This window comes from Mytilus trossulus, chromosome 2 (genome assembly GCF_036588685.1).
Source record: "Mytilus trossulus isolate FHL-02 chromosome 2, PNRI_Mtr1.1.1.hap1, whole genome shotgun sequence".
Taxonomy (NCBI): Eukaryota; Metazoa; Mollusca; class Bivalvia; order Mytilida; family Mytilidae; genus Mytilus; species Mytilus trossulus.
Window position 1 is genome coordinate 5,086,463 of NC_086374.1, and position 144,179 is coordinate 5,230,641.

The 144,179-nt window shown below is 31.6% G+C and overlaps 7 protein-coding genes across 8 annotated transcripts; 1 reads left to right on the top strand and 6 right to left on the bottom strand.

Annotated features, from left to right (window-relative positions):
- Positions 1-3,608: 3,608 nt before the first annotated feature.
- Positions 3,609-20,352, bottom strand: LOC134706331 (uncharacterized). Its single transcript, XM_063565188.1, has 10 exons — positions 19,921-20,352; positions 17,558-17,764; positions 16,133-16,305; positions 14,662-14,718; positions 12,475-12,596; positions 11,352-11,650; positions 10,575-10,699; positions 8,508-8,602; positions 6,449-6,537; positions 3,609-5,902 (listed from the first exon to the last, which is right to left on the bottom strand). Exons 1-10 carry the CDS (start codon positions 20,257-20,259, stop codon positions 5,810-5,812), a joined length of 1,599 nt encoding a protein of 532 aa, XP_063421258.1. The 5' UTR covers positions 20,260-20,352; the 3' UTR covers positions 3,609-5,809.
- A 7,706-nt stretch (positions 20,353-28,058) lies between these two features.
- Positions 28,059-53,188, top strand: LOC134704802 (uncharacterized). Its single transcript, XM_063563585.1, has 10 exons — positions 28,059-28,135; positions 29,939-30,095; positions 30,765-30,816; positions 36,083-36,155; positions 36,654-36,731; positions 39,260-39,416; positions 40,295-40,346; positions 48,471-48,558; positions 49,563-49,719; positions 53,176-53,188. Exons 1-10 carry the CDS (start codon positions 28,063-28,065, stop codon positions 53,186-53,188), a joined length of 900 nt encoding a protein of 299 aa, XP_063419655.1. The 5' UTR covers positions 28,059-28,062.
- A 781-nt stretch (positions 53,189-53,969) lies between these two features.
- Positions 53,970-58,601, bottom strand: LOC134704868 (uncharacterized). The gene is made up of 4 exons (XM_063563654.1): positions 58,550-58,601; positions 57,398-57,484; positions 55,135-55,291; positions 53,970-54,049 (listed from the first exon to the last, which is right to left on the bottom strand). The coding sequence occupies exons 2-4, from the start codon at positions 57,468-57,470 to the stop codon at positions 53,998-54,000; spliced, it is 282 nt and encodes a 93-aa protein (XP_063419724.1). The 5' UTR covers positions 57,471-57,484; positions 58,550-58,601; the 3' UTR covers positions 53,970-53,997.
- Positions 58,602-66,363: 7,762 nt separating this feature from the next.
- On the bottom strand, positions 66,364-69,650 carry LOC134706334 (uncharacterized). Its single transcript, XM_063565193.1, has 3 exons — positions 69,565-69,650; positions 67,996-68,152; positions 66,364-66,465 (listed from the first exon to the last, which is right to left on the bottom strand). The coding sequence occupies exons 1-3, from the start codon at positions 69,635-69,637 to the stop codon at positions 66,402-66,404; spliced, it is 294 nt and encodes a 97-aa protein (XP_063421263.1). The 5' UTR covers positions 69,638-69,650; the 3' UTR covers positions 66,364-66,401.
- Positions 69,651-81,095: 11,445 nt separating this feature from the next.
- On the bottom strand, positions 81,096-136,279 carry LOC134706336 (uncharacterized). 2 transcript variants are annotated; one of them, XM_063565195.1, is made up of 4 exons: positions 136,112-136,279; positions 134,759-134,849; positions 81,993-82,149; positions 81,096-81,182 (listed from the first exon to the last, which is right to left on the bottom strand). In XM_063565195.1, exons 2-4 carry the CDS (start codon positions 134,829-134,831, stop codon positions 81,125-81,127), a joined length of 288 nt encoding a protein of 95 aa, XP_063421265.1. In that variant the 5' UTR covers positions 134,832-134,849; positions 136,112-136,279; the 3' UTR covers positions 81,096-81,124. The 2 variants fall into 2 exon arrangements, with proteins under 2 accessions (XP_063421265.1, XP_063421264.1); XM_063565194.1 differs by lacking the exons at positions 81,096-81,182; positions 81,993-82,149 and adding exons at positions 131,913-131,999; positions 132,816-132,972 and having other exon boundaries at positions 136,112-136,242.
- On the bottom strand, positions 92,929-116,839 carry LOC134706333 (uncharacterized). The gene is made up of 4 exons (XM_063565192.1): positions 116,788-116,839; positions 106,138-106,224; positions 101,924-102,098; positions 92,929-93,017 (listed from the first exon to the last, which is right to left on the bottom strand). The coding sequence occupies exons 2-4, from the start codon at positions 106,208-106,210 to the stop codon at positions 92,960-92,962; spliced, it is 306 nt and encodes a 101-aa protein (XP_063421262.1). The 5' UTR covers positions 106,211-106,224; positions 116,788-116,839; the 3' UTR covers positions 92,929-92,959.
- Positions 136,280-140,980: 4,701 nt separating the features above from the next.
- On the bottom strand, positions 140,981-142,733 carry LOC134706338 (uncharacterized). The gene is made up of 3 exons (XM_063565197.1): positions 142,632-142,733; positions 142,095-142,251; positions 140,981-141,067 (listed from the first exon to the last, which is right to left on the bottom strand). Exons 1-3 carry the CDS (start codon positions 142,702-142,704, stop codon positions 141,013-141,015), a joined length of 285 nt encoding a protein of 94 aa, XP_063421267.1. The 5' UTR covers positions 142,705-142,733; the 3' UTR covers positions 140,981-141,012.
- Between the last annotated feature and the right edge of the window lie 1,446 nt (positions 142,734-144,179).

The window sequence follows — 144,179 nt, forward strand, 5'->3', positions numbered from 1 at the left end:
ACTGAATGGTAAAGATTGTTTTAATTTATTAGTTGGTAGTTAAAATGAAAATACATTGTATAGTGTATAAAACTATGATTAAAGTTGATTCAACTACTATTCTATACAAAGAAAGATAACTCCAATTGAACAAATTAATTGCTATTTCACAATATTGTGCAATTAGATATTTCTTGCTATTGTGCAATACTGTGCAATTGAAAATTTCTTGCTATTGCACAATACTTAATATGATAATTTTGAATCCTGATTTGGACCAACTTGAAAACTGGGCCCATAATCAAAAATCAAAGTACATGTTTAGATAAAGCATATCAAAGAAACCAAAGAATTTAATTTTTGTAAAAATCAAACTTAGTTTAATTTTGGACCCTTTGGACCTTAATGTAGACCAATTTGAAAACTGGACCAAAAATTAAGAATCTACATACACAGTTAGATTTGGAATATCAAAGAACCCCATTTATTCAATTTTTGATGAAATCAAACAAAGTTTAATTTTGGACCCCAATTTGGACCAACTTGAAAACTGGGCCAATAATTAAAAATCTAAGTACATTTTTAGATTCAGCATATCAACGAACCCCATGGATTCAATTTTTGTCAAAATCAAACAAAGTTTAAGTTTGGACCCTTTGGACCTAAATGTAAACCAATTTGAAAAAGGGACCAAAAATTAAGAATCTACATACACAGTTAGATTCGGCATATCAAAGAACCCCAATTATTCAATTTTTGATGAAATCAAACAAAGTTTAATTTTGGACCCTTTGGGCCCCAAATTCCTAAACTGTTGGGACCAAAACTCCCAAAATCAATACCAACCTTATTTTTATGGTCATAAACCTTGTGTTTAAATTTCATAGATTTCTATTCACTTATACTAAAGTAATAATGTGAAGACCAAGAAAAATGTTTATTTGGGCCCCTTTTTGGCCCCAAATTCCTAAACTGTTGGGATCTCAACTCCCCAAATCAATACCAACCTTCCTTTTGTGGTCATAAACCTTGTGTTTAAATTTCATAGATTTCTATTTACTTAAACTTAAGTTATTGTGCAAAAACCAAGAATAATGCTTATTTTGGCCCTTTTTCGGCCCCTAATTCCTAAACTGTTAACACCAAAACTCCCAAAATCAAACCCAACCTTCCTTTTGTGGTCATAAACCTTGTGTCAAAATTTCATAGATTTCGACTAACTTAAACTAAAGTTATAGTGCGAAAACCAAGAAAATGCTTATTTGGGCCCTTTTTGGCCCCTAATTCCTAAAATGTTGGTACCAAAACTCCCAAAATCAATACCAACCTTTATTTTGTGGTCATAAACCTTGTGTTAAAATTTCAAAGATTTCTATTCACTTTTACTAAAGTTAGAGTGCGAAAACTAAAAGTATTCGGACGACGACGACGACGCCAACATGATAGCAATATACGACGAAAAAATTTTCAAATTTTGCGGTCGTATAAAAATCTAAGTACATGTTTAGATTCAGCATATAAAAAAAACCCAAGAGTTCAATTTTTGTTGAAATCAAACAGAGTTTAATTTTGGACCCCAATTTGGACCAACTTGAAAACTGGGCTCATAATCAAAAATCCAACTACTTGTTTGGATTCAGCATGTCAAAAAACCCCAAGAATTCATTTTTTGTTAAAATCAAACAAAATTTAATTTTGGACCCTTTGGACCTTAATGTAGGCCAATTTGAAAATTGGACTAAAAATTAAGAATCTCCATACACAGTTAGATTTAGCATATCAAAGAACCCCAATTATTGAATTTTTAATGAAATCAAACAAAGTTTAATTTTGGACCCTTTGGGCCCCTAATTCCTAAACTATTGGGCCCAAACTCCCAAAATCAATCCCAACCTTCCTTTAATGGTCATTATTCTTGTGTTTAATTTTCATAGATTTCTATTTACTTATACTAAAGTTATGGTGCAAAAACCAAGTAAAATGCTTATTTGGCCTTTTTTGGCTCTTCAACCCTAAACTGTTGGGACCAAAACTCTCAAAATCAATCCCAACCTTCCTTGTGTGGTCATAAACCTTGTGTTTAAATTAATAGATTTCTATTTACTTAAACTAAAGTTATAGTGCGACAACCAATGTGTCCTTCAAACAATGACGCCGCCAATATATGATCCCAAATTTTTTTTGCGGTCATATAAAAATAAAGTTAATGTGGTGTATCAAAGAAACTTAGGTTGGCTTGTAAATGTGTCATACTTGGTATTTTTACATAAACCTTTTACAATACTTGAGCTACTACAAGATGCAATTTGTTTTTAATCACAACGTATTTAAATCTTTGATGGTGAACAGAAACAGTGAAACGATATAGAAATGGCCTTTTACCATTTTTTCATCTCATGTCCTGTACCAAGTAAGAATGTGGCAGTTGTTATGAAATAGATATAGGAAGATGTGGTGTGAGTGCCAATGAGACAACTCTCCATCCAAATAACAATTTAAAAATTAAACCATTATAGGTTAAAGTACGGCCTTCAACACGGAGCCTTGGCTCACACCGAACAACAAGCTATAAAGGGCCCCAAAATTACTAGTGTAAAACCATTCAAACGGGAAAACCAACGGTCTAATCTATATAAACAAAACGAGAAACGAGAAACACGTATATATTACATAAACAAACGACAACTACTGTACATCAGATTCCTGACTTAGGACAGGTGCAAACATTTGCAGCGGGATTAAACGTTTTAATGGGCCCAAACCTTCTCCCTTTTTCTGAAACAATAGCATAACATCACAACATATAAAAACATACGATAAAATAGAAATAGTTCGTTTCTATGTGTATTGACATTTTTTTAGTTGCACTTTTGTGTTACTGTTATTCCTTTGTTTTCCTTATATAGTTGATGTGTTTCCCTCGTTTTTTGTTTTTAAACCAGATTTTTTTTCTCTCAATCGACTTATGACTTTTGAACACTAGTAAACTACTGTTGCCTTTACCTATAGAATATTTCATCATATAAACTACCAAAAGAGGAAATTTAATGAGTAACTTTTCACGCCTTTGACTTTGTACCTTGACTGGAAGGGTATGACTTCATAAACTGTATGCACGTTGACTGAAACCATTCACTGAATAACAATAACGCATCACATGAACATATTTGAATATGGATGATTACAACTTCTGTTAACTATTACATTCATGCCTTTTATACCATCTGTTGGAGACAAGACAAACAATGTGACATTTCATTTCAATGTAATTAAAATGGGGAACTACCAGGTAACAATTTACATATAAAAAGTCTTTTATGGTGACCTATAGTGGTTAATTTCTGTGTCATTTTGGTCTTTTGTGGATAGTGGTCTCATTGGCAATCATACCACATCTTCTTTTTTATATATTCAGTAAAAGAAAGCCTGATGGGGGTAAATATCTAATTAAATTAAGGTTTATCATGTTAATACCTTACAATAATAAATCACTATTCCATTGTCAAACACAGAATAAAACCTGGTAAACATATTTCTAGATTGGTACCAGCAATCTAAATCTTTAATATCAAAAACATAAAATATATATACTAAATACAATTCTTAATAATGAATATGACCATAAAATATTTTTTAAAAATATACATATAAATTAATGAAAAAATTATAATAAATTAGCAAGCATTTATAATTATGACAATATAATAATAAAATATGTCAATACACAATAATGACATATATTAACAAATTCAAATCATCAATATCTGTAAAGTTTTTAAAATTTACATCTTTGATAAAAAATATGATTTAAAGCAATAAAAATGTTATATACCTGTATGCATGTTCTATTATAACTAGTCAACACCGTTTTGTTCAAATGCTTGCAAACAAGGGTATAAGTTTACAGTTTTTGGGGGGTTATTAGATTGACATTTTTTTTCTGCAAAATATACTACAAGTTTTTCTCACAACCCTTTAAATCATGAGAAAGATGTCTATACTATTCAGACCTTAACAATTTTATACATATACATTTACCTCTTTCCCTAAAAATATGATCTATCAAAAACTTAACAATATAAAATAAGTAACAAATAGAACTGAATATTCAACTATTTACCTGTATTTTTCATAAAAATATGCACTTTTAATGCATGTACCCTCACTTTATTCATGAGTTCATGGATGGATAAATAGTTTCTCCTTTATATTCATAAAATAACAAAACAATAAACATGGAGAAAGTTTTTAGACTGGTTTAAACAAACAGACAGGAATTAACCCTGTGATTTTTAACCTGTTAATCAATTTACATTTGGAGAGTAATTCCACTTGCTCCAATATATATAACAATCAAAATTGTCTTTGCAACAAAACAAAGTTTCCTGTTATATTATAATACAGAGATGTGGAACTATACATGTATATGGTAATTTTTCAAGGAGTAGATTCACAAAGGGCTCATATTGGCTCTAAATTTTCATAAAATTGAACTTCAGTAATAAAAATTACACTGCTACTATATCACTACCCTAAGCATTCTACTGTAGCACTGATCATTATACAAGAATCTGGTAGTATGATTGATTGCATAATACCTACTAAAAGAATGAACTATGCTAATTTTTAGGACCCCACAATTCTATTTTTAACCAATGTCAACATAATTGCAAGAATATTATGCATGTTTCCTGGATCAACCAAAATCAAATACAAACATTAAATGAGTAATTGAAATGAGATATCTTCAAAAAAAAATCTACCTTACTTCGAAAATGAAATTTTCAAGCATGTTATTCAAATAGCTGCCGTCAAGGTTTTCATTGTTAAGACACGGAAATTGGACAAGACATATGTGAGTTGACATTCTATAATTTATATATTTGAAATCAGTTTCTCACTACATATTTATCCCATTATAAACATTTCAAGCTAAGCTTCATAAACTTCTTACTGAAAATTGTTTACCTACAGAGCAAAATTGCCTTTAACAAAAACACAACAAATAATTACTTTTATAAAACTGTAGTAATAAGGCTAAATCAATCAAATTTAATGTTAGTTCCATAAATTCTCATAACTAACTCATGTTAATAGATTTTTACTGATATTTTTTTTATCATTTTCCCCACCACTTTGATTTGGTCAAAATGATGTGTTATCTTACAAACATTTTACTTTATTTAATAACAAAAATAAATGGACAATGTGCCCATAGGATACAAACAATGCCTCACTTGCATATAAATCTATAAAAGGGACATAATTCAAGAACCATGAAACTACCAAATTTCCACTTGATCTATGTTTTGTAGTAATACCGGTAAACATTGTGTATACTTTTCTTAACATTTGCTGAGGCAAGCAAAACAGATGAACTGACAGTCAATGGGTAAAACTTGATGCCAACTTTGAGGAAAAGGGGGGCATAAAAAAAAAAAAGTTTTCACCAGTTCTCCTAAAACAAATAAGATATTTTTAACTGCTTAGTGATAAAATATCATGATGGTTATCTTTTCCAACAACTCATTAAGCTATTGATTCTTCTATAAACTGGTATCAGGACATTAATTAAATATATTTTAACACAGCTTCCAATACAGTAACCGCTCATTTTGTGGTCATAACCCTAAAAACACAATGTGTTGCAATTCATAGTTTCAACAAATGAAGTAGATGTCTGATTGATCAGAAAAATTCAAACACACTACAACTCATCAATGTCAACAAACCTTCTTACCAAATTTAATGTTTAATATGTTCATTAGTATCTTACTTCCTAAGTGTGGGTAAATAATAAATTAAAAGGTTTAATTTAAACTCCTACACTTCAACATAAGATGTCCATATTGTAATCATCTTGATCTAAAATTTTCTTCTGAAGTATACAGTCATAAACAAACATCTCTCCTAAAATTGGCACCTGAAATAGAAAAAAAGTAATTAAAAAAAAATGACCTCCAAATTCTTCTACTAAATATAGATTATTATTGCAGATCTTGTTTATCATCTTAATAACTTGTTAAAGAGTTCTTTTTTCCTGTCTTTATATTTTGAATAATATACTTTTGGCATGGCTCATCATTTGTATATCCAGCCATAGTGTTTTATTGTCTTTCGTTTTTGCTTACGGTAACTACTTTATCTATAGAGTGTTGATATGCCATTTTGTTATTCTTTGTTCTATTAGTTTTCTGTTTTATAGTGATTAAAAAACAATAACACAATGTTGACTGCTGTACCCCAACTTTTGAAATTTTTAATTCTTATGCCTTGTTTGGTTTGCACACATTTTTAAAAGTTAAAATACTTAAAATTCTCTGACAAAAAATAAATAAAATTGAAATATTTTAAGCCTGCCTTCTCTTTTTGTAAGTATTATATATGTATACCATCAAAAAACTTTGTTTCATTCTTATGTAATTAAAATTATAACAAAACACCTATAGAATAGATTAAAATTACCTACATTTTTCTTATTTGCTTGTGCACATTTACTTGAACCATTAGAGTATTCATCTAGACTTGCTATCAAAAAACTAAATGAAGCAGCAGTGCCTAAAAATAGATAAAAAAACATAATTGTAATGACATAAATACAGTACAGTTTACCAAAAGTAAATTACATAATATACACTAATGTGAAATCAAGGATTTTGAAAAAGGGAGGACCAGGGACCAATGAGATAGACAAAATTTGTCGCTGAAATGGTAAAAAGTCTAGATTTACAATAAATAAAGCTCCTTTAGGCTACGTTTTTTTAATTTGTTGGTTTACAGATTTTTCGCATAAAAAAGTCGGGTCGGTCGGTCGGAAAAAAAAGAAAAAAAATATCTTTCAAAACAGAAAAAATATGCAAAATAAATATATATTTCACCTTACTAACAAAACGTTTGTCTTATCTGCTGTTTTGTCATCATTTCTTAACATTGAGTTCGATGAAATATTATTGATCAGTGATCACGAACATCGCATGACATCGTTTAATAATTTCCTGTAAAAAAGAAGGGTTGCACGGACAAAGACGAAATTAAATCGTCATTTCACAAACAAGAAAAACAGATTCGCGTAGCTCTCAATCAATTCCAGAAAACTTGGTGAATAATGATCTTCAAGCACAAAAACTGATAAAGAAAAAAAATATAAAAACGTTGTACAAAAATAGTTTCAACACATGTGTCGAAAAACGTAATAGACTCGTCCACTGGAAATGACTATATCGGGTTAATCAGTTGTCATGCAATCCGGTTTTTATCCCAATGATCGAATTTTTTTTGTTATCTATGAAACAAGAAAATTTCAAATGATTTGTTAATATTCAGTACTTTAATTGATGTATTCCACCTGTCCACATTTGGACAAGTCTATTTCTCTGAAATGATGCAAAGTCTAAATCTCTGAAATGATGCAGATAGATATAGGAAGATGTGGTGTGAGTGCCAATGAGACAACTCTCCATCCAAATAACAATTTAAAAATTAAACCATTATAGGTTAAAGTACGGCCTTCAACACGGAGCCTTGGCTCACACCGAACAACAAGCTATAAAGGGCCCCAAAATTACTAGTGTAAAACCATTCAAACGGGAAAACCAACGGTCTAATCTATATAAACAAAACGAGAAACGAGAAACACGTATATATTACATAAACAAACGACAACTACTGTACATCAGATTCCTGACTTAAAGTCTATTTCTCTGAGATAATGCATCTTAAGGACTGATGACTAATAAGAGAAACGAACTTATTTTGTAATTGGTTTTAAACACAGGTTTCGTTCCGCAAAATTATTTGCGCAATAGACATTTCAAGGTCAGTTATAATTGATTTGTCTATTTTTAGAAACGTAAATTGGAAGTTTTATTTTTCACAACAGAAAGTGTTATCAACTTTGTTAATGATTAATGCATTTCATTTCATAATCTTAATTATTTTTCAGGGATAATGCATTTGTTAGGGTCGGCGGGAATAAAAAACGTGAAAATTAAATTTTATTTTTATTTTGAAAATCGGGTCGGCGGATCAGTAAACCAACAAATAAAAAAAACGTGGCCTCAGGGAGTTTGAGATGACCAGGGCAACTCCCTCAATCAGCCCCTAATACATACAAATCAACACATTTCTATGTAAACAAAGCATCTTTATCCCTTTTCAATTAAAAAAAAATGTGGTAGTTTTCATATCCCAGGTATATTTAATTTATATGATAATTAACTTTTTGATTTTAGAACTTTTCAATTTCTCGTGAAACCATTGATATTTGATGGTAAAAATATCTTCATTCCACACACTTCATTTATAATTATAAACTTAAAGTAACTGCCTAATTTTTCACAATTTGATCTGACAGTCGAAAAAAAAATAAATCAAACTACCTTGAAATAAAATTTAGCCCACTAGTTTTATGATAGTGATCTTTCACTTGAGTTACTGTAACAAGAAGTTGCAAAGTATACCACTACTAGTTATTCAGACTTTTACTGCCTCTAAGAAAGATGTGATTACAATATAACATTACAATTTACCTTTCTTGGCACCATGTTTCTCAACTAATTGATACATTTCTGCTTGTGTATGTTGAAAGATGCCTGAAAATGTAATCTGTTGACCTTTAAATACTCTGTAAATAAAATAACATTATTCATTACATTGCTGACCAACTCTGATATTTTTGCTTTATTTTGATGATCACAAAATACCTATACTGGTATGAACAACCAATTTATTCTTAAAGTCATATGAAACGAGTGAGTGGTGAAAAATAATGTTAGTCCAATTCTTGAACCAATGCATGTATACTCATAAACTTAGTCCTCTGTGCACAATTTTATCATTATTTTCGCAAATGTATCATATAATCATCATTTTTTTTTCTCTCTGTTTGTAATGATTTAACACATATGGCTGCTCATTAAATGCCTTGTTTTGAAGCTGAGTTTTACCGATTGTCACCTTATAGTAAACAAATCACAAAAAGCATGGGTATTGAGCACATGTTTAACATGTATAATCAGATATTTGTTTATTTCAATGACAGATCCATGCGTATTGTGGTCACCAGATTTTTACGAGGAGGATTACGCTCGGGTCACTATGCATATAGAAAATATGTCGGCAAATTGCTTCCTGGATGCAAGTAATTAAAAATAAGTGAATTTCTTCTAAATGTGGACAAATTAAAGAATTTTCCTCAGAAAAAAGTATATGTACATAAGTTGTATAATGAAAACTATCCAATTAGTTATAAAAAACATACTGTGAAAGTACTTTTATTCGTGGGGTACCAATTTTCGTGGTTTTCGTGGATCACTTTATCCACGAATTTAAATGTCCAACGAAATAAAACAACCATTGAGCAATTCAAGACATGGGAAGATCCCCATCGGTAGGTTTGATTACTGATATGATCTAGAGAATATATTAAATAACGCCAAATCTAAGAATTCTGTAATAGCAGTCATAGAACTACCACCGCATACAGGATTATACCCATTTATTCTTTAATACCTAAACTGTACTTTTGATTTTTTTACTTCTCTTAAACAAATTTTGATCGATGAAAGTCAGATTTCCAATATTGATATGCTAGTACGATAAAATATTCATTTTATATCATCATAGTTCTTGTACATATGGATAATTATTATTTTACGCTGGGTTTGATTTTGATAAAAATTATTTGACAATTCAAGATACGTTTATAGCATTTGTTTATGTAACTGTTTTCTTTAGGTGACATGTTTATGGCCTAATTAACACCTTCAATGGTCTTTAATCTGTTGATCACTTTATCATGGGTTAATTAGTGTTATCACTACGATCTATACGGATCAATGTTTACTTTGCAATTTCCTCAATCCAGACTATTTGTAACCTGGCTTTAATTTTTTTTTTTTTCTTAGAAAACTAAAATCCACGAATTTAAAAACCCACGAACATGTAAATTTTCCTCAAACCACGAAAATTGATACCCACGAATTAAAGTACTTTCACAGTATGCATATTTTTTTATAATTTGAGGTTTCTTATGACTTTAAACAGCATACTAATTTCAGAGAGAGAAAAAAAAGAATACAGGTATAATCAAAGATATTGAAGTGTATAGTGTTTTTTAAAATGACTTTTTAATCTATATCAAGCATTTAAAGAAATATGACATAGAATTAAATGAAGGTCATTATGACCTTAATTTCATGCAAATTTAGCAATATCAACAAAATGCTCATCTAAATATCTGTAAATCTAAATATGTCATAGTGACCTTGTTTTGATAGCTGCCATTAAACTCACTTAGCCATATCATCATCTTAACTTCATTACTGCAGATTACTTACTTTCTAATTATCTATTTTCCTACAGGCAAACAATAACTAAACATCATACCATTATAAGATAAAAAAAAATGTTTGCGATTGTATAAAAAAAGTCATGATTTTATGGATGTTCTTCAACTGAGAATGAAATTTTGGTGCTTACACAGTTACACTTTTGGGAGCAATCTAAAATTGTCTTCCCTGTTTATTTAATTTTATAATTGTTCTATCCTTATAAATTAAGGCAAAGAAATATGTACAATCCAATTGTATCCTTACTTTGTGGTCTTAGCACACAATGCATTTAATCCTTTTTCAGCCAGCTTTGCCTCATCACAGATATCATCAGGTGGATCATCACCAGAAGCTTTGTTAGATGATGCCCCTCCTTTACCTGTTGGTGCCTAAAATACACTTAAATATTAACATACATATTATCTTGCCAAGTATTATACCCTTATTTGCTATCTAAAGTATCAGAAAAGGGGAAATAGGTGTCTGACAGATCTAAAAAGCACTTCCATGTACAATTAAGTCACCACTGGTAAACTGAAGACAAAAGTATGAAGTCAATACGGTAATTCAAAATATTGAAAAAGCTGAGTATCTGCAAACAGAAAGTAGGTGTCTGAAGGAAACTCATCAATGTCAAGCTGATGACCAAATATAAAGTTATATACATGAGAAATGGGTAAACAACTATGTCTCTTCCATGAACAGACAGACGGACAAAGTGAATGTAATGTAGCTTGCACTTTAAGATTGTGAGTAAACAACCATTAGAATATTGGTTTTCTTATTTGTTTTAAAAAATTATCATATTTACTTTCATATTTCATTGATAAATTATATTTCATATTAATCATGTCTCCACTGTTAGAATAAATACTTTTTACTGAACCCAAAGCCTGAATTACAGTAAGTGGGATTTTTTTTCATAGCTTCTACAACAATTAGCAATAATTACATTACAAACATATATCTTTTTACAAAACATCTGAAAAAATAAAATTTAAAAGTAGCCTTATTCTAGATAATTAATACTCATTAACTAACCTTATATTTAAAGTCTCCTTTTGATCCAGTGTAATGCACAATGTAAGCTGGGATGATATGATGGCAGTTGAAAACCACCAATTCTTTCTTATCTGGTGACATATGCGAGTCATATCCTTTTTTCATTTCTGCTCCATGGATCAGTTTTGTACAATTGAATACTTTCCCTGGCAAAACCTGACAAAGAAGGAGCTGACTCGCTCCTGAAATGTATCCCATAGAGTAAGAGGGATATTCACTGAAGTAAACACCTTTACCATACCAGCCAGTATCTGTACGATGTGTAAATCCTTTTTCACCTACAAATAAAAATTCAAAGCTGTGAAAAAATAGAAGAGAAAAGAAACCCTCTGGAAGACTTATATAAAGTAAAACAAAATACATTGTGGAAAAAAACCAACAATTTAAAGACCACATTTTTGAAGATAACTGATAATGTTACATTTTGAACTGCTTTCTTTAACAATAAAGCTTTTAAGCAAAACAAAAACAACAAAACAAGATCTTCTGTGTATTTTTACTTGAATTTTAAGTACCTATGATTATGTAGCAAGGTAAAAGTGAGAATTGATTTTAGATTTTAATTTCAATCAAAGTTCTAAAACAGTTTCCAAGATTGTTACCATTGCATCCAATGTTGAATTTTGTTTTGTTTTGCAGTAATGAGAATGTTGGATTTAATATTGTCACTAGAATCTCATTCATGCATTTGAATGTTATCTCATTGCTTTAATCTCAAATTGTTGCCAATTGTCATGTCAAATATTAAATAATGCCCTTTTGGTCTCTTAATAGGAACAAATGTTCCTCTTCTTCCTTCATTCAGTCTTTGGATTAAATTGGCTCAAAACTAAAGGCACATGATTTGTCAGTTGAACAAGTCAACTAATACTTAGTAGCCAAACCAGGCAGGTAAGGGTCAGAAAGCCTTTATACTTTCAAAATTGACAAAATCACGAATTTTCCTCCCTGAAATTATAATCTGACTTATAAGTACATAATTCTATGGTTTTCTTTGAATTTATGCTTGCAACTTTTCATGAGATTTATCTAAATATCAAGATTGATTTGAAATTCATGAATTTATAAGTATAGTGTGTCTAACCTATATTAAAGATGTTACCTGGTACTTTAAAATTATTTTCAACAATAGGTTTGATATTTTTCTGTTCAGTTCCATGAAAAGCAAGCACTGGAAAAGATAATTCTTCTCCTCTTTGTTTCTTCAAATCATCCATTGATTCACTGAAATTTTAAGTTTCCAAATATATTTTTCTTTTGAAGAACATGTATATTGGTAATTGTGAATTCAGATATTATTTTACTGGGGAAAAAAAGAAAAAGAAAATTTGTACTGAATGGAAACTGAGTGGGCCAAAATATTGTCTCAGTTATCAAATAAATTGACAGAGCTTATCCAAAAACAGTTATCTTGTAAAAAGGTAAAATGGGTAAAAATTGATATGAAGCCAAAAAATAACTCAGGAAAGAATTCCATTCACTATCATATTGCAGATCTTGTATTGCTTATTCTTTTTTGCTTTTCATAGTTTCAGTTGATCAATAATAGTTTTTAAGATTATAGCCAAAACCAAATATATAGCTATAGGTGCAGATAAAATATCAAATGTATTATCAGGGACAAAAAAAAATTGCACAGCATAATTTGCTTTTGAATTTTATTCATCTAGGGCATGCTTTGTCTTGAAACTTTTCCAGATACACAGGTTTGTCTGTTACTTAAGAGTAAAAATTTTCAGGTAAAAACACAGCCATTATTCTTAATAAGAAGATGGTTGAAAAATCCTGCAAAAAACTTGCAGTGGGATTTCCTTTTAGGCATAGATGCATATTGCCTAACATTTCATAGCTAAAGTCTCATAATTCTGTCAACATCCAATTCACATTTTTGTTTAAAAGGAAAGAGTGCTCACTTTCAACCGGCGTTTTGCATTTGCGCCGATTTTTTCTTTCATTTGCGCTGATTTTTATTTTCATTTGCGCCTATTTTTTTACAGGTTAATGACAGGTGAATAGTTATTAGAAGATGTGGTATGAGTGCTAATGAGAGAACTCTCCATTCAAGTCATGTTATTTTTCATTTATTATAGACCTCTTCTGTTGGCCACTTGTACAAATCAAATGAATCATCAATCATAACATGTATATAACTGATGTCCCCTGCTCACCACGGGAAGGTAGGAGGAGGCCTACAAGATACATCTCCAGACTTTTCCTTGACCGTATCTGTAGTTCGTTAGCCTCTGTCTGCCGGACATCTGCCACATGGTTATGCTCATTCTCTGTTTTGACAATAGAATCCGTGGTGACTCTGGCTTTACACGATTGTATGGTACATTAGTAAGATATGTTGTTATGTTTCAGGACACTGACATTTGATATGTATGGCCCTCGATGATTAAAGACTTGACTCCTCGGCCCGTTTCAGTGTGCAATATTTCCACGAAATTCCAGAACAATATGAATTAAAATTAACATAAATGAACAATATTTATACCAGATTTTACCAATGGTATAGTACAGTACATGTACAAGAATTAACTCATTGAACCTTTAAATCTAATTAGGAGCAATTATAAAATCGGGGCAAATGAAAAAATGAAATCGGCGCAAATGAAAGAATTAATATTTTCAAAATCGGCGCAAATGTCATACGCCCCTTTCATTAATCCAAATAACAATATAAGTTTGAAGTAAACTGAACTAGGCATACCCAAGTAAGTGTCCTATTAATAAGACAAAAAACTTTTACTGAAGTCAGAGTGATCACAATTTGGTATAAAGATGAAATCAAGAAAAAGAGAAAGTGAAGAGTGAAAAAGAAAGAAAAGACAATTAATCATTATGCAAAACATCCTGCATCCATTAGTAATTTTATTAGATCCTCAAGAAATCTTCATAAATAAAATTTAAAGCCAAACGTCTCCAAGTGGCACTTGGACTTAAAATAAACATAACTGCATGGGCATTGCTTGTGAATGTCCATGAAAAAATGGGTTTTGAGGTTACACTAACAGTCCTCCTTAACCTTGTTAAGACAAATTAAAAAAAATTAGTTTTAACTGTTACATTAAATGTCATGTGCAATAGTCCAAAAGATACATTGATTGATTGATTGATTGATTGATTGATTGGTGCTGAACTCCACTTTCAACACTGTTGGACTGTTTTGAGGCAGTAAGTTTTTATCTATTGAAAAAGCAGGAGGTTCCAGCGAGAACCACCAACCTTTGGTTTAAAAGATACATATATTATTTAAATGTTTTTAGGTAGAATGACAAAGACTTACTGGAACTGTTTAACAAGTGGTGGATTGACAGCATACTGTACTTTAGTCACTGTGTAACTGAAAGTATCAAATACATACTAATTATGTCAAACAAATAACATAGAATTTATATATAATCACATTTATGTAGTTATCACTTCAACATTAAAATACAATATCCTTTAAAAACAAATTGAGAAAAGTGAATTTAAGCTGACCTGCTTTATCATTTTCCAAACTAAATTGCTACATTGCATTTTTTTCTCTTGTATTCATAGTTTTACATTAATTACTTTAGTATGTAAATAATTAACAATATCTATGTCTAGATTCTGCTAGTGAGGAATTAAGCAGTAAAGATATTTTTACAAACGAGTTTAATTTTAATAAGATTCACAACAGATAATTATGCATTCTTAATTTTTGGAGAAAGAACAAAAATGTGAAAAAACTTAAGCTGTGTCCTAAAAAAAGTGACAACTAGAGTGTTCTCTGAGACAATTAAAGCAAATCCTTTTATGTTTTTATTCACATTTTTTGTTTACTTTAATGAATTCTGCTATAGTGAGTTATCTTAATACAAAATGTAGAATGTTAATTTTGGCATTGTATTCACATTTCTCTTATATATATATTCTAACCCTATTTATCCTTTCGTGACCTGATGATTATTGTTATTTTATCAATGTGTGGTTCATTCGATCTCAGTAATTCATTGGTCAAATTTCAATTATGATGTCAAATTTTCTTGCTTTTCTCAGAACTTTTGAATTGAATTTTAAATGTGCATATTGTTATTTGTTTACTTTTCTTCATTGGCTAGAGGTATAGGGGAAGAATTCAGATCTCATAAACATGTTTAACCCCACCGCATTTTAGCGCCTGTCCCAAGTCAGGAGCCTCTGGCCTTTGTTAGTCTTGTACTATTTTAATTTTAGTTTCTTGTGTACAATTTGGAAATTAGTATGGCATTCATTATCACTGAACTAGTGTATATTTGTTTAGGGGCCAGATGAAGGACGCCTCCGTGTGCGGGAATTTCTCCCTACATTGAAGACCTGTTGATGACCTCTTGCTGTTGTTTTTTCTATAGTCGGGTTGTTGTCTCTTTGACACATTCCCCATTTCCATTCTCAATTTTCTTCCTATTAAGGTGTCCTGAAAAATGGTGACTATGCCTGATGACGTCCCATAAAAAGAACACATCTTTTGTGCAGGTCATTTTTGCCTGCATATTGTTTAAATATCATTAGAGAAAGAGATTCCATCACCAAATCTTGTGTTATACAATATTTAACCATTCTCAACAGTTAAATTTAAAATTTGAAAATTTTAGTGTCTCAAGTGGATAAATATTGTATTACACTGGATGAAGTGGTAGAATCTATAAAATATATAATACTTAATAGCTGCTTTCAAAAAACAAGAAAAGACAGAAGTTTACTGTGAGATGGCTTGATAATTTTTTTGAACATATATATTATATCGTTACTTATTTCCACTGCCACTGATCAGCCTATAAAACTGTGACTCTGCAAGTCTAAAGTGAGTTTGTGCAGCTGATCCTTCTTTATATGATCTCTCAGGAAACAAATCAAAGTACACAACCTTGTTTCCTTCCATTGCTTCTTTTTCTCCCTCCATCAATAATGCACCCCCTGCAACCTATAAGATATAAAACATGGAATTAGGGACTAGATCAGATAACCTCTCTTTTACCATACATAGAACCCTTTTCTCAATACTGCACAATTGTAAATTCAGAAATTATCGCAAGCATTTATTGATGCTATTTAAATTGGCATGACCAACCAAAATTTTGAGATTATATTTGTAATTATCTTGTTTTCAATAAAAGTTGCAAACATATATATGTATCAGAATGCCAGTTCTTATTATTAGTATACTTACCTTAAGTCACATTATTTGTCAGAACAAAAACCTATCAATAATTTTTGATTTTACATTTGTAAGTGTGTATAAACATTATTTGTTTGCAGACTAAAATGATAACGTAAATTGTTTACTTCAGTTGAAACCCTAATTGAATGATTATTTCAAAACTCTTATGTTTCCTTTGATTTTTGTTGCCTCCATGTTTGACAAAAGCACAATTTTTTATATTATTCTGAACTGACAGCCTTTCTGATATACTAATATAGTGTTGATTAAATAATTTCAACAATAAATTTCAAATGTACCGTGAATCCTGAAACAAAGAAATATATAAGAGCGTCCTGTATCTAGGTAACAAATCAACCAATAAAAATAAGGAATACTCGAAATAATTTCTTCCGAGTAAATGTAAACAGTGGTAATTATCGATTTCTATAAAAAAAAAAAATTACACCATTAACAAACCAGTAATTACTAGTTCTTAGTCGTCTGAATTGTCACCCATAACCATCATGAATGGAGGCAAAAACTCTATTTTTTCTCTTCATTAATAAGTTTAAAGGAGTTCTAATCAATTTTGAACATGACAAAGACAATATTGGGTTCTTCAATGGTTTAATTGTTAATAGTATACATTAAAATTGATACAAAAAGAAGGAAATAGGTTATTATCCAAATTAACACTAAACACTTTGATAAAAAATCTCCAGTTATGAGACACAACTAAACTCTAGCTGATTTTTTTAAAACCTACAGTATAACAGTTTAAACGAGAAAACTAACAACCTAATTAATGTCCAACAAAATTTGTGTAAAAAACACCTGTCACCATCTTATTATAAATTTATTTGATAAAATTTTACAAATCATTTTTGACTGGATCATTTGGAATTGTCCTAATTTGTCTCTTTGACCTTTTTTGAGGCAGTTTAAATACTTTTACACTTCTAATATCAAATCAGTGTGAAGTTTATTCTTCAGTGAAAGTCAGGTTGGTTCATGTAAAATTTTCACTAAATACCTCTTTCTGTAACCTATTCAATTCTTTGTCTTTCTTCTTTACTTCATTTTTTGTTGCTTGTAATTCTTCCTCTAGCTGTTTCTTTGCAGCCATGGCTTTTTTAATCAGTTCTTTTCTTTCTTCTTCTGACATCTGTGAATAGTTTTTCACAAGGGAAACCCCTCTCTTTAAAATGTCAACACCCTTCACTTTTTTCTTTGGTGATTTCTAAAAAGAAATAAAATTAATAAATATAAGTCCAAATGTCTTTTGTGCATAGGTCTATTGTTCCAAAGGATCTGTTGTAATAAAATTTCTTTTATATTTTACAAAATTTCTACTAAACCTATTTATAGCTATTTGAGAAAATTCAGAATTTATTACCTAAAATACTTCTGATGTTTAGTTTTGACATAACCATAACCTTTATTGAAATCTTATAAAACTGTTAGTGCTACACATGCAGATTAGATCACATCCTAATAAGTTGATCATGTGTCTATTGTTATAGTATTGTTCTGTGTTGTGTATTGTGTGTCACGTACAATGTAAATATGTTTGTGTTGCTATAACATGGTAATTACTGATTTGCAAATAAAGAATTTATTCATTCATATGCATGTACATGTAAACAAATTATCAAGATTATATATATGTTAATTTCCAGCAATATTCAGCTACTTTCCAAAGGGCATGACTCCAACTCTATTATTGATCAGCCCTGTTTTTAAATCATTAGAAATATTGCTTATAGTTAACCATTGACATAAATATCATTTTATTGAAGTCTGAAGTGCTATGTCGAACAAATGGACTGAAGTATGAACATTTCATTTTTATATGGATCAATTAATTCAATGCATTTCCTAAATATCCCTTTCAAAGTTAATTACTGAAAAATATGGATATCTTGTAAATTAAATTTTGCAAAAAGAATTGAGGTTAGTATAACCTTATGGAATGACACAACATTTAAATTCATTTAGAATGGAATAGACTTTATATTATAAATGTATATATATACCACTATTTAGGAATCTGCTGCACTTTGGACAACAACCAATTTTTCTTTGAACTTTTGTGAAGTCAAGTATTGGCAGACAAATAGCAATAAGGTGTATCTCAGAGATTCTCTTGATTACCAAATTTTACTTGGGTAACATCTAAGTTGAATTTTTAAGTTTTACTGTTGAAATATGAATTACTAAAGGCAGAATTACTGGACAAAAGCTATAGCAAATAAAAATATCAAAAATGAGAAAATCCCATTCCATTCATTTGCCATTTATATTCTTTTAAGTTTGATCAAACATCATGAACATGAGAAATATGAAACAATTCTCAAATGAGATTTAACAAAAAGACGTTTTTACACTTGTACAAGTATATAATGCAAATTTGTCTCCTATAATTACGTAAAATCACACAAGTTAATTCCTGTAAACTTTGACAACAATAAATTTGATGTCACAATTATAAAAAGCAAATGTTGCTTCAAGCCTTGCCTTCAGAAGGTTATTCAGAACTGATCTATAACAGGTCATTCTGAGACAAAAATTAGCTACATGTAAATAGTTGCATAGACTAACAACTAAGTTAGTAAATAGCCTACATTTATTATTCATAAGTGAAATTATGTGATCATGCAAAAACATATTCCTAACGTAACGGTACCCAAATTGCAAAAAGTACCCAAATTGCATCTATTTAGCAAAAATAGCAGTGGAAATCTTACAAGATTCCTAGAGACTATTTACCACTTGTATTTTTATGATCTGATAGTATGCACGTCTTTCAACATACATGTAGATAAATATATTTAGATATACACAAAACGTTTACAGTATTTATCAACAGATGAATTGTTTTACTGAAAAAGCAAAAATGTACTGAAACGTCGCCATGCGACGTCATCTTTTTTAAATTAGCAAATACAATATGTTTCAAGTATCCATTTCTTAAAAAAAGAAAAAAAAGCATGGACAAATATCCAATTGTTCAAAACATTTGAAAAAAAATAAACAAAGCTCTGTTATTCGACTTTTGAGGATGCAAATTTAAGCATGGATGCAATTTGGGTACTCCTTTAATATTACAGAATCATTGATGGTTTGGAGGTTAGTTGAGACCAAATTTTTATATGATTCCATATCAATTTGAAAATCTAATTGGTATTCCTATATAATAAAGATGGATACGGCTACAAAATAAACACAAAATGGAAATGTTTGTCTTGATCATAAAGTGACGTAGTTGAAAAAACTGTCAAAATAGGTGCAATTTGGGTACCGTCACGTTATGACTAAAGATAATGGTTAGTGATCCCAATCCAAACCAAATACATGCATAGTACATCTGTGCATTAATTTGGATGGTAGTTTAACCTTTTTGTCATCAGTATCATCATCTGACAATGGGTCAGTGTCATTTCCACTGTCTGTCATGTCTGTAGATGTCACTGCTGTTGGATGGGAGAACTCAGCAAAATGTAACAGATTTTTTCTGTAACAATTGGCTCCATATTTGCAAACTGGAAGTGAGGTACTGTCAACTAATGGTAAGGCATCTTTTGGTTTTGATGAGGATGGTTTATTGTCGTCGACGTCGTCTGCATGAGAAAATTCTTTGAAGTGCTGTGGATTTTTTCGATAACATTTCGATCCATATGGACAGACTGGTAAATCAGTTGCTTTAGCTTTCTTTTTTGGACTTGGGCCATACATTTTTTCTTTTAAAAAGCAGCCTAATTAAGGCAAGAATTGAAGAAAACAAGCCAAAACAGAAACTTGCTGACTGCTGGTTTTGTAAACAACGGGAAATAACTCTGTTATGAAATACTAATAGTTTGAGTTGATACGGACCAGACCTGGATATCCGTTACGGATTTTTTTCCAGACATACTTTTTTTCTTAATAGCTTTTGGCGAAAACCAATCTTTTCTTGGGCGACAAGTCGAAAACAACTTTTTTCTTTCAATTTTAGCATTACATAAAGTGGCAGCTGAGGATGAAACGTTTTTGTTTGTTTCTTAGTAAACAAAAAAATATTTAAAAAAACTGGACCCCCCCCCCCCCCCCCGAAAATCAAATGGTTGCTGCCTTAGAAGAAATCCGAAGTTAACTCAGTACCGCCTCAGTAAAGGAACAGGTATACATACAAATCAGATCTAAACTGAGTAGGCCTGTTCAGTCTGGGACCCCATGCAACTTTACCGAGGCCTCTGATATGATCATATATATATCAGTGAGAGTAACGAAAATGATGAAGAAGAGAAAGAACATTTACAATAATAATAATAATGTGTTGTACTACTATAAGACATATTTGATGGAATTGAGACATATGATATTATCATCGTATTCATGAATAAGACAAAATGAAAACATTGCTGGTTCGCTGTACTGTAAATATTTAACATGTTTAAGCCTTTCATTCATATTAGACATCATATAGCGTAGTTCTTGGCCTTTATACGTGACACCTGTACAGCTAGAATACAAATCACCACACAGTGACCTAATACGATATACAGGGTCAGTAAATTTCATATGGGATGTGAATAATGCTGACATAATTCTTGAAGATGAACTTGTCGTCAAATAACAATGATATACAGTTTTTATTACTTCAAAAATTAGAATTTCCAGGACTTGCCATGTACAAGTTTGTATTACACTCATAAAGGTCTGTCTGTACTTCTTTAGCTGCTAAAATTTCTGATCGGCTTTTGAAGACACATGACAAAAGACTTTAAAGCACAGTTATATATTTTAAAAATTTAGTACTAAATTCATAAAAAAAATCAATTATGTTTTCCCATTCTTTGTGTTTCCAAATGTTTGTCTCTGCAAGTGTCGTATCCCATGCATGTGAGCAATAGTGGTTATTTCATAAATATTTTATGTACATATGCGAGTTTACGAATTAGAATATATAATATATGCTTTTTATCGAAGTTGTACACAAAGTGAATTGGGTCCATGCAGTAAAAGTGTACAGTTTTATTTTACCAAATAAACATTAAACTATAATTTAATATCAGTTAATATGCGAAAACCAGTACCAGCTCCTAATGTTTTGTGTATTTACACGAACTTTCCACGTTTTCATATTACAAACAATATGGATAATAAAATGTGATCTTGTCTCTACAAGTGGACTGGTGTTTCCAATGTATAACAGTTTGTTGCTATTTGATAAATATTTTAAGAATTAACGAATGAGTAGAATATACTCGAGTAGCTGACTGAATTTGAACATCTGAGGAATTCCATTAAATAATAATAATAATCAATAATAAAATTCTTTATTTAACGAAGGTAACACATTTAACAATTACATGTTAATCTTCCATGAGGCCTTCAAAAACTATTAATACAAATAGAAAACGGACAAAAATACATACAAAATAAAATACATAATACAGTTAAATATAGCAGCTTAGATATTGAATAAGCACATATATGAATTCAGTAGAAGAAAAAATATGCATTAGTTTCGTGCATCTTTATTCTGTTCAGTTAGAAAATAGTTTGAACAGTTGGTCTTAAATGTATCTAAATTATCTATTTCTTTAATATTATTTGGTAAATTATTCCAGGTAATAAGACCAGAATATTTAAATTTTCTTTAAAAAAAATCAGAATTAGGTCTTGGTACATGAAGAAGTCCTGATGTTGTCGATCTCAGACAATGACTATAAAGATCAGCACAAGCAGTAAATAGATAGATAGTCAGGTGCTAGACCATTCATACACTTAAACATTAACACAGCTTGAAAATAGTGTATCCTTGTAAATTAGTCATGCTGATGACATATCGACAAATGAGGAATTACATTATATGCTGATGACATAGCGACAACTTGATGAGGCCATGTTCCAAAGGTAAAAGCACTCGAGTCAAATCTGCCTTATCTCAAGCACTTAAATAATGTAGTACCATAACCTAAATTCCAATTTCTACCTGGTTGTCCATATCTTTCATGACTTTAACGATCTACAACCTAATACACATTTGTGATAAGTTCTTGTAAAGTATTAGGGAGTAAAAAAAAAACTGTATGAGGAATGAATGAAATAATGATTTGTTAAATTGATATAAGAAACAAATTCTAACTAATTGCTGGTAGGAAATAATGTTTTATAAAGACAAACTGTGTTGCCGTATAAAGGAAAGGAAAGTTTATCCGTATACGTAACAACGAATGTAATCTCGTGTATAGGATTTCCCGACTTTTCTTTAAAACTTCCATTGACCAAATATCTCCATCTAAGACTAATTTGTTAAATTTTCAAGTCGTCGATCTTTCTTCAAAACACAGCCTTTCGATTTAAAAAAAAACCATGTTAGATAAGACTATGAGTACACATTTTAACAATGGTTCTCGACAAAAAGCAACAATAATTCTCGCCACATTTTCAGCAGTTTTTACGATGTATGGTACTTAAATTGTTTGTATTTATCCAAAGCATCCTTTTCCTCCTTTAAACTTTCTTAATTACATTTTAAAATGACAGTTTCATAATCTGATTAACGCAACTGGTAGAATACATTTGTTCACTCTGTCGATGCAACAGGACCAACTCTTTGTTTGTCTGTACCTGGATAAAATTTGATTGACTGATCAACTGCCTATACATGTTTAAAGATCTTAATCAATACACAATTTTAATATCTTATAATTTTTTTTAGATTGAACGAACGCGTTGATTTTGTTCTGTCATACATTTTGCATTTAACTTTGGTCGAGCACATTTTTTTTCGAGGTGTAAAGATTAAGAATGTGAAAATATTCCAATACGAAGTGTACAGACATGGATTTTCATTATTCAACATTCAGGAGAATTTACATCAGAAGAATGACCAACTTATACAAAGTTTGTGAACTAACATTTGTTCAAAGTCATGATTAACAAGTTTTCTTGGTCACGATTTAGATAGATAATCAGCATTACAAAATTATTCATGCGACCGAAGTTGTAGAACTTTTTTATATGGAACTAAATCCCACGTTTCTTAGTAGTTTGAATAGTATTTTGTTTACCTACACAACTACTTTAGTACAAGTAATTTCAATATACAGTTCTAAAGACCGGTGTTCTAAAGATGCATATCAAAAGTACATCTGTAAAGCTGTAAAGAATATAAACCGCAACTCTGAAAATACGTACATTAACTGCACATTTTGTAAAAGCTAAACATATGGATTCTACCACTGCATCTTGTGTCTATCCACAATATCTATCCACAGTTTAAATGCAGCTTTACAGATGTACAGTTTATATACAGTTTTACAAATGCACAGTTTATATACAGCTTTACAGCTATACAGTTGATATACAGCTATGCAGCTTCCCAGATGTACAGTTAAAATACAGCTTTACAGCTATACAGTTAATATACGGCTTAACAGATGTACATTTGATATGCATCTCTAGAACTGTACATCAAGATTACCTGTACTAAAGTAGCTGTATATGGTTATTCGAAATCATTGTTATTGCCATCTGATTTGTTTTTTCTTCTTCTCATAACACTAATTTTATTCAAGTTTAATATGTTATTGCTTGTGCACGCGTACAAATAATGATTAAACCTAAACTGACCACTCTTACGTTTGCTCGAATTTATTTATTAAGAATATATTTATTATATAAGACCATAACTTTTACATATGGAAAAAGTAAAATCACAAAAATACTGAACTCCGAGGAAAGCCCCTAATCAAATGACAAAATCAAATGATAAAACACATCAAACGAATGGACAAACTGTCATATTCCTGAAGTTTTACGGGCATTTTCAAATATAGGTTCTGGTAGATTGAACCTGGTTTTACAGCGCTAAACCTCCCACTTGTACGACAGTCGCCTCAATTTCCATTATATGACAATGATGCGTGAACAAAATGTCACAAATAGGGGAGCAAAAACAGCACAGACCCAACCAAAAACTAGGGGTGATTTCATGTGCTCCGGAAGGGTATGCAGATCTTGCTGCACATGTGGCATCCGTCGTGTTGCTCATTTAACAGAACAAACGATATCTTTTTTGTTTTGCAATTTGACAACAAAAAATACTCACATGAAACATAAAAGAAAACAAGACCGCCGCAAGCTTTTTCATGTTACATTTTGTTACAAGTTTGCTGAAACGTATTTATAAATATTGATGATTAGTAAACGGATGTATATACAATTCATTACATATCATTAGATTTGTTGTTTTGAGAATAGTTCACTATGTTTCAAATATCATAGTTAAGTAACATTGGTATCTTTGTAAATCTAACATTTTTCAATGATCACCCATTACGCTCCTTCCTTAAATAGTAGACTTGTTCTTGTACTGTTAAAAATCCGTGTTTATGACAAAACTCAGTAAGAAACCGTCTTTATGGCATTTAATTGCTAAATTTAACAACGTATCATCATCTTGATATTTACATGTACTGCCGAAATTTACCCAACAGTACTTATTACATATAAAAAAGAAGATGTGGTATGATTGCCAATGAGACAACTATCCACAACAGACCAAAATGACACAAACATTAACAATTATAGGTCACCGTATGGCCTTCAACAATGAGCAAAGCCCATACCGCATATAGTCAGCTATAAAAGCCCCGATAAGACAATGTAAAACAATTCAAGCGAGAAAACTAATGGCCTTATTTATGTAAAAAAATAAACGAAAAACAAATATGTAACACATAAACAAACGACAACCACTGAATTACAGGCTTTTAAACAACATGTCAAAAATAATTCTGCTAATAGTAACAAATAGAGGCGGTAGATACCAACGGACATTCAAAAGTTGAGAGAAACTAGTTATAATTTTGTAGAAAAATACATTATGTGATACACGTTTAACCCTTTCCTCATGACACAGTGACAATATATTTTAAGTTGCTATACTGATTGATTCTTTTGCAGTCCTCCAGATTTTAACTAGCTCACAAATTTGGACATGCCACAACTGCACCAGGAAAATGATTTCATTTGTCCTGATTAGGATAATTGTTTCCCGCCTATCTCCTCCTACAGTTTTGGAGATACAGCTTCAGTATTTTGAAGGATGTTCATACACATTATTGAAATGTGCATTGTTGCATGATTTTGATGTCTTTTGAATATTTTGAAAATGACAGTTGGGTGGACTTAGTATTTGTTGTACTAGCTGTACAAAGAGATAATTGTTTGTCTGGTTATCTCCTCTAACAGTTACATCATCATACATAGTTTTAAATTTATAATTTACTAGCTCTGGTCAGAGGGGGCATTATTTGTGTATTACAAACAGCATAATAACTTTATGTTGTCTGCCAAGATCACTGATTGTCAAATCTAAAACATATGAAACTATAGTCATGGATTTGGTAGAGCAGAAAGAGGTGATAGTCCATATATACTTATTTAATAAATTAATACGATATTAAGACAATCTTAATTAATCTTGTCACTGAAATATAAAAAAAGACTCCAGCTGGGATCTGCCTCATATAAGTAGAAGAAGACAGACAGTCTCATTAACAAAGAAAAAAGTGACAAGAGACAAGTGCATTTATCAACAGAAATATACAGAAAAAATAAGATAAACTAAACCACTGAACTAAACAAACCGAGTAAAACACGAAGATTGTGTTGCTGATACCAAGTGAAAATCCTGTACCCAGTTATGTTTAGCTATAAGTCACATTACATGACGAAATAAACGAGGAATACAGAATTGTCATTAGACGAATATCTTATTTGCATTTTCGAAGATTTGATGATACTTCGAAAATTGTTTTTGCCTGTGCTAGTAGAGTAGAAAAACTGTGCACATACATTAAATGGTAAAATTGAGAATGGAAATGGTGAATGTGTCAAAGAGACAACAACCCGATCAAATAAAAAAAAACAACAGCAGAAGGTCACCAACAGGTCTTCAATGTAGCGAGAAATTCCCGCACCCGGAGGCGTAATGAATCCACAAAGAATTAATGGCTTCAATGAACATTACATTGAAAAGCAAATCTGAGATATTACCTTGTTTGAATTGGATACATAAGCTTCGTAGAATACTGTACAAAGAACGAAACATTGCCGGATCACCTGCATGTTCTACAAAGGAATTGTCCAATTGATTGACATATTCTGTGAACAGTAAAAGAGGGTCTTCAGAAATACTGTGAAACTATTAACTCCAACGTTTGCAGTCGTTATACACCTTTTGCTTTTGAATATTCGGCTTTGAGCCTTCCCGGTGAAGATAAAAAAAAAAAAAAAGCGACTTGGGTGCAAGAACTTTATAACGCGCTGTTTTCATTGTTTACAACACTGAGTCGATACCTTTGCTGGTGGACTTTCAATCCCCACCATCTTGATAGTCAATACTTCGATACTGACATAATTTATAACTAATAATTTTAAAATTGCACGTCTATAAATTTTGAAATTATGCAGAAACATTTTTTAGTGACATCTTTTTGACATTGCTCGGTACTTATGCATACTGCCAATGTGTGGTCATTTTTTGTTTTCTTGTCTTTCAATTTTGCTTATGTTCTTTATGTCTTTGTTGGTATATTTTTCTTACAGTGATTAAGATTATAACACAACTTTGACTGCTATGCCTTTTTTTTGACATTTTTACCTATTATGTCTAATTGATTTGTTCACACATTTTTGTCAATATAATATAACTTTATGCGACTGTCATATACAAATGAGAGGTTTAGCAAGCCATAAACCAGGTTTAATCCACCATTTGTTACGTAAGAAAATTTTGTATCTAGTCACATTTCTACTCTTAACTATATTGATGCTATAATGGTTAAATTGTTAAAGATTTAAACACTACAATATCTTCTTATTGATTTTTTCTTAGACTATACAAAAACATGTTTTCTTCATATATCTTAACCAAATTGTTTTTGTTTTCTTTTAATCTATTCATTTTTTTAAATAATGAAGTTTGTGACTTCAAATTTTCGAATCTAATGGGAATGTTACCGAAATGAAAAGAAGCTGTTCAATGATATCCACCGAGAAAGGCATGACGTATTATATTCTGTAATCCAATCTGAAAATGGTCAGGATAAATGGTCAACTGGGCCAAAAATAGATTTAAGCCATTTGAACCTGTACTGGACATGTCTTAAGGTAAACAATTAGCATAATTAGCATAGATAAAACCCGCCTGGGGGTATATATAAGGGTGAATGATCAATAATAAGTGTACTTCACAATCACTCCTGAAAAAAAGGTAAATATTCGTCGTATTTAATACAAAATATCAAGCTATTATAAATGTATTTTGTAAACAATAAGTTCTAATTAGAAGAAATGGCCAAAAAAAGATAGAACAACTTGCATTAAAGTATTGAAGTTGACAATTTCTCTTAAATTTATTTCATCGTTCTTGTCATTTATGATGTTTACTTGGTGTTATTGTATTTATTGTGTTTAGGCCTCGGATACTTGTTTCAGTGCATTTTGAATTCATTATTATTAATCTTTTTATCAACAGTAACTATGAAGATTGCATTCGCCCTCTTAGTAATTTTACCTATGGTATTTTCCATGCCAGAAAAGAGATTGATTCTTGGTAAGTTTTTTTTCTTTATAACCGTCAATCGTCATATAGTACATCAACCAGGCGTCATATTAAATCAAATTCACATACGTTCAACAAATAAATCCCAGAACGAAATCAGAATGGTTTGATTGATTTATATTTTAGATATCTAACCACTTTTTATTTTTTGAAATCACGACTAGGACACTTCTAAAAATTCTATCACTATTACATCAAATCAAACAAAATGTATTGAATAATATGTTTTTTTCGCATTTTGGAGACCGTAATTCTATTTTTTTCCATATCTAAGAATCGTAAGGCATGTTATGGCTAATTCTTATATAGTTGCAAATAAGGGGAAAAAAAATAGATATAGAAACACCATTTTTACTTATGTCTGTTTTTGGTCAAAACTTTTTTTAATTATAGAACGCATAGTGAAGTAACTTGTCACGTGTCTATATAATGAATTTACCCTCATACTTATCGATGTCTTCAGAAGCATCATGCATTAGTTTTATCTCCAACCAAATTCCATTCCAATAAAATAGCATGCACCATTAGTCAGTGAAATAATTCAACGATACATATAATTGTTGTCAAATCTTTGTACATTTTTGTCCGATTTTTAATAAATATAATATAGATATTTCTTCAGACAGATACAAAATTGCAATATGAGAATATTGAAAAAAAATAAGGAAAAATACGTGCTGCTATTGCGACTAATATAATAATCAACTTCAGTCTTTGGTCTTTTAAGGCATACAGAGATAAACAAGCTCACTAAACAAGAAATGAAATAAAAGACTTACACTAAACAAATGATGTTCCTATTCTTTTTTATATAAATTAGTTCAATGAAGAAGTCAAACAGCAAGAAAATTAAATAAAACATGAACCAACATTTGTTGAAAGTAATTTTACTTTACATTTTAATCAAATTAAGAACTTCACTCAAGATAGAAATTATGAAACTTTCACACAACATATAATAAAGGCATCAGTAGTATACCGCTGATCAATAATCATTAATCGAAAACAAATCCGGGCCAACAATCGAAATTGAGGAAAACACATAATATAAAATGAAAACTACGGAACAACATAAATATTCAACTTGAACAAAATCTAAACGCCAACATACATAGGAACGAAATATTTTATTACAATTGCCATATTTCTGACTTGGTACATGACATGTTAAGAAACAACGGTGGGATGAACCTGATTTTATAGCAAGTTTGACCTTCTTTATTTGACAATGTTAAAAATACGGCTAAAATGACAATATTACGTGACAGGAATACAATACCAATAAATACAAGAACATTCAGGACGAAGAAACTCATATTACATAATATAACAAATTTGACTGCTTCCTATACAAATCAACAATGACTCTGACTAAGGTCTGACGCTTTCGATCCCAGTATCTATTTTTTTAAATAATGATAATGATCATTAGATACATTTAAATTAATGTTAAGATCCAACCAGTATTTTTATATGAAACTAAGGAACTATGATATTGTTGACGACTCGACTATAAACAAAAGAACAAAGCAGTGATAGTGCAAACTTTCACTTACTTAACTGAACGGCTTTCATTTTTTCACAATTAATTTTCCTAATCTGCCTTTAAGTTTTGATATTAACTATACCTATCATTGATGTTAATATCCATTATTAAGTGTTAATCATTGTAATGAACAGTTGTTATCCTATCCTATGCTAAGCTATATCTTATATTACAACTATCCCGTTGTTTGTACACATACAAGTAGCAATGCATCTTACTGAAGGTTAATGTGAAAAATTTGTTTTCAGATACTTTATTGCAAGGAGCTGAACTGAAAACTTTAGTTGATGGAATAGTTGGACAATTGGGTTCAGATGCCAGTGAACAAGCATGCGAAGCTGAATGCCACACACTCATCCAACAAGATCATCTTCTTCAGTTTGGATGTCCACTTATATGCAAAAGGTATTGTTAAATGTATTATAGAATTTAAACTGTGACAGCAAATTCATTGGACTGTAAATTTGGTAATCATATCAGCTTAACTGGTCACTTTTGCAATGGGAAAAACCATCTAATTATATACGATGCAGTATTAATTATATAGCGATATTGTATAACTGGAAAGCATGAACAGCTATTTGTAGTTTTCGCCAAAACAACTTCCAATCCGTAATGAATTAAAATATGAGCAACTGTCTATTTTAGTTTCGATTCAAAGAGAAATACGCAAATTTAATACGGACTCAGTTTACGCATTAAAATGTATTAGAAGGAAACGTGTATTTTGCAAAAATCTTATGTATGCAAGTTAAGCATAACTAATGACTAAACATTAGAAATAATCAATTTCTGTTCATGATTAAAATAAGAGAATAGTTTTTAAGATGTACTTTGAATAAATATCAGTTTGCTCGTTGAGATTGTCGCATTGGACTGATAAAGGTTACCCAAACAATTAATTGTAGCAGTTATTTATGTTTATTTGTGGAAAAGACTATGAATATATTAACAAACATGTCGTATTTTTTATGTGGAAAAAGTGGTTTAAATATATCTTATACCTAGCATTGGGAAAACCATATTCCTTTGAATAATGATTGATATGATTTTGTTTAACTTATTCTTTTGCAGTCTCCAAAGCTTAGCTCATCGATATGGACACGCCACAGCTGCACCCACAGCTGCACCATAAACATACTCATTTTGTTGCAATAAATTAATAATATGTGTTAACTCGTGTTATTATTCAGTCATTCGATTTCTGTGTGATACAACTGCCTAAACGATCAATCGACAAAACATGCATATGATCATACGTCGGTCTGCAATGAACTGTCGGGGCATTGACAAGTGACATCGAAATTTATGTTGTGGCAGGTTTTTTCTCATACTTGTGATAGTTCAACACTCCCTTCACAGTGTGGAGAGAGTTATGTAACTCGAAAATCAATGCGGCTCACACAGAAATCATCAAAATTGAATGAAAATAAATCAACAGACAAATGAAATCTACCTAAATCTAAAATTACTTTAATTTTAAATTTAGGGATGGGAACGAGAACTCGAGTATCCGGGTACTCGCTCGGAAGGCCGAGTGTTCGAGAACAGTTTTAGTACTCGGATACTCGTTTTGCCTGTTATACATCTTGAGATATTTCTCCTCACATTTCAACTCACTTTTCTGTTGAAATATACCCTTCGTAATACTAAATAAAATCAATTAACAACATAAATATGTTTATCCTGAGGCTACTATTTGTTCAAGTAGTACCAGCAACGTCCTTTCCTTCCAAATGAATGTTTTCATGTGCAGTACTTGTAACAAACATAAGAAAACCAAACAGTCTTTCGTCTGAAATTGTTGACGAGATCATATTTTTAAACAAGAACTAAACCAAAGTGACCTGCAGTGATATACGCAACAGATTAGAGACATTTTTAACAGTGTTTATACACATCTACACTTTCATGGATTACTATTTAACCCATCACAAGCCGTAAAACTGTCCTTTGTTTGTTAACCAAGACTTCTATGTAAACGTGATTGGTATGAGATGACATGTATATTTGCATAAATTTAATTATTCTGTAGTTGAAACTTAATTATAATTGTTTAGTTTACAATTTAATATAATAATAATTCTTAATTCCGTAAGCAAATATACAGCTCATAGGATTAAATACATACACAAATTATACAGTTTACATAAACATATACAGCATTAATATATAGCGGAGCTTGGCATACAATTTACATTGGTAATAAAGGTACATAACAAAATCAAGTGTTACGAATTTTCTCTGCCTCATAGAGGTATTTACCAAGACTATTTAATTCCTTAATATTTCTTACAAATAGTAATTGAACTAATTTGAAGGTAGATGGGTTTCTATAATAATATATCTACTTCTGACATTTACACATTTATCACACTCTAATATAAAATGATATTCGTCTACGATAACTTTCTTATTACACGTATTACAAACACGCTCATTTCTGGAAATATTAAAGTATCTTCCAGTTTCTACATTAAGTGAATGAGAATTGATTCTATATTTAGTTACATATGACTGGTATAAAAAGTAAAATCCCAAAAATACTGAACTCAGAGGAAAATCAATTTGGAAAGTCCATAATCACATGGCAAAATCAAAAAACAAAACGCATCAAAAACGAATGGACAAGAACTGTCATATTCCTGACTTGGTACTGGCACTGTTCAATGGTCGATTCAAATAAAATTGCAAAGTATGTCCATCATGTATATATTGATATAAATTACATTTTGAAGTATTTTCAAAAAATGACAAGGCTTCATCTATATAATTATCAACAATTCTTTTTTTAAATTCATGCAAAAATAATTGACTATTTCCAACACTTTGTGCTAACCATATATCATTTAATCCATACCTAGGGGCCAGCTGAAGGACACCTACGGGTGCGGGAATTCTAGCTACATTGAAGACCCATTGGTTGCCTTCGGCTGTTGTTTGCTCTATGGTCGGGTGGTTGTCGCTTTGACATATTCACCATTTCCTTTCTCAATTTTACTGTTTAATATGTCTCTTATTTTACAACTCCATTTGAGTTTATCATTAGGTTTGACAAAACTAGATTCGTACATATCTTCATTAATACTATTCAATATACAATTATTAGATTCTAATTACTTCAACCAGTAACGTATCATTCTTACATATCTATTTACATACAATGGTAAACGCCTAAGTTCAAAATACACCATATGGTTTACAGTCGTTTTTCTCACTTTCAAAATTCTTTTTAAATAAAACAAATGAAGCGTTTCTATATCTGATCCCTTATGGAAACCCCATATTTCACAACCATAATTCACAATACTTGTTACATATGTATCAAATAAGGATATCAAAGTCTCAGTGTAGTAACAATCATCAAAAATTTTACTCAATAAACAAAATGTAGCCTTTCTACCCTATTCAGATAGTGTTTTCTGTGTTACAGTAAAAGTACCGTTATAGTTTAATAACAAACCAATATATACAAACTGATCGCACATTTCTATCATTTTACCATTCAAATACCATTTTTCGTTCTCTTTCAGTACACTTTTGTTACGAAAAACAACTATTTTGGTTTTTCTTAAATTAATGTCAAGACCATTCTTGTATGAACTATCATATTTGACTATCATTTTTTGTAAATCAAAAATACTTTCGCTGAAGAGAACTGTATCATCAGCATACATAAAACGATAAAGATTTAACAATTTACTTCATATGGTTCTATTCCTTGTTTAATTACCTCAATTTCTATGTCAATTACATAAATTGCATATAAATTGGTGATAATGATTTGCCTTGCATTAGGCCAACATTACAATGAAAGAAATCTGAAAATTCACCATCTAATTTAACACATGTTTTTAACTTAGAATACATTGATTTAATAAGACTCAGTAAATTTCCACTAATACCACATTTTAACATTGTTTGCCATAAAACATAATGTGACACACTGTCGAAAGAAAGTCGAAAGTACGATAGCGTCATTCAAACCCAAAAGTCAAAAATAAACTAACAACGTCATGACTAAAACATAATAGAAAATAAGACAAACGATAACAAAAAAAAAAACACAACAAAAACCACAAAAAAAGTTAGACTGAGCAACACGAAAAAACAACAGTTATTTGAAGTCCAATATTGTTGTTGCCATCTTAATGGACAAGTCGTATTATTCAAAATACCAACTCCACAAGAACATATGATACAAATGTAGTCTACTTTGTCAGACTTTATATGGAGATATTTTTGATTTTATTTGAATTTCAAAATGGTTCATGAACACGTACACAAATAATAAATGCTATAAGGATAGGTTATTTGTAAAAATGGCGCTTGGTAATTCATTGTTTGACACCAAAAAAAAACCAAAGGAGCAAGCTATGTTTGTTGTATGTTTATCTTATGTTTATGTAACGTAATAACAATCCCACCTAAAATCTAAACACAACCTTTGAAGAACGTTTATTGTTTTTGTTTATTTGATACATCGATTGTACACTAAGTATCAAATCGTCGTGTGAATCTTGACTATTGTAACGTCAAGAATGATAAAATTTGAGGTAAATTATGTTTTTTATATGCAAAAGAAGAAAATTAACAAAAATATCGAGCTCTGAGGAAAATTTAAAAATTCAACTGCATTGGTTCACTTCCCTATACCACTAAATACAATATTTTTACAGTTTACAAGTTTGTTCTTAGAATTTCACCGTTCAATCACCACATACCCATAGCTTATTCATCTGGTTTTTCAGAATTGGGGATATAACTTCGTTAAAAACTCCATAAATATATAGGGATGAATTTCTAAAACAACACTGTTTAATTAAATGTCCAAAATCAGGAACCTGTTTTTCATTTGTTGCCGTGTGTTTATACGTTTGATAAGTGGATCTCGTTTCTCGTATAAAAAAATGATTAGACTTGATTTTCATATTTGAATTGTTTTATTCACTTGTTATTTCGGGCCTTGCTTTTCGATGGATCAAAAGCTGTTGAAGGCCGTACTTTGATCTACAATTTTACTGTTTACATATTGAAATTTGGATGAAGATTTGTCTCATATCTTCATATTTTTTTATCTAGAAAAGGGGATATTTATCTTACTTGTTTGTCTATAATAGTTATCAAAGGTACCAGGATTAGTTTTTTTTCGAAAAATTCAAAGTTTTGTAAACAGAAAATTTATAATTGATATTCACCGAAGTGTTGACTACTGGGCTGGTGATCCCCTCGGAGACGAAACGTCCACCAGCAGTGACATCGACCCAGTGGTGTAAATAGTTATCAAATATACCAGGATTATAATGTAGTACGTCAGAGGCGCGTTTCGTCTACATAAGACTCACAAGTGACGCTCATATCAAAATATTTATAAAGCCAAATAAGTACAAAGTTGGAGAGCATCGATGATCCAAAATTCCAAAAAGTTGTGCCAAATACGGCTAAGGTAATCTATGCCTGGGATAAGAAAATCCTTAGTTTTTCGAATAATTCAAAGTTTTGTAAACAGGAAATTTATAAATATGACCACATTATTAATATTCATGTCAACACCGAAGTGTTGACTACTGGGATGGTGATACCCTCAGAGATGAAACGTCCACAAGCAGTGACATCGACCCAGTAGTGTAAATAGTTATCAAAGGTACCAGGATTATAATGTAGTAAACCAGACGCGCATTTTGTCTACATAAGACTCATCAGTGACGCTCATATCAAAATATTTATTAAGCCAAAAAAGTACGAAGTTGAAGAGCATCGAGGATCTAAAATTCCAAAAAGTTGTGCCAAATACGGCTAAGGTAATTTATGCCTGGGATAAGAAAACCCTTAGTTTTTTGAAAAATTTAAAGTTTTGTAAACAGGAAATTTATAATTATGACCACATTGTTGATATTCATGTCAACAAACAAACCAATCGAACAAACGGTTATACTTCATGTTTATGAGTTTGATTCCAATATACCCAGTGTGTCTCTTTCAAATATTTAAGATATTGCGCATATTAACTATAATAATAACTTTTACCACTTTTTCTAAATGGGAAGTATACTTCATTTAAGAAATAATTGACGCAAGCTATACGCTATTATAGTTTTAACATTGGTAGGCATTATATTTGTGGTTATTTTTCCCCGAGCGATAGTTTTTCTTCAAATATCTTAACCAAATCGTTTTTGTACTTTTGTATTTTTTTTTATAGTCTATTGAAGAGTGAAGTGTGTGACTTCAAGTAGTCGAAACAAGTGGAAAATGTAAAGAAAGGCATGAAGTATGTATATCCTGTTTCCAATCTGAAAATTGTCAGGATTAATGGTCAAATAGGCCAAAAATAGATTTAAACTATTTGAACCTGTTCTGGACATGTCTTAAGGTAAACAATTAGCAGATAGAAAACCAGCCTGGTGGTATATATAAGGTTAATGATTAAGAAGAAGTGTACTTCACAATTACTTACTAAAACAGGTAAATGTTCTTCGTATATAATACAAAATATCAAACTACTATGGAACTGTATTTTGTGCATAAGTTAAGTATACGTGAGAAAACAAAATGTCCGAAAAGATAGAAAAACTTGCATTTAAGTATTGAAAAGACAATTTCTCTTAAATTTATTTCATCTTTCTTGTCATTTATAGATCGTCACATTTTGCTTTCAATGATGTTTGTTCGGTATTATGGTATTTAAACAAAATATGTCTTGAAATATTTATAAGCTAAATAAATGTGACACTGATTAAAAGTGTATATAAAACAAAAGGAGAAATCAAACACAATTATTCGAATAGTGGCAGTAAAAACATAGACTTATATATTATACAGACAGACTACTCATCAAACTTATATATTCTTTTAATTATTGAAGCCGACCGCGCATGACATATCGTCTTTGACAATATTTGTTGAAGTCACCATACTAAACAGTGTATATTTTTAAAAAATTCATTAATCTTTGTTCAACAGTCACTATGAAGATTGCATTCGCCCTTTTGGTAATTTTACCTATGGTATTTTCCATGCCAGAAAAGAGATTACTCCTTGGTAAGTAATTTCTTTATAACACTCAATTGTCAGTATTATATACCTATATGGAGTTATTTTCTTTCAAGACGTCAGGTCATTCTTTTTCAGAATCAACCCGGACGATACCATGTTTCAATGGTATATACTCCAAGGCATAAAATAATTACCTGTGTAAGGTCATTATTTTCCTTGATTAACATGCAATCTATGATTTACTTCACAATTTTATTCGTCTAATAGTTTTTTGGTGCCGATTTGGATATTTATTTTCTAAAGTTCAACCAATGATAGATGTAAAAGAAACCGTCATTGTAAACCCGCAATTTAATTTTAGAAACAAATAACGTGAAGTTTTGTTGATTTATCGCTATAATAAAGAAACATGATCATATAGGTCAGATGAATTTTAATGTAGACTTTCATAAAATAAATCCAGATTTAATATATTCGTGTGTAAGATTTTGAAAATCTTATTGAGTCAAACTGAATAGGTTGATTGCTTAACGTCCAGTGGCAAATATTTCATGCATGTTCAGAACGATACACACTGAATAGGAAATCATACTGTGACCTACATGTATTTATATTCGTCTTCGTGTCAGTTCGTAACTTTTTAAAATTTTTGTATACCTTTTACTCTATCAAATGATCAACTAATAAAATAATCTTATATTCGATTGAATAACACGAAAGGGTCGGTGCGGAGGGTATATAATTTTATCCTGATTATCTTTTAATAAAATGTATTGCTGTTCGAAAGACAATTTTTCTGAATTTTTCATTCGATTCAAGTAAAATGGTTAAATAAATAACAACTTTTCCACGATAGAAATTACATAACAAAACGAAAAAAACACCACATACCCCTCCCCCTTTTCCATAAGCTAAGTGATACAATAAATAACTTACAATGTGTCTTGTATTTGTCATACACCGTTATCGGATGGTAACAATACATTTGTGTCTTACTTCATGCAGTTACAGTAATATTTTTATTGTGTATGGATAACAATTTTTAAAAGGTTTATATCTAAATTATTTAGTGAGTTTTATTTCACTTTTTAAATGAGCCACAGGGCGTATTAAACCTGAACGCATTAGAAAGGAATATCCCACTTTAGTGTTGTCGGTAAAAAAGGATACTTAATTTTACAAATCTTTATAAAATTAATATTTTTTGACGGTATATAAGTCAGATAATGCATATTTTAAGGTTTTTCTTGTCGTAGAACACACCTCGGGGTTTCAGGATTGTTCAAAGAAAGGCGTCATATAAAATCAATTTCACAAACGTTCTACAAATAAATCCCAGATAAAAACTCTGAATGGTCAGACTGATTTCTATTTCAGATATCTATCTACCTTTTGTGTTTTGAAATCACGAATTGGGCAGATTAAAATAAAACCACATGTATTGCATAACATTTTATAACGCATTTTCGACACCGTAATTCTGTTTTTTCGTATGTTAGCAACGCAACGCATATTTTTGCTAATTCTTATATAGTTATACAAAAGTAATAGATAAAATTGAGAATGGAAATGGGGAATGTGTCAAAGAGACAACCCGACCATAGAAAAAACAACAGCAGTTTAGATATAACAACAGAGTTTAGATATATAAACACCGATCTACTAAAATCGGCGTTTGGTCAACACTATTTTATGTTATTGACCGAACGCATGGTGGAGGTAGCATGTCTCATGTCTATTTAATGAATTAACCCTTACGATGATTGAAGTCTTTCGACGAATTGCGTATTAGTCCTATCTCCAATCAAATTCCATTCCGAAAGAAATAGCATTCACGATTAGTCGGTGAAATGATTCAACGATACGTATACTTTTTATCCGATTTTATTGAATATGATATAGAAACTTCTTCAGACAGATGCAAAATTGCAATATAAAAGCTATTGAGTAAAAAAAAGAAGTGCTACTATTGCAACAGATGTTATAAACACCTTCTTTCCATTGCGTTGGATTTTGGTTTATCAAGACATGCAGAGAAAACAAAAAATGAACAAACTTTGAGTGATTTTATTTTAAAATAATTTAATCAAATTATAGAAACTTCACTGAAGATAAAAATTAGAAAACTTTACCAGAGCATCTAATAAAGGCAACAGCAATATTTACCACTGTTTTAAAGTCATAAATTGAAAACAAATTCACGCCACCAACAAAAACCGAGGGAAGCACATCATATAAGAGGGAAACTACGACACCAAAACAAAAAAGCAGCAGAAGTACACACTTTTACTTTCACAAATGAACGGCTTTTCATAACTGGGAAAACTGGCTTTAAGTTTCGATATTACCTTTCTGATCATTATTTTTGATGTTTTGTTGTTTAGTGTTAATCCTTGTAAAGAAATTGAGAATGCAAATGGGGAATGTGTCGACCATAGAGCAGACAGCAGACGAAGGCCATCAATGGGTCTTCAATGTACATTAGTTATCTTATTTTTACACACACACACACACACACACATGTATCCATGCATCATCATGTAGAGTAATGTGAAAACACATTTTCTTTTCAGAAAGTTTATTTAAAGCAACTGAACTGAAAACGTTAGTTGATGGAATAGTTGGACAATTGGGTTCAGATGCCAGTGAACAAGCATGCGAAGCTGAATGCCACACACTCATCCAACAAGATCATCTTCTTCAGTTTGGATGTCCAATTATATGCAAAAGGTAATGTTAGATACATATAAGTTGAAGCAAATTTATTTGAATGTAAATGTGGTAAACATTCCGGCTAAACGGGTCATTTATTTCAACAGAAAAAACCCCCAACTAAAACGATAAAGTTTAATCTATACGATGCAATATTATTTATATTGGAATATTGTATAACTGGAAAGCATAACCAGCTTTTATAAGAATTATCAAAATAACTTTTACTCCGTTAATGAATTAGAATATAAGGGACTGTATATTTTAGTTTCATTCAAAAACAAATACTTTGTTCATAATGGCAATTATTTCAACGTTATTTTAGCACTTTATTTATATATAAAATAAAGATATGCGAAAATACAAGAAGTTGTTAACAAAACATATCGGTTTAACATATCTCTTCCAAATCTGGATTTATCCAAAATTTATGTCCCATGAAATCAACAATATATCATGCAGAGTAGAGGCCTTCAGATTCAATTAAAAGTTTACGCATTTCAAAAATGTAAATGGAAACGAGCATTTTGCAACACACTTATGCATAAAATTGTACCACGACTACTGACGTTAGAAATAATTAAGTTCTGTTCATGATTGATAAGAGAATTGTATTTGAATAATTCAAATAAAGATCAGTTCGCTCGTTGAGACTGTCGCATTTGACTGATAAAGGTTACTTAGCAACTGATTTCATCAGTTATTACTGTTTATTTTTTGAAAGGACTTTACACTGATATTACAAACAGATATAACAAACACTATTTAGATATACTACAATGTCGTGTTTTTTTAAGTGGAAAATGAGGTTTAAGTAAATTTTATACGTAGCATTGGGAAAATCCTATCCTTTTAAATACTGATTGATATGTTTTTTTTTACTCATTCTTTTGCAGTCTCCAAAGCTTAGCTCATCGATATGGACACCCAACAGAAGCACCCACAGCTGCACCATAAACATTCTCAAATTATTGCAATAAATTGATATTATGTGTTTTTACTTAGCTCATGTTATTTATTCAGTCATTCTATACCTGTTTGATACAACTGCCAAAAAGATAAATCCCTAAACATTTATATGATCCTCCATCGGACAGCGATGAACTGTCGAGGCATTGGCAAAGTATAGAGATATTAATTTTGTGGCAGGGTTTTCTCATACGACATTTCTCAACAACAAAAATAAATGATAATAAATCACCAGACAATTGAAATCCGCCAAAATTTACAATTAAAATAATGTACTTTTTTAAAAATTAATATACCTATATTTTTTGATACGCAAAAAAGTAAAATAACAAAAATACCAAACTCCGAGGAATATTCAAAAAATTCAAATGCAATGGTTTATTTCCCTAAACAAATGTAATACCATATGTCTACAGCCTACACGTTTTTTGTCAGAACTAAACCGTTCTATCGCCACAATCCCATTGGATTATTTCCATATACCACTGTAATACAATATGTCTACAGCCTACACGTATTTTTGGTCAGAATTTCATCGTTTTATCTCCACATTCCCAATGGTTTATTTCCCTATACCACTGTAATACAATATGTCTAGAGCCTACACATATTTTTGGTCAGAACTTCACCGTTCTATCGCCACATTCCCAATGTTTTATTTCCCTATACCACTGTAATACAATATGTCTACAGCCTACACGTATTTTTGGTCAGAACTTCACCGTTCTATCTCCACATTCCCAATGGTTTATTCATCGTGCTATTCAAAACTGGGAATATATTACTCAGTTAAAAACACAATAGATGTAAAGGACTTTATTTGACATAACATTGTTTAGTGAAATGTCGTTATTTAAAATTTTCAAATCAGAAAAGTGCTTCGAACGCTAAGAAATTATCAAACGTGTTGTGTTCAATTTTTTGCAAGCTTATAATTTGATACGCCAGACGCGCATTTCGTCTACATAAGGCTTATCAGTGACGCTCAGATCAAAATAGTTTGAAAACCAAACAAGTATAAAGTTGAAGAGCATTGAGGACACAAAGTTCTAAAAAGATGTGCAAAATACGGCTAAGGTAATGTATGCTTTTGATAAGAAAATTCTTAGCAATTCGAATAATTTATATTTTTGCAAACAGTAAATTTATAAAAATAACCTTATATTTGATTATCATTCCAACACCGTTATGCTGGCTAATAGGCTGGTGATACCCTCCTGATCGAAATGTCCATCAACATTGGCGTTGACCTAGTGGTGTTAATAGTTATCAAATAGTTATCAAAGGTACCAGGATTATAATTTAGTACGCCAGACGCGCGTTTCGTCTACATAAGACTCATCAGTGACGCTCATATCAAAATTTTTATAAAGCCAAACAAGTACAAAGTATCAAAGTAATAGGCTTATAATTGTAGTAAGTCAGGAACCTGCTGTTTAGTGGTTTCCCGATTTGCACTGTTTTACATTTGTCACTTTGGTGGCCTATAAAGCTTGATTTTCGATATGACAAATTTTGCAATTTACAATTTGTACTTTTTACATATTGTGACTTGGATTGAGCGTTGTCTAATTGACACTTATTCTACATCCGCTTATTTCTATATCCAGAAAAGTGGATGTTTTATTTAATCTAAGTTGTTTGTCAATTAAAAACAATCGAACAAACGATTACTTGTTATGAAAGTAGATTCGATTCCCAAATAACTAGTATGTTTTTTTCAAATATTTGAGATATTGCGCTTTTAAACTTTAATCTAAATTTTAAACACTACTATCAGATGCGAAATACTTCAGTAAAAGATTCAAACGACGAAATCAGTTGATCGTAACTGGGATTGTTTTTAACAGAAATAGTTACGTGCTCGGAACATACATGCATTTTACGATTATCTCTCGTCTAATTGTTTTAAGCAATACAGAGTATTATTATATACGAAGTGTAAGGTCATACATAACATCACATTTTTTTTTAATTTATAAGAGCATTATCAATATAAAAAAAGTGAACATTATTAAATTTGATAAGTTAAAAGAGATTACTCCCTTTATTCCTTTAGAACCCATACCAAGCAACAACTCTCAAACAATAAACTCGTGATAATTTCTTTTCTTCAATTGGAAGAATCTGCTTAATATGCAGATAATGCTGGTTTGCTGCTGGCTTTAAATAGATGCTTTCATAGAGGAAAAATAATATGTATGTTGTAAAGTAAAGCGCTATAACCATCCTTATTGTTAATGAGTAACTAAGGGTCGCTATAGTCGAGTGGTCTCAGTTCTCTCATCTTATATCTAAAGAACACGTTTTGGTCTTTTTCTTTTGCTCCAAGTTGAGTACTGATATGTGATAGTATTTATTTGTATACATATAAAAAAAAGAAGATGTGGTATGATTGCCGATAAGACAACTCTTCACAAGAGACCGGAATGACACATACATTAACAACTAAAGGTCACCTTTCGACCTTCAACCATGAGCAAATTTATACCACATAGTCAGCTATAAACGGCCCCGAAATGATAATGTAAAACAATTCAAACGAGGAAACTAACGGCCTTATTTATTTAAGAAAATGAACGAAAATCAAATATATAACACATAAACAAACGGCAACCACTGAATTACAGGCTAGTTACATGTAATTATTATTTTTGTACTATTCCTTTTGACATTAATGCTTCCGAATCGGTTATTTTTTTATGATATTTATCTTGCTTTTTTTAAAACCATTTGTTTAATTCTTTCCTTATTGAAGATATGATAATTTGTAATAAGCGGACCTATTCGCATGCTTTCATTAACATGGAGATTACTGATTATACGTATTTTTTTCAATATAATAGGCCAAAATGATTATATGATAATGATATTAGTACAACACATACAAGGTTAGTTTGAATAAGATATACAAATTAAAACTGATAGTGTAGATAAGTATGTGTACTCACTATAACTATAGAAGAGACAATCATGTACAATTATCACTGTAGAGCACATTTTATTAGGTCCAATAATATCATTCGAGCCCGGTCAGAATGTTCTTATATTTAACAAAACACTTCATACACATAGCTGTAATGTTGTCAATAAATGAAGTTTTTGAGTAATTTTAGTATGAAATGAAATCGTAAGGACTTTGGATCACTTTCAAACCCTTGTCTTGGGTTTCTTGTGAAAAACCCAAATATGTCAAATTATAACAGAAGTGCACAATTTCCCTGTTGTTCAGATCACAAGTACAAGATTTTGTACGACCTTACTTCAGAAAACCAGAAAGCTATTATGTACATTGAAAGGTGTGTTGAATTTTTGCATACAAGTCAGAATAAGGTAAAGTTTTGAAATGAAACGACGGCCACTTTAGTTGAAACAAATATTATCTTTTTATAAACAAAGGAGCCAGTAATGGCTGAAATTGCAGGGTTTTATATAGAACATCTAGAAAGCAATGGGGTTATGCATAAGTGGTCGTATTTGTTAAACAAACACTTATGTCAGTTTATAACAGAATAACCTTTTATTTCATTTAGTATAAGAATACTTAAACTTTAAGGTTTACTGAATGAAATTTTAATTGGTAATGATAAAATCATTTCTTCGAAAGACGCCATAATGATAAAATCTTCCCTTCGAAAGACGCCATAGTGATAAAATCATTCCTTCGAAAGACGCCATAATGATTGATGAGTTTGGCCGTTTATGAAATCTGTGTCACAGATCACCTTGTTTATTTTCGTATGTTGTTTGAAGCATAAGATATACCCTGTGTTTTTCTTTCGATTTGTTTAACATCTATTACCGAATTAGACTATTTACCGGATTTGTAATCACATAAGCAACACGACGAGTGCCGCATGTGGAGCAGGATCTGCTTATCCTTCCGGAGCACCTGAGATCACCCCTAGTTTTTGGTGGAGTTCGTGTTGTTTATTCTTTAGTTTTCTATGTTGTGTCATGTGTACTATTGTTTTTCTGTTTGTCTTTTTCATTTTTAGCCATGGCGTTGTCAGTTTGTTTTAGATTTACGAGTTTGTCTGTCCCTTTGGTATCTTTCGTCCCTATTTTATCCTAGAGTCGTCCTAAAGCTGAAAATACGGTCTGATTATTTGTTAAATTTAAATGGTCGTTAATGAGTAGTTGTATTTAAAACCCAATGATTCTACCATTTATCAGATATTTATTTTTTTTATTTTTTTTGGGGGGGGGGGGAGTATAACTTTTTATCGATTTTTAAACTCGTCCTTCCATGTGTTCCAACCAGATTGTTAAAAGATGATAACTCGAGTATTTTCTGAATTGCTTGGTGTGAATGCAGTTTATATATTGAAAAAATGTGGAAAAAAGAAGAAACATATTGATTTTTTGTCAATAGATTAAAGGTAAATTGCATTGTAACTTAATTTAGAAAAAAAATTCGAAAAAGGGTTTCAAGATGGTTGTTCATGCTTCATAACAAAAACCAATAATATGCTAAAACCGGTTTTCAATTGCAGCAATAGAGTACCTAATACATTAACCTGTCCACAATATATATCTTTATTTCAATTTGCTGTGAAGTCGTAATTGCAACCAAACAAATAATTATAAAGCAAGAACTATATTGCAGCAGAGGAAGTAAGCCTTCACCAGATTTACAATACTTACTCACTATTTAATAATTTATCCTTAAAAAAGCAATTCAAAAAAGATTGGTTACAATGTCTTAGATTAGAGAATTCAACAAGAAGTATAGTCAATATAAAAAGAAAATGTTTGTCAATAAATGGTCGATATATTGACATTTTTTTTGTCAAATAAGTTATTATATAACAGATTAGTAGAGAAAAAAAATTGTGAAACCTATTGGTATAAACGTATGGTTAAATGTTTTACCATTACAGACAGAATTTAATTTCAAACAATTGTACAACTTATCGACATTACTTTATGTCATGTTCTTTTTTACACGATTTTTTGAGAAAAAATCATAATTTATTACAAAAAGTAAATATAGAAAAAGATTTCACATTGAAAGATATTGTTTTTGGCTATAAAATATCTGATTAATATTACTTTGGCTTTAACTTTCTTATAACTATTAATTGGGTTTCAATTTATAAATTCTACTATGTTTCTGATCAGAAAATGAAAAGACTTGATATTTTTTGTCTATTCATCAGAGAATTTACAAAACGAATGTATTATTCAAAGAAGTTAAAAGAAGATATTTCTTAAGTTAATGTTAAGAAACATTTATTAAATTGATGTTTTATTTATTAATATAATAGAATTGAAATTTATATGTATGCTTCACAAGGAGCTTGGACTTGTTGAAGACAATGTAACAAGCAACTGATGGAAATAAAGGAATTTTAAAAATAAAAAATGATATATCCTTAAAACCCAACTAATTGGTTAATACAAATAAAAACACATTATTTCAGGATGTCTTTGCATATGAAAATAAAACCGTTGTTGTAAGGAATACATTCAGGCTGACGATTCGTAACACTAAATTATATATTTAGAGTGAAGGACAATGATACAATTTCAAAATGTCTACTAATATAGAATTCAGCTATTTCTTGTATGGTTAATTTTCATTTTTCGCGTCGTTAAAACACATCAAACTATTAAGGTTAATGAACAGTAAATCGGTTCGGCGACAGATTTTGCTAAATATTTGCATGCCCTCTATTCAAATATTCACTCATATTGAAAGTAATCAATCTGTAATATTTCAGATAATAAAAGAGATAAATGCATTAGTTTTTCGATTTTCAGGTATAGTTTATCCATCCACAGTTGTATGCAAAAAAATCTAAAATCTGTGACATAGCCCATTTACTGTTTCTTGACCTTAAAATTCACCTCTAATCTTTGTTCTATTACACGATAAGCATGATATAGTGGTGTAGTTTTGATTAAAATTAGCATAGATAAATGGTCATAATATGGTATAAAAACCCACAATTTTCGAAGCACAGACACTTATTTAATTTCGTCAGGTAAGACCTATATCTTTAGTTGATTTAACCAGTGGCAAACAGAGTAAAACTAATTATTGTATTAAAAATATGTCACAAAAAAAAAAATACGCATCTGACAATACAATCAGTAATCTTGAATTATATACAAATGTTCGATAAAGGTATAAATCATGTTCTACAGTAATGAATATTTTATCTAATTCAAAGATTTAGGAACTATTATTAGAGAAAACTTTTTTTCACAGATTTTTTATTATTTAAATCTTTCAAATAAAGGCAACAGTAGTATACTGTTGCTCAAAACTCATAAATCCATTGACAAAAAACAAAATTGGGGTAACAAACTAAAATCGAGGGTAACGCATTAAATATAAGAGGAGAACAACGACATAACACTAAAATGTAACACACACAGAAACGAACCGAGCATCAGACAAAATCCCTAGAGAATAACAAATATAACATCAAAACCAAATACTTGAATTTGGGATAGACAAGTACCGTGACACGTCTTATCACAATGAATTTACACTAAAAAATAAGAGAAAACAAACGACACAACATACAGAAACGAACTATGATATAACAATGGCCATATTCCTGACGGTGGGTTGAACCTGGTTTTGCGGCATGCTAAACCTCGCACTTTTATGGCCATGCGAAATATAACACCAAATGACAACACAACACCACAGCACTACAATATCAATAAATTGGAGAACACAATTGACCATGAATCACACGAACAACAGCCAACAAAAGACAACAAGTTCAAAATTTTAATACGTCAGAAGTGCATTTTGTCCACACAAGACCTACTAGTGACGCTCAGATACAAAAGTTTAACACAGTAATTGTATTTGTTATATACGTTGTGTAAATATTCAGATATGTTCAATAATTACAAGAACCGTTTTCCTTTCTATTGTACTTAAGTTCAAATCACACATATCACAAAACTTAATTATATACCACACATATTACACAAATCCTTTATAGTGAGCATGTGTACTAAGGTTTAAATTGTTGGGACCAAAAACTGTACTAAAGCTAAATTTAAACCTAGCTACCATATACATTAACTATAACATAATACATGATAGTATGATCGCATAAATCGAAATATATAATGTTTGTGTCTCTTATATAAAAACCCAATATTTATTTATTAAAAAAAAGGCTAAGACAACACAAATGTCTTGTGTTAGGGAGGGGAGAAATATCTCTTTTATTCAAACAAAAAATTCTTTGAAACTGGCATTATCACGATGCAGGATCTTCTGAAGAAGAATGAACAGAGACTATTTTTGTCTTTTAACATCGGTTTCGCTATATTTATGATGTACCTTCATTAAATCATTCAAAATTTTGTGACTATATTAAACACATCTATCCCATCGAACTTGATATAAAGGATACAAAAAAGAACCAGCTAAATCTACGTCATACCTTGACCAACATCTAGAAATTGACAATGACGGTCGGTTGAAAATACAATTTCTATCCAATTCAAAGCTTCCGGAACTGTAATTAGAAACAAACTTCGTTTTTTTCATGGAAAAATATTGATAAAATACTTACAAACACTAATTGTATTTGTAAAATACGTTATGTAAATATTTATATATGTTCAGTATACACAAGACCTGTTTTCATTTCTAGTGTACTAAAGTACAAAAATATATAAAACAGCGATTTTTTATAATCTCTAAATTTAAAACGGACATTGCATTTGATCAGAACGGATTATAGCTGTTAGAATGGTAAAGCTACGTGTTCTGATTTAGTATCATTCTTTCAAATTAATTACATTTTCTGCAATAGGCTTTAGTTGGCTTGGTAGGCTGATATAGTTTGTACAACATTTTATGAATTGTTTACGCCATTTGTCAAGCACATGACAAAAACAAAGATAGCTGTACGTTTTACTTTTAAACTGGTTTATTGTGTTCAATTTTGATCAATCAACAAACGTTTAAAATTATTCTTGATATTGACCGTGTTTATTTGTATGTTTTAGATATTCATTATATATTTTCAAGTCAAAAAAGTAGCGTAAATAATTTCTTGACATGAGAAACAATTAAAAAATTATGTATTTTTTGTAAGCTTTTCCTTAAATATCTTTTAGAAAAAAACAAAAACAATGAAACTCGCATTTGCTTTATTGTTGGTTTTGCCAGTAGTATTTTCCATGCCACAGAAGAGACTACTTCTTGGTGAGTATTATACAGTTGATACAGTATATTTGATATTGAACAAATCTGTATTTTTTCCTATCAATACAGTGAAAGTATTAATACCAAAAAAAACCTCATCAAATATACCATGTTTATAACTTAATACTCAACACAAACAACTTCCATGAAAATAAAGATTCTGACAAAATTATAAAATAGAAAATAATTGTAGTAGAAGTTTTATGAGTGTGATTCTTTAGATTTACACTCGGGTATACAAATTTATTAAGGAACGCCTCTTAGACGAAATTCGTTATGTTTGTATAATCAGGGGTCAACGGAATTTTATACCGATGCTGGAAATACATTCTCCTTTCGACTTAAGAATAAAATTTCATTTTAGGAATGCGTAATCATTCATCAATATATAATATTAGTTGTCGTGTTTAATCGGGGTGTACAAAGTTTTTAACATCGGTGTAAACTTTTTGTAAACCCCTGATAACATAAATACTAAGATAATTAATATTGACTATTGAGAAATAAATACGTATTTCTAAAATGACATTTTATCTTATATCATTAGGGATTTTTATATTTGATTTTGCAATACAGTTTCATTTTGCGATAGTAGATACAGTTGATGTAAAGTTTAGAGTTTTTAACTGGTTTCACGACGCTAACACAAATAGTTAAATTTTTTTTAAAAGAAAGAAGAAGCTTCCCTATGAAGCAACATTAAAAACTTTTATTTCACTGAAAGAGGGTTGTGATTATAAGAAAACTATTAAACCAGGAGTTCCAAATGCAGTAGTTGAAATCATCCAATCGACACGTTTACCAACAACATCATTTGATTGTTTTGAAATACTGGTCACACATATATCGACGGATATATTTGAGTTGACGAACCCATTTATTTCTTCCTCTTTTCTCGAATGATAACTTTCGAATTGGACTTATCACCGGTTTTGAGCTTACATGAGCAACACAACGCCATTAGGAAACCTGTCAGCGACATTCACTTATTATCTCTATTACAGATACTGTATTCAAAGGAACTGAACTGAAAACATTGGTAGATGGGTTGGTAGGAACTTTAGGTACCGATGCCACCGAGCAAGCATGCGAAACTGAATGTCACGTACTCATTCAACAAGATCATCTTCTACAGTTTGGATGCCCGCTTGTATGCAAAAGGTAAAAAATATTTGATATTTACAAATTTTTAAAATAAAAAAAATTAAAATTCAATTTAATTACTGCCTTCAAATGTAAAGAAATATATCATAAATATAAGAAGTTTGATCATCTGAATCATGTCTTTAAATTAGCAATTTTGTCTCATTTAGAATGAAGAAACTAATGAATCGTCAGTTAAGAAAATTGAGAAAATTTATAAATTGGAAAATATTTGCATATTGATCTTTTTTAGTCTGTTATGGAAAAAAATATGTAGATGATGCACCATGAATATTATTTAATGCATTACGTTTAAACGACATATTATTATATTTTAGTTTCCAGAGCTTAGCTCACCGCTTCGGACACGCTACAACAGCAACTGTGTAAAGGATTGATAACAACAATTATTTTATATTAAAACTTATGTAAAATATTACTTAATTTATGGTTCTTTTTAACAAATATACATGAAAAAGTAAAATTACAAAAAATCTGAGTTCCGTGGAAAGTTCAAACCGAAAATCCCTAATCTATGCAAATTCAAAATTTTAAAACACATCAAACGAAAGGATAGCAACTGTAGTATTCCTGACTTACTACAGGCATTTTCTTATGTAGGAAATGCTGGATTAAATTTGGTTTTTAAGCTCTCACTTCTATGACAGTATCAACACGATTTGATGGCGTTTAGATTCACTGACAATCACAAAAATTAAAATAAAAAACAAACCCATTAAAAAACGAAGCGGGTAAACAAGTAATAGCATTACATAAATATATATATATATATACGTAAGAACGTCTGAGCCAGTGACAAGTCTACAACAGATTTATCCATCGGATCACCAACAGTGATGGTGATACATGGCTGTGTACATTATGTAAAGACAACTCATCTAAACATCAATCCAACAATGACTTATAAGGTATTTTCTAAAAATATACAACGCCAAAAAAAAAATGCAATAATATCAACCATTTTAGGTTAAGAAACGTAGCATTTTCTGGTATGAAATTATACTCTGCAGAACTGCATTATGCTTTCCTTAATATTCAATATCTAATTTAAGGGATACCTAATTGAAGCTGTAGATTGAGTAAATTGTTAACAGCAAAAGTGCAATAAAACTTTGATTAATTAAAAAAATTAATAATATCAACCATTCCGAAGAAGACTTCTTTCCTTTGATGATTATTAATAATGATCTTCAGAATTGACAAATTGCTGATACTATTGCATTTGTTTTTTTTTGGCGATATATATGCAAGAAATTTTTAAAGCATGTGTCACATACAATTGTGGCTGTAACATTTTTATTTTTGGGGATACGATCAGTTCCATGATTTAAACTTTTTTAAGTGGTTAACATATATAATTTTTCCCCATTAAAATCAACAGCTTCTTTCCATTCTTTGCAAAACAATATTTTATAGATGTTATGGTAATCAGCTGAATATTTTTCATGTTTTGTAAAAAAGGGAAGAGGAACGACAATACCAATGGAAACAATAAAATAATCAACGGATGAAAAAAAACCAAAACGATGGACAAAAGTAAAATGCAATCAATCCACAATCCACTCTATAAAAGATAATTAAGAACACGAAAATCTCAAAACCTGGATGGTCTGATATAGAATAATTACTTCGATGAATACTAAACAAGTGGTCAATCTGTTTGTAGCTGCATTGTACATTTTGCATATTTTACTTTTACGATGGATGGTCTAGATAGTCACATAAAGTTAGTGAATGCTCACATAGTACTTGTTAACCCTATCAATGGTGTGATTGTACCTTGTCAGGCTATCTCTACCATCTAAAATTGAGAATGGATATGGGGAATTTGTCAAAGAGACAACAAGCCGACCAAAGAGCAAAAACAGCAGAAGGCCATCAATGGGTCTTTAACGCAGAGGGAAACTCCCGCACTCAAAGGTGTGCTTCAGTTGGTCCCATGTGTTGAAAATAGAGTCAATTTGTTTCTCCAGTACTGTTTGGTATTTGATGTTTTACTTACTTGTATTATCAACAGTTCAGATTGTTTCACATCATTTAGTTAGTAAACGTTTCTTTTTCTTATTCTTTTAAATATAATAAACTTGGGATCTTTGATAAATTTTCATGACAATCGCAATATTGGTAAATACAAAATAAGCAGGTTGATAAAAGGGTAGAACCTATTGCCCTTAGGGCTTATTAATTGAGTCAAATTTAGTCTGAAAATATCTTGGTTGTTCTTTTATGGCATTGACATGTTTTAAATTTCATTATTCAAAATTATATGTATTTTCTATTCAGATGTATAGGTGTCATGTGCCGTACAATAGTTTTGTTCACGTCAAACTATTTCTTTAAATAACTCTATTCAATGAATCTGTTTTGAATAATTGAAGCGTGAACATTTGTTTTTTTTATCTTCCAACTTACATACCAGTCCGTTTAATGAACATGACCTACCGAATAAGACTTTTTACCGGGTTTGTAATAAAATGAGCAACACGACTAGTGTCACATATGGCGAAGGATATGCGTTCCCTTCTAGAGCACCTGAGATAACCCACAGTTTTTACAAGATATTACAACGTTAATGCCAAAACAAATATAATTTTTGCATCAAAGGGAGATAATTTGGAGCTTTTTCAACGATATAAATATTTCAAAAGTCATCTGAGGCTAAACCGAATCGATTTTATTTGGGTGATTACTGTACCATATCATAAAATAATAACAAATAGCGAAAGTAATAGAATTATTAAAAAAAAATGTTTAATTTTTTGCTGAAATTTTTGTACCCGCAAGCCTCCTTAACTCAACCAAAAGATATATAAACAGAACTAATCATACACTGAACGAATAAATCTGATCAATGAAACAATATAAAATTATGTATAATTTGGTCACATATTGTTGTCAATATAAAGGTATTATGTGCGACTGCCATACAAGTGCACAGTTTATAATTAGCTACCTTTTAAATCAGATTCAATTCATCATTTTCAATATGAGTAAATAAACTCATCATAGATACCAGGACTAAATTTTATATATACGCCAGCCGCGCGTTTCGTCTACAAAAGACTCATCAGTGATGCTCGAATCCAAAAAAGTTATAAGCCAAATAAAGTACAAAGTTGAAGAGCATTGAGATCCAAAATTCTCAAAGTGTTGCCAAGTACAGCTTAGGTAATCTATGCCTGAGGTAGAAAAGCCTTAGTATTTAAAAAAAAATCAAAATTTTGTAAACAGTTAATTTATAAATATAACAATATCAATGATAATCCATGTCAGCACAAAAAAGTGCTGACTACTGGGCTGGTGATATCCTCGGGGAAATAAATCTCCACCAGCAGTGGCATCGACCCAGTGGTTGTAAATAAACTCATCATAGATAAATGCGTTTGGTATTTTTATTATTATACTTATTATCTGAATTATGTCTAATGATAAATTATTGGTTTATATTTTTAGAGTTGAGGAATAGATAATTACTGTTTTTAAAAAGATTTGTCTCTAACCAAACTCATACTCCTATATCCCGCCGCATGTTTTATCCTGTCCCAAATTCAGGAGCCTCTGGCCTCTGATAATCTTGTATGTTTTTAATTTCAGTTCATTTGTCTGTTTCTGAGTTTTCAATTTTCAATGACCAAGTACACATGTTTGTCCAGCACCTGAAATCTAGACATGTGAGCACTTGAGATCACCCCCAGTTTTTATGGTGGGGTTCGTGTTGCTTAGTCTTTAGTTTTCTATGTTATGTCTTCTGTACTATTATTTGTCTGTTTGTCTTTTTATTTTTAGCCATGGCATAGTCAGTTTTCAATTTTAAAGTTTGGCTCTCCCTCTAGAATAGCTCGTCCCTCTTTTGTATAGGAACTAGATGAAGCCCGCCTCCGGACGAGGGATTTTCTCTGTAGACAGATCAGAAAGTATTCGCAGCCATCTATATATACTGTATAGGGTGTCTTTTTGTTGATGGTAGATCGGTTGCCTATTCTGGCATGCGTCTACTTCATTTGAAATTTGTTGGATAGTTGTCACTTTGGCAATCATACTATGTATATCTCTTTATTTCTATAGATAAAGTAATTCATAAAAAAATTACGGAGCAGTTAATCTTTGTTGTTTATTTTTGTTGTTACTTTACTACTAAGTAGATATGGGCATATAGGCAGATTTTACATCACAAAAGAGTGAACATTTCGTAGTCCACAAAACACTGCGTGAATATAAGTAAATCATTCATAAAGAACAAGATGCTATAAATCTTGAAGATTTATTTTTTTGTATCTAAACAGTGGCAGCTGTTGCATGTCCAAATCGGTGAACCAGAGTCTGGAAACTGTTGGTATAAAATAAAGAATACTTGAATTAACAAAATAGACAAACAAATATATACATGGAAGTTACGAATTAAATCTACTTTAACATCGTTAGGTTGATTTTCTAGGCACTTTATATATAAATATATATATAAACAAGTCTAAATTAAAAACTACATTCAAACCTTTGATTGCGTTGGATAATAACCGCATTTTTTATACGTGTGCATGTAAAACAAATTGCGTTGTAGAAGGGTCTAAATACTGCACAAACAACATTTTCCAAAAAGACCAAAAAAGTGACAAATTTCATTTAAACAAAACGCATTTGACTAACAGGTCGAACAACTGATGTTCTTAAAATAAATATATATTTATATCTAAATTGTAATATGTTCCCTTGAAGTACTGTTGGTTCTAAGTAACTCTCATATTGAATTTTAGGAAAAGGGAAAATGAATGTTGTTTTCAGATTCTTTTGTATTCTTAATCGACAGTATTCAACAACACATGTGAGAACCATATCTAACGTCCAAGAGTAGCCAGCACGTTTTGATGATGGTTTTCAAAACTATATGCTGTCTTATTGTTCAATATAAAGGAAAGTCGTCAATCTGTACCAAATCAGACTTCGAACAATATTGTATTTAGTGTGGCTAATACGTACTAGTTATTTGTTCTACATATATACTGTGTCATGTTATTCTTTATATGTGTTATCAACCTTTCAGATTTTCATCTTAATATATTTTAATTGTTCTGTCAGGGTTTCAAATTTTGTTATTATAATTTGTTTGTATTTTCTATTCAAACTATTGGACAAGACGGTTAACTGATGATTCTAAAAACAGTTTCACGTGCCGTATATTAGATTAACTACCTTACATTATGTCTTATAACTAAATTCATCGAACACAGTGTTTTGAATAGTTGAACAAATACTTGATATCAAACGACAAAGACGTAGAATCTTCACAAATAGGCTACAATCAGATGCATTGCAAACTTGAGGTGACGAGAAAAATATTACACTCATACATGCTTTCAATGATAATAAACGAATCTTCATTAATAATAAGAAAGAATAAAACCAATATATGTTTACCTTTTACAAATCAAAGGACATCCGAATTGAAGGAGATGATCTGATTGGATGAGTGTGTGGCATTCAGTTTCACATGCCTGTTCAGTTGCACTAGCACCTAATGAACTAAATATTCCGTCTACTAGTTTCTTAAGTTCATCGGTTGCTAGTAAAGTATCTAAAATAGAAATAAAAATAATTGTAAAACCTGCAAAAGTGCATATAACATAAATAATTTGTGTATTTTCCTTATTAGTAAAATAATACAGATACCGAACTCCGTGGAAATTCAAAACGAAAATGCAAAATCAAAAGCTAAAACTCATCAAATGAATTGAGAACTACTTTCATATTGCCAACTCACATGCATGTTCGTGTGTAGAAAATGGTGGATTAAATATTGTTTTATAGCTAGCGCAAGCTCTCAGTTGTAAACCGACAATGATCCTCTGTAAAAACAAAAATTGCTAGATTGGGGGCGTTTAATAGCTTGTAATACTATATAGAAATATTTCATTTGTTGAAAACCATATTTGACTTTTAGTTGTCTTTTGTGACGCTAATATGCATTTAGCTGTATTTTGAATTTTTTTAAGAATTTCGGTCTTAAACAATGCACCTCAACTTTGTAATTTATTTGGCCTTTTTAACCTTTTTGGATTCGAGAGTTACTGATTAGTCTCTTGTAAGACGAATTGAGCGTCTGGCGTATATACAAAATTTAATCCTGGTATCTATGATTAGTTTTTTCAGACTGTTATATTCTTTCTTTTAATCTATACAAATAGTATATACACTTTTTAAGAATTAAGTCCAGAAGTTCCAATCACAATGCTATTAAATGGGATTTTGCCAATGTAACAGTAAAACTTAAAAAGGACAGCAGATATATCTTTTTGATTGAATTTGATTTTTTGATTCTACATAAAACATTTAGACTCTTTTAAACAGTGTTTTTCAAAATGTTTTAACCAATATGAATCGTTTATACAATAATTTGCAAACAAAATAGAAAAATTCCAAGAAACAATCAAATCTAATCATGCCGAAGATTGACCAAACTAATCGCAACTTAAACCATGGGTTCCTGATGCACATGTAGTACCGGTCGGTTTTCTCTTCAAAAGTATTCAAAATATCTTTGTCTTAATTAACGATATATTTATATCAGTAGATAAGGTAGAAACATCGCTTAAAAAAATTAACAGAAGTTATTAAGTTTTTTTAAGTTCAAGAACGATAAAACTTCCTTTAATATATAATTAAATTTACCATAACAAGAGATTTGTTTAATGCGAAAAATTTGAACTTTTGATATGATCAGTATCAAAACTTATTTCTCAAAAAATAAATTTGTTTTAATTATAAAGTGTTCGACTAAATACGAGAGAAAAAGCTATATAGTGTACCCACGGTGTCTGTTACTCAATATATATATACTCAGTATATTTTAAATGTTATACAGTTAAATTATATTTAATTTCACAAATTCAAAAGTTTGGGAGAATAAAGATTTGCTTTGACATACAAATCTAACCCCGGCAAATCACAGAAACCCTTTCCAAAACATTGGATTTCTTTTCGAACCACAAAAAGTAAAGACACAAGATGAACAACGTTTCGTCTACATAAGAAACATCAGCGAACACATATCAAAATAGGTATAGATTGACCATACTAATCGCAACTTCAGATGTAATCCACTATTTTTTATGATAGCAAATACCTGTAAAACAAGAGTTATCCACTGTAATTAGCAAATACCTGTAAAACAAGGTTTATTCCACTATTTTTTATTTTAGCAAATACCTGTACCAAGTCAAGATTATGACAGTTGGTTTTTTTTTCATTTGATTATTTGCACTGAGTTTGCCATCTAATGAGGGACATTTTGTTTGTTATAAATATTCATTGAAGTTTTGTATTTTTGTCATATTACTTGTTAGGTGTAATACTACCAAATCAACAAAGCTATTACATATCTTATTATAAAAAGGTACACAAATATTACAAAATAAAAATCTACGAAGGTATTTTGGTATTATAACACACAAAAATTAATCAAATATTTATCCATTTCATATGTCATAAATGCTTTTCGGGATTTACCTTGGCCCGGAACATGCACGTAAGAATATTTGAAAGTTAATGATGTATAAGTCACGAATCGATTGTAGAGTTATATGACCGACTAAAAAAGAACCTAAAACCACAAATAATTTATCAAAGGTCAGCTTTGCGTTCATGAGTTGAAACCTTAGTTTAACGGATCGTGTGCACTTACCAAGAAGAAGTCTTTTCTGTGGCATAGAAAATACCACTGGTAGCAACAACAATAGAGCAAAAGTAAGTTTCATCTTTAAGGTTTTAACTGAAAATAGATAACAATAGTTTAATTGAATTATAACTCTTTGAAACCAAATACAGAGTTTAATTAAGAAATTTCAATATCGGTTCTATTTTGGAAATAACTTGTCCAATGATAAGCAAGAGGCTGTAATGATCATAAGGATCATATGTTCACAAGAAAATGTTTCGACAAATAGTCATAACGGAAAAACAGCATTACTATAAAACTTTACCATATCTCGTTTGATAAATGAATCAATGGTAAGATCAAGCTGTCAGAGGTTTGAAATGTTTGTATAGGAACATAAATTTCCAATGACTACTATACATTATGATATCTATATGTAGATGGACCAACATGAACAGAACAATGACACAAAACGAAATAGATTGGTATGAAACATGGTGTATTAACATCTATGAATTAAAGTCCTCTATCGTCAGACCGTATTGAAACAAACGTTTATTAAATTAGTGCGAATAAATCGAAAAGAGCGCAAATATATACAAATTAACGAAACGATCTATTCTTATAATTATAAAATATTTTGGTAAATGTATCAGACGTGAGACAAAACAAATGATAAAGGAAAGGTCACATTTTGTTTTTAAATAAACTCGTCATGGATACCAGGATTAAAATTACATTGTTTAATTATTCTCCCCCTAATTCTTTCCTTTATTGATTCAGAATAAAAAATAGGATGTGTTATGCATTTTGTATGGAAAGATTTTAAGTTTTAAGAATTTGTGGAAGGAGTGATACATGTATCGGAAAGTTAGACATAATCTAGCTTCATATACAAAAGAACTTGAAAACTTATTTAAAATATGAAAAGAACAGAATGTGATTGCTTCATTAATTGTTTCTAGTATATGGAATCAAAGAATTTTTTTGTGTATTATACATGTACTTAATGTCGATATATTTTTCTTTCAACGAAAATGCATTCAAGAGTCAAGTATGTTTCGGCTCATCAAATGGCCTAACTTATAAACTAAGTGTAATGGAAAATGAGACCGACTGTTTTTAGTACATTTAAACTCATGCCTTGCTACATAGACAAATATTATGAATACGTCTTACCTGCTTGCTGCAATTGAATGTGGTCTGAGACAGAATGAACGCATGCTTTGTCTTTTATAGTATTACAAACCTTTTAGTATCGATAACCTTTAAAGAACCTAGCACGTATGTACTTACACTTATAATCCTGCAGACATTCCACTTAGTGACATTGTCTGTAATCGTTCATTATTTTTGTGTGTTTGTGTTTCCCAATCTACAGTAAAATATACTCTCGTATTTGGAACTTCCTGCAGGCAATTCAGACGAAAAAGTTCTTAGACATTGGTTATATCAGGACCAAATACGTTATCTGGCCGTTTTTATACGATTAGAATTAAATGTAGAAATGTTTCAAAATTTAAAGAGTGTTTTATGACATAACGTCGACATAACCAAATTCTTAAGATTGCAACAAATTATTGACTTCGGACAGCCAGGTGTATACGAAAATTTAGTATTTCTCAAGTTTTCAGTTTATAAATTCAATTTATAAAGTATCTCAGAACTAAGGGTTTAAATAGTGTTAATAAGTGAATTATTCAAAAGTTAGTAAACGAAAATCATATCATGTACAGTAGGAGACACTTTAATGTTTTTAATCCCCCATCTTACCAAGTCCAAATCCGACATGAATATAAAGGTATTAAACATCACTATTTTTTTTTGTATAATTTGATTAAACTGTGAAGATATCTATATTGATAATAAAATTGAGAATGGAAATGGGGAAAGTGTCAAAGAGGCAACAACCCAACCATAGAAAAAACAACAGCAGAAGGTCGCCAACATTCAATATAGAGAGACATTCCCGCACCCGGAGGCGTCCTTCAGCTGGCCACTAAACAAATATATACTAGTTCAGTGATAATGAACGCCATACTAATGAGCATACTACGAACAATATGTACAAAAACAATCGGAATTTACTAGCAGAAAATTCAGACAACTTGAATACAGACAAATTCTTTTATATAGCATTTAGTAACGTGTGCTGGAGTAAAACAAATATTAAATATAATACTGTCTTGACAATTTCGCGTGCGCTCTTACGATTCAAAAGTATTTTAGATTACTTTATACGAGGAAAACACATTGTCAGACATAAAATCAGTTTTGGGAGTATTTTAAGAGTGCTGAGCAGGGTTGGGCTATTCAGATTGATTGACAATTTGCAAAGACAGATGCAAATAATCACAATCTGGACATTTTAAAATACTTTCCAATCATCATTTGGCACATCACATTATTATGATTATTAAAAGTCGGTATATCTATTTTTGCTAGGTCGTTTCATAGCCGTTAGTTTCGATAAAGCACATTGAACTGATCAGATGATTTTACGACACACTAGTTTTTGATGGTTTCATACAGTAAACCCGCGAAAGCGACACTCTGAAACTTATTGTGGATGGGTGAGTGTCACATGCTGCCTAGCCGTTCGTGGACTATATGTATCGTAGTTTTATTGCAATTTGCAGTCATCTACTACATCGGCAATGATACATTTACCAGCAACACATCGGCGAGGTTAGCAGATTGCACAGGTGATCAACCTGATTCTGAAAGCAGACCTTGTGGAGTTCACACTACAAAGAAACATCAAAATAGTATAAAAACGAACCAAAACCACTCACGTAACCAGGATGGCCGCCATTCAATATGGCGCCTCCCACCTGTTCCTGACCAACTGCGACAGAAATTTTTTAAAGGTCAACAATCGACACTGGGCACGAGGCGACCGCGAAAGAGCTGTATAGCCAGTCAAGGTCGTAAATTATGCAATTAGTAAGATATTCTGGACACATTTAAATACCCTGATGAGCCATTAATTATCGCACCCCCTCATTAGTTTTATTTTCTTAAGTTGTTTTGGTTACCTTAACACTTTAAAATACATTCTTTTCCCACATTCGTTCATAATTATATTGGAAAACAAGATATGTAAGCAACTTAAACAGTTAAATATGTGCAGCGAAAGATATATTGTAAAACCAATTTGAAATATAGGATATTGGAACGAATATATGTCCACAGTCAAACATATTAGCTTATCATTTAATGATTCGTTCATTGTTTGTTTTCTTAGTTTGTTTATAATATAAGGTGTTGACATGCGAAATGAATAAATAAATAACAAACTAAAACATATCTAGTAGTCTGTATCTAGTAGTGCATTGTTCTGATATTTGATGAACTTTAATTTGTAACCCGGAGTTGTTTTCTTTCAACCGATTTATGACTTTTGAACAGCGGTATATTATTGTGGCCTGCATTTATACCTATGCTTTTGGGCACTGTGTATTGTTTTAGTTTTGGTTTTCATTGTTCTTTGTGTAAATGCCAACAATTTGTTGATTAGAGAGGGAAAAAAATGCCATAAAGGAGGGAAAACAACGCTCGTTTCTTACTTTTATTCTATTTAAAAAAAAATTGGATATTGTTTTATTTACATTTCTCGAAGCACTTTTGTCCCACACCACAAATACCCTCGTCCTATTTTTTCTAATATTATTAATCTGAATAAAATCTTTGAGTTATCCTTTTTTCAGTTATCAGTTCTAAGTACTACTTTATAATTTGTTGAATTTGCCTAAGTCTTCTTTGTATCAATTACAACTTATTGTTAAACGCTGCTTCTGACTTTATTCGATAATTTCAAATAATTAGGCCAAGAAGAGTGCTTACATCATATGGACACATCAGTTAACCAATCAAGGGGAAACATGAGAGAAAAATGAAAAATGATTTGAACGTTATTTCTATTGTATACATAAGATTAATTGATATCATACTGTTGTCTTTGTCAAAATGTCAGAGATTTGAAATATAACGATCAGAGTAAGAAAACAAAACGTTTGCTCATAAATATTTAACATAGAGGAAAAAGATCTACTCATGTGTCACTCCTTCTAATAAAATTTAACCAATGATGTAGACAAGTTACTGAAATTTTTAGTTATAACTTTATTTGCGATTCATTTGCGATACAGAATCGAGAATGGTAACATTATATAACGTATTTTGAAACCGTTTTTATTGTTTATTACTATGAAAGGTAAAATTGAAAATGGAAATTGGGAACATGCCAAAGAGACTAGAACCCGACCAAAAGCTACGAATGGGTCTTCAACGTAGAGAGAATATGCCACACCCAAAATTTGGTATTCAACCTACCATCAGTAATCCTTTCGAGAAAAAGGTCTAAATATGAAACAGATTTATCTGTGTCGTTAATATCTTTTATTTCAAGTTCACTTGGATATATTAAATGTTAGTGATCACTGAATCTATTATTATTAATAGACAGAACATCATCAATACACCGAAAGGTGAAATTAAAAGACTGGGCTAATTTCTTTTCTCCTTTCTGTACAAGTCTTTGGATAAATTCTGCTTCAAAGCAATACAAAAACAAATCTGCAAGTAGAGGAGCACCATTGGTACCCATAGGGATTCCAATAATCTGTTGGAAGACCAAACCTCAAAATTCAACAAATATTTGTCAATTTAAAAGTCCAGCATGGCAGTGATATCCTCTTCGGTCAATTTTTCATTGACTCTGTATGATTTTTCACAAGGTAAACTGAATTTCTGCTCAAAACTGGGTATTTGAAACGTCTAGTGCTCTTTTTGTTAAAGAAACATATGCAAAAGAGTTGTTTCAGTCGAGCTTTAAGTTTAGTATGGAATAGTGGAACAAAGAGTTGAAAAATCAAAGGTTTTAATGTTGGTACAATATTTTAATGATAAAGATTGAAAGTTTATCAATAACTGTTTTGAATTTTTCAGTATCCACATCAGAATATTTCTGAAGTCCTTCTTTGACTGCAGTAAGTATGGCATTAAGAACATTAAAAAGGGGTTTAGTGGAACACTTGGAAGAATCTGCAGTTTACCTTTCCTTATAAGGATTCTTGTGAAGCTTAAGAATCCAATATAAGGATGGAAGATCATTGTCTTCATCCTTTGTATTAACACCAAAGGAGATTGGAACCGATTTCTGGTTTTCAAGGATCTCCTGCTTGGTTAGCGTACTTAGTGTAAATAAAGGATTTCTAAGTGTGTTGTTTATCTCGAGTTCATTAATCAGGCAGTCAATGTAGTGTTTCTTGCAAACAAAAAGTATTGTTTAAAGCTTTGTCAGCTGGAACGACAACATATTTGTCATGGAGGCAAGACAACTCCCATGACCTGAGGTTCTTTAAAGATGGAACGACATTTGGTGCTCATTGATCCTTTAAGCTTACTTACTCTTATCTGAATCAATGACCTCACTGATTTTACTCACTCCGAAATAGTGTCAACCTCAACCTTTTCTCTTGCTTGTTGCCGAGTCTTTTGCATAACCCTCAACAAAATCTATTAGTAGTTTGAAGTTCTGCTTCCAATTGATTGGCTGTGGCTCTCTGTATTTCGGACCCTTTTACAAAAATTGTCTCAACTTGTAGTTATTGCCTTTGTTTAGGTCTCCAGAAATTACATGGCCAGCAGGATTATAAACGAAATGGGAATGTGAACAGGCACAATCAGGTTGTTTAGCTTTGATGTCATCATTATTTAGATTCTGCAACACTTATTCGCGATTGAAAATTTTAGTTGCAACAGGGTTGGTGTAGGATTACGATACTATAGGAGAAGAGTGGCCCTTAAAGTAAGAAGGAATGTTGCTTTTTACTCTTTTAGGGTGAAGAATATGACATATATTTATAGCATCAATACCCTTGTTTGTGTACTTCAAATTGAAGAATGAACGTTTTTTCAGTTCCTCCGAATGTTCAAAAACGGGTCTGAATAATCTGTGGTTAGCAATAACCATCACCATGGCAACTATTTTATACTTCGTAGATCGACTATCTGTAACGTGGCATTCTTCACACGCTTTAAATAGAGAGTTCAGTCTGGAAAGCGGAAGTGAGTACAGTTTGGAGCGAATGTGACGACTTCCAAGAAGTTTATTGATATGTTCGGCAAGGTCATCTATAGAAGCATCATGCATATCATGTGGATTATTGGTGTGGTAAATTTTTTTTTTCTAAAATGCGAACTTTAATAGAATTTCCTGAAATGTCAATTTGGTTGAAATGTTGGTAAACGATTTGTTGGTTTTAATATCGTTCACATTTGACATATGTCCATTCATTCGGGTGTTTAATCTACTCTGTGTTTCGCCTACATTAATCAAACCACACAAAATACACTCAATTCCTAATAAGTGTTCATATGTTGATAATAAAATTTTATAGTTTTAAAATTTGTTCACCCCTTTACAATCATAAGGTGGACGTATGTTCCTATTTCAGAAAATATTATTAATTACATGTATTGCATAAAGTACTTGCTAGTAACTGAATATTTTTACCACAACTTTGTATTTTTAAACTGGAATATATATCAGTACAAATAATATAAAAAAAATTCATGTCTTTTCGAGGATTTCTGATCCATGTTTGCGTGTGATTTGAATACTGATGGTGGATGTTCATGCTATTCCAAAGTATATCACAAGATTGAGCTTTTTGTTAAAGTGTATTATAGAAGTGCTTTGCTTTGAGCTCAGTTCATTGTTATGCAAAGGCATCGTTTGTGAAATAAAGATTTGACCGAGAACTCACAGCTGCACATGATCTGCTGCAACATAAGACGATTGAAAATGTCAGCACAAATAATTGTACCATCCATTCAATGTATTTAATGTGAGATTAAAATATTCTATTTACAAATGAACCACACATTTTTGTTTTGTCCAGAAGTCAAATAAAAAAGCAAAATATTACCAAACATAGCTACTAGTGCTACTTACAACATGATGCTTGGTGGTTTTGTAACACTTTTAAAAAAATCTGTTTTTAGTGCAAGGTTATATATTTGTTGGGTTTTGTTTTAGTGTTTACCCTAACTTTATACGTTTGATCTGGAAGATTATAAAACAATATTAACTGTTGTATATTTAACATGTTTACCCCTTATGTCTGTTTGTTTTGTACACACATCGTTGTCAAAATAATGGAATTAAAAGCTAATGTCAAACAAGTGAGAGGTTTGACAAGCTATAAACCCAGGTTCAATCAACCATTGTTCTACATAAGCAAATGCCTGTACCAAGACTGGAATATGACAGTTGTTATATGTATCCATTCGTTTGATGTGTTTGAGCGTTTACTTTTGCCATTTGAATAGGGACTTTCCGTTTTTAATTTTCGTCTCAGATTAGTATATTTGCATTTTACTTTATTCATACTGACAAGTTAGTATGTAAGAGTATATCTATCTTTTTATTCCTTTTGTCCCTCAATCCTGTTCCTATCTAAAAGAATTTTAATCAGTGTGTAGGAGTTTTTGGTATCTGTATTGGAATCTACCTTATTTGATATATTATCATTGCTTAAAACCATAACTTATCATCATAGAAACGATTTTCACATTTGACAGAACCTTATAGTAATGATACTAGGAAGATCCTGAAAAAAAACCCAGTTTTATGTGGACAACCCAGGAAAGAAATGACATCAAAAGAACATAAATAGATTCATACAAACATTACATGCATACAGGTCTCGGACTACTTAATCATTTGCCAATCCTTCCAATCTTCCCCTTCTTTACGTAAATATTTTTGTGTTGGAGCACATTCACCCAGCTGTGCTCTCTTTAACGCGTCATATTTAAAAATGCTCATATATTCACGTAGAATTTATTTCAAAGTTAAAATGTTGAAAAGAAAATCTTCAATGTACATGTAAAGTTGCACATGCACAAAATTCAAATGCAGGAAGGTTCATATTATAAACATCATGTACTCGTAGTACGTTAGCCAGTGTGTGAAAAATGTAGATTTGATTTTTAAAGCAATGGATAGCTAAATAAAATCCATGAACGGTCGGCACTGATTTAAAATAGTTTCTCCTCCTTGGCAGTCTTGATTTTTGTGTTATTTTGGTATCCTGTGGACAGTTGTCTCATTGGCGATCATACCACATCTTCTTTTTTTTTATTTAACATTAAATAAAACTCGATATTAAATAAAAGACCCTGCTTTTTTCAGTGTTTGGTACAGGTGGGCTGTAACTGTGCACAACAAAGAACTTTATGTGGAAAAGTCAGACATGTATTGGTCAGAAAACACTGTCGAACATCCAAATATATTATCCACATTGATGTGTGACCACACTTGTTTGATATTGTGAAATAAATGCCATATTGAATAAAGTGTCAGTTTCTAATTGTTAGTTGTTTATATTATCTTGACGAAGGAGGCGAATCATAATTACATAGTATTATGATCATTGCACTCATTGAATATGTAATAAATAGATTTATAAGGATTTTCCCCAAAATGCCGCGAAAAAAAAACAACTGCATCATATCAATTTTTGACGTTTCAAAAGTCATAGGTAATAATCAGTAAAGGAATAAAGAACTCGAGCAAAGCCTCAAAATCTAACAAATAAACCTTACTTAGCCATAGACTTCACTGTGAAATGATTTCATTAGTAGCAACTTCGTGAATTTACACAACTTTTGATTCTTTCTGTGTCATATTAATTTAGTTTTAAAATTTATCACATTTAGAAAAATGATTTACGTGTGATTTAAACTGTTTCAGAGTTCAATGTATCTGTTTTCTTAAGACAAAGCTGTAACGTTTCCCCTTTTTATTGTCTTTCTTCAATAACCGACAACACGGTAAGGTGTTTTCCCATTGTCGAAACCCATTTGGTTGTCTGTAATTTCTTAAAACCATTCCATTGAACTGTGGCAAATAGTTGTCTCATTTGAAATCATACCACATCTTTAAATTATTCTATATATTATAATTCATAAAAAAAGCGTGGTACAGTTAATCTTGTTGATTTATTTTGTTGCTCTACAATTAGATGGACGTTGGCAGAGGAGCTGATGTGGAATGTCCAAAGCGGTTAACCAGAGTCTGGAAACTGTTAAAACAAAATAAAAGATTTTGATAAATGATATTTATTTATTAATAATAGCATATTTCCTAGAATCAATGTTGCTTCTCAATGTTAATTCTCATATTGAATTTTAGAAAAAGGAATAAAATTTATTAACATATTTTTTTTTCTTGAGCGGCAGTACTCAACAAACAGCTGTGGTTTTCTTAGCTAGCGTCCAGTAGTAGCGAGCACAATTTCATATTGCATGTACTAAGTCAGTCTAATAATAACATTAACGGTACCAATTTTCTTGCACCAGATGAGCATTTCGACAATACATGTCTCTTCAGTGATGCTCTAGGCCAAAATATTTGAAATCTAAAGCTTATAAAGTATTTTACAACGTTTCAGATGATCGTACATGACTAGGGCCTAATTTCTTTCTAACCGAAATTTTGTATTTTTGAAAGAAATGATCAAAACATGTGCGCGTTTGCATCGTTTGTGTTAGAAAGAAATGCACTCTAGTTCAGTAAACATTTCATTTTATAATTCATTTCATTGAAAAAGCTAGTTATCTTTGATAAATTTTTATAACAATCTCAATATTGGTAAACCAAAATTTGTAAGCACATTGATAAAGGAATAGAACCTAATTATGAATTAGGCAGATTGGACTTAAAATATTGTGACTGTTCTGTTCTGTTCCGGCCCTGACAGATTTATTATGAGTTGCATGCATGTTCTATTCGCAATTATAAGTCTAAGGGTGTTTCATGCAACGTACGATCTATTTTTTTTACTTTCAATTATGTCGTATAAAATATCAAATCAACCGAATGTTTTAATTTATTGAAATATATTATACGAAAAATGTGATAGAGTGGTACTCAATTATTTTTTTCTAAATCTCCAGGAAATACATTCTAATCAGAAGCATTGAAATTAAGGAATAACAGTACTGTAGTTGAAGAGTTGCCACCGTCAATTGTAGATTTGAGGGTCGCAAATGCAGTTTTACTGGCGACGCGTAGCGGAGACAGTAAAACGGAGATTTGCGACCGTCAAATCAAAATTGACGGTGGCAACTCTTCAACTACAGTACTGTTATTCCGATTCTAATGCATTACAAAAAGAAAAAATACGATAAAGCTCGAAAAAATTTCTAAATTTGTCAAATAAAAACAAATCCGCGAAAATTCGTGAATAATTTTGGCACAAAGACTTCATGGCTTAACGTGACGTCATACAAATGAAAACTTACAAACTGGAGGTTATTACGTTGCCTTTACGCTTCAAATTCGGATAAAATTACATTAAAACGGCGAATTCGAGGTAGGTGTTGCTTGATTTTTATTATTTAGTAGCAATCTGACATTTGTTGATTCATCAATTCAAAATGACTGGTCCCTCTTTAGTTACGCCTGGTCAACTGTGGATTTGACGGCAATTTTTAGCCAATGAAAAAAATTGTTACATCCAAATTGCATTAGAATCTTGAGTTTACATGCAATATGCAACATTCATACATTTTTAGCTTGATAGTATACAACATCCCCGTAATATGTTTACCTTTTACAAATCAATGGACATCCAAATTGTAGGAGATGATCTTGTTTGATGAGTGTATGGCATTCAGTTTCACATGCCTGTTCAGTTGCATCAGTACCTACTGTACCTACAATCCCGTCTACTAATGTTTTCAGTTCATCAGTTTGGAATAACGTATCTAGAATAAGAAAATAAATCTGTCACAACCCACTTAGATGTTGACATCATGAATCAATCAGGAAACCAAACATATTCATTAGAAGAGCACATTAACTATACTTGCGCTGATGTAAAGGTTAAAGGCTGAATGCTGACTTCGTTTTTTGTGATTTTGGATTGCTGTCTCACTGATATAAACTCATTATGTCTTTTTACTCATACAAATTAAATATACACCTCATATGACGTCCCGATATTTCTGTCTATATTTATGCACAGCAGATGTCTTTTTCTCAAGAATTTCTTATATCAATGAAACAGCCCGTTAAACAGATGTGCACTTGATTGAATTTCAATCTATATAAATTTGAACTTTGTCGATTAGGTCTTCCCAATGTATGTTGACATACAAAAACAGTCGGTGTATACCGACAGAACATTCAAAACCCGAAAAATGAAATAAAAACAAATTTAAATCGACTTTAGCTGAATTCACGATGAGTTGATTTATCTTGTTTTTATTTACGATAAATTCGGAATAAAAGAAGATAAGGGAAAAATCCAGCAAAAAAAAGACATTAAGTTCATGATTTTTTTACAATTTCATCAATATCTAACCAAATATTTCATAAAAGATATTTTTTAATAAAAACAGTGTACATGTTAACACTATTGGTCAAGATAAAAACTGTCAGAACAGTCACATTAACATGAATCAAAAATATTGTCAAAATGAAAATCAGTTAAAACTGTCATACTTCGTTTCATTCACTACAAATTTTAACATCTTGAAAGTAAGAAAACAAAAAACAATATGTTGGATTTAATACTCCGAGTTGTATTTTGCTCAATAAGTATCAAACATTTCAGAAATGTTGAAGTTAAATGATATTTCACCTAGTTATAAGGTTGACACATTTGGAGGAGAATGATATACTTTGATTTACATTCCAATCCAGCACATCACATTTTCTAAATCATGTGTCTAACACATATGATTATTGTTTTAAACAAAGTAAGTCAGATGAGATAAAAAAAAAAGTCATCTCAGGCTACAAAATATCTTTTAAAATCTTCGAAATGTGCTTGCTTTATAGCTTAGAATTATAATTCACTGTACTTTATCTTCCAAACACTACCACTCACTCTACATTTTAGTGACAACAATTAAAAACAACAAAGTTGCTTCCTGTTTTGTCATTAAGTTGTACACAAATAAAGTAATTACTGAATTATCCAATTCTGGAAATTGTCAGGTAGATTTTTCAGGAACGTTAACACCTGAATATTCTAATGCCCATGATTTACAAGACCCGAAACCAGGCGAAGAGCTTTATCATAAAAAAAGACCTAAATATTAAATCACCTTTGACTGGAGAAGTTAAAACTTCAGTTTCTTAAAGAGAAAACCACTGCCATGTGAGCACTTACCGAAAATAAGTCTTTTCTGTGGTGTAGAAAACACTACTGGTAACAACATCAATAAAGCAAAAGCAAGTTTCATCTTCAAGGTTGTAACTGAAAAAATATAAAAAAAGTAATTAAACGTTAAAATCAAACCAAATACAGTGTATAATCCAGACACTTTGGTACTATATTGAAATAACATTAACGGTACCAATGTTTTCTACACCAGATGCGCATTTCGACAACACATGTCTCTTCAGTGATGATCGTGGCCAAAATATTTGAAATCCAAAGCTTATATATATAAATGATGAAGAGCTATAATCCAAAAAGTCCAAAAAGTATAGCCAAAGAAGTGGGGGCAATAAGACCCTTATTTGGCCCAAAAATTACTGCAAATTTAAAAGTTATTATACATATTTTTAAATTACTGAAAACTTGACTAAGGTATAAGGTACTAAGAAAAACAAAACAAATTTGACATCGAACAAGTTACCATGGCAACGAATCATGACCTAATTTGCATATTTTGTTAAATTTCGTGATTTTCCTTGTTTTTTCATCAAATTTTAAGTATATTTTAGATTGGAAAACTATGTGCGCACCCAAGAAACAACTTTAAATTTGGTGAGATTATGCCAATAGTTATAATAAAGCTTCTGTTAAATTATTTTTTTGTTTCTCGGCTGCGCAGGATGTTTCCTCAAAGGAAATAATGATAGAAAACTGCATAAATTCTATATTTTTCATTGTTTTTGTGAAAACGCATCAAAAACGAATGGACAAGACTTACTGTCATATTCCTGACTTGGTACAGGTATTTTCAAATGTAGAAAATGGTGGATTAAACCTGGTTCTATAGCGCTAACAATAATATAGCAAGTAAAGGAAACCGCAGGCTGTAAAAGTTTATTTTTAAATCGGTTTGAAATGTTTAGATGGGAATAAAAACCCCCAAAAACCTACCTTATTTCTCCGATATCAATATATGCTTGAACAAAATGGTTAAGGTATAAGATACTTAAAAAAATATACTAGAATGTTACATGGAAATTCATTATGGAACTATAGTCTTCTATGGGCGGATTTTATTAATGATTAATCATTAAGTGCAAAGACATCGAAATGATCGTACATATGTACAAAAAAGTATGACGATCTATTTTGTAAAGATTTAAAAAATAGTTTGAACCAATTGAAGACGTGTGACGACAATTTGAAAATAAACAAATAATGGAGGAATCATTTTTTTTTCATACATATATAGTGGCATAATTAATCCCTTGATTGTTTTCATTTTTTCTTAAAGAGGGACGAAAGATACAAGAGGGATAGTACGATTCATAGATAAAAATACACTGACAACGCTATGACTGAAAAGGAAAAAGACAAGCAGAGAAATAATCGTTCACAAGACATAAAACATAGACAAGGGAATAAAATATGATGTTTTATTGCATTTAGTATAGGAAGATTTTTAAGTTACAAAAATAACAAAAAAATATTAAAGTAGTGATACATGTATAGGATAGTTTACGATAATCCATGTTCATTCACATAAGTACTGTAAAATGTATGCAAAATATGAGAAGCTGATAACGTTTTCTTTCATTTTTTGGTACAGACAAATAATATCAAAAGCAATTGTGTTGTAATAAATGTACTAAATTTTGAGATATTTTTGTTTCAATGGAAAATGCATTCATGAGTCAAGTATATTTCAGCTCATCAAAAAAGCTAACAAATAAACTTAGTGTAACATAATACATGTACAATATTTAGGAAAAATTCTTACCTGCTTGTAATTAAATGTAGTGTGAGACAGTATAAACGCACGCTTTGTCTTTTATAGTATTTCAAACCTCTTAGTATCGATAACCTTTATATCATGTTCGTACTTTAAAATGTGGTCACCTATTATCATACAGACATTCTACTTTGCCACATACGTTGTACGCATGTAACAATTTTGATGTGTATGCTTTATTCCCTTTTTTCACTGTGAAATATGCTCTTGTTTTCAAACCTCCAACATAACAAATATCAGACAAAGAAGGTTCATATAGAAAATTGGTTTAATTTGTATGTTCGGATTACAGTGTCACGTCCATTTTCGGTTAACTTGTTCACATTTTGGTTTAGACGCTTGTTGAATCCCGCCTACTTGTGCCGAATTTTCGCTGTGTTAAAGACTCTTTGAGGAGATCATGTATTTTGTTTTAGCTCCATAGTCGAATTGTTGTCTCTTTGACACATTCAACGTTTCTACTCTTCATCGTTTTAATTCTCACTTCTACTTGAATATTGGTGAATCAGGACGAAATATTAAATCTGGACGAACAATATTTTCTGCGATCGGTTATGTCTATAATTTTAAAAGCGTGCTTGTCATCATAACATACTCAATCAAACAAAGACTTTCAATATGACTTCAACATCCACTGACTTAGGATATACATTTTAATTTCATTGATAAAGAAAATCAAACTAAGGTTTTTGAAACTGCCTCAAAGCAATGTTGACCGTAGATGACGATTGATTAGGTGCTGGTTGCTAAACGTCTTAATGACGTCATACGGTATCAGTGTTAGGTGTCAGACCCAAAACCCATACTAAAGACATAGCATATCTGCAATAACAAATATTGAATCGCTGAACCATAGAGTCTACAGAAGAATTATTTCGAGGTGCATAGCGCCCACATCATCTTCCTATCTTGGTACCTTCAATGTTTTCTTACTTCAGCTATTGTCGTAGCTCAAGTTGAATTTGTTCTTATTGTCTCGTTTTGATTTGACAACAAACTCGACTGTATCTGTCATTTGAATCCTTCTGGAGGCCAATGAAGTTTCCATATTGATTCGCTAGCATCTCCAAAAATAGTTATGAACGGGTATTATAACAGTATAATCTGTTATATTGTGAAGAATTCTTTAAATACAATCGTAAAGGGCATTTCTATTATTCCATGTTCACTCTTTTTAAACTTCTTTCTCTGGTTTGTTTCGTCACATGAAAGATCCTTGAGTTGTTTTAATATATGTAATGTGCATCTCTATTCATATTACAATCGAAAATTAATATTGCCTCCTGTTTCAAATTATCTAACATCATTTATATTCAAGGATATTGTAACAAGAAACTCAACCATATTCAAGGATAATGCAACAAGAAACTCAACCATATTCAAGGATATTGCATCAATGATATAGGACTAGACTTTTTGATGACTTGCACAATAATGATAAGTTGACTTCAGTAATATCCGGTAAATTGAGACGCACAGGCAATTAATTCCTTATATATAAATTTGGAGCCATCGTTTAGCTGTGCGTCAATAACTGGAGGTGAAATCCGAACATGTCAAAGAATAGACAACCAACCACAAAACGATGCGTCTATTTTGATACAAGAATGTGTATTGCAATGATGTAACAAGTTTATATAAACTAGATAATAGTAGGAAAATTACTGGATACTAATAATTTTTGGGTAACGAATAATGTCGAGATATCTGTATTGCAAACGTTCTACTGAATAAAATTGTGTGTTTTTATTTTATAATGTAGACTGGTTAAACTATCTGTCAAATATCGGTGATTCGAAAAGTAAAAACAGCGAAGTAGAAAAAGCAATGGAAAGCAAAAAGTTTAATCACAAAAATACTAAACTTAGAGGAAAATCAATTCGGAAAGTCCATAATCACATGGCAAAATCAAATAGCAAAACGCATAAAAAACGAATGGACAAGAACTGTTATATTCCTGACTTGGTTCAGGCATTTTCAAATGTAGAAAATGGTGGATTAAACCTGGTTTTGTAGCGCTAACCCTCTCACTTTAATTACAGTCTCACCAAATTCCGTTATATTTACATTGATGCGTTAAATAAGCAAACATAAATAAAACAGTCAAAATATGGGTACATCAGTCATCATCGTACAACAATTTTAAAAGGGACAATTTAACAGATCACAAAAAACATCTACTATCTACGAACACATTTGTTGATTTGAGTGTCAGAAGATTTTATACGTCACATAAATTTGTCGTTCAATGTGCATACAAACAATTTTAAAATTTACATAGGCAATGTTAGCATACAGGGTTAAAAAGTCAAAAGTATGTAAGAATAAAGGATGTCCGGTAAGGACCGATTTTGGTCTCAAATTTCAGGATCATCAGACGAAAGATTTTGACCACTTTTTAACACTTAAGTGTCTATTTTATTTGATGATATTAGTTTACGTGAAAGATTTTAACTGATATTGTCTTTAAAAACGATCCGATTCAAGCACAAATATGACAAATCTACCAAATATGCCGAAAAATGTCACTTTTCAGATGGCTTTTTTCAAAAATGAAAGTGGCCGCATCCGTGTTCATCCTCAACCTATATATATATCATCAAATACAACTTACATTTTAATTTTAAGGATGAACACGCATGCGGCCACGAAAACCGTCTAAAATTTAACTAAAATGCTAGATTTGTGAAGATTTCAGTGATTTAGCATAACTAAATGGTGCTAGTATCCGATATATCTGCATTGTATTGTAAAAAAAACCAGCCAATATTTGTGTAGCAGAAGCTCTCTACTGTCCAATAAATAACTAAAAGTTTACATTTTAACAATTTTGTAATACTGCTATATTTTTGGGCCGAAAAGGGGTCTTACCGGACCAACTCCTTTCAGAAATAGACCGAGATTTAAACTAGTCCAAAAGTTATAAATAGAATTTATAAGAATCCACAAATAGTTAATTCTACTACACGATTGAATGATTTTGGCGAGTGTGGTTCAACGTATATTGTAATTCTTAATAGAAATATAATAAAAGTACCGAGCCACATCAAACGAATATCACATAAAACCAGTCAACAGTAAAAGTAATATTAATAATAGAACAAAGACAAATGAAAGAACTATAAAACACGTTGTTAAGATGATAAACAACATCAGTACGCAGAATCCACATAGTTGTGTCACAAGCTACACGATAGCATAAAGAAAGACACATGAGAGACGATAGCACAGTATGTTTTGCTTTCTTCGTGAAATTTGTTCGCTTATCAAAATCAAATCAAAACACGAAAATATAGAAGATATTAAAAATGTCGTTTTTTTGGGTTTTTTTTGTTCTTTTTTGTTCTTTTGGGGCATAATCGAGACCGAGTAAACGCATATATGAGAGATTCAACATTTCTACTTTCCATAAACGATTCGTCAACTGATCGTTGTTTTATCACACAGGGGACCTAAATAACGCTTTATTTGTTAATTTCAACCGCATATCAAAGACGATTAGTTGCTTGCAAACGTATCCAAATACATCGTCATCAATGATAAGCAACTGTGTCGATTCTTATACATCCTAGGCTTTCAAATACGCACGTCTTTGCCTTTGAGCATTCCTAATAAAGGTACCTTCTGGCTTATGCAATTTTTAAGGTGGTTTTCATTTTTTTTTTTAATTTTGGTGAGCATAAGTTAGCCCATTCTTAATGCGATGGAATCTTTGTTTTGCTCATATAGATAAGTAACAACTATCAGTCTATGAATCAGAGAACAGGCAAGACTATCTTCCATACTGGAAAACAAATGAAACAATTTGAAAATACTTTATGAAATGTAACTATTCTCGATGCAAAGCTGAATGCAACACATTAAATAAGAACATCTTTTATACTTGAGTTTCTTACTAGTTTGCAAAAGGTGGATCCCCTGACTTAACGACTGTTCCCACCTTCCGTTTACCCTTATTTTAGACGTTCCCGTTTTATTGACGTTTAGCGTACCAAAAAAGGGGGACGGTGTCCTGTTTATTTTATCCCTTGAGTGCTCTGGGGGTTTTTTATGTAATTTATGCTTGAAATGATATTAAAAGTTTTGTATATAATAAATTGTGAAGCTTCAATTACATAAGCCGTATTTGGCACAACTTTTTTTGAAATTTTATATCCTCAATGCTCTTCACATTCGTACTAGTTTGGCTTTATAAATATTTTGACATGAGCGTCACTGATGAGTCGTGGTACCTTTGATAACTTTCAACAAATCTTGTTATCTGTTGTACATGTGAAAGTAAGTCAATATTAATAATGAGTTTCTGTGCTATATATTTCAATCAGTGCCTTAGCTATTTCTAATGACACACACATAGTAGATTTTTTTGCAAATAATATAGCAACCAGTAACCATTTATGAATACTGTAAACGAAATAAATATGACGGTCAGATTGATCTTAGATAAACTTTGCCTGGAGGATTTAGATTAAATTTAAACACAGGCTGAAGATTTTGAATCATTTCCAGTAGGTGACAATGGCGACCTCTATCCAATTGATCTGTCCATATAGTAAACTGAATAGATATGACAGCTTGTTTCGACTCTTGACTCCGAGTCAAATCTGACCAATTAATTAGTCAACTCGGACCATTCATTGTTATAACTAAGACAGTATTGTAATAACGTACATTATAAATGATTAAATGTTATATTTTGCATGACAGTATTATATACATGTTGCCGAATTCGTTGAATGTGAATTCAAATTACTACTCATCTTTATCAATTAGTTATAAAATTTACTTTACAAAAATGCCAGGTAGAAAGCGTCTTTTTCAAAATGAATTTGTTGAATTCAATATTTATCAATTTTGTAACTTTAAAGACTGTCAACTCGGGTCGTCATTTTAAAGTGTACTCGGATCAACTTTGACATCTATAGTATAAACATAGAGTTTGGGTTATTTATTTGACAATGTATCATTGCTACGTAAAAAGTTAAATCACAAAAATACTGAACTCAGAGGAAAATCCATAATACATGGCAAAATCAAATAACAAAACGCATTAAAAACGTTTTAACTGCATTTGTAGAGGAAGTGCCGTACAATAATTTCGGTAAGGTTAAAGTCATAAGAAACGAGTGACCGGTGAAAAATTATGTTCTTCCAATTCTTGAACCAATGCATACACACATCATAAACTTAGTCTTCTGTGCACGAATTTATCATTTTTTTCGTGTAAATTTCGTATAATCGTCAATTTTTTTTTCAATCGGTCAGTGTTGTTGTGAAAATATGGCAGGTAATTAAAGTTCGTGTTTTGAAGCCGAAGTTTAACGATGGTCACCTGTTTGTCAACAATCGACAAAAAATAAACAAAAAAGCATGGAAAGAGAGCACGTGTTTAACAGGTGTATTCAGATAATAGTTTATTTTAAGGACATCCATGCGTATTGTGATCACCGGAGTTTTACGAGATGGGTTACACTGAGGTCACTTTGCATACGGAAAATGTGTCGGGGGAATTGGTTGCTGGAAGCAAGCAATTAAAATAAAGTAAACTTCTTCTAAATATGAATAAATTAAAGAATTTTCTTCAGAAAAAAGTATATGTACATAAGTTTTATAATGAAAACTATCCATTGAGTTATAAAAAACATATGCATTATTTTTTTTGATTTGAGGTTTCTTATGACTTTAATTTAAAATTCTACTGCATCATAGTGATTTTATAGTATAAAAACAATCTTCATCAGTTGTTGTCGTTCGTTTATGTGTTACATATTTGTTTTTCCTTCATTTTTGTATATAAATGAGGCCGTTAGTTTTCTCGTTTAAATTGTTTTCCATTGTCATATCAGGGCATTTTACAGCTGACTATGCGAAATGGGCTTTGCTCATTGTTGAAGGCCATAAGGTGACCTATAGTTGTTAATGTCTGTGTCATTTTGGTCTCTTGTTGACAGTTTTCTCATTGGCAATCATACCACATATTCTTTTTTATATTCATCAATTCATTTAACAAACAAATATCCTTTAATTGAATTCGTTATTTATTATATTTGTTGCTTATAATCTCATATGATTTTATCTTTAGTAATATTTGATTGATAGTCATTTGTCTCTTTCGTCAACAACGGGAAAGAACTTTGGAAGAAAAATGAAGATGCTGAAGAAAAAATCGTGAACAACGAAAAACATACAAACAAAGCTAATCACCTCATAAAGGGCCAAGACTGGCCAACATAACCATCACTAAAAAACAGTTTGATGGAGGTAAACAAGGAGGTAAATTATCAATTTCACAAACACAAGGTGTTATTACCTGTCTACCCAAAGATGGTAAACCAAAACATTTTCTAAAAAATTGGCGACCTATTTCACTACTTAATGTAGACTATAAAATAGTATCAACATGTATTGCAAATAGAATTAAAAAAGTCCTAGATCACCTGATTAGTGAAACTCAAACTGGCTTTATGAAAGGCAGATATATTGGTGAGTGTACAAGACTTATATATGACCTCTTGAAAAAAGTAGATGAGGAAGATATTCCTGGCTTGCTTGTTTTGTTGGACTTTGAAAAAGCTTTCGACTCTCTTGAGTGGAACTTTATATGCGAAACCTTGAAATTTCTAGGTTTTGGTGACACAATAGTGAAATGGTTCACAACTCTTTACTACAATTCAAAAAGTTGCATTCAAAATAATGGCTATCTATCTGATTTTTTTGTAATAGAGAGGGGGGTACGACAAGGGGATCCGCTGTCTCCCTATCTTTTTATTTTATGTTTGGAACTGCTTAGTGCATCAATAAAATATGACAACAACATTAATGGTATAAAGATTAAAAATTCTGAATTTTTACTCAGTCAGTATGCTGATGATTCGACTTTGATCCTGGATGATAGTGAAGAATCTCTCAACAGTGCTCTAAATAAGATAGACTTGTTTTACTCATGCTCTGGTTTGAAGGCTAATTTTGAAAAAACCCAAGTTATATGGATTGGGGCAAAAAGGGGCTGTGGTGAGGAGCTAAACACAAATAAAACAATAATATGGAACCATTCAGGAAATTTCAAACTCCTAGGCATTCAATATTGTTTGTCAAAAGTTGATATATGTGTTGATAATTATTTAGAAAAAATTCAAAAAGTAAAAAATCTTTTAAGTGATTGGTCATTCAGAAATATTACTATATATGGGAAAATTGTAGTTGTGAAAACTCTCGCCCTACCAATTCTAATTCAATGTTTTACTGTTTTACCAGATCCATCCCCAGATATATTAAAGCAGTTACAAGCTATGCTATACAGATTTGTGTGGGATGGTAAAGGGGACAAAATTAAAAGAAATATACTTATCTCAAATTACGAGGATGGTGGTGTAAAAATGCCACATGTTGAATCATTTATAAAATCACTTAAGTTATCCTGGGTTAAAAAAGATTTAGACCCCACAAATTATTCCTCATGGAAAGTTCTATTGGCAGATCACCTTGAAATGAATGGTGGAGAAAATATGTGGCATCTATCAAAATCAGCACTCAATGAAATTAAAAAAGAATTTAACCCTTTTTGGCAAAATGTAATTTCATCATATGCCTCACTGTGTGAACCTCTGACCACAGCCCCAAGTGATATCTTGTCTCAACCATTGTTTTTAAATGAAAATATTATGATTGATGGAAAAACAGCTTTTTATAAAAGGTGGATAAAGAATAATGTATTTTTCATAAATGATCTCATTAAGGAAAATGGAGAATTTTACAATTATGATGACTTTATTAGAAATTATAATATAAAAACAACTTTCTTAGAGTTCTATGGACTAATCTTGGCTCTTCCAAAGGAATGGAAGAATATAATTCATTCACAAGTATTTATCAAACTAAATACTGTCAGTCACAAAATTGTTACCGCCATAAAAACAGTTGATAAAGTATCAAAACATTTGTATAAAATTTTTCTAGAGAAAATAAAGGAAACCCCATCACGCATACAAGAGAAATGGAAAATAAAATTGGGAATAGATATTGTGGCCGAAGAATGGAATTATTTTTTTAGTCTTCCTTTACTTATTACTGAAGATCCCACATTAAGGGCATTTCAATACAGATTACTCCATAGAATTCTAGGAACAAATATTTTACTTATGAAGTGTAAATATAGTGAAACAGAACTGTGCACTTTTTGTACAGAAACTAAAGAAACATACATACACCTCTTTTTTGAATGTAGATACGTTCGAACATTCTGGCTTAATTTTTTTCAAAAGTTAGAAGATGTATGTAATGTAAGCTTTCTCCCAACCTTATCAAGTATAATCTTGGGTGTTAATTATCACATATTTAAAGATATTCTTAATACATGTATTCTGATATTGAAGAGATATGTTTACTTATGTAGAGTTAGATTTACAGTCCCATCTGTTGCTGAAGCAATTGAATAGCTTAATTATTATTATAGGGTTGACATGGTCTCTATAAATTTGTGCTCTACCAATAAAGCAAAAAGAATAAAAGAAAAATGGTCAAACATTAATAATATTATTAAGAAATAGAGCTCAATGCAGATGTATTCTGTATTCTGTTATTTGACTTTGTACAATGTATTTTATAATTTATAACAAGTATGGTTAACCATATGTTTAGGATTTATAGCAGAATAATTTGTGTGTACATCTTTATTTGTAGATGAGATTTGAAAATGATATGAAAATAATAAAATATATATTACAAAAAAAAAAACCAGTTTGATCTCTGGTATCTAGGAAGATTCTGAATAATATTCATAGATGAGAGAATAATTCAGTTATAAAATACTTCTATCTCCTGATCATACAGGTTATAATTAGACCGTTGTTTTCCCGTTTGAATGGTTTTACACTAGTAATTTTGGGGCCCTTTATAGCTTGTTGTTAGGAGTAAGCCAAGGCTCCGTGCTGAAGGCCGTTTATTGACCTATAATGGTTTACTTTTATAAATTGTTTTTTGGATGGAGAGTTGTCTCATTGGCACTCACACCACATCTTCCTATATCTATGTACAGTTCTTACTTGTTAAAACATATCTTTAAGATGTTATGGCAATTAGCTTTATAATTTGTTTTCACCTTGTTTTAAAGAAAATGGTCTCTTCAAAAGGAGTAAAAAAAACAATTAGACAATTAATCAATTCAGCGGAGAAATAAAAAGAGGAATAAGGGAGGGTAGAGATTTCATAAAACGTGTTCAATCCCGTTGCATTTTTTTATCCTGTCCCAAGTCATGAGCCTCTGGCCTTTGGTAATCTTGTATGTTATTTTCTTCTTCAAATTACAGTTCATTTGTATGTTTCTGAGTTCAGTCCTACGTTTATTTTCAATAAGCAAGTACCAATGTATTTCTAGAAGCTAGCTGAGCCCGTCTCCGAGTGTAGTATTCTCTCTGTGAACACATCAGAAAGTACTCGCAGCCATCTATACTGTATGGGTTTCATTTTTGTTGAAAGTCGATCGATAGCCTATTCTGACATGCGTCCTCTTCATTTGAACTTTGGTGGATAGTTGACTTATTGGCAACCATACAATATCTCTTTATTTATATAGATAAAGTAATTCATAAAAAAGCACGGTGCAATTAATTTTTTTGATATTTTGTTGTTGCTTAACCACTAAGTAGGCATAAGCATATAGACAGATGTTGCATGACAAAAGATTAAACAACACGTAGTCCACAAAACAATGGGTGAACTTATGTTAAATATTACAAAGAACAAGATAATGTTAGTCTTGAAGATTTATTTTTGTTGTATCTAACCAGAAGTTGGGGCAACTGTTACATGTCCAAATCGGTGAACCAGACTCTGGAAACTGTTGGTATAAAATAAAAGATAATTTGAATAACTAATTTCAATAAATAAATATGTATACATGTATATCTGGATTATAATATGTTCCCTTGAAGTGCTGTTGATCTTAAGTAACACTCATATTTAATTTTTGGAAAAGGGAACATGAATGTTATTTTTATAATTTTTTGAATTCTTAAGCGACAGTATAGTAACCAACAGCTGTTGGAACCTTAGCTAACGTCCAAGAGTAGCAAGCATATTTTGATGGTTGTTTTCAAAACTGTATGCAGTCTTATTGTTCAATATTAAGGAAAGGGTCAGACTATATTCGAACAATGTGTTGTTAAGTGTTGCTTATATGTACTAGTATTTTGTTCTACATATATACTGTGTGGTCATGTTATTCGTTATATGTGCTATCCACCTTTCAAATTTTCATCTTAAAATATTTTGATTGTTCTGTCAGAATTTCAAATTTTGTTATCAAAATGTTTGTATTTTCTATTTAAACTATTGGTTAAGAAGGTTAACTTATGTTTCAAAAACAGTTTCACGTGCCGTATATTAGATTAAATAATTTAAATTATGTCTTATAAATACATTCGATGAACAGAATAATTTGAATAGTTTAACAAATTCTTGATGTCAAACAACAAACACAGAGAAATAAGAGTACATCAAAATTTAGTTTTTTTCTCACAAAAACGATACACTCAGTTGCATCACAAACTTGAGGTGACGAGAAATATATAACATTAATACATACTTTCAATGATAATATACAAATCCTCTTAAATGTTAAAAAAGAATAAAACCAATATATGTTTACCTTTTACAAATCAATGGACATCCGAATTGTAGGAGATGATCTGCTTGGATGAGTGTGTGGCACTCAGTTTCACATGCCTGTTCAGTTGCATCAGTACCTACTGTACCTACTATCCCGTCTACTAATGTTTTTAGTTCATCAGTTTGGAATAACGTATCTGAAATAAGAAAATAAATCTGTCACATCTTTCTTGAAGAGTTACTTCCTCTTTAAATGTCAATTTGAAAACATTAAAAATCAAACAAAAATAATCTACACTTGTAAAAATATTAATATTTAGAAATTATAATCTTATAAATTTGTTTTTCTACATGCAAATCACATTTGTTGTCTGTATTTCTATATCACATTTTGCGAATTAGATTGAAAATCTCGACCTTAGACTCTCTGTTTTTGACAATCAAAGATGGCGAAAGACACCATACCACCTTAAGATATACCGAAGTTCCTATCAATATTATATTTGATAGTATTTATCTACTGTAACAGTAAACCTTCATAAGGACAGCAGATGGCTTTTTCCCAAGAATTTAAATCATTAATGGTAGAGCCCTTACTTTAAATTTGAAAGTTTAATTCTTGATTGCTCATTCGACGATTTTTAAATATTTACAATAAAGTTTGAATCAAGCAAAAAAGACGTTAAGTTCATAAACTATATATAACTAAATTTATAAGTAAATGATATATAGTTAAAATAAAAAATAAACCTTGAAGAGATCAATTTCAAATATTTCAAAAATTTCCAAAATAAAAACTGTTAGAACGATGACGTATGATTGCACTATACAAATTGTCAAAATGAACATGTAAATTAAAAATTATACTTCATTCCATACACTTTTCAACTTCTTGTTAAGTTATATTTTATGCTCATTATATCTAGTTGTACACAATAAGTATTGATATTTAAAACCTATTGCAGTTAAATGATATTTCACTTCAGCACACTAAGGGAATAATGATATGCTTTGCATAACATTGCAATCCGACACATCAAATCTTTCGTATAAGACTATTTGTGGAACAAATGAAGAATAGTCATATCAGATAAATAACAAACTGTGCCTGGTGTTCATATGATGAAATCATAATCTTTCAGTCAGTTTAATTGAAGTCTGGCATGTCAGTTAACTGCTAGTAGTCTGTTGTTATTTATGTATTATTGTCATTTTGTTTATTTTCTTTGGTTACATCTTCTTACATCAGACTCGGACTTCTCTTGAATTGAATTTTAATGTGCGTATTGTTATGCGTTTTGCGGGAGGGTTGAGATCTCACAAACATGTTTTACCCCGCCGCATTTTTGCGCCTGTCCCAAGTCAGGAGCTTCTGGCCTTTGTTAGTCTTGTATTATTTTAATTTTAGTTTCTTGTGTACAATTTGGAAATTAGTATGGCGTTCATTATCACTGAACTAGTATATATTTGTTTAGGGGCCAGCTGAAGGACGCCTCCGGGTGCAGGAATTTCGCGCTACATTGAAGACCTGTTGGTGACCTTCTGCTGTTGTTTTTTTATTTGGTTGGGTTGTTGTCTCTTTGACACATTCCCCATTTCCATTCTCAATTTTATTAATACTACAATATACCTTTCAAATTCTTTGAAATAAATTTATACAATAGTTCATAAACTATAATCCACTGCCATACGTTTTGTTTTAAAATACTGACACTCACTCAATTTTCAAGGCTTAATACTACCAAAACAAAACCAAAGTAATTACCCTTTTCGTAAATAGTACACACAAAAAAGAAATTACTAAGTTACCCACTTCGGTAAGTTATTTTTTTTATATATATAAAGTTCACTCATCAGAAGCGCTTAACTGTATTAACATCCGCCAGGAACGACCAAAGATGCATAAAAACGAAACAGTTGAAAACATTTATGAGCAACAGGACATGCCATAGAGCCATTTTTTGCTAAGGTCAGCTCTACCTTAAGAAACTGAAACCTGAGTTCCGGAAGAAGAAACCACTGCCCTGTAAGCACTTACAAAAATTCAGTCTTTTCTGTGGTGCAGAAAATACTACTGATAACAATACCAATAAAACTAAAGCAAGTTTCATCTTCAAGGTTTTGTTTTTCTGAAAATACATATCAATTCTTTAATTAAACTGCAACTTCTTAAATATCAAACTAAATACAGTGTATAATCTTGAAATGTCAATATTGGATATATTGAAACCAAGTATAAAACTACCCAATGATTTCTGTTTCTTTGAATTGACCCTTAAGATTTTAGGTTGTATTATTTGTTGTATTTACAAGCGAATGATAACGGTAGCTCGTAAATTTACGAGCTACAGTTATCATTCGCTTTTAAATACAACAAGTGTTGGGAACAGCAGGCTGTCTGTGTTTTGACTAAAATTATTTGACAATATTTTAAGACAATATATTTTCTAATGGATCAACAATATTTTCCGTATAACTATAAACAGATGAATAAAAAAAGAATAAAAAAAAATACCCAACTAAACAGATTAACTGCAGTAAATAGCATAAGCAGCTATGAATTATAGTCATCATTAGTCGGGCAATATTAAAAAAAACATCAAACAAATCATACTCAGAAAACGACAGTTAAAGACGTGTACGAGGAAAGTATGCTGTGGTGACACTTTTAAAACTAGGAATGGAGGGATGGAAATCGGTTGCTTGAGAATTATTATCTGGAGAGTTCTTTCATAATTTGTAAACATAAAACAATTTATTCATATTAATTCCGATGATTGACTAGAGAAATATTGCAATGATATCAAACACAAATATGAGCATCAAAGAATTGTATTATTCTTACCTTCTAAATATATATTGATTGATTGGTGCTTGCTTATCATTCATTTATACCGGAATTTATAAAAGTTTTCTTTCATATTTGTTAATTTTAACAGCATATTAGCTTAAAGAAATACCAATACGTTTAATTTTCCTGAATGACAATCGTATTCAAAACAAGAAAAGGCTCTACAGCTAATGTACTTGTAAGCTGCATTGTATAAAGAACAGACAAAAGTTATAAAGGAGTTTTTATTGTCATTATCTTTATATAAAATGCGAAATTGTCACTTTAAACAATAATCAACCGGAAAGTACCTTTTTATTGAGCTTTTAACGTCTATGGAGAAAACAATTCATGTTGTGTTTTCATACAATTCAAAGTATTATTATTCAGTGTATTGTTATTCTACTTTCCGCTATATAGATGACGTTCTTTCACTAAACAATTCAAAATTTGGTGACTACGTGGAACGCATCTATCCAATCGAATTGGAGATAAAGGATACTACAGATACAGTTAAGTCGGTTTCATATCTTGACTTACATCTAGAAATTGACAATGAGGGTCGGTTGAAGACAAAACTTTACGACAAAAGAGATGATTTCAGCTTTCCAATTGTAAACTTTCATTTCTAAGTAGCAACATTCCAGCAGCACCTGCATACGGGGTATATATCTCCCAGTTGATACGATATTCCCGTGCTTGCATTTACTATCATGATTTTCTTGATAGAGAGTTGCTGCTTACAATGAAGCTATTGAACCAAGAGTTCCAAAATGGTGAAGTTGAAATCATCCCGTCGTTAATTTTACGGACGACATCACGAGTTGGTTGACGTTATGGAATAACCGTTTCACAAATGATATCGGATATGTTCCTTACGTCGTAAATACAATCCCCTTCTTTTTCATGAATGTGACCAACCGAATTAGACTATTTACCGGCTTTGTAATCCCATAGGCAACACGACGGGTGCCACATGTGGATCAGGATCTGCTTACCCTTCCGGAGCACCTGAGATCACCCCTAGTTTTTTGTCGGGTTCGTGTTGTTTATTCTTTAGTTTCTATGTTGTGTCATGTGTACTATTGTTTTTCTGTTTGTCTTTTTCATTTTTAGCCATGGCGTTGTCAGTTTGTTTTAGATGTATGAGTTTGACTGTCCCTTTGGTATCTTTCGTCCCTCTTTTATTAAAGATTGTACTTTTCCTTGAAGTTGCAGTGTTTGGTTCACCTCTTTAATCTGTAAAATATCATCAACTAAGAAAAGAGACATATTGCTACGGTTCAGGGGTAAGCTGTAAGTTTTTACGTACGTCTCTTTCGGGATTCCCAGTTAGCATTCACTTTTGTGTTCACTTTCATCGTTTACTGTTAGCCAACGCGTATACAAAGACATTTGATGAACATTGTATATACTTTCATTGTAATGGTATGTAAATAAATATGTAAATATATAAAAAAAAAAAAAAAAAAAAGGTAAATATGGTAAGTTAAGTCTCTGGTATTAATGATTATAGAGTTCGTCTCCACTGTTTGACAAGGTGTACCCCCTGCACAACGACTGTTTTCACCTTCTGTTCACCCTAATTCCATACGTTTTCGTTTTTTTTTACGTTAAGCGTACCAAAAAAAGGGGGACGGTGTCCTGTTTATTTTATTCTTTAAGTGCTCTGGTTGGTTTTTAGGTTATTCATGCTTGAAATGATATTGAAGGTTTTGTATATACTAAATTGTGAAGCTTCAATTACATTAGCCGTATTTGGCACAACTTTTTGGAATTTTGGACCCTCAATGCTCTTCTTCTTGTTTGGCTTTATAATATTTTGACATGAGCGTTACTGGTGAGTCTTATGTAGCAGAAACGCGCGTCTGTCGTATAAAATTATAATCCTGGTACATTTGATGACCTTTAACAAATCTTGTTATCTGTTGTACATGTAATATACATCATTTTTCAATCAGTTTAATTGAAGTCTGAAGCTGGCATATCAGTTAACTGCTAGTAGTCTGATTTTATTTATGTATCATTGTCATTTTGTTTTATTTTCTTTGGTTAAATCTCCTGACATCAGACTCGAACTTCTCTTGAACTGAATGTAAATGTGCGTATTGTTATGCGTTTACTTGTCTGCATTTGCTAGATGTATAGGGTGAGGGTTGAGATCTCAAAAACATGATTAACCCCGCAGTATTTTTGCACCTGTCCCAAATCAGGAGCCTCTGATCTTTGTTAGTCCTGTATTATTGTAACTTTTAGTTTCTTGTGAACAATGGCGTTCATTATCGCTGAATTAGTATTTATTTGTTTAGGGGCCAGCTGAAGGACGCCTCCTGGTGCAGGAATTTCTCGTTACATTGAAGACCTGATGGTGACCTTCTTTTGTTGTCTGCTCTATGGTGAGGTTGTTGTCTCTTTGGTACATTCCCCATTTTCATTCTCAATTTTAAGTCAATATTAATAATGAGTTTCTGTGCTATATATTTTAACCAGTGTCTTAGCTCGACATCAGGAATGACACACACATAGTAGATTTTTTGCAAATGATATACTAACCAGTTACTATTTAAATACTGTAACTTAATGATTGGACATACACATCTGTCCCGTAAAAATCTTTCAACAGCTTCTAAACAACACAAGAGCAGCAATATCATGTTATTACTGAAATACTGTTATTGATATAGATGCACACGAAGGTTCTTACATTGTTAATCTTAGTATTAAATTAGTTTTGAGAAATCAGAAAAACGAAAACAATGACGACGAACCTAATACGACGGTGGTAAAAAGTTAGTAACTGCATTGCATATAAATATGATTAAAAGAGTACTTTTGGTAAGCATATTTAAATTTCTTTGCAACTTAATATACACATGGAAAAAAGTATTGCAACACCAAATTGAAATTGAATAAAAAAAACACTCTTTATTTTGTTGTGATATAATTTTTTAAAATAGAACTAGTTAAACATTATTTAAATATCATTTGAGTTTGATCAATGTGTGTCGACTCGATAAGTTCTTATCTGCACATGCAGTTACCCTCACTGTTTTCAACACTTTAAATAACCAAGTTTATAAAGTTACGTAAATGACACTTTGTAATGGGTCCTCCATAACTCTTAACTGCAGCAAGATGACAGATAATCAGCATGGGAAAAGCATGGATGTCTGTGACAATCGCACGTATTGTTGTTTAACATCATCCCACTATCAGTCGTTTTGAGAATAAAAATCAGGTAATACACGATGTTAAAGACTATCCGATATCGAAAAAAAAACCTATGCCATCTGCTTGGGAAAATCAAGCATAATGAATCTCGGTTAGAAGGAAACCTATTGGATACAATACAATCTTAAAAACTGAGTGGTAGGCATACAGGAGCCTTTTAACAAAAATTGATCGAGATCTACTCATTGCTACTGGTTATCGTACGATAATATCATTTCGGGGACCTTTGCTTACGTACAGACAAACAGTTTTCTGTATCTTATGTAGTGCAGAGCCCGCCAAAGACGGAAATAAGAATCGTGGAGGAAGATGCATTGTTCCAATGGAATTCGGTTTATTTTCCTTGGCCTGATCGTAGCCCGGATTTGAACCATATCGAGCATATTTGGGACACTATTGGGCGTAATGTGCGAGAAAGGACACCCAAGTCCAAACACGTGGTAAAATAAACAATGCCCTCCATTAGAAATGGTTGCTGCTACCTAAGCAACAAATTAGTAGATTTATGACAGGAATCAGAAGACGTTAAGTGGCGGTTAACCGTTTGAATGGAGGCTGCACGCAAAGTACTAACTCTATAACGATCAACCATGATGGGAACAATCATCTTAAGATTAATTTTGAAATGTCTGAAATTGTAAAGTTCGACAACGGTAAAAGTTGTAAAATTTTCATTTTGTTATTAAAATTGTGGCTAGATAAATCTTTTTTTTTAACATTTTTTTGTTCGTTTGTTTAAATACCAATGTAATCATAACTATGTTTCAATATTATTTTACAAATATTTTATCATATTCCATCAAAAAAAAATTAAGGTGTTGCAATCCCTTTCACCATGTGTATAGACTATGATTCGTCGAAATAGACCAACCACGCATAAAAAAACACAAATAAACACTCCCAATGTGAGCAAAATGCTGGAAAAATACTTTGTTTTGTCAAACAAACGATAGACGAGGGCTAAACATCCAAAATAAAATAAAATATATCGGCCATATTGATTTTAAATAAACTTTGCCTTGATAAAGTTTCAACACGAGTTGAAGATTCGGAATCATTTCCAGTAGTTGTCAATGGTAACCTTTATCCTACCCTCTGTCCATATAGTAAACTGAATAAATATTACGACTCGTTTCGATGTGTTTTGTCATTTGATTTAGCCATTCGATTAAGGAATTAATGATTGAATTTTCCTCAGAGTTCTTTATGTTTTTAATTTTTTTTTCGACTCTCGACTCCTGAGTCAATTTGGACGGGCTTATAAGTCAACCCGCTCATAGTTATAACTAAGACAGTATTTACACTATGTAAATTATAAATGATTAAACGTTATATTTTACATGAAAGAATTATTTTCATGTTGACGAATTCGTTTACTTTGAATTCAAAATTCTACACATCTTAATCAATAAATTATAAATTTACTTTAAGCAACACAGAGTCAAGGTTGAATTCGTTTTTTTTATTTATTTGTTGAATTCTACATTTATCATTTGTAGATAAATAAAGGCAACAGTAGTATACCGCTGTTCAAAACTCATAAATCCATGGACAAAAAACAAAATCGGGGTAACAAACCAAAACCGAGCGAAACGCATTAAATATAAGAGGAGAACAACGCAACACACACAGAAACAGACCAATCATCAGACAAAACACCACGAGAATAACAAATGTAACATGAAAACCAAATACATGAATTTGGGATAGACAAGTACCGTGCCACGTCTTATCTCAATATCTCAAAAATAAGAGAAAACACAAATGACTCAACGTTAAAATGCAACACAAAGAGAAAAGAACAATATTATAACAATGACCATCTTCCTGACTTGGTACAGGACACTTTTAAAGGGGAATAAAAGTGGTGGGTTGAACCTGGTTTTATGGCATGCCAAACCTCGCACTTTAATGGCAAAGTTAAATATAACATCGAAATGACAACATAATATTACAGGACTACAATACAAATAAAAAGGAGAGCATATTAGACAAAATAAAAAGCATGATTAATAGATAACAAAAAGCATCAGGTTTAAAATCCAATACGCCAAAACTTAAAAGACTGCCAACTATGGTCGTCATTCTAAAGTTTGCTCGGACCAAATTAAACATATAGTTTGGGTTATTTATTTGTCACTGTATCATGTTTACGTTATTGCATTTGCAGAGGAAGTGCCGTACACTAATTTCTGTAATGTTAATTAAAAATTCTACTGCATCATATTTATGTATTTTTTGAATAAAATATTCATCAATTCATTTAACAAACATAATTATCTCATTTCTTTTATCCACAGTTATAATTTAATTAATAGTCATGTGTATCTTTTGTCAACACCAGGACATTCAGAACACACCATTGGAAGAGAAAATGACAATGCCGACGAAAAATGCGAAAAACAACGAAAACAAAAACCAACAAACAAATAAACCAATTCATAAATGCTTAGAACTGACTTAAATAATCCCCATTAAAAAAAATAGTTTGATCCCTGGTCCTTGCACTCCTAAGAAACATGAACAAAAAAACATAAGGTGATGAGCAATCACGTAATGGTAGATTGATTATTGATTATTTTATAGCGTTTCGTTAAAATCGTAAATATTTGTAAAAAAAATTCATTACCTCAAACGTACATCGAAAAAGAAATTTGGAATAAGAAAAGGATGGACAAGACTGTTACCGGTTGAATCACAGATGTTGAAATTTAAAAAGCTTATATCATATCCAAACCCAAAACAAAGCTAAAACGAGGCCTCATATCAGCTGGTTTCTGGAGGAGTAAACAGACCCTCTCCTAAAATCAACTGATATAATACTGCAGCATGGGTGTTCTTCATATTTGCAGGTCGATTGATGACCTATAAATATTGATATATAATATGGGTCATTTAGTCTTTTGGGAATATTAACTCCTTGGCAATCATAACAAATCTTCTGAATTTTATATCATAACGTATATTCATTTTATCCAATGCATGAACACAATTGTGTTGTATGTTTTATTTTAAAAGAGATAATTACTATTGCATAATATTGTCGTGGCAAATAAGCATTTGATTGAGATTTCACAAAAAGACCAAATTTTGGCAGTTATTTCTTCAAATTTTACTCATTGATCTATTATGGATTTGCTTAGTAGCTACAAATTGATTTAAACTGACTCTTGGTTTTCCCCGTAAGTGATCATTAGTCATCAAGTGTTAACTTTTGAGCAAATTGTTGTTTGTTGCTGTATGTAGTAAAATACATTTTAGTTGTTTTGCTCGTATCGCATAACATAATCGAAAGATCATATAAAAAAGAAGATGTGGTATGACAACTATCCACAAAAGACCAAAATGACACAAATATTAATAACTATAGGTCTCCGTGCGGCCTTCAACAATGAGCAAAGCCCAAACCGCATAGTCAGCTATAAAAAGCCCCGATAAGACAAAGTAAAACAATTCAAACGAGAAAACTAACGGCCTTATTTAAGTAAAAAAATTAAAGAAAAACAAATATGTAACACATAAACAAACGACAACCACTTTTAAATTACAGGCTCCTGACTCGGTACAGTCACATACGTAAAAAATGTGGCGGGGTTAAACATGTAAGCGAGATCCCAACCCTCCCCCTTACCTGGGACAGTGGTATAACAGTACAACTTAAGAACGAACTATTAAAATCAGTTGAAAAAGGCTTAACTCATCAGATAGACAAAAAATACAAGTGGATCTTCGTTTAATATAAGCATTTAAAACTTTAGCTACGTCTTTTAACCGTACTTAATTTTTACACTGAATAAAATTCATAGTTAAGAGAATAATTCCGTTACATAATACTCCTATCTCCTTGTCAAGTAGGTCTAAAATGGCAGCATTAATCTCCTTTTTTGAAGTTCTTTTAGAATTAAAAGAAGACAACAGTTTGGGGGAAAAAATCTGTCAGTTCTATACCAGAAATATAGTGCAGATTGTCATATGTGTTTATGAAACGTTTTTTGAACTTAAACATTGACATAATTTAGTTGTTCTTTTCCAAACATATCCTTAAGATGCCATAACAATTAGCTAAACATTTTGTTTCACCTTTTTTACTGAAGAAAATGGTCTCTTCAAAAGGAAGAGAAACGAAATATACAAGTTAGACAAATACTCAATTGAGTGGAGAAATAACGAAATATAATGGAGGGTAGAGATCTTATAAAATGTGTCCAATCGCGTCGCATTTGTTATCCTGTCAGAAGAATCTGGCCATTGGTAATCTTGTATCTGCTTGTATGGTTATTTTAAAGGAGTAGGTATAGTAAGACCCCTTTTTGTCCCCAAATTATAACAGTTTTACAAAATTGTTAAAATGTTAACTTTTAGTTATGTATAGGACAGTAGAATGTTTCTGCTACAGAAATATGGAATGTTTTTGACAATACAATCCACCTATATCGGGTACAAGCGTCATGCCTTAATTTGGGACAGACACAAACAGAAGGTTGTGGAGTAAACAAAATTTGATTGTGTGAACCTTCTATCTAACGATCACATTTATGAACCCAATTACTAACGAAAATCATATACAGCAACAAACGAAAACTACTAAAATAATTGTCACCTTAGTTTATGGGTTTTCTTCTTGTTGATGTTCGATCGGTTGCCTATTCTGGCCTATTCTTGCATGCGTTCATTTCGTTTACAATTGGTTGATAGTTGTCTCATTGGATATCATACAAAATCTCTATTTTTTAAGATAAAATAATTCACAAAAAAGAACGGTGCAGCAAATTTTGTCGATTTATTGGTTGTTGCTTTACTACTAAGTAGACATGTGCATTAAGGAAGATGTTGCATGACAAAAGATTGGAAAACGCATACTATAATCTACAAAACACTGGGTGAACAAATGTAAAATAACTCATAAAGAACAAGATATTGTAATTTTGTAGATTTATTTTCTGTATCTAAACTGAAGTAGGTGCATCTGTTGCATGTCCAAATCGGTGAATCAGAGTCTGGTAACTGTTGATATACAATAATAGATACTTTTAATAAACAATATAGATACACAAATATATATATATATATATATATATACATTGAATATATGTTATTTAGGTATCAAACAGGGAATATACTGTGACATTCCCGGCTTAGAGTTTATATCCGCCGAAGGCGAAGGGGAAATATGCCACAAGTCGGGACGGCTACAATGCAGACGATTTGGTGTCACGATATCTCAGTAGCATGGGTTCGAATTCTTGACGACACTGTTGGTGGTAACGGTCATTACGTTACAATAACGTAATAAACGTTACCAACGGCAGTGTCGCCAAGGACATTGTTAAAACGTCGCCTGAAGATTGCAAGAAGGCATGAAAGCGCTTGTGACAATATTTTAACGAACTGTTATTATTTGATGTGAACTGTAGTTTGCAAATTTTTTTTTTGTTACATACATTCTGTAGACCGTGTTTATTTACTTTTGCTATATATATATATATATAAATGTTTGGTTCTTCCCTCGCCGGGATTCGAACCCATACTACTGTGATATCGTGACACCAAATCGCCTGCGAAAGCAAATTTACAGATCTAATATTGTTGGGTTGATGTTTAAACGAGTTGTATATACATTATGTACACAGCCATGTATCACCATCATTGATTGCGATCCGATGGATACATCTGTTGTAGAGTTGTCACTGACTCAGACGTACTTGTATATATATGGCGATGGGGACGAAAATGGCACCGTCTTACGCCAATATTTTCATGGGCAAATTAGAAAAACAAATTTTTGCAGCATCTTTATCCAAACCTTTATCTTGGTTCCGTTTCATTGATGATGTTGATAGGAAATGGATTGAATCTCAACAAAAACTGGATGATTTCATCAGACTTGCAAATAACTCCCACCATTTAATTAAATTTACGTATGAAATTTCCGACTCTAAGATATCTTTCTTAGACACAACCACATATATAAAGGATGGTGTCATATCAACACACCTCTACTGTAAACCCACAGATAAACATCAATACCTTTCTCCCCAAAGCTTTCACCCCAAACACTGTACAAAAAGTATCCCGTACAGTCAAGCTCTCAGAGTCAAGTGGATTTGCTCCTCTGAGGTGGCTGTCACGAAACGGTTACAGGAACTTCGCGGATTTTTGACAAAACGAGGTTATAAGAAATTGGACATAAATAAGGGGTTAGCGCGCGTTAACAATAACAGCCGCAATGACCTCTTACAGTACAAACAGAAGAGGCGCAGCAAAATAGTCCCGTTTGTTCTTACATACACGTTTGATCTGTGCCAATTGGCAAACTATTGCCAAACACACTAAATTATCCAAGATCTTTCCCAATCCTCCTGTCTTAGTTTTTCGGAGACCAGCAAGTCTGAAAGACGTATTTGTTAGAGCTGACGTCTCCTCAAATAAAAGCTCTTCAATTGCAGGATGGTGCAGGTCATGTGATAACAGACGTTGCCTGACTTGTCAACAAATAATGAATACTCAAACATTCACTTGCCACTCGTCTGGGTCTGTGTACACTATATATTGCAATGTAACTTGCAAAACCCAGAATGTTGTATACCTCCTTCAGTGTCGATGTGGCATGCAGTATGTTGGCGAGACAGAGCAGCCATTTAACAAACGCATATATGGTCATCGAAGTGACTACACTTGCAAGCCCGACCTACCCGTAAGTCGTCATTTGAGATCACCTGGACACACACAAGTTGATCTCAAAACCTTACCATCACGATTATAGACCACAACGAGGGTTGGTCGAAGGTCGACAGAGTCGCTCGGGAAAGATTTTGGATAAGAAAGTTACGGACAGTCTCCCCAGAGGGCATAAATGAAAAAACATAGAACGAGTCCCTCATTGCCGTGTGACCACCTGTTTTAAACAACGCCGGATTTAGTACTGGCTTTACAGTTCGAAATTATTTTAAAAAATAACAGTTTAAATTACAGGTTTCCATTGATTCGGGATGCTGTATAAGTACGTTGCCACGTTCAATTATTTTACCTCATTATATAAAACTTATTTTTCAATCATTATGAGAATGATATTCGTTTGGGAGGCTTAGATATGTAGTTTCTGTTGTAATTGCCCTACCGTTGTCTAATTTATACCATCCTGGATCGGTTAGGACATTTTTGATTTTTTTTGTTTGAGGACTGCCTCAATGCAGTTATAACATTTGAACTGTCACAACCTTTGGAAATCTAGAGATGTGCCATTTCACATCGTAAATAACTATTTTTATTTTTGGCATATTTCTGTAGTCTTTGCGGTGTGTTTGAAAATTTTAAAAATTTTCCAGCGTTCGCTTAAATTGTATAAATCAAGATTTTGATAGAGTCTTAATTTGAATTGACATGATTCATTTGTCATCGTGCAATTACCGAAGAAGGATATCTGTTATCCGAAATATCTAATATTTGTATATTTTATAGTTATTTAATGGTGATGTTGTACCCTTTTTGACTTGTTATGTATTATATTTTGTAGTGTACAGAATCATATTACATGATCCATCGCCCTGTAAGACTGATCGTTGACTATTTATTCAGTCATTTTATATATATGTATATATAAACGAGTCTAAATTGAAAACTACGTTCCAACCTATGATTGCGTTTGATAAAAACCGCAATTTTGATACGTGTGCATGTAAAACAAATTTCGTTGTAGAAGGGTCTAAAAACAACACAAACAACATTTTTCAAAAGACCAAAGAAGTGAAAAGTATATCTAAATAAAACGCATTTGACTAACAGGTCGAACAACTGATGTTCTTTAACCCTGCTTACTGCCATTGGCGATTGCCAAATAAAATTGATCACAAGATGTAACAAAATGGATCTTAATATAAATTTAATACTAAACAGAAAAAAAATAACTTGTGGCCACGATGTTATGCCACAAACATACGGTGTCAATATTTTTTAGTACACCAGATCCGGATTTCGACAATACATGTCTCTTCAGTGATGTTAGGGATCGGAACAGTATTTGGAAGGCCATATAAAAAGTACCCTCATTTTTAGAAACAGTACCCTCATTTTTAGACAATCTCTTGAATTTTAAGAGTCAATATAGGACGAACGGATCATATAAACAGGAAGGAAAATATGATACAAGCCCAAACCAAAAAATATAAACGAGTCTAAATTGAAAACTACGTTCAAATCTATGATTGCGTTGAATAAAAACCGCAATTTTTATACGTGTGCATGTAAAACAAATTTCGTTGTAGAAGGGTCTAAAAACAACACAAACAACATTTTTCAAAAGACCAAAGAAGTGAAAAGTATATCTAAATAAAACGCTTTTGACTAACAGGTCAAACAACTGATGTTCTTTAACCCTGCTGACTGCCATTGGCGATTTCCAAATAAAATTGATCACAAGATGTAACGAAATGGATCTTAATATAAATCTAATACTAAACAGAAATATGTATATATATATATATATATACAACTCGTCTAAACATCAACCCAACAATGTTAAATCAGTAAATTTGCTTTCGCAAATGTTTGGCTCTTCCCTCGCCGGGATTCGAACACATGCTACTGTGAAATCGTGACACCAAATCGCCTGCACTGCAGCCGTCCCGCTAGACCACACGACCACCTGGGCTCTAAAAAAAAAGAGCTTTCGGTGGGCATGTGTTACCTTTCCACGTCAGTTTTAATCTAGCGGCGTACTACAGTACATGATATATAAGGCATGAAGATGTGATTGTTACAGATCAGCTAAATTATCTATAGTAAAGGATCCTACAAATTAATGTAAGATACAGTCACAGAAAATAATTATATTCATAAGTACGTCTGAATCAGTGACAACCCTACAACAGATGTATCCATCGGATCGCCATCAATGATGGTGATACATGGCTGTGTACATAATGTATATACAACTCGTCTAAACATCAACCCAACAATGTTAGATCTGTAAATTTGCTTTCGCAAATGTTTGGCTCTTCCCTCGCCGGGATTCGAACCCATGCTACTGTGATAGCGTGACACCAAATCGCCTACACTGCAGCCGTCCCGCTAGACCACACGACCACCTGGGCTCTCAAAAAAGAGCTTTCGGTGGGCATGTGTTACCTTTTCACGTCAGTTTTAATTTAGCGGCGTACTAAAGTACATGATATATAAGGCATGAAGATGATATTGTTACAGATCAGCTAAATTATCTATAGTAAAGGATCCTACAAATTAATGTAAGATACAGTCACAGAAAATAATTATATTCATAAGTACGTCTGAGTCAGTGACAACACTACAACAGATGTATCCATCGGATCGCCATCAATGATGGTGATACATGGGTGTGTACATAATGTATATACAACTCGTCTAAACATCAACCCAACAATGTTAGATCTGTAAATTTGCTTTTGCAAATGTTTGGCTCTTCCCTCGCCGGGATTCGAACCCATGCTACTGTGATATCGTGACACCAAATCGCCTGCACTGCAGCCGTCCCGCAAGACCACACGACCACCTGGGCTCTCAAAAAAAGAGCTGTCGGTGGGCATGTGTTACCTTTCCACGCCAGTTTTAATCTAGCGGCGTACTACAGTACATGATATATAAGGCATGAAGATGTTATTGTTACAGATCAGCTAAATTATCTATAGTAAAGGATCCTACAAATTAATGTAAGATACAGTCACAGAAAATAATTATTTTCATAAGTACGTCTGAATCAGTGACAACCCTACAACAGATGTATCCATCGGATCGCCATCAATGATGGTGATACATGGCTGTGTACATAATGTATATACAACTCGTCTAAACATCAACCCAACAATGTTAGATCTGTAAATTTGCTTTCGCAAATGTTTGGCTCTTCCCTCGCCGGGATTCGAACCCATGCTACTGTGATATCGTGACACCAAATCGCCTGCACTGCAGCCGTCCCGCTAGACCACACGACCACCTGGGCTCTCAAAAAAAGAGCTTTCGGTGGGCATGTGTTACCTTTTTACGTCAATTTTAATCTAGCGGCGTACTACAGTACATGATATATAAGGCATGAAGATGGTATTGTTACAGATCAGCTAAATTATCTACAGTAAAGGATCCTACAAATTAATGTAAGATACAGTCACAGAAAATAATTATATTCATAAGTACCTCTGAGTCAGTGACAACACTACAACAGATGTATCCATCGGATCGCCATCAATGATGGTGATACATGGCTGTGTACATAATGTATATACAACTCGTCTAAACATCAACCCAACAATGTTAGATCTGTAAATTTGCTTTCGCAAATGTTTGGCTCTTCCCTCGCCGGGATTCGAACCCATGCTACTGTGATATCGTGAAATCAAATCGCCTGCACTGCATTCGTCCCGCTAGACCACACGACCACCTGGGCTCTCAAAAAAAGAGCTTTCGGTGGGCATGTGTTACCTTTCCACGTCAGTTTTAATCTAGCGGCGTACTACAGTACATGATATATAAGGCATGAAGATGTTATTGTTACAGATCAGCTAAATTATCTATAGTAAAGGATCCTACAAATTAATGTAAGATACAGTCACAGAAAATAATTATATTCATAAGTACGTCTGAGTCAGTGACAACCCTACAACAGATGTATCCATATGATCGCCATCAATGATGGTGAAACATGGCTGTGTACATAATGTATATACAACTCGTCTAAACATCAACCCAACAATGTTAGATCTGTAAATTTGCTTTTGCAAATGTTTGGCTCTTCCCTCGCCGGGATTCGAACCCATGCTACTGTGATATCGTGACACCAAATCGCCTGCACTGCAGCCGTCCCGCAAGACCACACGACCACCTGGGCTCTCAAAAAAAGAGCTGTCGGTGGGCATGTGTTACCTTTCTACGCCAGTTTTAATCTAGCGGCGTACTACAGTACATGATATATAAGGCATGAAGATGTTATTGTTACAGATCAGCTAAATTATCTATAGTAAAGGATCCTACAAATTAATGTAAGATACAGTCACATATTCATAAGTACGTCTGAGTCAGTGACAACACTACAACAGATGTATCCATCGGATCGCCATCAATGATGGTGATACATGGCTGTGTACATAATGTATATACAACTCGTCTAAACATCAACCCAACAATGTTAGATCTGTAAATTTGCTTTCGCAAATGTTTGGCTCTTCCCTCGCCGGGATTCGAACCCATGCTACTGTGATATCGTGAAATCAAATCGCCTGCACTGCAGCCGTCCCGCTAGACCACACGACCACCTGGGCTCTCAAAAAAAGAGCTTTCGGTGGGCATGTGTTACCTTTCCACGTCAGTTTTAATCTAGCGGCGTACTACAGTACATGATATATAAGGCATGAAGATGTTATTGTTACAGATCAGCTAAATTATCTATAGTAAAGGATCCTACAAATTAATGTAAGATACAGTCACAGAAAATAATTATATTCATAAGTACGTCTGAGTAAGTGACAACCCTACAACAGATGTATTCAATGATGGTGATACATGGCTTTGTACATAATGTATATACAACTCGTCTAAACATCAACCCAACAATGTTGGATCTGTAAATTTGCTTTCGCAAATGTTTGGCTCTTCCCTCGCCGGGATTCGAACCCATGCTACTGTGATATCGTGACACCAAATCGCCTGCACTGCAGCCGTCCCGCTACATCACACGACCACCTGGGCTCTCAAAAAAAGAGCTTTCGGTGGGCATGTGTTACCTTTCCACGTCAGTTTTAATCTAGCGGCGTACTACAGTACTATATATATATTTAGCTGATCTGTAACATAACATCTTCATGCCTTATATATCATGTACTGTAGTACGCCGCTAGATTAAAACTGACGTGGAAAGGTAACATATGGCCACCGAAAGCTCTTTTAATGAGAGCCCAGGTGGTCGTGTGGTCTAGCGGGACGGCTGCAGTGCAGGCGATTTGGTGTCACGATATCACAGAAGCATGGGTTCGAATCCCGGCGAGGGAAGAACCAAAAATTTGCGAAAGCAAATTTGCAGATCTAACATTGTTGGGTTGATGTTTAGACGAGTTGTATATATATATATATATATACAACTCGTCTAAACATCAACCCAACAATGTTAGATCTGTTAATTTGCTTTCGCAAATGTTTGGCTCTTCCAAAGTTGTTGGGTTGATGTTTAGACGAGTTGTATATACATTATGTACACAGCCATGTATCACCATCATTGATGGCGATCCGATGGATACATCTGTTATAGGGTTGTCACTGACTCAGACGTACTTATATATATTTATATATATATACGTCTGAGTCAGTGACAACCCTACAACAGATGTATCCCGGCGAGGGAAGAACCAAAAATTTGCGAAAGCAAATTTACAGATCTAACATTGTAAGGTTGATGTTTAGACGAGTTGTATATATATATACGGCCACAAGTTTAAAAAGTTTTTCTGTTTAGTATTAAATTTATTTAGATCCATTTTGTTACATCTTGTGATCAATTTTATTTGGCAATCGCCAATGGCAGTCAGCAGGGTTAAAGAACATCAGTTGTTCGACCTGTTAGTCAAATGCGTTTTGTTTAAATACACTTTTTCACTTTTTTGGTCTTTTAGAAAATGTTGTTTGTGCTGTTTTTAGACCCTTCTACAACGAAATTTGTTTAACATGCACACGTATAAAAATTGCGGTTTTTATCCAACGCAATCATAGGTTTGAACGTAGTTTTCAATTTAGACACGTATATATATATATATATATACAACTCGTCTAAACATCAACCCAACAATGTTAGATCTGTAAATTTGCTTTCTCAAATTTTTGGTTCTTCCCTCGCCAGGATTCGAACCCATGCTACTGTAATATCGTGACACCAAATCGCCTGCACTGCAGCCGTCCCGCTAGACCACACGACCACCTGGGCTCTCATTTTAAAAGAGCTGTCGGTGGCCATATGTTACCTTTCCACGTCAGTTTTAATCTAGCGGCGTACTACAGTACATGATATATTAGGCATGAAGATGTTATTGTTACAGATCAGCTAAATTATCTATAGTAAAGGATCCTACAAATTAATATATATATATATATATATAATATCTGTTTTATAATATGTTCCCTTGAAGTACTATTGATCCTAAGTAACTCTCATATTGAATTTTAGGAAAAGTGAAAATGAATGTTGTTTTTAGATTCTTTTGTATTCCTAAGAAACATTATTGAACCAACATCTGTGGGAATCTGAGCAAAAGTTCTAGAATAACAATTTTGATGCTGGTTTTCGAACTGTATGCTGTCTTATTGTTCAATATTTGAGAAAATTTGTCAATCTGTACCAAACCAGGCTATTTGAACAATCTGTTGTAAGTTGTTGTTTATACGTATTTGTCTCCAATATTGTCTGGTCATTGGTCTTTTTTATGTGTTATCAACGTTGAAATATTTCAATTTTTCTATTCGGGTTTCAAATTTTGTTTTTAATGTTGTAAGTATTTTCTTTTCAACAATATTGGTCTAGAGGGTCAAATGAGGTTCCAAAAAAAAAAGTTTCAAGCGGCGTACAATATATTTTCTTACTAAATTATAGCTTATAACTATATTCACTGAATTGAATTTTTTGAATAGTTTAACAAATATTTTAAGAACAGAGAAATGTATTAAATAAAATTGAAAATGGAAATGGAGAATGTATCAAAGAGACCCGAACAAAGGGTGGACAACAGCCGCAGGCCACCAATGGTTATACTAAAATAGTTGTAAATCTTCAAAAATGCACACCCGTCAGATGAACTGCAAGCTTGAAAGGACCAGAAGTATGTATTATTTATACAAATGTTCCATGATAGTATACATATCATCATTAATGATAAGGAAATTGTTAAAACCAATATATATATTACTTTTTACAAATAAATGGACATCCGAATTGAAGGAGATGATCTGCTTGGATGAGTGTGTGACATTTAGTTTCACATGCCTGTTCAGTTGCATCAGTACCTACTGTACCTACTAACCCGTCTACTAATGTTGGAAGATTATCCAAATTTTGAAATTGGTTGATACCAAAAAAAGCATCTGAAATATGAAAAAGAATGTAACAACTTTAAAAATCTGCTTTTAATAAAAGTGAACTAACATTAACCTAAAAATGTCATAGTTACGGGACGATTTAAAGCTTGTCATAATATTAAGACATATGCCATTTGTAAAAGACTATATAATGACTTTTAAATGTCATTTTCATTTTCTTTTCTATCACTTCTTACTATTGAATGCTTCCTCACTAAAACATTCTTATTATTTCTATTTCTTCATAAATATTACAAATTTTTAAGAAGTCTAAATGTACCTATTTGAATGATTTTGCATTGAATTCCACTGCGTTTATAGTAAAACTTAAACTTTCAAGCAGATATAACTTATTCTTAAGACTGTCTCATATGAATAAAGGAGCCAATACAAAGAAATCGCAGATATAGTGCAATCAATTGAATTAAAAAAATTTATTCTACATAAAACTTTTCAAATAGGTTTTGATCGATATGCATATGATCATTTAGTTATATCATTGTTCACAAAACAATTCGGAAGATACCAGGAGAACACTCGAATCTCATATGTCGAAGAAAAATCGGACAATTCCATGTCAAAAATGAGAACCATTGGAATGACAAGTCCTAAAGCACTGCACAGAAACTAAAACTATGATTGCCCATGAGACTACTCTTTACAAGACATAGAAATTATCAGCTACAGTTCATGGCAGTGCGATCATCGAACAGCAAATCATATACCGCAAAGTGCGCTGTAAAAGGCTCCAAAGTGACTAATGTAAAACAATGAAATCTACATAATCAACAGTCTAATACATGTATAAAACAATAAACGAAAAAAATATTTTTGTCACTAAAACCGATGAAAACATGAATTATAAGAGGAAAAGAATGGACCAATAGAAACACTACTACAACGAAAAACAAACGTAAATAAACATGGAAACGGACTATTTAGTCGTTAGTTTTCTCGTATGAATTGTTTTACATTGTCTTATCGGGGCCTTTTATAGCTGACTATGCGGTATGGGCTTTGCTCATTGTTGAAGGCCGTACGGTTACCTATAGTTGTTAATTTTTGTGTCATTTTTGGTCTTTTGTGGATAGTTGTCTCATTGGCAATCATACCATATCTTCTTTTTTATATTTGATAACAACTTCCAGGTTACTGACTTACTTCAGAATATTTTAAGAAAAACATGACTCGTTTTGAAAACACCAACCTGGGACAAGGGTGTAACAGTACAACACTATAACAAACTTTCAAAATCATTTGAAAAAACCCAACTTATAAGTTACAAATATAAATACAGCTAACGTCTAACAAAAACGTAGAGTGGACATGGACCGGTACTTATACATCAAGAGAACAAAATGAATAAGTACAGATCTCAGAGTTTTCGAAGCTAGTTCAAAGTAAATAACAACTAATAAGAAAATCATGCATGAGATACTAAAATATCTATCAGTACACATCAAACCTTTAATAGATTTAGTTTTAAGACGTCATAAACAGTCAAGGAAAAACATGTGCAATGACAAGATACAGTTGTGGACTTATGAATCTGTGTATATATATGCAGTCAGCAGGGTTTAAAAACATCAGTTGTTCCACCTGTTAGTCAAATGTGTTTTGTTAAAATATACTTTTTTTACTTTTTTGGTCTTTTGGTAAATGTTATCTGTGCTGTATTTATACCCCTCTACAAAGAAATTTGTGTAACACACACACATATTAAAGGTGCGGTTTGTATCCAACGCAATCAAAGGTTTGAACGTTGTTTTCAATTTAGAGTGGTTTATAAAAAAAGTTACGATAGCAAATTTACAGATCTAACATTGTTGAGCTGATGTTTAGGCGAGTTGTATATACATATATATGATAATAAAACGTAGTTGAACGTTGTTTTCAATTAAGAATGGTTTATAAAAAAATTGCAAAAGCAAATTTACAGATCTAACATTGTTGAGCTGATGTTAAGACGAGTTGTATATACATATATATGATAATAAAACGTAGTTAAATTCAAATTTTCTGATAACAAAATCAAAATTGGTTTTACATACACACGTATAAAAATTGCGGTTTTTATTCAACGCAATCACAGGTTTGAACGTTGTTTTTTTTAATTTAGACTTGTTTAAAACTATTTCGTGTGGGCTTGTGTTATATTTTTTTCACCAGGTTTATATAATCCGTTCATCATATTTCGACTCCTTAAAATTTGAGAGTCTATCCTAAATTGAGATAAATTATATGGCCTTTCAAATACTGTTTCGATTCCAAACATCACTGAAGAGACATTTTTATGGTCATCGTACATTATAGTTCGTTTCTGTGTGTGTTATATTTCGGTGTTGTGTCTCTTTTGTGTCATAGTTCTCTTATATAAGATACGTTTCCCTCAGTTTTAGTTTGTAACCCGAATTTGTTTTTTCTCTATTGATTTATGAATTTTGAACAGCGGTATACTACTGTTGCCTTTATTGGTTGTCGAAATCCAGATAGGGTGTAAAAAAACATAGCCTCTCATGTTTGCGGTTCACCATCTTTGCCACACGTTTAGAGTTTTCTGTTACTATTTATACATCTCGTGATCTCGCCAGACGCGCGTTTCGTGTAAGGAACTTATCCGATGTCATTTTTGAAACGGTTATTCCATAACAGTCAACCAACTCGTGATGGGGTCTGTAAATTTTATGAAGGGAGGATTTCAACTTCACCATTTGGAACTCTTTGTTTAATAGCTTCCTTGTGAGCAGCAACCCTCTATCAAGAAAACCATGATAGGAAATGCAAGCACGGGAATATCGTATGTGCTGCTGGAACATTGCTACTTAGAAATGGAAAGTTCACAATTGGAAAGCTGAAACCATCTGTTTTGTCGTAAAGTTTTGTTTTCAATCGACCCTCATTGTCAATTTCTAGATGTAAGTCAAGATATGAAGCCAACTTAACTGTATCTAAAGTATCCTTTATCTCTAGTTCAATGGGATAGATGCGTACCACATAGTCACCAAATTTTGAATTATTTAGTGAAAGAACATCATCTATATTGCGGAAAGTAGAGTTAAAGGATATTGCTAACTTCAAATCTTTCTTCCTAAGAAGTTCCTGCATGAAGTCAGCCTCATAGTAATAAAGAAATAAGTCGGCTAGTAGAGGGGCACAGTTTGTTCCCATTTGAAAACACGTCCTCCGAACGTAACAAATATGTTGTCAATCAAGAAATCAAGCATCTTGATAACATCAGTTACAGAGAATTTTTTGTTTGACATCTTCACAATTCTAGCATTTTGGTTAAATTTTAGACGGTTTCCGTGTAAAACGAAAGCGGCCACATTAGTGTTCATCTTTAATATTGGAATGTAAGTTGTATTTAATGATAATACATTACATATATAAAGGTTCAGAATGAACACGAATGCGACCACTTTCATTTTTGACAAAACCATCTGAAAAGTGACATTTTTCGGCATATTCGGTAGATTTTTTATATTTGGGCTTGAATCGGATCGTTTTCAATTACTAAAATTAGTTAAAATCTTTCACATAAACTAATGGAATCAAATGAAATAGACACTTAAGTATTTTAAAAGTGGTCAACATCTTTCGTCTGATGAACCAAAAATTTTATAGATTTTTTCCATTGAAGGTTTTTTTATTTTACTTTCTATGAGTATGAGTATGAGTAATACTAACAAAACAAGAACAAAGCTTCTACATGTTTCATCATAAAATAGTACACAAATGATATACACAACTGTTGTTAGAATATTTTGGATTGATTGTGCACACATTGGTATAAACTCTTTATAATATTCATATTTGTAAGCCAATAATGAACGTAAAAGTGGCCAAAGATATTAAACAGACAGAACCGGATAGACTAAAGAGCTATATTTATTGCAATCCGTGCTTGAATTTATTCCCTAGTTATTAATATTAAAAATTATATGACTTAATATAACATAAAATTAGGATCTATTTATGTTATTGTCAAATGAGTATGATTGAGTTCAAATGTTGAAGATAAAATCACTGCCCTTTGAGCACTTACCAAAAATTAATCTTTTCTGTGGCGCAGAACAAACTACTGCAATTAACACCAATATAGCAAAGGCAAGTTTCATCTCTAAGTTTTTAACTGAAAGAAGATAACAATAGTTTAATGAAAACGAAAATTACTTTAAAATCAAAACCAAATACAGTGTATAATCTAGAAATGTCAATATTTTTCAAATTGGAACTGATTTTCAAATGTTATTTAATGATGAGGTAGTTAACTAACAGGTAGATTCATGGTATACCGCCATCTTTGATAGTACTATTGCAGTACTACGATTGGTCTAGTTATTTGCCCAAAGCTGTAAATTTGTAAACTGATGTGCAATTTTATTTGTTAGAATGTTTATATATATGAAGAAACTAGCTGATTTATTGCATTATCTAAAATATTTAAACAAATACCAAATATTTGTGTTTTAGAATAATTTTTACTTGTAGCAAAAAAATAAGTTCGATGATACCATTTTGTCTTTTTATTTTCTTAAAACATATTATGAAACCTATCTTTTCATAACTTGTTTCAAAATTCTATCTCATAGATTTCTTTTTATGCACAAAAATGTGCTTTTTCATTACCATTCTGACATATTTAGGCAATATTCAACTACTCATAGCTTGAAAATAGCACCATGACCTATCCTTTTATTATATTTTTGAAAAGAGCATAGTAAAATCTTCATTTTGGTAAAGTATAAAATAACTTTATTGCAGGAAACATATACTTATGATCTACTTTAAATTACTCTTAATTCATAGGTTCACGAGATATAGCGGTCATTAATAGAGATTAGAATAAATAGATATGTAACTGTTCATATTCCTTTTAATTGTTGGTTATATGGGTTTTGTCTAAAATCAAATTAAAATGTTTCAATAGGAATTCAAATTCACCAAAACCAACCTTTATTCTACGATATATATTGTAGCGCGACAAAAACAGAACAGATAAATATGCAGCATTGAGTATTATCCCTTGATATAGTACCTTATTCAAACATGAACATCTAACACAAATACAATTTTAAAAATGGTACATTAATACAACAACACTATCCATCTGCATCTGATAGTTTAAGTGAATCTATTTTTATAGCACCAGTACTGCATAACATATGAAAAAATATAAAGCCTTTTTTCATTTATTGTTAATGGTATTTACGATGGGAACGTTCTGTGCTGGTATGTAAGTGCTGACTGATGTTGATGGTTTTGATTCTACGCTGATAAAGATAGATAGTATAACACCCGTCTAAATGAATTATGGTTAGTCCCTTACCGGCAAAACGTTATGTTTGCCGTCAGTCTGTCTCTTTGTCTGTCTTTGTAAGTCTGTCCGTCCATCAGTCCGGCAAATCAATTGTCTATACTTATTCCGTCATGCTGGTTAAAAATCTATTTCATATTGTGTTTAGAATTTTTGTCATGGCAAGTTACAGATCAAGTATGAATTTTATTCCGATCTGAGGATTATGTGCAGAGTTATAGTCCTCAGAGTTAAAAATTCATGCAAATATTCAGTTCCCCAGACCTTTTTTGGCCATGTTAACAGATATTGATCTTAAATTTATTATAGTGTTTGACCAATATATGCAAATAGAGATTCTTCACAATTTTTTTCCTTTGACTGCATATTATCAGTTTTCATTATTGTTTAGTCATTTTGTTCCAGTGCAATGATTTTTTACCGGTAGAGGACTATGTATTGCATGTTCAACTTATTTGTTTGTTTATTTCGTAATTGTTTGTAGGTTTAAAATTCTTAAAAGATCAGTAAAAGTTGACGTTGTGTTGTTGATTTGTAAACCATGCATACTCTAATAAAGTTTATCTATTATGATTCTTATAATAATGTCTTTTGGTCTCTGAAGAATATACTATTAATCACCAAATATTCTTTTTGTTACTTAATCCCTCAAAATTGGTCAGTCTAATATTAATTTTAAATGTAACTCAAAATTCTAAATTCTAAAGGCATAGCCTGAAACTATTATACTATCGGGTCTGGACATCGTTACACCAATCAGTATAAAATACTCAACATCAAAGTAGTTAGAACGATACTTTACCTAGCCGAGAGTTTTTTCGATACGCTATATTCACTGGTATTAAAGAGATAATCGTAACTGCAATTACGATTATCCCAATATGGCGACGGCAGATATAGGTAAAATCTTACAGTCATCTTTCTCAAATGTAGCATGTGTTTGTCACTAGTTACTCAGCTGCAAGCTTTTTTCAAATATCAAAGTAGTTAGAACGATACTATACCATTACATCATATTTGAATCGTAACGGTGCACTGGAATTATCTAGTAGAGGTTTCCAGATTTACTACCGTACCAACCGTAGTACGAAGTGGGAGCCGTCATTTAACTTTTGAAAATTATTGATGTATACACGTTATATCAAAAAATGTTTTAGGAATCATATGCAGAACTGTTTTGAGAATTTTTAGCTGTAATTTGGGACTAATTTCATGTGGTTTCTTCTTGTTTTCGTAGGAAACAATAGTGTGTGCACTCGATTATGCTTTCAAGCAACCGTTGCAAGTAACCGTCGGTACGGAAGGTTAAAAGTTAAGAGTTATTTCCCCGTGAAACTATATAGATACAAAGAAGCTAAATTACAAAACAAATTTAAAACTTTATAATTTTTTTTTGTAATAACTTTATGTATCATTATAAAATGTTAAAGTTTTGTATTTATTTTGGTAAGTTTTTAGAAAACATGATCAAATAAAATGAATTTGAACAAAATAAATTGACCTTAATAACAAAAGAAAAATGACAAAATTAATATAAAATCAAATCTTTCATCCGTCAGGTCGCGGGAGGTCTATTGCACTAAAAAAAAGGGGGGAGACATACTATCTGAAAATATAGCGTCAAATTATTGCCGTTTTCGGTCAACAAAATACGCTGTGTTGTATGAAGTTTTCTGGCAATGCTGTACGACAAAAGGATTAATGGATGGATATTGATTTAACATTACCCCTCGTAGATTATCTTATACTACTCGCAGGCACGTGAAATACACAATTTTACTCGCGACAATATTTACAAATATTAATGTAATAACAATATCTAGTAACATAATAATAATAAGCGAACACGATGTTCAAAGTAACATCGTGAAGATAAATATTTCGACTTTAGTCTTAAAAAATGGTTTTCGTTAGTTAGTTTAAACATATTTGTCCATTCTTTGAGTAATTAATAAGTGACAAAATATAAGGAAAAAGATAGATCGATAGTTTTACAATGTGTGTTGCGTTTTATGAAAAATTTTTGCTCCATTGATCGAAAAGATAGCTTAATTAATAAAAATTAATTTTAATAAGAAGTCAACACAATTTTGAACTAATTTTTGCCATTAGCACGTGTACTAGTTCAGTGACGCATCCAGAACTTTTCATAAAAGGAGGGGCTCCATTCATGCTTCAGTGATTCCCTATATAATCAACCAAATTTTTGCCTCCCACTGGATCCGTCTATGTAGTCATTAACGACACCAGTAAGGTACGAGTAAGATATTATTAATGAGTAATTTCTAATTATTCAAATGTATATTTAAGTATTAGAAAACATTCTTTATTCTAATCCTTTTCTTAATATACAGAAAACAAAAACATAGCCATACAGAAACGCAAATCTATATTTAGAATATGAAGGTCGAGGCAACTCAGTTCCAGTAAGGACTGTTTGATTCATTCTCTTGTGCACCAAATACATTTTATCGTATAAAATCACGTGCAAGGTTTTATAGAAGCAGTGAAATCGTAATAAAATAAAATATTAAGGTTTTTATCACTGATATGCAATTTTGTTTCTCTATTTTCATCATGATACATACAATAATCTCATGCATTAAATTTATCCTCCCAAACAGCACCAACGGTTGTGTTACGTACCAACCGTACCTGATACGTAGCAAATCTGGAAACCTCTAGTAAGCGCTTTGAAAATTGCCGTTGAAAAATTCGGGATGATAATCGGAACTCGGAAAAAATATAATCGTAATTATGTTATTAAAAAATTAGAAGATAATCTTAACTGGATAGTGTTTTATTGATATTGACACTAAAAACGTATACTGTGGATTCATTTATTTTCGTGGGTATAAATTTTCGTGGTTTGAGGAAAATTGGCATTTTTCGTTCTGTGATTTGTGATTAATAAAATTGAGAAATTGGGAATGTATCAAAGAGACAACAACTCGACCATAGAAAACACAACAGCAGAAGGTCACTAACAGGTCTTCAATGTTGCGAGAAATTCCCACACCCGGAGGCGTCCTTCAGCTGGCCCTGAGACTTTTAAAAAACATTGATTTATCCTGAATAAAAACTGGTAAATATAGTAAATATTGTTTGAAATCATTTAATGCAGGTGGCTATATGTGCTATTTCTTCCCCCGGGAAGCGACTGCTGGTTCAATTCAAGCCCATACCCTTTATGCCATAATGAAGTAGGAAAGACGTTTAGTATTCGCCAGAGAGTTTGACGAGAAATTAAGAACAAAAGTTTTGCACTTTTGGGATATGGGATATTGCTAATCCTCCTCCATTTTCTCCAATAAAAAAACATCTTAAACGCGCATATAACATTGAAACTTTGAAAACAATTAGAAATCTACTTACCACAATACCTGACTCGACAGCTGCGTCATTGTCAATATTTTGAACAGGTACATGTATATATTAAAAGGTTATGCATATTGTTGTCTGTTATAAGGGCATTTTTCAATAAAAGTGTGAATTTCAGAACTAAAAAAATGAAAAATCAACTTGTCGAAATTTTTATTTCTAGAGTTATTTTGAATACCTCTATTGTAGACCTGTTTGTAAATAAAAAGTGCAATCTTAAATACTCTTTGAAATGATATTATTTTCATAATGTATGAACTGTTTCGTAGGGGATATTTGTCCGCCACGAAACTGCTTTTAAACGCACATATTGCATTTTAATGTCTCCTATAGACATTCCAGTTTGTTTTACTTTATAAACTAGAAAGATCTAATTTGTTTCTGAATGTGAGAACCATTTTTTATCGATAAATATTAAACAGTACTTCATATTTCAACGTACAACTTATGTTACATAGTGGACATTTTGATGAGCGTCGTTGTGGACAAAACCGTTTCGATCGTAGTGGACAGAAAGTTTCGTAGTTGACATCAACCATATTCTATGTTGATAACATACTGAAAATTACATGAAACTAACCCTTGTTATTTGTTTTGCATGAATACAATTGAAAAAATAAAAATCTCCAATACTTGTTTCGTAGGTGACCGTTTTTTAGTGGACATATTTACATGTTTTTTTTTCTCCACAATCTCTATATTGCAATAGTAACAAAAATGATTATATTCAGCAAAACACGTACTAAGCTGCACACTGATTTTATTTTATAATCTTAAAACCAGATACTGAAGGAGATTTGAATCGTTTCGAAGTGGACATAAACAAAAATACGGTATCACTCTGGTCCATGTGATGGGCTCTTTTTTGTCAACAATTAAACTGTTGTTATTAAAACATCATTTCTTTTGTCTTATGTTTATATCTCTTGCAAACATTGAGCATGAATGTTGGATAGGGGGTTTAGGGAAATGCCATTTTGGTTTTATTGAATCATTCAGGAATCAATTATAGCTTTTTAGTCCCTCTAAAAATAGTATGTTTCTTTGCTTGAAAAATGTTAATTATAATTCCATGTACTGACTGCACAAAAAATTACTTGTAAAGATCAAACACATTTTTTTTTAAAAGTGGCTGGGAAAAGAAATCACGGTTTTGTAGAAAAACGCCAATAAATCGAGAGATATACAAGTATATTTGTCTTAGATATTAACCTGTAAGTTTCTTCATTTATTTTTATTTTCCGTTAATGTCATCAATTAACGGTACATTTGCATTTTAATACACACAATACCATTGAAATGCTGAAAGTTACATTTAACATTTTTTAGTTACTATTATCCGATAAAGATATTACGATTATCAAACAAGAAAATTTCCATAGAGTTACGATTATCATCCTGAATTTTTCAACGGCAATTTTCAAAGCGCTTAGACAATTCCAGTGCACCGTTACGATTCAAATATGATGTAATGGTATAGAAAAACTTTGCAGTTGAGTAACTAGTGACAAAAACATGCTACATGTGAGAAAAATGACTGTAACGATTTCACCTATATCTGCCGTCGCCATATTGGGATAATCGTAATTGCAGTTACGATTATCTCTTTATTACCAGTGATATGACTTCGTGAAAATATATACAATACGTTCCACAATGAGAAATACGAAAGTACGTCATTTCACGACTATTGCTGCCTGATCGAAATGTACATGTAAACACGAAGTTTAGAAACCTTCAAAACATTAAGGCTATATATTTATTAGACCCGACATCCGAATAACCTATGTGATAGAAATAAGTTATAAACAGAAATTGCCAACATTGGTTTATTGCACATTTCTTGTTTTATTTAGATTAATTATGATCTATTAACCTTAGACGCGTTGTTGTCTTGGCTGTGAAGTAAAAAGCCGGCATTTTCACTATATTTGTTTTATTTTCAACTGTTATGTTTTGACTATAATTATCAGTATGTTTTATAATTTGGTGTAAACAATAAGAAAACTATTAATCTTTCAAATCCACTTTGACAATAACGTTAAAATAAAGAAGAAATTTGTTAAATAGTCCTAGTTTTAATCAGCATTAGTTTATCGCCGTGTAAAAACATATAGCAAAAGTATTTTATTTGTTAACATAGCTTTATCATCAATACTAGAACACACCCGTGATATCGCGGGTCTGTGACTGAATTAAAATATATAACTATGCGCAAGCCTTATTTTAGTATTATTATTGACATCTGATAAAGTCATGCCGATTATAAGATACACACTTTTCTCTGATTTCAAATTTTATGTTTGAACCCGTCGAACTGGAACTTATCAATTATTGTTAATATTAATTATTTGGAAAACAAATGATCCAGGAATGGAGCATTTTTCAACAGCATATAAAGGATACTACAGATACAGTTAAGTCGGCTTTATATCTTGACTTACATGTAAAAACTGACAATGAGGGTCGGTTGAAAACAAAACTTTACGACAAAAGATATATATTAGTTATAAATAAAGTTGAATTCTTTGATTCGCTGTTTTACGTCTTGCCCGCTAACAAATTGAAAACTGTGCCTTTACGCCTTATTTTTTGTCCAGATTTTAAGTATTTGTGTTGTTATCTTAGAAAGTTTCACTGATTAAAATACTACAATAGGTAACAATTTGACAATTAAGTAGTGTCAACCTTGTGATTATGACCCGTGTTTCTAGCATATTAATCATGAATACACCGTTTGGTGGTGCACCTGTCAGATGTGAAACGTACAGATAAGGTAATAGGGAACAGGTGAATATACTATTGGTATCGGTATCGGACTCGACCCGGAACTTCCTTATTATTGGCAATATTAATTACGTGGAAAACAAAAGGGCCTGGAGTGGTGTAATTTTTAATCTACACCTTTGTACTATATTAGTTATATATAAAGTTGAATTCTTTGATTCGTCGTTTTAACGTGATGACGGCTGACAAATTGGACCTCGAAATTTAGTATTATAGATATTTTAGGTGAACCTAAGGATAATTAACCACGTGACACGAATACCTGTCAATCAAAACAAAAAATCGGAAATCCGCTATCGGGACAATGAAACCTCAACAGAGAGTCCAATTTTTGCAATGAAGTTGATTTCATCTTAAACGGAGAAGGGTACAGAACATAATCTAATCAAAAATAACTTCAAAGATACACAAATTATAAGCAAGGGTTTCTCATAAAGTTTACGGTTACAAATTAGGTGCAGCCTGATCATCATTTATATCCGTTCTTTGACAGTTCGTAGTATTATAATGATGCAAAAATGTGTGATACTTAAAGATAACATTTATTAATAAATTACAAGTAAAGCTTTGGTAAACATTGTGAATAATGGAAGAATTGCACAGACTGAAGTTAAAGGGAATATTTATCATTTAATTTGTAAACTAAAATGGCAGAAGAATAGACGTTAATAAAAAACATTAAAGAAAGTTTACATTTTTCTAGAACAATTTCCTAAAAAATATAAATGTAAAGTGTTTAGGGTCATTTAATCATATTTGATCACGTTGTCTCAAAAATGTCCCCCAGCTTATTGATAAATGTGTCAGCTTTGAAGACATAAAGATAATTGTATATACTTTTAAAATTAATAGACGTGAACAATACAAAAAGATTAAGTAAGTCTGCCTTTATCCGATATAGTCCATTGTTTATAAAATGAGAACAAAGAACGCTATTGTATTCAGTAACACAATTTTACGTGTCAAATTAAGCCCAGTTCTGCCAGTATTTAAAGTCGTGCAAAACAAACGATTTGGTTCATTAAACTGTGAAGCAGAATAAAATGTTGTTAGCAGCCTGAAAGAAACGAGTTTAAGATTGAGAAGATGTCAACAAAAGGAAGTTTTTAACGACCTTGACTGGCTATACAGCCCTCGCAAGGTCGGTTAGCAGAAGAGGGACAAAAGATACCAAAGGGACAGTCAAACTCATAAAATTAAAACAAACTGACAATGCCATGGCTAAAAATGAAAAAGACAAACAGAAAAATAATAGTACACATGACACAACATAGAAAACTAAAAAATAAACAACACGAACCCCTCCAAAAACTAGGGGTGATCTCGGGTGCTCCGGAAGGGTAAGCAGATCCTGCTCCACATGTGGCACCCGTCGTGTTGCTTATGTGATTACAAGTTCGGTAAATAGTCTAATTCGGTAGGTCACATACATGAGGGGAAGTGGATTGTAGTAACGACGTAATTAAGGAACATATCCGATATCATTTGTGAAACGGATATTCCGTAATGGTCAACCAACTTGTGATGGTGTCTGTAAAATTTACGAAGGGATGATTTCAACTTCACCATTTGGAACTCTTGGTTCAATAGCTTCCTAGTAAGCAGCAACCCTCTATCAAGAAAATCATGATAGGAAATGCAAGCACGGGAATATCGTATCAATTGGGAGATATATACCCCGTATGCAGGTGCTGCTGGAATTTTGCTACTTAGAAATGGAAAGTTCACAATTGATAAGCTGAAATCATATCTTTTGTCGTAAAGTTTTGTTTTCAACCGACCCTCATTGTCAGATTTTACATGTAAGTCAAGATATAAAGCCGGCTTAACTGTATCTGTAGTATTCTTTATATCTAGTTCGATGGGATAGTTGCGTTCCACATAGTCACTAAATTTTGAGTTGTTTAGTGAAAGAACATCATCTATATAGCGGAAAGTAGAGTTAAAGTAGATTGCTAACTTCATATCTTTCTTCTTAGAAGTTCCTGCATGAAGTCAGCCTCATAATAATAAAGTAACAAGTCGGCAAGTAGAGGGGCACACTTTGTTCCCATTGGAATGCCGACAGTCTGTTGAAAAACACGTCCTCCGAACGTAACAAATATGTTGTCAATCAAGAAATCAAGCATTCTGATAATATCTGTTTCAGAGATTTTTTTTGTTTGAATCAGAGTGATTCTTTACAAAGTAGTATTTATCACTCCTTAAGACAAGATACTTGTATCTACGTTGGCCATTCTTTTTTATGAAGCAAAGTAATACCAGATTAGCAGGCAAAGTTTGAGATAGAATGAAGGTAAATGATTTAAATAAAAGATTCTTAACTTATGAAAAAGGTATTTAACTTATTCATATAAATAACTTTGAAAATTTAGTTCTTATTTTGATACTTGATTAACAGATAACACGACTGTTTATGGCTTATGATTGGTGGCGCGTATACTATTGTCGGGTTTTGTATTATTGTTCGATTTTTATCGCGAATTATTTCATGTTTAAATGTAATCTGTATTGCATCTGTTGTAAATTGATTACAGTGGCGGGTTGGAACCCCTTTTTTGGCCGATCAATGCATTTGAATCGGAGCATATAGTTGGACCCCCCCTCCCTTTTATTCTGGGTTGGGAACCCTATTCCCCTTTTTATAATGGCTGGATCCGCACCTGGTTAGACTGTGAATCAGAATAAAATGTAGTTAGCAGACAGGATTTTCTTTTAAGGTCCTGTTGTCATGAGTCCAAGCCAGTTCCAAAATAATGTAACATCAATGTCAGCAGTTCCCCGCAAAAAGAATTTATAAAACCATGAAAGAAAGACTACACAACGAATTACAAAGACGGGACCAAGTTCCCGCATAATATTATGTGGTTGCCATTATTTGCAAACGTTAATACTACAATGGAAAGGCATGTATACGGTCAAACAAAAAGGTGACATGAATAATTTTTAACAGTAGTCAGTACAAAAAACATATGACTTAGCAACTTTTGAATCATGATAATATTAACATCTTGTGAAAAATCTAAAGCACGGTATCAGGACCGACCAGCACAATGTCAGGATATATCAGCACGGCATCTGTAAAAATGGGTTTTGTTTATAGAGATCTCTGCAAAATTGAAAATATTGGATTATTTGACCGACTGTTTTTTTTTATACATTTGAAGTAATGGCTAGCTACATTGACAAATACTTATGAAAACGTCTTACCTGATTCCAATAGAATGTGATGTGAGACAGTGTGAACGCATGCTTTGCCTTTTATAGTATGACAAACCTTTAAGTAACGATATAACCTTTATAGCACGTTTGTACTTAAGAATGTGATAACTATTATACAGACATTTTTGGCATTGCACAAGTCATGTCTTCTTTGACTATTAATGACGTTAAAATACTAAATCCCTGTGATGTGTTTTAGTCGATTTTAGTCTCTGATGCATGATTTTTTACTATTAATTGGTTTTGGCTTTTAACTAGCTGTCAGTAACTGCGAGTACTCTCAAATCGTATTTTCTTGTTAATTCGACCTGTTGATACTGTTTATAATGCTTTTTTGTCATTTTTTATTTATATGGATCTTGGCTGTATACCAGCTTTGATTTTTTGTAATATCTTCAATTTTTCACTTATTCTTACAACATTTGTATAAACTTCAAGATTATAAAAAAACGGTTTTTTTCTAAAGTGAACATTGATTGGTTAAATATTTCTCAGTGTGTTTGAATTTGTTTGATAGCCTTTTGGTCATGACTGTTTGTCTCTAATATTTAATTAACTGTGCATTTGTATTCAGATATCGCAGATCAAATTTATTCGTTCTTTGTGTAATCATACGTTTTTTGATTGAGTTAAGTCTGCTAATTGATATTTTATCGTATGTTTTTATATGTTGTGATGTTATGCTATTGTTTCAGAAAAAGGGAGAAGGTTTGGGCCCATTAAAACGTTTAATCCCGCTGCAAATGTTTGCACCTGTCCTAAGTCAGGAATCTGATGTACAGTAGTTGTCGTTTGTTTATGTAATATATACGTGTTTCTCGTTTCTCGTTTTGTTTATATAGATTAGACCGTTGGTTTTCCCGTTTGAATGGTTTTACACTAGTAATTTTGGGGCCCTTTATAGCTTGTTGTTCGGTGTGAGCCAAGGCTCCGTGTTGAAGGCCGTACTTTAACCTATAATGGTTTAATTTTTAAATTGTTATTTGGATGGAGAGTTGTCTCATTGGCACTCACACCACATCTTCCTATATCTATTCCACATTGCGACATTGGCTATAAGCATGTACTATATTAATTTTTTTCTTTGTTCATGTTCCACCATAAAATATGCTCTTGTTTTCAAACATCCAACACACCACATCAGACACGAAGGTTCAAATATTTATTTATCTTGATTTATTTTCACATGTTTCGGAGTATAGTGTGACGTCCATTATCGCTGAACTAGTACACATTTGTGTTTAGATGGCCGGCTGGAGCCCTTCTGAGGACGCTGTGTTAAAGACCTTTTTGGTGGCTTTATGATTTTTGTTTGTTCTTTATTTGAATAGTTGTCTCTTTGATACATTCCCCGTGTCTTCTCTCGATCGTGTTTATCCTCAATGTTAGCTTGAATATTTGTTAATCATGACAAAAGACTTAATTTTGCAAAAAAAAAATCCTGCAACGGAAATAAGTAGAGAAAATTTTGAAAATAAGAGCGTGGTTGACATGATAACGTTGACATAACCAAATGCTTAAAATTACAACAAACTATTACAACAGGGCTAAAACATTCACTGAATTTAGACAAACAGGTGTATTCAATAATTTGGAATTTACTAAATTAAATTATCAGCTTTTATTCTTATTTATAAAACATCTCGGACCTAAGGTTACAACTGCCTCAGGCAAGTTTGACATCAGATGACGATTGATTGACGGTTGTTTGCTTTACGTTCAGTGTCAAATATCAAATGCAGAAACAGAACAATAGAAATAACGAAATATGGCATCGATTGTATTATCTAACGTTTGATAAGGGTTTCTTGGTATCAGACCCAAAGCCCTGATAACAGAAATAGTTTGTTCGCCCAAACGGATTTTAGATTGATGAACTATAGAGTCTACAGGAATATCACTTTGCGGTACATTGTACCAACATCAACTTTACATCATAGAACCTACAATGTCTGTTACACCAGATTTGCCCGTAGCTCAAGTCGATTTTAGTTGACAAAAAACTCAACAATATCTGTCATTTGTATCTTTCTGTACTATCAAATATAGGCCAATACAGTTCTTAATTGATTGGCTAGAATCTCTTAAAACCGTAATGATAGGCAATATAACACTTAAGATAAAGATTGTATTCGTAAAAAATCCTTTATACTGTTTGCGAAAAGGGCATTTCTACTACCTATTGTTTTTGTAAATCTTTCTTCGTTTTGTTTCGTCACATTAAAGATCTTTAAGTTTATTTTGAATAGCTGTAATTTGCATTCCTATTCATGTTACCATCAAAAACTAATATGCCTTACTGCTTCAAATTATCTTACATCAGTTATATTCAATGATTTTGCAACAAGAAGCTAAACAATATTTATATTTGCAATGATATTTAGGGTTTTGTGTATTATAAATTGTGAAGCTAAAAAAATATTGTTATCTGTTGTACATTTTATAAGTAAGTAAATAATGTTTATAATGAGTTTCTGAGATATCATATTTCAACCAGTGCATTACCCTAGCCGTATTTGTCACAACATTTAGGAATTTTGGATCCTCAATGCTCTCTAACTGTGTATTTGTTTGGTTTAAAACGATTTTGGTATGAACGTCACTAATTAGTCTTATGTAGACCAAACACGCGTCAGGCGTACTAAATTATAATCCTGGTACCTTTGATAACTATTAGCTAATTTGTTATATTATTGTTTGTTTATATTGTTTCAAGTTTGATCGTTTATATCAATATACAATGTTATTTCCATTGTTTTATGCAATGTAGGTCTACATATAATATTAATGCTGCAGCTGATTTAACAAGTTTATGTAAAAAAATCGAAAAAAACTTCGGTTTCTTAATAGTACAATCTGAATAAAATTCGGATCTATCATAATTCTCATTCGTATAGTTCTTGACAAAATATTCAATTTCATGATGTTTGATGTATAATGTGTCTCCCCTAGTTCCACAAAGTGCTGTCCAATGGTTAGGTTTATAATGGTAAATCCCAGTCACCAATGTTTTAATTAAGCAGTGTCCCACATTCTTAAACATGCACATGTGATGGTATAGTAACGTATAATTTCTATACCGTTTTCATTTATTGCCATATCTCCACGACAAAACGCATTTTTCTAACAGGTCGAACAACTGATGTTCTTTAACCCTGCTGGCTGCCATTGGTGATTGCCAAAGAAAGTTTATCACAAGATGTAACAAAAAGGATCTACAAGATACAACACAGAAATTTTTTTTTTTTGTACACCAGATCTGGATTTCAACAATAAATGACTCTTCAGTGATGTTAGGGATTGAAACGGTATTTGGAAGCCCATATAAAATGTACCCTCATTTTTAGACAGACTCTTGAATTTTAAGAGTCAATATAAGATGAACGGATCATATAAACTAGAGGGAAACTATGATACAAGCCCAAACGACAAATAAAAACGAGTCTAAATTGAAAACTACGTTAAACCTATGATTGCGTTGGATAAAAACTGCAATTTGTATACGTGTGCTTGTTAAACAAATTTCGTTGTAGACGGGTCTAAATACTGCACAAACAACATTTTCCAAAAGACCAAAAAAGTGATCAAGTATGTTTATACAAAACGCATTTGACTGACAGGTCGAACAACTGATGTTCTTTAACCCTGCTGACTGCCATTGGCGATTGCCAAATAAAGTTTATTACAAGATGTAACAAAAAGGATCTTTATAAAAATTTAACTATTAAACAGAAAATAATTAACGGGTGGCCACGATTTTATGCCACAAACACAAGGTGTCAATAATTTTTTTTTGTACACCAGATCCGGATTTCAACAATCAATGTCTCTTCAGTGATGTAAGAGATTGAAACGGTATTTGGAAGCCCATATAAAATGTACCCTCATATTTAGACAGACTCTTGAATTTTAAGATTCAATATAAGATGAACGGATCATATAAACTGGAGGGAAAATATGATACAAGCCCAAACGAAAAAATAAAAACGAGTCTAAATTGAAAGCTACGTTAAAATCTATGATTGCGTTGGATAAAAACCGCAATTTTTATACGTGTGCATGTAAAACAAATTTTGATGTAGAAGGGTCTAAATACTGCACAGACAACATTTTCTAAAAGACAAAAAAAGTGTTAAAGTATATTTATACAAAACGCATTTGACTAACAGGTCGAACAACTGATGTTCTTTAACCCTGCTGATTGCCATTGGCGATTGCTAAATAAAATTGATCACAAGATGTTACAAAATGGATCTTAATATAAGTTTAATATTAAACAGAAAATAGTTAACTGGTGGCCACGATGTTATGCCACAAACATAAGGTGTCAATATTTTTTTCGTACACCAGATCCAGATTTCGACATTAAATGTCTCTTCATCGATGTTTGGGATCGAAACGGTATTTGGAGGGCCATATAAAATGTACCCTCATTTTTAGATAGACTCGGTCGCACTGCTCAATTTAATATTAAATTTCAAGTTGAGGATGCGATGAATCTTAGATAAAAAGTATTTATTCGTTCCTAAATATATACACCAATTATTCATTATCAAACACAATTCTGATGATATGTAGAATAATATAAATACCGAACTCTAAAAATATAATTCAAAACGGATAGTCCCTTATCACATTGAACAATTAAAAGACCAACCACATCAATTGACTGAAAACCAACTGTTATATTCCTGACTTTGTACAATGTTTAGACATGTATTGATCTATAAAATGTGTGATTAAATCTGGTTTTATAGACAGTTATACCACTCTCTTGTATGACGGTCACATATAATACCAATTTACGAACAATAACGTATGAGCAAATCAGACATAATACGTAAAGATGCCAAAAGCTGATGTAGTGTGGCTTATTGGAATTCGTCATATATTAATGATGCTTTGAAGTATGTGTCTAAAAAAGGGTTTATATAGTTATTAAAGGTATCAGGATTATTATTTAGTACGCCAGACGCGCGTTTCGTCTTCATAAGACTCATCAGTGACGCACATATCAAAATATTCATAATGCCAAACAAGTACAAAGTTGAAGAGCATTACATGACATTTGAATGAAAACTATTACTTTTTGGAAATTGTGTATGGAACTGCATTCTTTGAGTAATTTTTGTTCGTCGAGGTAGTCTGGGTCAAAAACTAAAATAATCAACATGCCGCAAATTTTTAGTTTTCTGTGTTGTATCTTGTGGGCCGTTTGGGTTTGGGTTTTTTGTCAGTTGGCTATAAAACTGAGAGTAAGTTATTTGTATCTTTGAATAACCCTTATTTGATTTTGTTTTGTGATATTAAATGCTTGAAAGTTATTATTTGAAGTAGTGTTTCATATTGATCTTTTATATTTGTTAAGACCAAAATCAACTTATTCATATGTTTTTTCGATGATTATTTACAGAAAAGGCTGCAGTAAATTTAAAATGATTTTAAACAAAACTCTGGGCATCGCATTACATTATTCTTACTTTCTATAATGAAATGATTTGTTGTTGCTTGTATATAATCAGTTATACGAAAGTTTTTAAAATTTTTATTGATATTCATTGAGTTTATTCGAACATTCACTCATAGAAAAGCAAAAACGTTAAATTTTCTTATATAACCATAATGTTCGTCATCAACAAATAAAACACAAATATGCTCATCTGCTTATGTATTTGTATGCTTCATTGTACAAACAGCAGACAAAAGTTATTAATGACTTTTTAGTATCCCTATCTTTATGTATAATGTGAAATTGACGTCTTGAAAAATTATCAACTGGAAAGTACCTTAGTTTATATTGAGCTTTTCTAGTCTATATTAAAAAATGCATGCATGTCGTATTTTTATATAGTTTCAAAACAATTTGATTCTTTGCATTGTTTTTAAAGATTATACTTTTCCTCGACCTTACAGAGCTTAGTACACCTCTTTAAACACGTAAAACATCAGCAAATAAGCAAACAGACTTATTGTTACGGTTAAGCGGTTAGCTGTAGGTTTGGGCTACTTATCAAACTCTGGCTTCTTTTTTCACGTTCGTCGTTTACTGTTAGAAAATCGTTTTAAAAGACCCAATAAATTCAAAAGTATCATTTATCAACATCTTAAGAAGCACAGTCATCCTATTAAATATTTAACAGTTCAACCTTTATTATTATGAGGCTGACTTCATGCAGGAACTTCTTAGGAAGAAAGATAAGAAGTTAGCAATATCCTTTCCGCTATATAGATGACGTTCTTTCACTAAACAATTCAAAACTTGGTGACTATGTGGAACGCATCTATCCCGTCGAATTGGAGATAAAGGATACAACAGATACAGTTAAGTCAGCTTCATATCTTATCTTACATCTAGAAATTGACAATGAGGGTCGGTTGAAGACAAAACTTTACGACAAAAGAGATGATTTCAGCTTTCCAATTGTGAACTTTCCATTTCTAAGTAGCAACATTCCAGCAGCACCTGCATACGGGGTATATATCTCTCATTTGATACGATATTCCCGTGCTTGCATTTCCTATCATGATTTTCTTGATAGAGGGTTACTGCTCACAAGGAAGCTATTAAATCAAGAGTTCCAAATGGTGAAGTTGAAATCATCCCTCCGTAAATTTTACGGACGCCATCACGAGTTGGTTGACTGTTATGAAATAACCATTTCACAACTGATATCGGATATGTTTCTTACGTCGTAACTACAATCACCTTCCCTTTAATGAATTTGACCTACCGAATTAGACTATTTACCGGATTTGTAATCACATAAGCAACACGACGGGTGCCGCATGTGGAACAGGATCTGCTTACCCTTCCGGAGCACCTGAGATCACCCCTAGGTTTTGGTGGGGTTCGTGTTGTTTATTCTTTAGTTTTCTATGTTGTGTCATGTGTACTATTGTTTTTCTGTTTGTCTTTTTCATTTTTAGCCATGGCGTTGTCAGTTTGTTTTAGATTTATGAGTTTGACTGTCCCTTTGGTATCTTTTGTCCCTCTTTTAGAAGAAGTAAATAAGCAGCCTGGTGAATCTCATTCTAAGTTTGTACGATCACGAAAAATAAATGAATTAAATTGGATAAAAAAATTACAGACAGTCTACCCTCTCGGTCTTAATGATAATATCATGGGAATTGGCAATGTATCAAGAACCGATTATGTTAACATTTTGGATATAGTTTCTAAAACTGTTCGTAAAAATCGTTCTCATGGACGCAGAAAAAATCGCAATCAAAGAAAATTTCGGACCAACCATACAAATATTTCGGACCTAATTTCTATTTCAAAAAACAACGGCAGACATTATCTGTTAACCAAGCATTGTTCTTTACCTATAAATAAATTAAATAAAAGTTTAGAGGATTGCAACAAAATTTCATATTTACAGTCCTAAGTATGAAATTGTCCAAATTATAATGGCATATTGTAATTCTAAACTGTTTCCAAAAATTGAAAATTGATCGCCCTGAAGATCATAAAAAACATTTTATTAAAATAAAGTATGTCAATAAAGGTTTTGATTTTGTAAATATTGCCGTTCTGTTAAAGACCAAATTCCTGGATATTTTGATAATACTGAACTCCCTCTCATTTGTTATATTTACAAGAAATCTACCAGAAAATATGTGTTTAATTATAGCCAATTGTGTAAAGATGTAAATATCACTGAAAATACACCTATGTCGTGTAATTGCAGTAATTCAGAATACACCTATGGTCCAATTTCCCATGTTATAACAGGAGACCTTAACATCGTTCGCGACCGAGAGTTAAAATCATTTCTCAGTAAAGAACCTAAATATCGTCCCCGTCAACTATTAACTGGAATGAGTGTCGTAATATCATCAACGACTCACTCCGTGCCTACTGTTTGAAATGGGTAAAACGGGAAAAAGCTGACAAACAATCTTTGGACTCTTTTTTTAATTCAGTAATGAAGATAGTTGATATTCGAATACAACATTTTAAAGAACATTTTACTCTTAACAAAAACTATAAAAACCCTATTTCGCGTATCAAAAATAAACTAACAGAACTAGCCAAGGAATTTGTCCCGGCTGATAAAGCTGCTAATAATTTCATTATTGTTTGACGTAAATTTTATATATATTATGTAACAAACATAAACTTTTAGCTACTTCTTTACAAGCAGAACCAAACACAATGAAAGTCCCAACTATGTACTGGCTTCCGAAGCTGCACAAAAAACCTTACAAATATAGATTTATTCCATCTTCTAGCCATTTTTCAACTACTAAATTGTCTGTTTTACTTACTAGTACACTTGGTACAATAAAAAAACCTGATAATAAATTGTTCAAATAAGGCCTTTGAAAATAGTGGAATTAATTACTTTTGGAGTGTCAAAAACTCGTTGGAAGTACTTGATAAATTGCATGCATATATTGGTGATTTTGAATCTGTTCAAAGTTTTGATTTTTCTACCCTATATACCACTTTGCCTCATATTCTTATAAAGAAAAAAATCACATCCCTAATTAACTGGGCATTTAAAAAGTCGGAATGCGAGTACATATGTTCAAATATAGATCATTTTTCAGTAGCAATAAACAAAAGTACTATGTCAATTGGACATGCTTTGATACTATTTATGCGCTTGAATTTTTACTTGATAACAATTTTGTTCGCTTTGGAGATTCCGTCAAGTTATTGGATATTCAATGGGGACTAACTGTGCACCACTTATTGCGGACCTGTTTTTGTATTGTTATGAGTTACAATTTATGACAAAAATTAGCAAAGACCCATCAAAACAACATTTGATACACAAATTTAACAATACTTTTAGATATTTGGATGATATATTGGCTCTCAATAATGACGACTTCAGTATGTATACTAAAGAAATTTATCATGTAGAACTTACTTTAAATAAAGCTAATGATAACAATGACCACTGCCCTTTCCTCGATCTTGATATCTATATCATAAACGGGAAGCTTAATACAACAATTTATGATAAAAGAGATGATTTTTCATTTACTATTGTTAATTATCCATTTTTAGATGGTGACGTTCCCTTGTCACCATCTTATGGTGTTTATGTATCTCAACTTGTACGATTCGCTCGTGTATGTAACAACGTATTAGATTTTAGCGAGAGAAATTTATGTATTGCTGCTGAAAAATTATTATACCAGGGTTTAAGATATCACAAACTGGTCAAAACATTTACTAAATTTTATCACCGGTATAAGGAAATAATTCGTAAATATAACTCAACATGCAGACATCTTATACGTTCAGGTATTTCACATCCAAATGTTTATAGAAATATTCTTTATAAAGCACAAAAATGTCAGTATTCTCCTCAGAAACTAACAAAATATTTAAATAGACTTATTAAAAGGGGATATAGTTACGATACTGTTGTCAGGTCATTAAAGATTGCATATTTTGGCTTTAACATTGATTCACTGATAGGGTCTTTGCATCGGAACTAAACACATTTATTTCTAAAAAAAACAGTTGTTGGCATGACACGGGTTATGTCCTTCTCATATATTTTATTATAGTATGATACTAAGGGACTGGTCAAAATTTCTTGATGCATGGGACCGGTGCAAACTGTAATGGGACATGTACTTTTTGTAGTGTTTACAGGAATGGGACTCAATGTTTTTTTCATTATTGGCAAGCATGGGACATGAACTTTTTGAAACAATGTCTGTATATGAAAAAAAAAATATTTGATCAATTTATAACAAACAAAAATAACATCATGAACATCTAGCAATGTGAATTTAACAGTTACAACATAGCAAATTCATTTTCAAGATTTAAAGAACAGTGAAGGCAACAACAAAAAATTTTGAAACAGAATAAACATGAAAAAATACTTTGATATAAAATTAAAAAAATATGTAAAAATTTGATTAGATATTTTACATGTATAACTGTTTAACAAAGGAAAAAAAAAACGAATTCATGGATAGTGTTTCTGCACAAAAAAGCATGATTGTCAAATATAAATCTGTCCTCCCATAAAGCAGAGTTGTCTCCCATTTATCAGAGTTGTCTTTCCTGACAGAAGGTATTTTTCTATTAAACATCACTATTATTTTTACAAAGGGAAAATTCTAGAAAATCTCCATTTCATATGCTTTAGAAGTTTCAATAAAAAGAAATGTGGTGTATAAACCAGCCATACTTTTAAGAACATTTACAAAATGTGTGATTTCATGTACTTTCTATACAAATTATCTCCCTTGGATTGAAACAGAAATTTTCAGGAAAATGGCCATGCAATTAAAAGTGCTACTTCAACTATAATTAAACATGTTAAACAAAATGAATTGTTTTAATGTTTCTGTTTTATTTTGTACATGTAGACCATAATTCCTTAAATAAAACAAAAATCTAACATGCTCAGAAATGATGTTCAGTGATGACCCCCTGAACTACCTTAATCATAAATGTTATTATCATGATTATGCAAATTCAACAGACATTGTAGAATGAAAACTCTTTTTTTTAATACATACTGGCTGTAGAAAAAGAATGTTTGTGGAAATTTAACAAATACAGTAGCATACTACCAAAAGAAATGATTGGAATATTCATTCAAAGGTCACAACAAATCTGGAACCCACACCCAACAAGCTCTGAATAGCCCAGATATAAATATATAATCAATCAAGCTGCATATATGTTGAGATAGTAAATTTTACTTTTTCCCACTTTTAAAAAAAATGTTTAAAATACAATATTGTTATAAGTGGAAGTTGGAGATGTTCACTTCTCTAATTTTGATGCTATTTTCACATTCCTCTCGTTTTAAATTTGAAAATTTAACTGTCTCGAGATGTTCACTTCTTCTGGTATGACTATTCAAATAATGGGGATTGTTTTATTCTAAGCATATTTTTGTAATTATTTTTTTTGGAAAATTTACCTACCCAGTGTTAATTTAGAACAGTCAGATTCTAAATTAAGCTGCAATTTTTTGAAAAAAAATGTATTCTACCATACACTTCATACATGTTAATTGTTTAATATTGCATGTATCATTTATTATAATCAATAACATATTGTCATCTGTTTGGGCTCCTGTGTTGGCAATAACATATGCTTATGTATTGTTTTGTTTACTTTATAATAGCAAAATAGATACAGGTCACATAGTAGCATTATTTTTCAGCTATCCAAATACATTGTAGCATGAAATGTATCCACAACTTTGATCATGTTTTTGTGCTTTAACATGGGATACACACTTTTTTACTAGGTAAAGTGCATGGGACAAGCATATTTTTATTCTGCCAGTAACCATGGGATCCAGAGAATTATTTCAGACAATTTTCTTTTTGCACCGGTCCCATGCATCTAGAAATTTTGACCGGTCCCTAAACCCCTAACGGGAGGGATTGTACCTGATATTCATATGATGAAGACATAATCTTTCAATCAGTTTAATTGAGGTCTGGAGCTGGCATGTCACTTAACTGCTAGTAGTCTGTTGTTATTTATGTATTATTGTCATTTTTTTGTTTGTTGCATCTTTGACAACGGACTCGGACTTCTCTTGAACTGAATTTTAATGTGCGTATTGTTATTCTTTTACTTTTCTACATTGGCTAGAGGTATAGGGGGGTTGAGATCTCATAAACATGTTTAACCCCTCCGCAATTTTGCGCCTGTCCCAAGTCAGGAGCCTCTGGCCTTTGTAAGTCTTGTATGATTTTAAATTTAAGTTTCTTGTGTATAATTCGGAGTTTAGTATGACGTCCATTATCACTGTACTATTATGCATATTTTAGGGGCCAGCTGAAGGACACCTACGGGTCTGGGAATTTTCACTACATTGAAGACCCATTGGTTGCCTTCGGCTGTTGTTTGCTCTATGGTCGGGTGGTTGTTGCTTTGACATATTCACCATTTCCTTTCTCAATTTTATACAGAGACATTTGATGAACATTGCATACAACTTTTTGTAAAAGGTCTCTGTGATTAATAATTATAGAGTTCTTTTTTACAGTTTGACCAGGGGGTCCCCTGACTTAACGACTGTTCCAACCTTCTGTTTTCCGTACCGTTGAACAAATGGACCATACTATGGTTTACTACGTTAACTACGATGTTGACAGTCGATTAATGTACTAAAAAGGGGAGTCCTGTATATTTTATTACTTAAGTGCTCTGCTGAATTTTTATGTGAGTTTCTGAGCAAATGTAGTTTAACCAGTACCTCAGCTATTTTGCCTGATACGCTATCACTGCTTTGGTCATTTTTCCAACTACGCTTCAAGCATAAAGCGTTTGTAACTAGACACCAGCGATGACATACACATAGTTATTGTTTTGCAAAGATTATAGTCACCAACAACCATTTATAAATTATGTTAATTAAATATGGAACACACACATCTGTCCGTAACAATCTTTCAAAAAAAGTTATTACGTGCATTGTTTTTAAAGATTATACTTTTGCTTGACTGTTCCCCTGGTAACTTTCGCCCCTCTTTTTTCAACTTGTTCTTAACACCAAAATAAGTGAATCAATATTATTTTTTTTTCAAATACTTTTGTTGATATAGATGCACATGAAGGTTCTTACATTGTTTATCTTAGTATTTAATTAGTTTTGAGAGGGAAGGAGAACAAACGAAAACAATTACGACAAACAAAATACAAAGCGTGGTACAAAGTAAGTAGCTGCATTGCCTATAAATATGATTAAGAGAAAACTTTTATAAATATATCTGAATTTCTTTCCAGCTTTATAGAATATGATTCGTCCAAATGAACCTACCACGCAAACCGAAAACCAACACCATTAAACACTCCCAAATGTGAACAAAATGCTTGCAGAATTACTTTGTTCTGCCAAACAAACGATAGGTGAGGGCTAATAAATCCAAAATGAAATAAATATGACGGTCAGATTGATCTTAGATAAATTTTGCCTGGAAGATTTAGATAGAATTTCAACACAAGCTGAAGATTTTGAATCATTTCCAGTAGGTGACAATGGCGACCTCTATCTAATTCCTCTGTCCATATAGTCAACTGAATAAATATGACGGCTCGTTTCGACTCTCGACTCCCAGCCAACTCTGACCAACCATTCATTGTTATAACTAAGACAGTTTTTTGTAACTACGTACATTTATCATTATAAATGATTAAATGTTATATTTTGCATGACAGTATTATTTACAGGTTGTCGAATTCGCTTAATGTGAATTCAAATTTCTACTCATCTTAATCAGTTATTTATAAAATTTGCTTTACAAAATGTCCAGGTAGAATTCGTATTTTAAAAATGTTTTTTTTTTAATTCAATATTTACCATTTTTGTAACTTAAAAGACTGTCAACTCGGGTCGTAATTTTAAATTGTACTTTGACATAGTAAAAACATAGAGTTTGGGTTATTTATTTGACAATGTATCATTACTACGTTACTACATTTGAAGAGGAAATGCCGTTCAATAAGTTTGGTGAGGATAATTTAAAATTCTACTGCATCATAGTAATTTTATAGTTTGAATACAATCTTCATAAGTGGTTTTCGTTTGTTTATGTGTTACATATTCGTTTTTCGTTCATTTTTGTTTATAAATGAGACCGTTAGTTTTCTCGTTTGAATTTGTTACATTGTCATATCTAGGCCTTTTATAACTGCCTATGCGGTATGGGCTTTGTTCATTGTTGAAGGCCATAAAGTGACCTATAGTTGTTAATGTCTGTGTCATTTTGGTCTCTTTTCTCATTGGCAATTATACCACAAATTCTTTTTTTATATTAATCAATTCATTTAATTAACAAACAGAAACATCCTTTAATTGAATTTGATATTTATTATATTTGTTGCTTATAATGATTTTATCTTCAGCAATATTTAACTAATAGTAATTTGTCTCTTTTGTCAACAACAGAACACAAATTTTGAAGAGAAATGACAATGACGAGGAAAAAATCGGAAACAACGAAAAACATACAAACAAAATTCATCACTTCATTTAGGGACAAGACTGGCTAAAAAATCATCAATAAAATAAACCAGTTTAATCTCTGGTATCTAGGAAGATTCTGAATAATATTCATAGATGAGAGAATAATTCCGTTATACAATACTCCTTTCTCCTGATTATACAGGTTATAATTAGACCGTTGGTTTTACACTAGTAATTTTGGGGCCCTTTATAGCTTGTTTTTGGTGTGAGCAAAGGCTCCGTGTTGAAAGCCGTACATTGATCTTTAATGGTTTGCTTTAAAAAATTGTTATTTGGATGGAGAGTTGTCTCGTTGGCACTCACATCACATCTTCCAATATCTATATAATTGCAGAATTATTCCCCTTTTAGAAAGTTCCCTATGAAAAAGATATTGCTGAATATCGTATGTTTATGTGGAATCTTATGAACTAAAACTGTACAGTTCTTACTTGTTAAAACATATCTTTTAGATGTTATGGCATTTAGCTTAATAATTTTTTTTCTCACCTTGTTTAAAGAAAATGGTCTCTTCAAAAGGAGTCAAAATACAAATTAGACAATTAATCCATTGAGCGCAGAAATTAAACGAGGTATAAGGGAGGGTAGAAATTTCATTTCATAAAACGTGTTCAATCCCGTTTTTATCCTGTCCCAAGTCAGGAGCCTATGGCCTTTGGTAATCTTGTATGTTGTTTTTTTCAAATTAACAGTTCATTTGTATGTTTCTGAGTTCGGTGCTGCGTTCATTTTCAATAAACAAGTACACATTTTTTTTTCTAGGAGCTAGCTGAGTCCGTCTCCGGGCGTGGGATTTTCTCTATGGACAGATCAGAATTAAAAGTACTCGCAGCCATATATACTGTATGGGTTTTATTTTTGTTGATAGTCGATCGGTAGCCTATTTTGGCATACGTCCACTTCATTTGAACTTTGGTGGATAGTTGTCTTATTGGCAATCATACAATATCTCTTTATTTATATAGATAAAGTAATTCATAAATAAGCACGATGCCGTTAAACTTGTTGATATTTTGTTCTTGCTTAAACTAAGTAGGCATAGGCATATAGACAGATGTTGCATGACAAAAGATAAAACAACATGTAGTCCACAAAACAATGGGTGAACTTATGTCAAATAATACAAAGAACAAGATACTGTTAGTCTTGTAGATATATTTTTGTTGTATCTAAACGGTAGTTGGGGCAACTGTTACATGTCCAAATCGGTGAACCAGACTCTGGAAACTGTTGATATAAAATAAAAGATAATTTGAATAAACAATATAGATAAATAAATATGTATGCATATATATCTGGATTATAATCCCCTTGATGTACTGTTGATCTTAAGTAACACTCATATTAAATTTGAGGCAAAGGGGAAATGCATGTTGTTTTCAGATTCTTTTGTAATCTGAATCGACAGGTTTGTCACCAACAGCTTTGGGAACCTTATCTAACGTTCAAGAGTAGCAAGCAAATTTTGATGGTTGTTTTCAAAACTGTATGCTGTCTTGTTGTTCCATCTTAAGAAAAGTGGTCAATCTGTAACAAATCAGATAATATTCGAACAATGTGTTGTCAAGTGTTGCTTATACGTACTAGTATTTTATTCTCCGATATATTGTCTGGTCATGTTATTCTTTATATGTGTTATCAACCTTTCAGATTTTCATCTTAAAATATTTTGATTGTTCTGACAGGGTTTTAACTTTTTTTAATAGAATGTATGTATTTTCTATTCAAACTAGTGGTCAAGATATTTAACTGATGTTTCAAAAACAGTTTCACGTGCCGTATATAAGATTTAATACTTTAAATTTTGTCTTATAACTACATTCGATGGACAGAATGTTTTGAGTAGTTTAACAAATTCTTGATACCAAACGACAAAGAAATGTATAAGAGTTCACCAAATTTAGTTTATTTTTCACAAAAACGATACACTCGTGCATTACAAACTTGAGGTGACGAAAAATATATAACATTAATACATACTTTCAATGATAATATACAAATCCTCTGAAATGTTAAAAAAGAATAAAACCAATATATGTTTACCTTTTACAAATCAATGGACATCCGAATTGAAGGAGATGATCTGCTTGGATGAGTGTGTGGCATTCAGTCTCACATGCCTGTTCAGTTGCATCAGTACCTACTGTACCTACAATCCCGTCTACTAATGTTTTCAGTTCATCAGTTTGGAATAAAGTATCTAAAATAGAAAAAGAAATCTGTCACATCTTTCTTAACTACTTATAATGATATAAACAATGTATATGGTTTTATCGATTAGTGAACCAAAAATTACAGGTTGTGACAAAATGACTGATTTGTATGTATTATACAAGAAAAAAGACATCATTATGTGATTAGAAGCTTAACTAAATGATAGAATTGAAAATTCAAATACGAGAAGATAGCTTTTCGAAAATGCTTTAAGAACATCACCAGAAAAGATGAGGTCACCGTGCGTTTTTTTCTGACTAAAATAGCAAAATTCCATGTAGTTTCCTTCATAATATATAGTTATCAAAGGTACCAGGATTATAATTTAGTACGCAAGACGCGCGTTTCGTCTTCATAAGACTCATCAGTGACGCTTATATCAAAATATTTATAAAGCCAAACAAGTACAAAATTGAAGAGCATTGAGGATCCCCAATTCCAAAAAGTGGTGCCAAATACGGCTAAGGTTATCTATGCCTGGGATAAAAAAAAATCCTTAGTTTTTCGAAAAATTCTAAGTTTTGTAAACAGGAAATTTATAAAAATGATCACATTATTGCTATTCATGTCAACACCGAAATGTTGACTGTAAAATGCACAATTGAAGAGTTACTTTCTCTTAAAATCTCAATTTAAAAACATTAAAAATCAAACAAAAATAATCTACACTTGTAAAATTATTAATATTTAGAAGTTATAATCTTATTAATTTGTTCTTCTACATGCAAATCACATTTGTTGTTTGTATTTCTATATCACATTTAACTAACTTGATTGAAAATCTTGACCTTAGATTCTCTGTTTTTGACAATCAAAGATGGCGAAAGACACCCATACCACCTTAAGATGTTCCGAATTTCCTATCAATATTATATTTGATAGTATTTATCTACTGTTACAGTAAACCTTCACAAGGACAGCAGATGGCTTTTTCCCAGGAATTTCTACATTAATGGTAAAGCCCTTGCTCTAAATTTGAAAGTGTAATTCTTCATTGCTTATTCGACGATTTTTAAATTTTGATTTTATTAATATTTACGATAAAGTTTGAATCAAGCAAAAAAGACGATAAGTTCATAAACTATATATAACTAAATTTTATCAGTACATGATATATAGTTTAAATAAAAAATAAACTGTGAGAAAAAATGTCAAATATATAAAGAAATGTCCAAAATAAAAACTGTTAGAACGATCACATATAATTGCACTAAAACAAATTGTCAAAATGACCATGTAAAATAAAAAAAAATACTTCATTCCATACAATTTTCAACTTGTTGTTAAGTTATATTTTGTACCCATTATATCTCGTTGTGCACAATAAGTATTGATATTTAAAACATATTGCAATTAAATGATATTTCACTTCAGGACACTAAGGGAATAATGATCTGCTTTGAATAACATTCCAATTCAGCACATCAAATCTTTCGCATAAGATTATTTAATTTTCAAGGCTTAATACTACCAAAACAACAAAGTTATTACCCGTTTTTGTCATAAAATAGTACACCAAAAAAAGTAATTACTGAGTTACCAACTTCGCTGAGTTATTTTTTTTTAATATATAATGTTCACTCATCAGAAGCGCTTTTTTTGATTTACATCCGTCAGGAACGATTAAAAAAGCATAAAAACCGAAACAGTTGAAAACCTTTATGAGCAGCAGAACATACAATAGAGCCATTTATTTTTTTCTGTCAGCTCTACCTAAAGAAGTTGAAACCTGAGTTTCTTTAAGAAGAAAACACTGCCATGTGACCACTTACCGAAAATCAGTCTTTTCTGTGGTGTAGAAAATACTACTGGTAACAATACCAATAAAACTAAAGCAAGCTTCATCTTCAAGGTTTTGTTTTACTGAAAATATATACCAATTGTTTAATTAAACTGCAACTTCTAAAATATCAAACTAAATACAGTGTATAATCTGGAAATGTCAATATCGGATATATTGAAACCAAATATAAAACTACCTAATGATTTTTGTTTCCTTGAATTGACCGTTAAGATTTTAGGTCCACATAAAACGTTTTCACAAATAGTAATAGAGATTAAAAAACATAGGGGAAGATTTACGAGCTACCGTTATCATTCGCTTTTGAACACAACAAGTGTTGGCAACAGCAGGCTGTATGAGTTTTACTAAAATGATTTGACAATACTCTATGGTAATAAATTTCCTTACGGATCAACACTATTTTCCGTATGACTATAAACCGGTTAAAAAAAGAAGCAAACAAATACCCCACTAAACATATTAAGTGCAGTACATAGCATTAGCATCTATGAATTATAGTCATCATTAGTCGGGCAATATTTAAAAATACCATCGAACAGATCCTACTCAGAAATCATCAGTTAAAGTCTACTGGGGCGACAATTTTAAAACTAAGAATAGAGGAATGATAATATTTTGTCATAGTGGCATTATCGTCCATGAATTCATTTTTTTTTATTGTTGAATAAAGCAGGATGTGTACATGCATAGGATTAATTTTCAAAGTCACAAATAAATAATTGAAGGAGCAATATATGCATCGGATTATATATCTTTATATATACATGCACTGTAAAACTTTTTTTTTTAAATACGAGACGGATATAACTTTTTTTTTATTGTTACTTATCTATAGTATCAATAAAGTCATCATAGATACCAGGATTGACATTTTGTTTTTACGCGAGATGTGCGTTTCGTTTACAAAAGACTCATCATCGAAAAAAAAGAAGTTTTAAAGGTTAAATAAAGTACGATGCTGGAGAACATTGAGGACCACAAATTCGAAAAAGTATTGCCAAATACGACTAGAGTATTCCATTCTCTTCAGGTAAAACACCTTTGGTATTTCAAAATTCAAAGTTTTGTAAATGGTTTATTTATAAGTATGACCATATCTTGGAGAATTCATGTTAGCACAGAAGTATTTCTTTAATATTTTGATAAATTTACCAAATGTTGCAAAGTTTTGTTTCAATAAAAAAAAATGCATTCACTAGTCAGGTATGTTTCATCTCATTAAAATATCCAAACCAATAAACTAAGTGAGACTTACTGCTCTTTTTTGTGCATTTGGACTGAATGGGTAGCTTAATTGACGATAATTATGAAAACGTCTTACCTGATTGTAATAGAAAGTTGTGTGAGATAGTATGGACGCTATAAACGTCCTTTATAGTATCATGAAATCTCTAAATGTTGATAACCTTTATAGACGAAGCACGTTTGAACTTTAATGTGACAACTGATAATCCCACAGAAATTCTACTTTATGACATAGGCTGTAACAACGGAATTATTTTTCTTTGTTTCGTTTTTCCTTTCCACAGTAGTATTTACCCTTGTTTTTGAACATGACACAAAACAAATCAGAGGAGACAATTCGTGAAAACTAGTTAATTGAGTCCAACGACTACCTCTGATCATTTTTTTCTTCTTCATGTAACCATGATGAAATGAAAATATTTCTCTGAACCTAGAGAGTGCTTGACAGCATGACGTCATTAAAAAATAACTGTTAATATAAGAATACCAGAAGAACGACAACATAACCTTGAAAACATTCAATGACTTTTGATCGACATATGTATAAAACTATTTGGTATTTCTTTAAAAACTATTTGGTATTTCTTTAAAAACTATCCATTTATAAATAGATAAATATTTAGAACCTAAGGTTTCAACGTTCTCAGGCAAAATTAACATCAGATGGATTTCACTTTCATCTTATGTTCTTTTTGGAAGCTAGTAGTTCAACTAATTGTTTCTTTTGCATCATTTGTTTTCAAATATGAGCTTTCGCAATAAATGTAGATCTAGAAAAATGCGTCGGACGCATAAAATCTATTATAGGTTGTTTTCAATGTTTACATCACTGGGTTCATACCAATGCTTATCAACTTTCAGTCGCCGTAGGTATCATCATGATCAAAGAGTAGTACTCAGTACGTAATACTTCAGTAGTGACATGATTGATAACAAATGTGTCTTAAACTGTTCGTTTATAAATTGATAAATTATATATAGGTATTTCATAACGATAAAAAAAAATGATGATAGCGTCAACTCCATCATTTTGAAGCCATGGTTTAATGTTTATTATGTAAGCAGCAAATCTCTTTAAATTATTAAGTTGTTTTTTAAGAACGAAAAGCTCATGTTTATCCTTACGCTTGGATGTATACTCCATATACACTCTTGATGTAATGTTGCTACATAGAAATGGAAAGTTCCCTTTTGTAAGTCAGAAACACTTCTTTTGTTCAGGTATTCAATGAAACTATATACAACAAGCAAAACTGTGCTTACAAATTATAATGGATATATTTTATGAAACGACGGACTCTCATCAGTACCTTAACTTTAAATTCTGACACCCAACATACACAATTAAAGACAGGAATATAATTTTACAAATTCAGGTTGACGAACTCGAACACATATCAAAATACCATCTACCAATAATGTGCAAGCTAAACAACAATTTACAATGAAAGTAGTGAATACAATATATATATAACAAGATTCCAGAGAAAAAAGTAGCCTTGCACCCAAGGACCATAGGTCAAGAAGCAAAAACAAACAAAAATAAAACCAAGTCTTTATTTTAATACGGCACTAAGAAGAACTGAAGGTCTCCAATTTTTTGAAGCTAAGGGTGTCTTGAATTTAAATGACAATATAAGCTGTTACACCGAGTCAATAAACTGATAAAAGTGCAAACCAGTTCAGCATTACACGAAGTTCAAGGTGTTGATACAACAGTATACACACAACAAATCAATCAATTTAAACAAAGAAATTATGTCAAAAGATTAAATAGGATGTGTTCAAGATGTGTCTACAGTGTAGACTCTACACAGACATCTATTCTAATAATAGAGCTTTTGTTTATATATGTTAATGCTAATGGAACAAAGTCAATACTATATTCTAAGAAGTTGATATATTTAGTCATCTCACAGGAAATAAGATATGAAAGGGAAGTAGATAAAAAAGATACTCAAATCCAAAATGTTTTTTTTTTATCCATGATCACAACTACAAAATCCTCTTCCGTAAAAAGTGGATAACAATAGTAAACCACTTAACCATCTTTACCTTAAAAACAAGGCTCTTGGTACAACATAGAAGTTAGCACGAGAAAATATTTCAAATAATGATCCAGAATTAAAATGTGCAAAGTATATCTATATTTATTGCAGGGCGACATTTATTTCACCACTGCACTAATTTATTTACAAAGTTTTTTTTGACAAAGACAAAATGTTATACGATTTTTATTTCGAGCATAGGTCAAGAAGCTGTTGCTTGATGATCTTTTTGAATTAGTTGTTTTTCAATATTAGATAAGTCACGATTTCAAATTTTAGAATTATGATATGCCCTATTTGCTTGATAATCAAATAAACTATGATTTAGAAATATAGTCATCCCCTTAGTTGTTTTCGTCTAGCATAAAAGCCATTGAGCTGCACGTGTGTTTGGCTGTCTGAGATTTTTATATACATAAGGGTGAAAACCAGTCCCTTTGCACATATCTAATTCTTGCAACAACTGTTTAAAAGTTCCGTAGGTGATCTATTGCTTTTTAAAATATCTTGCTCTATCTGCAGTTCAGTTATTTCTAAATTGCGTGCCCTTCTGCCGAGTACACATTGCTTTCAGAAATTACTCATTGTATGATTTGTACTGTTTTCTCGGAATAAAGATATATGAAATAGTTTCAACTGGACTTAAACTAAGAGCCAATATTCTATAAATTTTGCAGGAAAATCTACATCGGCACATAATGCACGTAATCATAAAAGCATCAACAGAGGATTACGTTTGCAAACGTTAGAAGAAAGGTGTTCTCGAGGGGAACCAAAACTATAGGGCTCAACCGGGTATAGTAATGTGATCAATTCCTCATGTTATTACAATTTAAGCAAAACAATGGACAGTTGTCTTATAATTATAAAAATAAAAACTGCTCTGGATAATATCAAACTTAAATTGAAATTGATTAAATGTATAGATTAACCGATAATTTGCCAAAATATATCTCTATTAATCACTACCATGCCCTATAATTTTCATCAAATGCAATGACCTGAAAATAAATACGATGACCAATTGCGTTAAATCCATCAAATCATGCAAAAAAGAGGGAGATATATTTATTGGTTCAAAATGTATTTTCTGAAATCAAAACCAAAATTAAGTCTAATTATAGTCACAGCGGTCGTGACCTATGCTCAGCTGACACACACATCAATAGGGCAATTATCAAGGTTAGTTGGGTGCAAGTTAAACCCAAAATGTTGCTCCTTTGTGGTTTATCAAACCAAATTAAACAAAGATTGACAAATTTTGTAAAATAAAAAAAATACAGTAAGCCATGGAAAATTTAAAATGAAAAGTCCATTATCGATTGGCAAACTAAAATGCTCAAACACATCGAAAAATATTCAACTCGTGACCGAGCAACACTGATTATTAACTCATGCACTACGCGCATTTGTGAATTAATGTGGTGTTCGGTCACTCGTTGAATATTTTTCTCTACTTGAATTCTTCGATTAATTATTCTATAATTAAAAATGTAACAAAGATTTTCTATAGAGATTGATTTTACAAAAAGTGAAACGTAAAAATGAGAGACTTATTTCATTACGTAGTACACACATAACCTTATAATACAAATCTGAAAACAAGAATGTATGTAACAAAAAATTAGGAAAACACAAATTAGGAAGACAACCGTTCAAACTTATTTAGAAATATTAAAGGTTGCCATATTTTCTTTAACACTAAAAAAATAGGCAGCTCATTTTCGTTGTTTGCAAGGCATATCTTATAAATTTGACCATTGATAAAAAAAAAAAGGCAACAGTAGCATACCGGTGTTCAATAGTCAACACTCGAAAGAGAGAAAACAAACTATAACCAACATTACTGATCGTCCAAAGTACTCATATGTTCCCTTAACAATCTGTTTTTTGTAATTGTAAAAAGTCAAAATAATAGGCATTTATTTAGATGGACGACTTTGGTCTTTGTTATACCAAGGAATTGAAACTTCCCATAAAAGTTCAACAAAGAAAGGTATAAATCTTTACTTCAAAAGTGAGGCATAAGATACAAAGGGATATTTAAACTATATAGTCAAAAACAAACTGACCAATTGGTATGGGGTTTTCTCACTGTTGAAGTACGCATGGTTGCCTATTGTTGCTTACATTCATTTCATTTGAACTTTGATGTAAAGCTGTCTCCTTGGCAGTCGTACCAAATATCCTTTTTTTTATATTGACAATGCTATTGCTTGTGACATAGAGATGAACCATGAAAATGTTTAAGGGTGTAACAACATATTTAAGATTGTGCATATGGTGTATTATTGTAATAAGCTAAATATTTTTGATGTTGTCTATAAAGATGGTCTTTGAAAATAACCGAAAGAAAAACAATACCAAAGGAGCATACAAAAAACAAAAGTAAAACGCCGTGACCAATAGAAAAAGACAAAATCAGGGTATTTTACACAAAAAAACAAAACTTTTGAGCAACTCGTATATTTTAGATTTTAGCGTCACTGATGAGTCTTATGAGACGAAACGCGCGTCTGGCGTATCAAATTATAATCCTGGGACGTTTGATAAATATTAACACCATTGCGTCGATGCTACTGCTGGTGGACGTTTCGTCCCCTCGGGTATCACCAGCCTAGTAGTCAGCACTACGGTGTTAACAGAAATATCAATTATATGGTCATTTATATAAATTTCCTTTTACAAAACTTGGCACAACTTTGCGGAATTTTGGGTCCTTAATGGTCTTCAACTTTGTTCTCGTTTGGCTTTACAACTATTTTGATCTGAGCGTCACTGCTGAGTTTATGTAGACGAAACGCGCGTCTGGTGTATCAAATTATTATTCTGGTACATAAGATAAATATCAAAATACTTTATCAACTTATGTAAAATTATTCATAACAAAAACAATATGCTGTAAATCTTATAGATTTATTTTCTGTATTTAAACACTTGGTGCAACTGTAGCATGTCCAAATCGGTGAGCCAGACTCTGTAAACTGTAAATATAAAGCAATTAATGTGTTGATGAACAAACTATATATAATACATTTCGTTTATATTATTTTCCAATGAAGGTGTGTGGATCATATGTTACTTTTTATATTTATTTTTAAGAAAAGGAAAACTGAGTTTTTTTTATTCTTTTGATTTCTCACGTGGCAGTATTCAACCAACAGCTGTGGGAAAATTAGCTAGCTGTGGTAGCGAGCACACTTTGACCTTACTTGTTAAATCATACGCCCTTTAACTGTCATTGCTAAAGTAAGTGGGTAACATGTTGGTATGATTATATTGACATACATCATATCGTTTGTTTTTGTTTGCACGTCTTTTTTTCTGTAATTTGTTTTTGTGGTATATTGTTCCGTCTATGATTATTGGTACTTCATTCTATGTAATCTATTATATGTAATATCAACTATTCAAGCTTTAACTGTAAGTAAATATACCATGGTGTTTTCTTCTAATAAACATGTTACTTTAGCTTGATATTCACGACAAGCTCACCTTGTTGATGAATAATATTGTAAGCATGCTTATAAAGGGAGAAGATAAATTTCTCTCGAGTCTTAATGATTCATGCAGAGTAGGTCTTAACAGATTTTGTCTGTTTGATTTGACTTTAAATTTTCTTCTTTGAAAATTGTAGATATTTTGTATTCAAAACTATTGGAGTATGATATGTCGTTTTCCAGAAATATCTATAATACATATAAAAATTGATGTTATCCATTAATACTATGTCTTGTACTTTCATGTGCTTGAAAGTATTCATAAGTTTTCCGTAGTTTAAATTCTATTTATCTCAAACGACAAGGACAAAGATAAATGACAATATATATGAAAAGAAAAAATTGAGTGTACTTTGAGAAATTTTTAAATCTTCAGAAATACATACATGTCAGATTCATTGCAAGCTTGAATAGACGAGATATATTGACACTTTAACATCTGTAATTAAACATGAAAATAAACAACCTCTTCTATATTGGTGAGGGTTGGATAAACGCAGAATATGTTTACCTTTTACAAACTAATGGACATCCGAATTGTAGGAGATGATCTGCTTGGATGAGTGTGTGGCACTCAGTTTCACATTGTTGTTCGGTGGCATCTGTACCTAATGTTCCTACAATCCCATCTACCAATGTTTTCAGTTCACCAGTTTGGAATAAAGTATCTAAAATATATAAATAAATTCTGTAACAACTTTCATTAGACTTATGTTTTCAAATCATCGGTTTCGAATAGAGTATCTGGAAACAAGTTTATCAAAACCATAATCAATAATATCTAATACTAATATTATACTATTATATATATAACTGATGTTGAATCGTGAATCATAATTTGAATACAAATAAATTTTACTGTGAATGTAATTTTCAAATCTTTGGTGGTAGAAATTTCTACCTTTTACTCTGAGTTATCAGTTTTCACAAGATATTTCGGTATGTTAAACTGCTTGCAGTTAAAAAATATTCACCTGTTATAACGGGTTTTATAATTTTGAATAAAATATGTTTGTTAAAAAGAATTCACAGCGCGGTCAGCACTCACCAAAAACAAGTCTTTTCTGTGGCATAGAAAATACAACTGGTAGCACCAATAATAGAGCAAAAGCAAGTTTCATCTTGAAGTTGTTGTTTTTTTCTGAAAGTAAATCGCAATAGCTTATTTAAAGAGATGTTTTTCTTAAAATCTTACAAAATACATTGTATAATCTATTTTATTGTCTAAATCGTCTATATGGAACTACATCTGATGAATTAATATGTCATTTTTCATACGTCAAAACGTTTCATTGGGAATTTAAAGGCAATCGATTATTGTTCTTACAAACACTGCTGAATGGAAATAATTTATGAATGACACGTATAACGGTATCTAGACATTTACTTGGGGCAAAATATTTTTAATATCGAGATATCCAGGTTCAATAAAAAAAATATGCATACAGAATTCATGTATGTTTTAGCTTTACATAATAACCTCTCAAAAGACTGAATGTAGTTAAAGATGATATAAACCACTCTTATTTTAGCGAATTTAAATGCATACCAAGCTAACAATTTAGATAATGTCTTACCTGCTTGCAATGAAATGCGTTAGAGACAGTTTGTAAGCATTTTTGTCTTATATAGTCTCAAATGACCTCTTATCACCCATAACCTTAATTGCCCTTATAACAACTATCACGTTTGACCTTAAATTAAGACAAATGTCAACCATACGAGATTTCAACGTTAATGCCTTACTCATTTATATTAGTTTGGTTCGTGTTTGCCTTTCTATCCAATAATGAAATATACCTGTTATTATCTTAGAACCCCCTGAAGGAAAAAAAAACCTAGAGGAAACGTTTTATTTTAATTTAGCATCTGATGTAGGTAAATCCAAAAAAGCGCGTAGAAACTTATAAACCATTTCAGACATGAACATGATCCTATTAGGACATAGGTATTGTATGACGTTCAAACAAATGATGATAGCATATATAAAAAAAAAAGGATGTGGTATGATTGCCAATGAGACAACTATCCACAAAAGAACAAAATGACACAAACATTAACAACTATAGGTCACCGTCAACTTCATCATTTTGAAGCCATAGTTTAATGTTTATTATGTAAGCAGCAAATCTTTTAATTATTAACTTGTTTTTAAGAACGAAAAGCTCACTCTTATTCTTACGCTTGGGGATGTATACTCCATGTGTATACTTGATGTAATGTTGCTACATAGAAATAGAAAGTTCCCTTTTATCAGTTAGAAACACTTATTTTGTTCATGTATTCCAACAAAATTATAACGGATATATTTTATAAAACGACAGACTATCATCAATACCTTAACTTTAAATCCTGACACCCAACATACACAATTAAAATCTAGAGTATAATTACTGTAGTTCTGTAGAATTTTACAAATTCAGGTTGACAAACTCGAAAAAAAAATCAAAAAATCCCATCTACCAATAATATGCAAGGTAAACAACAATTTACAATGAAAGAAGAAAATATTACGTCTTCATAAGACTCATTATCAAAATATTTAATATTTAATGTCAAAAGATTGAACAGGATGTGTTCAAGATGTGTTTACACA

Excerpts from the sequence above, each read along its gene's own strand:
- LOC134706331 (XM_063565188.1), bottom strand. The coding sequence starts at position 20,259 with ATGTATGGCCCAAGTCCAAAAAAGAAAGCTAAAGCAACTGATTTACCA. Across the intron at positions 17,765-19,920 it reads ATGATACTGATGACAAAAAG|AAATCACCAAAGAAAAAAGT; the intron begins GTTAAACTACCA and ends ATTTCTTTTTAG. Across the intron at positions 11,651-12,474 it reads AAATAATTTTAAAGTACCAG|GTGAAAAAGGATTTACACAT; the intron begins GTAACATCTTTA and ends TTTTATTTGTAG.
- LOC134704802 (XM_063563585.1), top strand. The coding sequence starts at position 28,063 with ATGAAGATTGCATTCGCCCTCTTAGTAATTTTACCTATGGTATTTTCC. Across the intron at positions 30,096-30,764 it reads TGTCCACTTATATGCAAAAG|TCTCCAAAGCTTAGCTCATC; the intron begins GTATTGTTAAAT and ends ATTCTTTTGCAG. Across the intron at positions 36,156-36,653 it reads ACAATTACTTACTAAAACAG|TCACTATGAAGATTGCATTC; the intron begins GTAAATGTTCTT and ends TTTGTTCAACAG.
- LOC134704868 (XM_063563654.1), bottom strand. The coding sequence starts at position 57,470 with ATGAAACTTACTTTTGCTCTATTGTTGTTGCTACCAGTGGTATTTTCT. Across the intron at positions 55,292-57,397 it reads ACAGAAAAGACTTCTTCTTG|ATACTTTACTAGCAACCGAT; the intron begins GTAAGTGCACAC and ends TTTCTATTTTAG. Across the intron at positions 54,050-55,134 it reads TGTCCTTTGATTTGTAAAAG|TTTCCAGACTCTGGTTCACC; the intron begins GTAAACATATAT and ends TTATACCAACAG.
- LOC134706334 (XM_063565193.1), bottom strand. The coding sequence starts at position 69,637 with ATGAAACTTGCTTTTGCTTTATTGATGTTGTTACCAGTAGTGTTTTCT. Across the intron at positions 68,153-69,564 it reads ACAGAAAAGACTTATTTTCG|ATACGTTATTCCAAACTGAT; the intron begins GTAAGTGCTCAC and ends TTCTTATTCTAG. Across the intron at positions 66,466-67,995 it reads TGTCCATTGATTTGTAAAAG|TTTCCAGACTCTGGTTAACC; the intron begins GTAAACATATTA and ends TTGTTTTAACAG.
- LOC134706333 (XM_063565192.1), bottom strand. The coding sequence starts at position 106,210 with ATGAAACTTGCCTTTGCTATATTGGTGTTAATTGCAGTAGTTTGTTCT. Across the intron at positions 102,099-106,137 it reads ACAGAAAAGATTAATTTTTG|ATGCTTTTTTTGGTATCAAC; the intron begins GTAAGTGCTCAA and ends TTCATATTTCAG. Across the intron at positions 93,018-101,923 it reads TGTCCATTTATTTGTAAAAA|TTACCAGACTCTGATTCACC; the intron begins GTAATATATATA and ends GTATATCAACAG.
- LOC134706336 (XM_063565195.1), bottom strand. The coding sequence starts at position 134,831 with ATGAAGCTTGCTTTAGTTTTATTGGTATTGTTACCAGTAGTATTTTCT. Across the intron at positions 82,150-134,758 it reads ACAGAAAAGACTGATTTTCG|ATACGTTATTCCAAACTGAT; the intron begins GTAAGTGGTCAC and ends TTCTTATTTCAG. Across the intron at positions 81,183-81,992 it reads TGTCCATTGATTTGTAAAAG|TTTCCAGAGTCTGGTTCACC; the intron begins GTAAACATATAT and ends TTATACCAACAG.
- LOC134706338 (XM_063565197.1), bottom strand. The coding sequence starts at position 142,704 with ATGAAACTTGCTTTTGCTCTATTATTGGTGCTACCAGTTGTATTTTCT. Across the intron at positions 142,252-142,631 it reads ACAGAAAAGACTTGTTTTTG|ATACTTTATTCCAAACTGGT; the intron begins GTGAGTGCTGAC and ends TATATATTTTAG. Across the intron at positions 141,068-142,094 it reads TGTCCATTAGTTTGTAAAAG|TTTACAGAGTCTGGCTCACC; the intron begins GTAAACATATTC and ends TTATATTTACAG.